We start from the raw sequence: 144,179 nt of genomic DNA on the forward strand, positions 1-144,179 counted from the left end.
CACAGCTAAATGTGAGTTACTGTGTTTACAAGCTGTTACAGGCATTTGGCTTTTCGAATGCCTCTAAACATCTGTCCTGAATGCATTTTTTTGCTTTCCAAAAAAATGCTTCTAAACTCAACTGCCTGGAAACGTGTACATGTACTGATAAGATAACAGAGGAGAGTTCAAAGGCAGCTGAAGAAAAAAACGCCCAACTGTTCCTAAACGTCCGTTTACCAGCAGCAGTGTACATGAGGCCTTAAAGGGGTTGTAAAGACAAAAATTGTTTTCCTCTTAAATTAAAGTCTGACAGTAGCTGATAAAGTAAAAAGTAATGTTTAACTAGTTTGATACCTGTTGAAATCGAGCTGTTTTATTCACCTCTGTCACTCCTGAATCATTATTCTCACTGACTTCCTGGTTTGCGGTGCGCATTCATTCTTGCTACATCACGGCCTAATGGGAACTACAGTTCCCATTAGGCTTAGCCTCCATGCCTGTGAGGGATAAGAGAGCATCTTCACGCAGGGCTGTAGTCATAGGGAGGGGGTGAGCACATTCTGCTTTCCACCATGCAAAACGTCTCACATGCTGGTGGAAAGCAAGAAGAGGAGTGACAGGAAATGGCATTTTCAAACCTGGATTACTGTATTTTGGAGGTCAAAAGGAAAAATTAGGCAAGTGATATTTAAATGCTCTAGCTTACAGCAATCAATTGATCTAATAAAAAACAAACCTTTAGTGTTCCTTTAAAGGTGAAAGGCACACTAAAAATCAATCTGGTCTTAATGTATAGGTATTGATAGATTACAGTATAACTGGAGCATGAATAAGCCAAGTCTCAGGAATCAGGATGAGAAACTTTGTGGATCTGCCATTTAAATACTTTCGTTACAGATGGGTTAAACATTAAACTGAATAATAACAGTTTTATTGCAAACAGTTAAAATATTTTTTATTACTGACAATTAATATGCATAGTTTGCGGTTTCGTTATCTTTTATTTGTACTGCCTTTGATCCGTTTAAATGTTGTAGGCCAGTGCAATAGTAAGGAGCAATCATGCAAATTCTGAGGCATTTACCAATTCATTGTAACTGGCATATGGATGCTACTATTTTTAAGAGGCTCATTTGTGAATTTTAGGAATATTAACCCTCCTATACAGAACCTACACACATCAATAGACCTAGACCTTAAGGATGGCCAATTGGCTGAAACACACAGGGCAGAGTCAGGACAATTGACGTCAGTTGAGGCCTACGCAGAGTTCTAGCTTGAGCAAAAGTGAATTATTTTTTATGTTTTATGTGAAATAAAGTCCTTGTTCACACGGTTGTACTCAAGCGTACGCCTGTGGGAGGGCTGGATGTGCCCGTGCGGGGATGCACAGGCAATCCCATTGATATCAATTGGAACACACACTTTATTGATCTGTATCACTTGGGAGTCTTCCTTTCTGCCCATGGGTGATGATGGCTGAATGCATATTGGAGATATGTTGTTCAGACTTCTTCCATGAGTTAGGGTCAAACGATCCAGTAAGCAGTTCTGTGATCCCTGGTGGTGGTGGAATCACAGATGTCCTTTGAATTTTTCATTCATCAAGGGTGGAATACACATTACATTGGCAAAGGAAATTTGTAATTTAATCCAAATAGTTTAGACTACAGATTTATGGTTCCATTTATGATTTTGGTACTCAATTTGTCATTAAAGCCTAGTACACACCGCTATATATATATATATATATATATATATATATATATATATATATATATATATATATATATATATATATATATATATATATATATATATATATATTTATTTATTTATTTATTTATTTATATATCTTTGGGTTCAACCCAACCGACTGAACGAAAAAAAAAATTGACAGCTCAGATTGGAGCCACTGTACTAACAATCCAATGTTAGAACACAATAGAACAAGCAGGGGAGATTGCTATACTGACAGGGGGCAGCCGCCCTGCCAAAACACTCCGACAAGCACTCTCAGCCATTGGCTCCCTGGTGTGGAGAAAGCCTCTTGAGGGGCGAGCAGGAGGGTCAGGACACTCTCTCTACTTTGCAGATAGAGAAAGGAGCTGTGTGTTAGTGGGCATCCTGACACTCCTGCTTGCCCCTTCCCCCCTCAAGAGGCATTCTCCACACCAGGGAGAAAGCCTTGCATTACTGTGTTTCGTTACAGACAGAAGAACAGGAAGTGAGGATTTCTCAGAAGAAATAAGGACATTTAAAAGCAAAATGGAAGGATGAGTTTAGTGAAGGAGGACTGCACTAAGGTAAAGGAAGCTATTTAGGGAAAAACTATTTTTCCTTTACAATCCCTTTAAGCTTGCTAAATTTCTGCCTTTCCTACGTATCCTATCTGTCGGTTCTCACGGAAACCAGACCACTCTCGGACCTTTCTGGTTGCGTGTCTGTTGCAGTGGAGAGAGGCAAAAAAACCTCAACCGGTTTTGCGGTAAGGACCGCTTCTTCAGGAGGATCTGTATAACACATAATACAATACAAATGAACTAGCAAAAACACAGAGAACATAATACAAATAAAGATATTAGCAAAACGAATAGTCAAAGTCAAGAAATTTCATGACTTTCTCATTCATTTTGCTAATATGCTGTATCTTTAACCGTTTGAGGTTGAGTTTTTTTTTTTTTGCCTCTCTCCACTGCAACACACGTGACCATGTTTTCCGTTATTAACAATGCTGTTTTCTATTGTGGGGTTTGGCTCAATTGTTTTTAATTTTGTATAGTTTTATATGCAATAAATATTTTATATTCATTTCTCGTTGAGTTATCAGTACCTTGAAAAGTCCAATCAACATCCCTCTCCTTGGTGACCATTTATGGGTTAGACGGCACTAGCAGCCATCACCCTATGCTCACCGGCTCAATAATCAATAGCGGATACCAAGGTTCACCGGACTAGACAACTTTTCTTTCTCATCTCTTCTTCTCTGTGGGTTTTATCTGACCCTACCATGCGCCTCTGACCCAGGTCGCCAACAAGGAATCAACGCAGGGAACTGCGGAGGATTCTCCCTATCCACACACAGTCCAATCCATGAAGGGGGACACAAACACACTACCCAACCAGAAAGGTCAGAGAGTGGTCTGGTTTCCTTGAGAACCGACAGATAGGATACATAGGAAAGGCAGAAATTTAGCAAGCTTAAAGGGGTTGTAAAGGAAAAATAGTTTTTCCCTAAAAAGTTTCCTTTACCTTAGTGCCGTCCTCCTTCACTTACCTCATCCTTCCATTTTGCTTTTAAATATCCTATTAAAATTGTCCCCAGATGTCCGGTTTCATCTTTTAAAAAAACCTTTGATGACTGTGCTCTGGCCGTGGCCATTTTGCTTGTGGGCATGTGAAGCTCACAAGCATTTAGTTCCGGGATACTGTGCCCCGTTCTCGCCCATGCGCCGTATCGGCTCTGTAAAGTATACAGGTTGCCATAACAACGAGTGTCGGAAGTGCCTGCCCCATTGTTATGGCAACCTAGCCCTCGGCGCTGCCCACTGACTCCTGGGAAATCATGACACACATCTCCCAGGAGCAGTAGCAAGCGGAGGCGCCGAGGGAAGCGACGAAAGGAGCCTTGGCGATGCAGGAGGAAGATTTTGAAGGACCGCATAGCAACAGCCATTTAACCACTAGAGCACCGGGCCATCGTCAAATGACGGCTCCATGGTGACTCTGAAAATTCAACAGGACGTCAATTGACGTCCTGTATACTTGCGGCCACTGGGGGGCGCGCGAGCGCGCCGGCGCGTCCCCGAGATGCCGATGCGCGTGCCTGGCGGTCGCGATGTCCGCCAGGCACTCGGAATCGGCGGCTACAGGGACAAGACGTGGAGCTCTGTGTGTAAACACAGAGCTCCACGTCCTGTCAGGGGAGAGAGGAGACCGATCTGTGTCCCTTGTACATAGGGACACAGCATCGGTCACCTCCCCCAGTCACCCCCCTTCCCCCACAGTTAGAACACAATTTAGGTATACATATTAACCCCTCCCTCACCCCCTAGTGTTAACCCCTTGAATGCCAGTCACATTTATACAGTAATTAGTGCATATTTATCGCATTAATCGCTGTATAAATGTGAATGGAGCCAAAAACGTGTCAAAAGTGTCCGATGTGTTCGCCGCAATGTCACGGTGACAGTAAAAAAATCGCAAATCGCCGCCAATACTAGTAAAAAAATTAATAAAATAAAAATGCCATTAATCTATCAGCTATTTTGTAAACGCTATAACTTTTGCGCAAACCAATCAATATATGATCATTGCGATTTTTTTTACCAAAAATATGTAGAAGAATACATATCGGCCTAAACTGAGGAAAAAAAACGTTTTAAAAAAAAAAAAAAAATTGTGATATTTATTAAATAAAAAAGTTTTTTTTTTTTAAATTGTCACTCTTCTTTTGTTTATAGCGCAAAAAATAAAAACCGCAGAGGTGATCAAATACCACCAAAAGAAAGCTCTATTTGTGGGAACAAAATGATAAAAAAATTGTTTGGGTACAGTGTAGCACGACCGCGCAATTGTCATTCAAAGTGCGACAGTGCTGAAAGCTGAAAATGGGCTTGGGCAGGAAGGGGCGTAAGTGCCCGGTATGGAAGTGGTTAAAGGCAAGTAAAAAAAAAAAAAATCTCCAAATGTTTTTTTTTAGTATTTATTTCATGCAAATCAATTACATTTTTGTTTTTGGGGCTGAACTTCACTTTAAATCACTATTTGGTCCTTTTTTTGGCAACTTGACATTAGGTTGCACATCTTGGATTATAACAAAGTAAAAGGCTTGAGCCCATTATGCATCATTAATTCAAATAACCTTAAAATTACAAAAACCACATTACCAAACATCTTCGTTAAAAAAATCAGAACAAGAACTACATAAAAAATGTTTATTTTTATTATTGTTTCGGTGTTGAGGCAACAGTTTTATGGACAAGCAGAGCAACAATACACAGTAGCTGCACACCAGAGTTTCAAAAATAGATCACCACTTTTGTCACCATAACAGCGGATACAGAAATGTTCTGTAACAGGAAAAAAAATGAGCAGTATGTACTGTCTTATGTGGTTCTACAGCACACACACACATATAAACTCTCCATTAGAACCTGTCCTCAGTCTGGGTACTTGAGGATATGACTGTTGCCTCTGGAATGTTGGTCACAACATCTGATGCATAGGAGCTATTTACCAGCAAGCAGTCACTGACTAAAGCTTTGAAAGGACTTGTTATAGTTAAAAGACACTTTTTTTTTTTTTTTTGAAGAATGAGAATGTGGCAAACCACAAAAGCATATAACAGAAATATATAATTTTTTCTTATAGAATCTCCAATTACAGTAGTCCTAGCTATCCCTGTGCTGGTCCTTGCTCTGTGCTCATTTGTAAGTGACAGTCCATTGTTTGACACAGGCATCATGGGATACGGTGACCAACGTATTCTCATCCAACCAGGACAGTCCAGTCACATGATGTAGCCGATGGGTATCTAAATGAACAATAAAGGCTTATAGTTATCTTAAAGGCAAGAAACAAAATGTATATATATATATATATATATATATATACACATACATACATACATACATACATACATACATACATACATACATACATACATACATACATACATACATACATACATATACATATACATATATATATATATATATATATATATATATATATATATATATATACACACACACACACACGTGTTTTTTAATCATGTGTATTGTGATGAGTAGATGTCATCTAACGCCGTAGATTGAAAAAAAAAAAAAGTGTTTTTTCTTCAAGTTAAAGGAGTTGTAAGGCTTTGTAATTTTTTTTTTTTTAAATAACAAAACATATCAGACTTACCCTCCACTGTGCAACTCGTTTTGCACAGAGTGGCCCCAAACCTCATCTGGGGTCCCCTGGCGGCTCCTCCTTGCATCAGATAACCCCCTAGGAGAAGCGCTCTACCAGGGGAATGTTACCTTGCAGGCACACTCCCGAGTCCAGCATTCGGCGTCCATAGACATGAATGTCAGACTCGAGGCTGCCCCCTGGCGCCCGCATCAATGGATTTGATTGACAGCAGCAGGAGCCAATGGCTGCACTGCTATCAAATCAAGAGTCAGGATCCCGTGGAAAGGGGGACAGGTGCTAGCAAGCATCCCATACTATCTTAAAACAAAACCCTCCAGCAGTGTGCCGTCACCCATGTCCGGGGTTTCCATCTTCACCTGATCGATCTTATGGGTTTCTGGTAATTTCAATGGTCGAGCCGTGATATGGGAGCCTTGATTGCAGCATGTCACTGGCTGCTATGAATGGGAATATCTCCTAAACGATGCACACTTAATCCTACATCCTTTATTATAAGCTTGCCTGTAGGTACTAGTGATTTAGCGGTGTTTACCAACACTGTAATTATTTCATAGCTGCATTCTTTTATGCCTTTATATCTGCCTGAGGTTCCGCTTTAAGGCTTTAAACCAGAGCAAGTATGCATACAGTATATGGCCTTCTGACAGTTTTACAGATTTTCTGATATGGATATTTAGTGACAAGTACTTAAAAACGAGAGAATCAGCTTTACAGCCAGGCAAATAGCATTTAGAAGAAAAGGTCACCAATAGCAGTCACTTGGGCGTTCTCTTGTTTTTGCATAAAAGAAGAATTTCAGGTATGGATATTTTATATACAATTCCTCAGGTCCAGCTTAGACCAATGTAACTATGCATACACCTCACCTGCTTCAGGTGAAACTCAAAACATTAGAATATCATGCAAAAGTTCATTTATTTCACTAATGCAACTTAAAAGGTGAAATATATGAGATAGTTCAAGCCATGATTTGTCATAATTGTGATGATTATGGATTACAGCTCATGAAAACCCCAAATCCACAATCTCAGAAAATTTGAATATTGTGAAAAGGTGCAATATTCTAGGCTCAAAGTGTCCCACTCTAATCAGCTAATTAAGCTATAATACCAGCAAAGGGTTCCTGAGCCTTTAAAAAGTCTCTCTGTCTGGTTCAGTAGGAATCACAATCATGGGAAAGACTGCTGACCTGACAGTTGTGCAGAAAACCATCATTGACACCCTCCATAAGGAGGAACAGCCTCAAAAATGTAATTGCAAAAGAAGTTGGATGTTCCCAAAGTGCTGTATCAAAGCACATTAATAGAAAGTTATGTGGAAGGGAAAAGCGTGGAAGAAAAAAGGTGCACAAGCAGCAGGGATGACCGCAGCCTGGGGACAACTGTCAAGAAAAGGCCATTCAAAAGTCTTGGGGAGTTTCACAAGGAGTGGACTGAGGCTGGAGTCAGTGCATCAAGAGCACCACACACAGACAGATCCTGGACATGGGCTTCAAATGTCGTATTCCTTTTGTCAAGCCTCCTGAACAACAAACAACGTCAGAAGCGTCTTACCTGGGCTAAAGAAAAGCAGATCTGGTCTGTTGCTCAGTGGTCCAAAGTCCTCTTTTCTGATAAGTGCAAATTTTACATCTCATTTGGAAACCAAGGCCCCAGAGTATGGAGGAAGAATGGAGAGGCACACACTGCCAGATGCTTGAAGTCGTGTGAAGTTTCCACAGTCTGTGTTGATTTGGGGAGCCATGTCATCTGCTGGTGTTGGTCCACTGTGCTTCATTAAGTCCGGGGTCACCGCAGCCGTCTACCAGGAGATTTTGGAGCACTTCATGTTTCCTTCCACAGACGAGCTCTATGGGGATGCTGACTTCATTTTCCAGCAGGACTTGGCACCTGCCCACACTGCCAAAATCACCAAAACCTGGTTCAGTGATCGTGGGATTACTGTGCTTGATTGGCCAGCAAACTTACCTGACCTGAACCCCATAGAGAATCTATGGGGCATTGCCAAGAGAAAGATGAGAGACATGAGACTGAACAATGCAGAAGAGCTGAAGGCCGCTATTGAAGCATCCTGGTCTTCCATAACACCTCAGCAGTGCCACAGGCTGATCGCTTCCATGCCACGCCGCATTGAGACAGTAATTGCTGCAAAAGGGGCCCAAACCAAGTACTGAGTACATATGCATGCTTCTACTTTTCAGAGGTCCAATATTGTTCTATGTACAATCCTTGTTTTATTGATTGCATGTAATATTCTAATTTTCTGAGATTGTGGATTTGGGGTTTTCATGAGCTGTAAGCCATAATCATCACAATTATGACAAATCACGGCTTGAACTACATGCTTTGCATGTAATGAGTTAACTTTTGCACGATATTCAAATTTTGAGTTTCACCTGTATATTCTCCATAATCCAAATATCACTGGAGTAGACATTGCTACTCCACTGATCTCCATTGGCCTTCAGATCCCTTGCCAAGCGGCTTCCCTGCTGCATACGGAGCACGGTCACCATCTGAATGAATGTAAAGCTTTCTCTGATTGGATGAGGTGGAGAAGCAGGGAGATAATGCAACAAACTGACATAACAAATGACATTCAGTGAACTTTTTGCACAGACGATTTCTCGGCACAGCGCCATTACATTTATGAAGATCATAGAGAAACGACACGTACCTGGCATCTTAATACGTTTATCTGGATCACTCAAGGTCCAAACAAAAACCATCATATCCATTCCTCCGGAGGCAAAATGTTCGTTGTCTGGCGACCAAGCAACACACACAACTTTGGCATGGTGTCCATAGAACTTGTCTTTCTCCTGTTAATAAAGACATAACAGTTTGTAGGCTACATGTTTTTCTAGGGTACATGCCAGTGCTTGCACAATAAGATGACATAAGATAACATTTAGATGCATTTCTAGCCAAACCTAGGGAGGGGTCAGGTTTTCATTGCCGTTAGTGGCCCTCACTCGAAAGATTCACACTCTGCTTGTTCTGGTAACCATTGAAGGAGAAGAAAGAATCCAACATTTACAGTTGTGACCCCAACAGGAAGAGGGGGGGACATTTTTCAATCAGAAACCTGTTCCAGTCACAGCTATCTAAAGGGACGATTTCTGCTTATTTCCTGTTGTGTCTGAACAGGAAGGGAAAGAAAATCTCTCCAATAAGACAGCAAAAAATTACAAGACATTAAAAGAATGACGACTCTATACAAGTCTAAAAGGTCTCAATAGGGTTCATTTACTAAAACTAGAGCGTGCAAAATCTGGTGCAGCCATGCATAGAAACCAATCGGCTCCTAACTTCAGCTTGTTCAATTACGCCGACAGAAAAACCTGGAAACGGATCGGTTCCTATGCAGATCTGCCCCAGATTTTGCACTCTCCAGTTTTAGTAAATCAGCCCCAATGTGTCGGGACAGCCAACAGAGGATTTGAGGATGAAGATGATGCTCATTTTCTAAAATTAGGTATGTAGTTGGGATGGGGAATTTGTAGGGTAGTTTAGGTTAACCGCTTCAGCCCCAGAAAATTTGACCCCCTTCCTGACCATAGCACTTTTTACAATTTGGCACTGCGTCGCGTTAACTGACAATTGCGCGGTCATGCGACGCTGTACCCAAACAAAATTTGCCTTTTTTTCCCACAAATAGAGCTTTCTTTTGGTGCTATTTGATCACCTCTGCGGTTTTAATTTTTTTGTGCTATAAAACAAAAGAAGAGCAACAATTTAGAAAAAAAAAAAAAAAAAACACAACACAATATCTTTTACTTTTTGCTATAATAAATATCCAAATGTATTTTTCTTTAGTTTAGGCGGATATGCATTCTACATATTTTTGTTAAAAAAAGAAAAGAAAGCCATAAGCGTATATTGATTGGTTTGCGTAAAATAACAGCATCTACAAAATAAGGGACAGAATTGTGGCATTTTTTACTAGTAATGGCGGCGATCTGCGATTTTTAATCGGGACTGCGACATTATGGCGGACACATCGGACACTTTTGACACATTTTTGGGACCATTGACAACTTTACAGCGATCAGTGCTATAAAAATGCACCGATTACTGTAAAAATTTCACTGGCAGGGAAGGGGTTAACACTAAGGGGGCGATCAAGGGGTTGTGTTCCCTATAAGTGTTCTAACTGAAGGGGGGGTGGGACTAAGAAAAATAACAGATCACTGTTCATACTTAGTATGAACACACAATCCGTAATTTCTCTGTCACGGGCGATCGCGTCGGCTCCGGGGGCGAGCAGCCCTGTGGCCCTAGTGGTAAAGCGACATAACGTAGTTTCGCCCAGCCGAGCCATGTTGCCGCATTAAACTGTGGCGGCTGGTCGGCAAGTGGTTAAGACAAAGGGCAGCAGAGTGGTGTAGTGGGCCGCACTCTCTCGCCTAGCAGTAAAAAGGGCCGCTGGTTCGAATCCCTACCACGACACTACCTGCCTGGAGTTTGCATGTTCTCCCTGTGCCTGCGTGGGTTTCCTCCGGGTACTCCGGTTTCCTCCCACACTCCAAAGACACGCTGGTAGGTTAATTGGCTTCTGCCTAAATTGTCCCTAGTATATAAATGTGCGTTAGGGACCTTAGATTGTAAGCTCCTTGAGGGTAGGGACTGATGTGAATGTACATTGTATATGTAAAGCGCTGCGTAAATTGACGGCGCTATATAAAGTACCTAAATAATAATAATAATAAAAATAATAAATAGGAAGGGTACTTTGGCCCAGATTCACAAAGGAGATACGACGGAGTATCTCAGATACTCCGTTGTATCTCTCAGAGTATCTATGCGACCGATTCATAGAATCAGTTACGCATAGATATCCCGACAGGTGTAATTAGAAATCCCAACAGGTGTAATTGTTTTACACTGTCGGATCTTAGGATGCAGTACCGCGGCCGTCGCTGGGGGGGGAGTTTGCGTCGTAACCCAGCGTCGGGTATGCAAATTAGGAGTTACGCCGATCCACAACGGTTTTTCGCGTTCGCTACGTCGCCGCTAGTCTAGTTTCCCGTCGCAAAGTTAGTAGTCGTTTTGGGTGCCCTAACTTTAGTCAGCAAACGTATTGCTGTCTAAAGTATGGCCATCATTCCCGCGTCGAAATTTAAAATTTCACGTCGTTTGCGTAACACGTCCGGGAATACGGAAGTACGCTACGTGCGTCGCCGTTCAAAAAAATGACGTCACTTCGCACAAAGCACTGCGGGAGTTACGAAACGGAGCATGCGCAGTAGGTCCGGCGCGGGAGCGCGCCTAATTTAAATGTTACCCGCCCATTCGATTTGGACCGCCTTGCGCCGAACGTATTTACGATACACCGCCGCAAGTTTCCAGGTAAGTGCTTTGTGGATCGTGCACTAAAACTGAAAACTTGCGCTGGTGTAACGTAAACGGCTTACGTTACACCGGCGCTATTGTACCTGAATCTGGCCCTTTGTTTTTAATAAAAAATAAATAAAGACAGACAGTCTACAACCCCTGTGAGTGATTTTAAACAATGAATGCATGTTAGTGCATAGTGATTTTAGGTTTCTCAGAGTAACTGGCCACCTAATACATTCATGCTCTAGTAACCAGGCCGTGTTATCAGAAAATGTGCTAAAAGGATTAAATGAGGTGGATGATTTGTTGCTACTGTTTAAACTACTTAGTAGGGGATTAAAATCACGTAATACAAATCTGCAGGTTGTGTAGACTAAAAGGACAGTTTAACGATAAAAAGGAGCAGAAAACATAAGCTAGCCAAAGATACGAGATGGTGGATAGGAAAAGCAATAACAGACCTTTTTATAAACTTGTACAATTATTTAACAGAGCATGCACGTTTAACCAAAACACACAAATAATAAGTTATTGGCACCAAGGCCAAGACCTCAACATGCAAGGGCTAATCTCTATCATCAATACTTTGTAGCTGATCTGCCCATTTGTCCCAGAGATGGGAACCACTTTGACCAGGCCATTAACCTGGTTAATACACGTGCAAGGCTCAGCCCACTAGAGCAGTCAGTCCAGGGGGCTCCAGGATATACTGTTAAATAATTATTGGTTCTTACATTTTTCTAATTTCACATGGCCGTTCAGTTCAAATTCACCTGTCAGTTTTTCAAAAAATCCCCACGTAAGTTTATGGGTAGGTGAAAAAAAATGCACCTAAATGTGGCAGATCTGGGGTAGCTTGACGTAAATGAACACTTCAGCCCCAGAAGAATTAGCTGCTTGCTGACCAGAGCATTTTTTGCGATTCAGGACTGTGTCGCTTTAATGGTCATGCGACGTTGTACCCAAACAAAATTAATATATATATATATATAATTTTTTTATTATTTGCTATAATATATATCCCCAAAAAAATAAATAAAGAATCTTCATCAGTTTAGGCCAATAGATATTCTTCTACATTTTTTTTTTACCAAAAAATATCGCAATAAGCGCAATAAGACCTGCAGTGGTTATGGTACTGCGGCCTTCTTTCTATCCCTCAATCGCTGAGCTTAAGTGATTATCGCTACCATGGGTGGTAGAGGGATAGTGGAGATGAATGCAGTTTCCAGGATGATTCTTCCCAATGGTTAGAATATTCCCCCAAACATAAGCCAAGACTTCATGAAGGGTGTACCAGGCATAGATTGGTTTGCACGAAAGTCTACAGATTATGGGATAGAGTTATGGCATTTTTATTTTTTTTACTAGGTATGGCGGACACTTGACACATTTTTGGGACCATTGACATTTATACAGCGATCAGTGCTATAAATATGCACCGATTACTGTGCAAATGTCACTGGTAGGGAAGGAGTTAACAATAGCGGGTGATCAAGAGGTTAAATGCGTGTTCCCGGGATGTGTTCTAACTGTATGTGGATAGGACTGACTGGGAGAGGAGACATATCGTTGTTCCTACTTAGTAGGATCAATCAATATGTCTCCTCTCCCCTGACAGAACAGGGATTTGTGTGTTTTTACACTTACACACACACGCGCACGCTCTCTCTCTTTCTCTCGTGCAGCGTGGCCATTGTACCGCAGTAAAAGTACATGAGCCTGTCGGGAACCGGTTAAAGTAGTAGTAAAGTCATGGAATGTAAAATCTGCTGTCAGGCAGCGTTTTATAACAGAAGAGACCTTAGTGGCCTCTACTGTCATAAATGTCCCCCCTGCCTATCAGCTTAAAATGTGACCTGAGCCTCACATTCACAGCTCAGATAACATTTAAGGCCAGCACTGTGTGCCACAGTGATGTCACCACAGCCCGGCCATTCCAGCGGCAGAAGATACAAAACCTGTAAGGAACACCGGGCAAAGATGGAAGTGCTGGGGGAGCATGGGTGTGCCAGGTGTGCCCAGGCACACCCTAATCACCCTGTGCAGCATAGATTCTCCCTACTGCCCTAGCTCTTTCCTCTACCCCCTGCAATGCTGCCAGCTTCCCTTCTCTCCCGCTGGCTGTTGTTGCAGGGATGTTGAGGATGAATGGGGGAAGGGGCCAGTAAATATGTTATTTATTGGCCCCTTCCCTTGCTGAATGAAGATAGTGAGCAATCCGTAGGTAGTGTTTGAGCTTTGGGGTGCACATCCTAATGCAATAGGCTGCGCACACCTATGTGGGGGAGCCATGACAACGCTGAACTGAAGGGCTACATTTGCAGGCAAGTCTGTCATAATGTCCTAGTATGAAGTGAATACTAGGACATTATGACTTAAACCTGCAGGGGGACCAAAATATTTATAAGACATAACCATTACTGCTTTAACCACTTGCCGACCTCCTCATGTAAATATACGTCAGCAGAATGGCACGGACAGGCACATGCACGTACCTATACGTCCTCTGATTGACGCGGGTGGGGGGTCCGATCGGGACCCTCCCCGTTACATGGGGCGGTCGGCAAGCCTCGGGGAGCGATCCAGGACAACGGCGCGGCTATTCGTTTCTAGCCGCTCCGTCGCGATCGCTCCCCGGAGCTGAAGAACGGGGAGAGCCGTGTGTAAACATGGATTCCCCGTGCTTCACTATGGCAGCGTATCGATCGAGTGATCCCTTATATAAGGGAGACTCGATCGATGACATCAGACCTACAGCCACACCCCCCTACAGTTGTAAACACACACACACACACTGAACCCTAAATGTTACAGCGCCCCCTGTGTTTAACTCCCAAACTGCAACAGTCATTTTCACAATAAAGAATGCAATTTAAATGCATTTTTTGCTGTGAAAATGACAATTGTCCCAAAAATGTGTCAAAATTGTCCGAAGTGTCCGCCATAATGTCGCAGTCACGAAAAAAATCACTGATCGCCGCCATTAGTAGTAAAAAAAATAAAATAAATAAAAATGCAATAAAACTATCCCCTATTTTGTAAACGCTATAAATTTTGCGCAAACCAACCGATAAACGATTATTGCGATTTTTTTTACCAAAAATAGGTAGAAGAATACGTATCGGCCTAAACTGAGGAAAAATTTTTTTTTATATATGTTTTTGGGGGATATTTATTATAGCAAAAAGTAAAAAATATTGAATTTTTTCAAAATTGTCGCTCTATTTTTATTTACAGCACAAAAAATAAAAACCGCAGAGGTGATCAAATACCACCAAAGGAAAGCTCTATTTGTGGGGAAAAAAGGACGCCAATTTTGTTTGGGAGCCACGTCGCACGACCACGCAATTGTCTGTTAAAGCGACGCAGTCCCGAACTGTAAAAACCCCTTGGGTCTTTAAGCAGCATATTGGTCCGGGGCTTAAGTGGTTAAGATCCAGGTTTAAAAAAATGGTCATGGGTTGTTACGAAATTGAAATCCGTACCATTAGTCACCAATTCAGCAGGGGAACTGTAACAAAAATGACCCATGTGAAGGAGGCCTTAGGCTACATACTACACCAATAAATCATTCTCTATATACCTCTGTACAACAGCTTAAAAAGTAAAGGCAGTATAACCCCAATCTTCAGTATTCACTTACTGCATATCCATCAGCAACACTGAAAACTGTGACCACGCGGTTGGCATCGGTAGCGGCAAGGAAGGCACCATCATTAGAATAGGCAAGACTGGTTACTGCAGCCTTGATTGGCAGAGACTTTCCCTCGTCCTTCAGAGTGTTTCCTTGAATGGTATACATGTGGATGTTGCCATCCTATAAAAGAGAAAGAAAGATACGGACATCAAAGGTCAGGACAGAATTACTTTTTAAGCGCAGGTCTAAAGCTGCTCTTGGCACCAGAAACCTCCAACTCAAGACTCTTACCACTAGTATAGTAGTAACTGTATAAACTGTACAAAACCTGTAAGTTGGTTGCAGTCATATAACAATACCTATATTTATATACAGCCAAGTGTTTGCCAGCTGATAAACTCGAGTGATCTTTCCATCTATGATCCCAGTTAATGAAGCATGCCCAAAAATGTAAGACAATAAGTATGACCACAATATTTGCAGCTGCCACAAACGTACAAAGATCAGGAGCAAGCTGCTGTGAGTTATAGTAATGTAGCAATGACAGCATCTTGAAGCATAATACAGATAGAATTACAGTTGTGTTTACTTCTATATATTACTTAAAGACAGAATATGATGTTACAATGCCATCTAGTGGTCAAATCATTATTTTAAACCAGGGGTCTCCAAACTGCGGCCTTTGCTAGCCTTTATCCGGCCCTTGGGGCTTTTTTCCTCCCACTAATATGAGGCACTATTCTTCCCACTGACTCCAACAAGGGGGCACTTTTTCTTCCACTGATACCAATGATGAGATACAATTACTCCTACTAATAGGGGCATTACTTCTTATCCTACTGATCGCAAACTAGGAGGACATATTTATTCTTACCAATGCTGGGCCTGGGGCTTTTTCTGCCCCCGCTGGCCACAATCCGGCCCTCCTAAAAGCTGAAGAACAATAAACTGGCCTTTTGTTTGAAAAGTTTGGAGACCCCTGTTTTAAACAATGGTGATTTTTTTTTCTTTAAAACAATTAACATGTTAAACTCATCTTCTCTGTGTAATTGTTTTGCACAGAGCAGGCCTGATCCTCCTCTTCTGGGATTACCTGCCAGCACTGATCCTCCCCCTGACGAGTGCCCCCATAGCAAATGGCTGGCAGTGATGGCGAACCTTGGCACCCCAGATGTTTTGGAACTACATTTCCCATGATTCTCATGCACTCTGCAGTGTAATTGAGCATCATGGGAAATGTGGTTCCAAAACATCTGGGGTGCCAAGGTTCACCATCACTGCTATAGGGGCACTCGTGCATGCTCGCTCCCGAGCCCCGCTCTGTGTCCAGAAGGCATGCAGGTGGTTTTTCACCTTAAAGCAGAGAATGACATTAAGGTAATTGTTGGACAGATTTTTGAATCAGACAACCCTCCAGTAGGATGGGCCAATGCTTTAAAGTTATACAAATTGCCTGAAACTCCAGGATGCCATTCAGGAGAAAAGACCCTGATGAAGTTAAAGTTCCCTACAATGGACAAGGTTTCCAGGATGCCTTTCCCAGCCCAAACAGCTGGCATCAGTCATTAAGGATTCCACAAAAGATGGCAAGGAAGATTTTCCCAGAGCTGTATTCCTGAGCCACTGGGCCAGGGACTGTCCGGTCCTTGGTGATGAGTGAGTTTGTCTGTTCAAGTCTTGGATCTACTTGTCTCGCGACAACAGTATGTAGTGTTGCAACAGCCTGGAGTGAAAATGTGGAAATAGGACTGCCATAAAAAATGCTACTATCACATTCACTACTATACAGCTCCTGAACTGGAGATTCTGAATCAGAGACTGGAGTGTCAGAGGTTTCTCCTGTGGAAGGAACACTCTGGCATGAGCTGTGTCCAGTTCTACACCCAGATACTCCAAATGATGGGTTGGTCAGTTCCAGTGTCCTGCCGATAAAGGTACCCCCGATGTACAATGCCCGCCCTGTACTGCGCAGGCGCAGTGCTTGTGCAGTACGGAGTAGAACAGAGCTGCCAAAAATGAACAGCTGTGAATCGGCTGTAGACGGCTCCTGCGCAATGAGCACGACATTGTGCCGCACGCTCCCGATGCTCGTGCAACTCTGCAAGGGGCGGATGTATTACTATTATATTGTGTAAGGGGTGGATGGCATCTCTGTTCATCAATTTAAAATACGGCTTATTCTGTACCCAGCCACCCCTTACACGCTTCTCAATAAATACATCCGCCTCATTGTGTTACTTAGTTAAATAGGTCCTGCAAACCCGCCCATCAACATCGCAAATCCCGCCCTTCAGTTGTTTAAACACGCCCAGCAAAGACCTGTAGTTTATTGATAAAACCACCCCCAACTTATCAGCTCTGCCCATCAATTTAAAATTCAGCATCTTCTGTAGCCATCCGCCCCTTACACGATTAAACAATAAAACACCTACCCCTTGCAGAGTTGCACAAGTATCGGGACCGTGTGGCACAATGTCATCCTCGTTGCGCAGGCCCCCGTGTACAGCCGATTCACAGCTGTTCATCTACAGCGATTTTCGGTGGCTCCCTTGTACTCCGTACAGCGCAAGCACTGCGCCTGCACAGTACAGGGCGGGCATTATCTGCCGGGAGGACCTTTCTGAGCAGAACACTGGAACGGATTTCTGAAGGTTCAAGAATCGCCTGAATCGTTCTAACATCTAGACCAGGGATATGCAATTAGCGGACCTCCAGATGTTGCAAAACTACAATTCCCATCATGCCTCTACCTTTGGGTGCAATGCTTGTGGCTGTCAGAGTCTTGCTATGCCTCATGGGACTTGAAGTTCTGCAACAGCTGGAGGTCCGCTAATTGCATATCCCTGATCTAGACGATCAATTTCAGGTAATTCAACATGGTTCACACAGACTGTCCCAAGAGATCATCTAAGTATCCAACAATGGCGATGCCACTAGAACGCAGAACTGCTGGATAAGAGGCTGAATGGTTGGGGCAAGAAATTGTACTGCAGGGGCCCCACAGCAAAGTGCATAAATCTCTGATGCACCGAAAAGATAGGGACATGCAAGTCAGCACTTTTGATGTCCACAGAAGCCAGTCTGCCTGGTGAAGGAGGGCAATGGCAGATTCCTTGAGGAAGCTTTGGACTTGAATGAAGACAAATAGCTCTTTGAAAAACAGAATAAGGAAAATTCCCCCTTTAGGCTCGGAAACTGGAGTAAGGCCCTAGGAACTATTCTCTTGAAGGCCATATTGATCAAATGATTTTACACAAGGGGTTCTGCAATCCTGCACTTTAGCCAGCATGCCCTACGCATATGAGACACATGCAAGAAACAAGATAGAAGGCTTCTAGCAAATGGTCACAACTAAAACTTAATGACCGGCTTTTGGAAGAAGACTCTTGATGCTCCTGTGATGTGGAATCCTCGATATAAAAAGATAGCACGGCAGTCAGTCCGTTGGTGAGCTTTTGCCCGAATTTAGTACCCTCCATAGTATGCCCCAGCATTGCCACCCTCATGGGTTACAACAGTGTTCCCCAACCCCCGGGCCACGGACCGGTACCGGTCCGTGGATCAAACGGTACCGGGCCGCCCGAGGAACTTTAAATAATTTCACTGTGGGGCCTCCCGCTTCCTGATTGGCCGAAAGGCAAACCCCACGCCATTGGCCGAGGAGGAGGCGCTGCGGGAGGACTGAGGACTCCAGGTCGGAGACGCGGGGACTGAAGAGAAGTTGCCGTGAGGTAAGTGCACAGAGGAAGTGGGTGACAGTGGTGGGTGAAGGGAATGCTACGGAGTCTGTGTGTCAGGGCAGATAGGAAAAGATCCAGCCAACAGCTGAAGAAGTGGGATGCAGCCATTTTGTGGGGGAGTGTGTGGGGCACAAGTGAAGTGGGAGTCCACAAAGTGTAATGCCCACATGAAGTAAGGAGTTACTTTAATGGTAAAGGTGGCTCTAGAGTCCACGCTGGCATCTCTGTATTGAAAGGGGGAACGCTGGCATCTCTGTATTGAAAGGGGGAACGCTGGCATCTCTGTATTGAAAGGAGGAACGCTGGCATCTCTGTATTGAAAGGAGGAACGCTGGCATCTCTGTATTGAAAGGAGGAACGCTGGCATCTCTGTATTGAAAGGAGGAACGCTGGCATCTCTGTATTGAAAGGAGGAACGCTGGCATCTCTGTATTGAAAGGAGGAACGCTGGCATCTCTGTATTGAAAGGAGGAACGCTGGCATCTCTGTATTGAAAGGAGGAACGCTGGCATCTCTGTATTGAAAGGGGAATCCTGGCATCTCTGTATTAAATCAAAACAAGCGGGCCACGGAAAAATTATCAAACGTTTACCAGTCCGCGGCGATAAAAAGGTTGGGGAGCACTGGGTTACAAGACCACAGCTGCAAAGCCACCTGGATAGAGTTGTGCAGCTTTCATAGATATCTGTGAGAATATGCAATCTGCATTTCATTTTATTTCACTTTAATAGCAACCATTAAGGCCCAACTCCTGTGTAAACATCTTTATGTTAGTGTTGGTAAGGCTTACAACCTTTGATTTGTATTGTCATTCCAACCAGGGAGATATCAATTTACTTCCCACCCTGTGACCACAAAAGGACACAGTAAATGAGGAGGAGATCTCCACAGCAGGGACGCAAACCGCAATAAAAACCTGATAGAAGGGTCTCGCCCTTCCTTCCTGCCTACTTGTAGTAAATGTTTTAATACTGTGACAGTTGAAGTGTTAATGATCACTTCCTGTCTTGGACTGGACGGAGGTTCCAGAGCATGTACAGCAGTGAATGCCAGCTGGTATAAATTCAGTTCATATAGAAGGTTAGAGCGTTCAACCCTCATTTACTCCGACGCCATCTGTACACAAGCTCAGTAATTTGTATGACATTTAATGGTAAAGCACAGCATGAGTGAATATATGGGGGAGTATTAAACACAGACCAGTTATGCCTCAAAACAACATTTAACTTACCAGTCCACCAACAACTACTGTTCCAGAGCCTTTGTGGACAGCGACCGACTCCGGCTCGTAATCCAGAGAGTCAATAACAAAAACTTTCTTCTTGTCTTTCAGGAGGACAATCTGCGAAGGGAACGGGAAAGCAGATGTCAAAGTAGAATTCAACTCCTTGATAAACCACTCTGAGTGGTATGGTTAAGGCTGGCCATTTGCAGACATGAAGGGCTGTGTGACAGTTCTGCTTGGCTGCAAGAGGCCTTCTTCGCAATAGGATTTGACCATCCACAACGATACCCAAATCTAAGAGATATGGATACTCGGTGCAAATGCCAAGCAACGTATTTATAAGAATGGCATACAGTACTGTGCAAATGTTTAGGGCAGGTTGGAAGAAATTTTGTAAAAAAAGAATGCTTAAAAAAAAAAAAAAAAAAAAAAAAAAAAACACAAAAAAAATAAAAAATAAAAATAAATAAATAAATAAATATATATATACATACACACACATTATATATATATATATATATATATATATATATATATATATATATATATATATATATATATATACACACACACATATATACATATACACACACCTCTGGGCAAAATGAAAATCTTTTTTTTTTTCTAAGCAAAAAAAATTGAGATCATGATTCTCTCAAGATTGTTGCAGTGTAAAATGTTTCACATTATTTTTTTTAATTCAGTAAAATCATTTCACAAAAAATTGCATTTGAAAGACCGCTGCGCAAATACAGTGCGACATAAAATATTGCAACAACCACCATTTTATTCACTAGGGTCTCTACTAAAAATGTTATATATACATACACACAAATTTATATATATATATATATATATATATATAATGTTTGGGGGTAATTTTCGAGCAAAAAAAAGATGATTTTAACAAAACGTCAGAAAAAGGTTTAGCGATTTAGTGGTTAAACTTTCCTAATTTACATACAGAAGTCTATTCCTTTGATGTAAAACACAAATTGTTACAATGTTTAGACTTAACATTCCACTGATAAAGAATGTTGTAAAACTTGGCAGACTGCCCTGATTTTTGACTGCTGAGAGCAGAGATAATTCTCATACAAAAAGATCGGGAAACACTTTGTCAAGATCGCAACAGGGAAAAAATTGCGAAAACGATTGACGAGTAATCGTGCAGCTCTAATACATACATATACAAACAAACACAATTGTGTTCAAAAGTTTCCTTACCCTGGCCGAAATTGTGAAATGTTGGCATTTATATTAAAAATAAGACTGATCATGCCAAACAAGTCTTATTTAAGGCTAGTGATCACATGGAGCCATGTATTGCCTTTTTAATGATTAACAGAAATCACCTAAATGGCCCCGATAAAAAGTTTACATACCCTGGAATGTTTGGCCTTGGTACAGACACAGAAGGTTGCACACAGGTTAAAAATAATTAAAAAGGTAAAATTTCTCACATTTTTGGATTTTTAAATCACAATTAGTGTCTGTGTATAGTCAATGAGTTTGTTAGTTGGATGCACTAAGCAGGCTAGACACTGAGCCAGCAGGAGGTAGAAAAGAACAGTCAAAAGACCAGCGTAACAAGGCAATGAAACTTTACAAAGATGGAAAAGGATAAAAAGATACCCAAAGCCTTGAATATGCCCGTCGGTACTGTTTAAAGCGGATCTCCCACGCAAAAACGATTTTTTTTAAGGGCTATTTAAATGGTTAATGGCACCGATTTTCTAAACTCACGTTTTTGGTGTCCCACGGCCGCTGCGCTGTCATTCTTTGTGCAATATATACTTATATTGTGCGTTCTGTTCCGTTGCCATTTTAACTGTGGGCATAAGCCCACAAGCAGGCACTACCCTTGTTCCGGTGGCCGCTCGATCTCGCGCATGTGCACTAGCAAAGGCGGAGTAGCGGCTTGAGCGTCTGTGTTGCCATGACAACGGCAATCGTAGGAATTAAAAGTTACCGCCCCGTTGTGACACAGCCTCCTCAAACACAGCCTGACAACACTAGACCGGAACGCCCGCCCTTCCTTTGTTTATGTCGCGCGTCACTTCCTGTTAGAGAAGTAGCGCGATATTTGAGAAAACAGCTCTAAACAGGAAGACAGGGAGCTAGGAGAGAAGGTCCCATAGCACACTGTGGGGGAAGAGGAAGTGACCTCATGCCCGCAGAAAACCTGCATTAGTGCTGACCGGAAGCATCTGGACAGTAAAGGTACTGTACACTTCTGAAATATATAAACAACCATTTTAATCATTTTTTATATCGGCTGTACTATTAATGTAATCTCAAAATTAGGGTGGAGCTCCGCTTTAATTACTTATTAAGAAGTGGAAAATTTGGGGCTCCTTTGATACCAAGCCAAGGTCAAGTAAACCAAGAAAGATTGCAGCCACAACTGGCAGAAGAATTGCTCAGGATACGTAGATCTCCAGCAGATCTTCCAGTGTATCCCGTTTGCCCATACACCCTATACGGGGGAAGTAGATCCAATCTGATAAGCTGCCAGACCTTGCAGTTTTTCCATGCACAGAGTGCTGTCAATCGGTGATGTGTTTTTTTTTTTTTTTTAATTGTCATATTTAGGGGGAGAAAGAAGAACCCTGCTAACTGTCACAGCAGGGATCGGAGGCTGGTCCGTCCGTAACATGTTACACCCTGGATATGGAAAAGTGAGTATTTACAGGTATAGCTGGGTATAAGATCTGTACTATAGCACTAGGGTTCATTTAGAAAATGTAATAATTCATGCAGTCATACTACTCAGTACAGTCCTAGCATTCACCATAACAGATGTGTGATTTGGCAGAATATTTTAAGCCATAAGATTGTTATTTTCAGAGCGATCGTCATGGCTAAAAATGATAAACTTGGCAGGTTGTGCATGTCGTCTAGTATTGTGTGCCCTAGTAAGACCACTCTCCTCATTCCGTGCCATGGAAGCACACATAACCCACCACTATGTACCTGGTTACTGTTGACTAATGCGACATATCCATTAGATCCTACAGCAATGCTCTTTGGCTGCACATCCAACTTCATGGCATCCTGAGCACTGAAAAGAAAGAAAGAAAAAAGTTACACCACCAGGTATAAAAATTATTACCGTATTTATTGGCGTATACCACGCACTTTCCCCTTAAAATAAGGGGAAAATCGTGGGTGCGTGATATATGCCGATACCCGCTTCCCGCGCTCAGTTTGAATGCCTGCACCAACATATACCGAGTGCAGTACACTTGGCTACATTCGGCCAGGCTCTGCTTCGCTCATGCTCACGCATAAACATGACAGAGCGTGAGCACGAGCGAAGCCGAGCCTGGCCGAATGTAGCCAAGTGTACTGCACTCGGTATATGTCGGTGCAGGCATTCAAACTGAGCACGGGAAGCGGCGATTCGATGGGGAGACAGCGCGGGAGAAGCCGGGAGGACACCACTGAAGGCGCAGACGGACGCCGGACCCGACGATGCACGCCGCGCAAGACACCAAAACTGTAAGTACTAAAAAATTTATTTTTTACAGGAATTGCGAGTCCAAATTAGGGGTGCGCGCTATACCCCGATAAATACGGTATATAAAAGATTTATAGTAACTGGAGTAAAAAATTTTTTTAAAACTATAGAACACAATCAGATTTTATTTTTTACTCAACAAAACAAAGGTGAAACCTGGTTATTTGCTACAAAAAAAAACTCCACTTTAATTTTTCCACGTTTTTCAGGTTATTCCTTTTCTGAATGAAAAGAACACTATCAATATATAATGTTATGCCGTGTACACACGATCGGAATTTCCGATAAAAAAAGTCAGATAGAAATTTCGATTGTGTGTGGGTCCCATCGACTTTTTTGCCGTTGGTGTTTAGAAATAGAACCGGTTATATTTTTTTCTGATGGAAAAAAAAAACGATAGGAAATTCCTATCGTCTGTGTGCAACTTAGACGGAGAAAAAACCCACGCATGCTCAGAATCAAGTCGACGCATTCTCTGAAGCATTGAAATTCGTTTTTCTCGGCTCGTCGTAGTGTTTTTCGTCACCGTGTTTTGGACAGTCGGAATTTAGTCTGACGGCTTCATCGGAATTCCGATGAAAAATTCCATCGGAAATTCCGATCATGTGATGCCCAACCATGGTGACTTTGCAGAGCCCACAGAGAAAGTGACCATATGCCGGCTCATTCATTAAATTAAAAGTAAAAACCAAAGACAAAAGATTTTTGGGTAATACGATTTCGCTCTCTGAAAATGTATTCTTAACCACTTCCATACCAGGCACTTACGCCTCTTCCTGCCCAAGCCAATTTTCAGCTTTCTGCGCTGTTGCTGTTTAAATGACAATGGCGCAGTCATGCTACACTGTATACAAACAGAATTTTTATGATTTTGTTCCCACAAATAGAGCTTTCTTTTGGTGGTATTTGATCGCCTCTGGGGTTTTTATTTTTTGCTATACAAATAAAAAAAAAAAAAGATTTAAAAAAATGTTTTTCGGTTATAATTCTTTTTAAATAAGTATGTTTTCTCCTTCACTGATGGGCACTGATAAGGTGGCACTGACGGGCACTGATGAGGCGGCGCCAATGAGGTGGCACTGACAGCCACTGATATGTGGCATTGATGGGCACTGGTAGGCGGCACTGATATGCAGCACTGATGGGTATTGATATGGGGCACTGTTGGGCACTCATGGGTGGCACTAATTGGCACTGATAGGCGACACTGATGGGCACTGAAAGGCCACAATGGTGGGTACTTATGGGTGGCATTGATGGGCGGCACTGCTGGGCACTAATGGGCATCGATACATGGCACTGATATTCATTACTGATGGGTATCCCTGGTGGCATTGGCAGGAATTTTTTTAATGGGCACCGATTGGCATTCCCTGGTGGTCTAGGGGGCATACCTGGTGGTCCAGTGTGGATGCCCATCCCTGGTGGTCCTGTGCAGTGATCCGAGGGGGGGGCTGCGCTGATAAACTATCAGCGCAAACCCCCCATCAGGAGAGCAGCCGATCGGCTCTCCTTTACTCGCAGTGAGGAAAAGCCGATCTGCGGCTTTTCCTGTTTACATTGTGATCAGCCGTGATTTGACATTGCTGATCACGTGGTAAAGAGCCTCCGCCGGAGGCTCTTTACCGAGATCAGTGTAGTGGTGTGTCAGACTGACACACCGCATCACCGATCGCCGCGATGCCTGCCCCCTTGGGCGCGCGGCGGCTATTATCCTGCAGGACGTCAATAGACGACCAGTCAGGATAATGAAACCACTTCCCGGATGTCAATTCCCTATTGACCGGGCAGGAAGTGGTTAAATAAGTTTACCTTTACAAAACAAAATTAGTAGTTACACTGATAGGAAGTATGAATGAGCTACCACAGTGCTCAACAGTGTTGTGGTATTTGAGAACTACAAGCCAAGAGCAGCATAGGATGTCAGACTTTGTAGTTTTCTTATTCACAGAGCCTGTGATTGTTGCAGATTGTGACAGCCAACAGGAAAAGGGGGGATATCGATCACCTGCTAGCTGTCAGAACATCTGTGACATGGTTACTTGTTACACCCTGAATATGGGTGTAACATGTAACAGGTTACAAAAAGTGAGCTTATCCTTTAAAGCAGGACATAGAAAGTTGCTTGAGTCTCCCATCAACACTGTGTTGATAGGGGAATCCCTCCTGCCTTGCCATTATGTTCTGCCAGCAAGGAGCCTTTTCTGCTGGCAGAACACAATGATTAGTGTTTTGCCGGTTTATAGCCAGCAGCACCATTTGTTCAGGAAAAACCCGACAGGCTGGTTGTACACAACTCAGTCAACTTGAATTGACTTGTGTACAACCAAGGTGCCCATATATCAAAATTTGTGTGGTACCTGCAGAACCAGCCAAATTACGATCCACGTAGGGTCACCTTAAATTGTGGTGCGACAAGTCACTGCCTGTTTCTCATTACTAAACAATGGTGGTCATACGCAGTCCGTCCTTGGCTGAATTCAAGCATAGATTGAGAGGTCTAATGAAAGATCAGGCGATATAAATCATAACAAGAGGATATAATGAGTGATTTTGACAAACACTCATTGTACTTAGAGATTTCTTTTTTTTAAAGTGGAGGTTCACCTGGAAATGAACATTTTTAACATTAGATTGAGGCTCATTTTGTCAAGGGGAATCGGGTAGTATTTTTAAAATCGAAGCAGTACTTACCGTTTTAGAGATACATCTTCGCTGCCGCTTCCAGGGTATGGGCTGCGGGACTGGGCGTTCCTATTTGATTGACAGTCTTCCGACGGGCTTCCGACGGTTGCATCTATCGCGTCACGATTTTCCGAAAGTAGCCGAACGTCGGTGCGCAGGCGCCGTATAGAGCCGCGCCGACGTTTGGCTTCTTTCGGCTACTCGTGACGCGATGGATGCGACCGTCGGAAGACTGTCAATCAAATAGGAATGCCCAGTCCCGAAGACCATACCCGGAAGCGGCGGAGAAGATCTCTCGCTAAAATGGTAAGTACGGCTTCGATTTTAAAAATACGACCCGATTCCCCTTGACAAAATGAGCATCAATCTAATGTTAAAATTTTTTTTAGGGTGAACTCCCGCTTTAAGCTCACACCTGTGTGCCAAAACCTGCACAGGTCTCTTAAAAACAGCATCACTTACACGGAGCAGGTAGAAACAAACAGCCTCCATCCAGTAAGACTCACTGACAAACAGTACAGACAGCATCACATCATAATCAAGCAACGGAATCAGCAATGCTCACCTGTAGGCCTTGTTGAGGATATCCGTATAACGCACAGTGTCATCCATGCTGCAAGTAACAAGCTGGTTGGAGGAGTTAATGGCCATGCTGGACACTTGGTTTGTGTGGCCCTTTCCAGAGAAGGTGTCATTCTCACCTGACGCAGCATCAAAGTAATGTGCACACGATGATTAAGGAAAGCAAATCAATTTTTTATTTTATTTTTTCAACCGATATGTATCATTCACACCTAGTTCCACTATATATTCAATCTTCATGGATAGGCAATTAAAAAAAGCAGCTCTTAGAATTTGCTTATAGCTTTCCCACCTCAGAATGTGACGCTGCACCAGTTCTCTGAAGTTTCATGCACCAGATTTTAAAGGGGTTGTAAACACTTATTTATTTATTATAAAAAACATGTCATTCTTCCTTCCACTGGGCAGTTAGTTTTGCCAGTGGCCCCGATCATCTGGGGTCCCCCAATGGCACTTGCGGCGCCTCCATCTGTAAACCCACTAGGAGAAGGGGGTTACCTTGTAGGCGCACTCCCGTGTCCAGCATTTGCATCCATAGACATAAAATACTGGACTTGGCAGCGCCCCGTCATTGGATTTGATTGACAGCAGCAGGAGCACTGCTGTCAATCTATCCAATCACAAGAGCCCAGAACCCCAGGCAGAGGTTGAGCGCATCTCTGCGTGGGAACGAATGGGCTCAGGTGAGTAAGACGGGGCGGGGGGGGGGGGGGGGGGGGCTGCCCAGTGCCAGAACTTTTTTCACCTTAAAAGGAGTTGTAAAGGAAAAAAAGCTATTTCACCTTAATGCATGCGGACTACACACAATGCGAGCTCTCTCGCATGACCGTGTGTAGTTCGTGCGGGTAGGACCAGAGACAGCCGCCGAGGGACCCCAGAAGACACGGATCGGGGCCACTCTGTGCAAAACGAACTGCACAGTGGAAGTATAACATGTTTGTTATTTTAAACAAAAAACATTTTTTCCTTTAGTGACCCTTTAACCACTTGCTTACTGGGCACATATACCCCCCTCCTGCCCAGGTGAAATTTCAGCTTGCGGCACTGCGTAGTTTTAACAATTGCGCGGTCGTGCGACATGGCTCCCAAACAAAATTGACGTCTTTTTTTCCCCACAAATAGAGCTTTCTTTTGGTGGTATTTGATCACCTGTGCGTTTTTAATTTTTTGCGCTATAAACGAAAAAGAGCGACAATTTTAAAAAAAAATACAAATATTTTTTTACTTGTTGCTATAATAAATATCCCAATTAAAAAAAAAAAAAAAAAAAAAAAAAAAAATTTTTCTCAGTTTAGGCCGATACGTATTCTTCTACATATTTTTGGTAAAAAAAAAAAAAAAAAAAAAAAAAAAAAAAAATCGCAATAAGCGACTGGTTTGCGCAAAAGTTATAGCGCCTACAAAATAGGGGACAGAATTTTTTTTTATTTTTTTTACTAGAAATGGCGGTGATCTGCGATTTTTATTGGGACTGCGACGTTATGGCGGACACATCGGACACTTTTGACACATTTTGGGACCATTCACATTTATACAGCGATCAGTGCTATCAGTGCTATAAATATGCACTAATTACAGTATAAATGTGACTGGCAGGGAAGGGGTTAACACTAGGGGGTGAGGAAGGGGTTAAATGTATTCCCTGCATTGCGTTATAACTGTGTGTGGAGGGGGGGTGACCGATCTGTGTCTCTATGTACAAGGGACACAGATCGGTCTCCTCTCCAGAGACAGGAGTCTGTGAGAGCCGGCAATGAGAGATGATCTCATATGTTTACATATGAGATCATCTCTCATTGGCCGCACAGATCGCATCGCAAACGGCCACTCTGATTGGCCGTTCGCGGCGATCTGTAATTGGCTGTGTCCAAGGGACACGGCCAACACAGAGTTTCCCCGCTGCGTGCTCTGGAGCGCGTGCGGAGAACGCCCAAAGGGGCGGACGTCTATTGACGTCCTGTTGGATTTTGGGATCCACGCTGTAGCCGTCATTTGACTATAGCGCGGGTCCCAGGAGGTTAATAAATGAAAAAACACAGTTGTAAGCAGTTAGGCCTCTTTATTTTCCCTGCAAGGCAAAGTCATAATGGGCTAGTATGCATCGCATACTAGCCCATTATGTGAAACTTACCTTAAAGGGGTTGTAAACCCTCAAGGTTTTTCACCTCAATGCATTCTATGCCAACAGTTCCAGACCTAAAAACAAACTTTAACCATAACAGAGTCTGGAACGCGCCATAAGCAGACTTCAATGACTGAAGGCCTTTTCTGGCCTATCTTCATACATGAAGACCAGCAGAGTTCAGACATACACACACACACACACACAGACACACACAGACACACACAGACACACACAGACACACACAGACATACACAGACATACACAGACATACACACATACATATTCTAAAAACCAGGCTGAGGAAGACTGCATTGGGAAGCTGCAATCAAAGACACAAAGCTCTAGCAGCAATATGGAGAAGCGTCTTCACTGAAGGTTAAAAAATTTTTTTTACATGAATGTCTTTGAAAAATTATAAGACCTGTTTACCCAAATGGATGCACAAGGTGTGCAATGTCAAGCTTAACACCACAAAAGTATACAAAAGACACAAAAAAGGATATTAATATGCCCATCGTGGCTGCCAGTATAAATTGTCGATCGACCATCAAGATTGTGGACAGTCATGCACTGGATAGACTTGTTGTGTCCCTGCAGAATATAAACAAAATCTAATAGCAATACACCCAATTATTTTACACCAACTAGATATAGCTATTTTTTTTAACAGATTTTGGTCTTTTGAGCACAAACAAGCTAAGAGCACACTGCATTTCTGGCAGATCAATGGGTTCTGTTCTGTATATAAAGCATTTTAAAAAGGGGTTAAAGTGGATGTAAACCCTCCATACACCCAGTGAAGTGAGCAGCCTCAGATGATACACAGGGGTGAACTAAATCTCCCTACATAAGTTTTACATGTTTATCTGATGTCTTCACATTTATATACTATTTAGAAAGTTCAGATCGTGTTAGGAGATTGTCTCTTCCTGTTTAACAGAGTGTGTCATGTCTGGGCATACAGCCAAGATATCTAAAATTGCTGATTGGAGGAAAGGCGCGCACACACACACACACACACACACACACACACACACACACACACACACACACACACACACACACACCCCTCCTCTCATCATGGGCTGAGACTGAGGTGTTTTGTAATAGGGCCAGCTCCCTGCTAATCTATTTTAGCAATCTCCCCTGACAGAAATGTCAGGCTGCTTTTATCTGATGTGGCCAGAATTTGTCAGGTGTAATCAGGATAAGAACAGAGGAATGGTTCAGGAGAGGGCTAAGGGACTTCGCTCTTTGAAAAGAGATACTGCAGATATATGTGCCCAGCTCAATTTCATGAATTGGGTTTACAGCCACTTTACAGACACATTGGAAGTGCATAGATAAATGCATATTGTAGAGTTGTACAGTTTATGGTTTGCCGATACACTTTTGGGAGAGGTTAGAAAAATTGGGTTTATTTCAGAATGAGTACCGTATATACTCGAGTATAAGCCGAGTATTTCAGCCCTTTTTTTAGAGCTGAAAATACCCCCCTCAACTTATACTCAAGTGTACCTGAAGGGCTGCGGGCGTCCATTGTTTAAAAGTCGTGACATCCCTTCCGTGATAGGAGTTTCCCAGCAGACACTGTGTTCAGTGTTCCGCCTATCACAGACGTTCTCTTTGCCGAGGATGAAAAGACGTCCGTGATTGGCGGAACACTGAACACAGTGTCTGCTGGGAAACCGAGTGCGAGGATGAGAAGACGTCCATGATAGGCTGCTGGGAAACGCCCATCACGGAATGGGACCAGAAGGAGACCGCGACTTTTAAATAATAAATGGAAGCCCGCAGCCTGTAAAAAATGTCAGGTACACTGACTCGGGCACAGGGAAGCTGCAGTGGGCACAGGGAGGCTGCAGTGGGCATTGTTGACCCTCTTTTTCGCTTACAGTAGCTGCTGCATTCTCACTAGGGGTGTAACGGATCGTCACCGATCCGTGATCCGAACGGGCCACCCCGTTCGGATCGGCACACCACACGATCCGCGGATCGCTCCGGAGCCTCGGCCGTAGGAAAGTCCCCAGCTTCGGCCTAGCTCCGGAGCTGGCGGCCATCTTGCTCCAGCCCAGTGGAGAGCGTGTGCTTGCCAGTGACCCTTCACAGCATGGGACTGAATTCCCCTGGCTGCTCCGACAGAAGCGATGGATGTCACCGACTCACCCGTGATTACACAGTAATCTGTAAGTGTCTGGAAGGGGGAACGGCCAGCCTCTGCTCTGCAGATAAGATAATGTTAGGTGAGGGATCGGGAACAAGTGCACTGTATAGAGAGGTGAGAAACTAAGCCAGCAGTGTGTGTTCAGCTTGTTACTTCCTCTCACTCACTTTCTCCTCTCCCTAACCTGCCTGCTTGGAATGCCATGCTGGAACAATCACACCGGGCTGTGAGGGGATCATGAGAGTCCTTAGGAGGGGTGGAGAGGGCTTAACCTGTCAGTGTGTGCTTGTACATCGCTACTGTCTGTGTGTGTGCTACACTGAGACACTTCCCCCACTGTATACACAGCATGTCACAGTACACCGTTCCTTTGCTTCACACACTGTGTATGGCATTGTCCAGGTCCCTGTTTAACCACTTCAGCCTCTGAAGATTTACCCCCCCCCCCCTTCCTGACCAGAGCATTTTTTTGCGATACGGTACTGTGTCGCTCATATATTTAGGCCAATATGTACTCTGATAAATGTTTTTTGGTAAAAAAACAAATAGTTTTTTTTGTGAATAGCTGCGTTTAATGGCACCTTACATGCTTGCTAATGTGACAGAACTTCTCTGATATTAATATTTAACTTAATGTGAAAATCGGAGGTGTTCTGTCACATTAGCACGCATGTAAGGTTTGCTGCAGATTTTAAAATGTAACATGTAAACAGTCCGTCAGATTTACATATTCTGTATTTAAGCTCCGTTTTGTGTTGAAAATAACTGAATCTAAAACTCTGTTGGGTGTAACAAGTTTAGTATTTTTTTTTGCTGATCCGAAAAATGATCCGATCCGTGACTCCTGATCCGAGGATCGATCCGATCCGTGAGTTTTCTGATCCGTTACACCCCTAATTCTCACCCTAGGCTTATATTCAAGCTTATATTCAAGTCAATACGTTTTCCCAGGTTTTTTGTGGTAAAATTAGGTACCTCGGCTTATACTCGAGTATATACAGTATTTGTGCCTCCCGCACACACAAGTGCATGAGGCCATGCATGGTATATTCTGGGCTTATTTCAGTGCCTGGGACACAATACCATATAGGCGAACAATACATTTCCAAGGCGCTGATTTTCAATGCTTATGTTAGGAGTTTCAAAAACTAAAGTGTTTTACACATTTGCTGACCAGTCTAAATGCACCAAAGATAGAAAATAAAACTAGGTATGCATGCAAAAGCATGTTCTAATAAAAAATTAACATAAAAAAAAAAGCTTTTCGTAGTAGCGTACCTTGACAACACGTAAAGGTTTGCTTGGATTATTTTTGTCCAGATAATTGATATAGCCAGACAAAGAAACACTCAGCAAGTAATCCCTCTGCCACAAGCATCCCAGCTGCTGATCCAGCGTATCTGTGCCGAGACTGAATGTGGTGACTGCTGAGTTAGCCGCAACATCCCAGATTTTTGCCGTTTTGTCCCCAGACGCAGACAGGAGTTGAGTGCTGTCAGCATTCCAGCTAATCTGTGGTAGAGGGGAGAAAACAGAATTGTTACAGCTTGCTGTACATCCAGACAAATTTAATTAAATGACTGTAAATGCGTATCTAAACACTAAAATGTAATATATAGAAACTCAAAAGTCCTTATTTGTGATGGCTGCATTCGTTTTCTTAATTCAGGATGTTTTCCCTTTACTTTCACATGAAATTTTGCAAGCAAAACCCTTCCTGTCCCCTTCATACCTACAACACTTTATTCCTCTCTGTATCTACTGGGGCAGACACATTCGTTATGTAGACTTAAAACATGGCTGCCTTTGTTCCGTCTCCATTACAAAGTAAACTGATGGGACTAAAAATGTACACTAACATCTCTGGCTAAATTATGAGCTATTTTCTGTACTGAAAAATAGTGTTGCACCAATACTAAGCATTTGCGCGAGTATCGGTACTTGTGCAAATGCTCCGATACCAGAAGTGATGTCAGCGTGGGCAGATCTTCGCTGTAGCTGCTCACCCCTCTCCCTTCTATTGCACAAATCAGCTTAGCTACCTAAACTGGGGTTTATCCCGGCCAACTACCAATATTAGCCCTAGCTACCTAGCCCTGGTCCATTGTCCCGGGATGTCTGTGTCCCGGCAGGCTGTGTCCCGATTTTTAGTAATGTGTTTCCCCATGTTGACCCGACACAGGATCAGATCTGATCTGTGACCAGACAGCTGGCGGGTCTGTAGACAGGCTCCAATCCCTGTAAGGAGCCTCCAATAAACCACACCTTGCTCCCACCCCCTTCCCAGCTTTGTAGTTTCTCTTTTTTTTTTTTTATGTATTGTATGCCGCTGGGCGGTCCGACGGTCCGGGCAACTGGGCGGTCTGACTACAGAAAGAAGATCTCTTAACTGTAAGTTCCAAAGTAATTGTAGGCAGTAGAAGCGGCGACACTTCACATCCACAATTACCTGGATGGTGGAAAAACATGGTGTTGGGGGTACAGTGGTGACAAAGATTTGTTAGGGGTACAGTGGTATGCAAGAAGAGTATTGATAGCAGTGGTAGAAAGGGGAAGTGCAGTGGTGGCAGGGGACACATGGGTGGCATAAGAGTGCAGGTGCGGGAGGGGGTACAGTGTGCAGAGGTGTTTGTGGGAACGAACGTTGCTGGTTGTAATGTGTTGTTGGGTTCTCAGTCTCCTGCTTCCCTCTGTCAACTGTCACCTCTGCCCCCATGTCTTTCCAGCTTCCACCTCCCCCATCAGTCTCCATCCCTCCCAACATCGTCCTCAACTCCTAAAGCCTCCAATTTTTATCCACTGCTGCAAATGAATAACTGGCTGACCATACATTCCTTTATGTTCACAGCCAAAAAATAGCCCATTCCTCATGCCCTATCGTCTACCACCCCAAAGGTCCCATCCAGCCATCTCCCAATGACCCCTCCCTCAGCGATCACAGCCTTTTCCATCCTAACCAACCAAGCCCTCCCACCCCACAACCCCTATCCCAAACTACCCTGGCCTAACCCCCTACCCAACCTTTCAAACCACCCCTCTACCTAGCTATGACTAAGCACTGAAGCTACAGTGCGAAACGTTAGCTTTTGTTCCAATTTTTTTGCTGTGGCATGTTTATTTTGTGATCGATTTAAATTAAAAGAACATTTTTGGAGTGCGGCTGTCCAAGTTTCCTTCGTATTTGTGCACCCCTCTACCTACTCTTCATAGGCAATACGAATCTGTAATTGATATAGGCGAGTACTTCATATAAAAATAAAAGCATCGGTCATCCCTATTGAAAAACAATGCAGGTGCCTCATCTAAAGACCGGTAAGCTGCAAGATAACTTTTTGCTCTAGATATACATTACAGGTGTCATCACACTGCTCCATTGGTAAAAAAAATGCAGTAAAAAACGCATACGCATTTTTCATGCACTTCCGGTGCGTTCTCTGGGTGCCCGATTCCCAGCAGGCTCCAGTCACTCACAAAACGATTCCAAAAACACACTGCTGTGCCTTTTTGACTGGTTTTCCCATTCATTTCAATGGGGAGCTGCGTGATTTGTGCAATTTCCAAAAGCGCACCAAAGATGCAGCATGCAGGATTTTTTTTTTAAAAACTGAAGACACAGTATTACTTCTCTTAAAAGTAGGGTTGTCCCGATACCACTTTTTTAGGACCGAGTACAAGTACCGATACTTTTTTCATGTACTCGCCGATACAGATATTTTTTTTTAAATGTGTCCATGTGTCCCCAAATGCAGCCATATGTCCCCAAAGAGAAAGCCACGCCCTCCCCCACCCGCCCCCCTGCCACCGTCTAGTTGATCAGCGCGGGGAACATAACAGCTTTCATTTGAATAGCTGTGTATTCCCTGCCGCGCGTCACCATATATAGCCACTCCCCCTTGTCCAGGCACTTTGATAGACAGATCACCCGTCCAATCACACACACCGATAGGTGTGTCTGATATTCACTTTCTTTGAAGCATCGGTCACACAAAAAAAAAAAAAAAAAACGTACAGATATTACTTCAAGGGGTTGTACCGGGGTGATGCAAGTTGAAATTGTGTGGCTATTATGTTTCCAGACCCCCCCCCCCCCCCGATGCCCAGACACAAATGCCTCTAAACCTGGATACAGATGGGTCTTAAACCAGCTAAAAGCGGTCAGTTCAGCAGGAATCGGCTGACTTTGGGTTCATCTGTACAGCTGCATGTTCTACAGAAGCTTTTCCTCGAGCGGTCATGCTGGAAAACCAGCATCTGGCCAGTGTGTTCCGATAGGGGGCAGTCTCCTTTGCCAGAGCACAATAGCTCAGTGGTTAAGATCACCAGTACTAACATCACATGTCTTAGTACAGCTATATATATATAAAAAAATATTTCAGCCTGCTTGACGCTCAATGCACACAGCATATATGTAATAAAAACATATGCCTTGCAGTGCACTAATCTAGGGAGGGCAGCTTTGTAGGGACAACACTACAGAACGTCACCTCTTCCCCATATCAATTAGCATGGTTTCCAGCGATCTGTTATCAGTCATCAGAGGCAGAGAACACAAGTAGTGATCATCTAAATAGATTTCTGGTAGGATCAAATTTATTTTTTGCACTTACCAAAGAACTCTAAAGTGGGGCACACACTACAAATTGGGCGAACGATCGTCCGATTTTCCACGTTGTTTCACTGCAAATCCAAACCGATGAACAAAATTTTTTTGTTTACGATTATGCGCAGTCTTTTTCCCCCCGATTATTCTTCTACAAAAATGGTACACATTAAACGAAAAGCGGTCCGTTCCCGTACGATAAACATTTTGGAGTTTGCCCCTTTGGAATTTTTGTACAAAAAGTTGAAAGTTTTGTCGAAAAGTTGTGTACACACTATATGAAAATTCTTTTCACGAAAAAGGTTTGCCCGATCTTATAGTGTGCACGAGTCTTAAACACTTTCAATGGTAACAGACAAAAGGGAGCAACTATTATGGTTAGGATTTACATTAAAGTAGAACTAGACAAAACTTTTGTTTTACCATTTTGAATAGAGAAAGGGATGGTTATAACCCCCGTCGGGTATTATCCCCCCGCCCCCCCAAACATCATCTGTGTCCTATTAAGGAGATTTACCTTCACTTCCTGTCCTATAGACAAACAGGAAGTGAGGAAATCCTTGCAAATTAGGGGAATTCTTTGGGGACCCCCAGGTCACTAGAACTAGTCTCCCCCATTGTAAGTTGTTCACTCTATTACTTTTCCCAAAATGTGGGATCCTTTTACTTTCAATGGTAATAGTAAACCGGACTAAGAGGGTGAATCTCCTTAACAGGGACAAAAACAGCAATAAAAACTGACAGGTTTTCTAATCTCTCTTCACTGTCCAAAAAAAAAATAAGTTTTGCCTTTAGTTATACCGTATATACTCGAGTATAAGCCAAGTTTTTCAGAACTTTTTTTTTAGTGCTGAAAATACCCCCCTCGGCTTATACTCGAGTCAATGTACCTGCATTCTTGACAGGCGTCCATTTTTTTTAAAAAAATTGCGGCTTCCTCCTGGTGTTCCGTTATAGCAGGGATATGCAATTAGCGGACCTCCAGCTGTTGCAAAACTACAAGTTCCATCATGCCTCTGCCTCTGGGTGTCATGCTTGTGGCTGTCAGTCTTGCTATGCCTCATGGGACTTGTAGTTCTGCAACAGCTGGAGGTCCGCTAATTGCATATCCCTGCGTTATAGGCATTTGACACTGTTCCGCCTATCACGGAGGTCCTTTCATCCTCAGACAGTTTCCCAGCAGACACTGTGTTCAGTGTTCCGCCAATCACGGACGTCCTCTTGTCCGAGGATGAAAGAACGTCCGTGATTGGCGGAACACTTAACACAGTGTCTGCTGGGAAACGGAATCCGAGGATGAGAGAACGTCGGTGATAGGCGGAACACAGTGTCAAATGCCTATCGAGGAACGGAAAGCCAGGAAGAAGCCGCGACTTTTTAAAAAAATGGACGCCTGTCAAGAATTCAGGTACTCGGGCACAGTGAGACTGCAATGGGCACAGTGAGGTATGGCACAGTGAGACTGCAATGGGCACAGTGAGGTATGGCACAGTGATACTGCAATGGGCACAGTGAGACTGCAATGGGCACAGTGAGGTATCGCACAGTGAGACTGCAATGGGCACAGTGAGGTATGGCACAGTGAGACTGCAATGGGCACAGTGAGGTATGGCACAGTGAGACTGCAATGGGCACAGTGAGGTATGGCACAGTGAGACTGCAATGGGCACAGTGAGGTATGGCACAGTGAGACTGCACTGGGCACAGTGAGGTTGCAATGGGCACAGTGAGGTTGCAATGGGCACAGTGAGGTTGCAATGGGCACAGTGAGGTTGCAATGGGCACAGTGAGGTTGCAATGGGCACAGTGAGGTTGCAATGGGCACAGTGAGGTGTTCAAATGGGTATTGTTGACCCTCTTTTCCGCTTACAGTAGCTGCTGCATTCTCACCCTCGGCTTATACTCGAATCAATAAGTTTTCCCATTTTTTTGTGGTAAAATTAGGTCCTCGGATTATACTCGAGTCGGCTTATACTCGAGTATATACAATACTTTAAGAGTTTAAAAAACGCAAGCTTCAGGGCTGTCTTGGCTCCAACTACGCTCCACTAAATGACAAACAAACGTTTGGTTAGTATTTGCATACTTTATGTAAACCCCCATATAACCATGGCTGCTTTTTGCATACAAGGTTCCTTCCTGCTGCCTGTTTAGCAACCCATACGGGTACTCTTTACTTTTCCAATTAGGCTGCCCATACATTACCTTACTGTGGGATGTACAATATCTGCATGATCTCTCATATTTTGCTTAATGGTAATAGAAATTTTACTGGTGTACAGTCATGTAACAAAAGAGAAAACAAACTTAAAGCGAAGTTCCAACTGTTAATTAAAAAAAAAAAAAAAAAATATGTTTGATGAATATTGTTAGTTTCAAAACTTCTATTTATAGCACTCACCTTTCTGGAATGTATCGCCGCTCGATTGCCCATTTCATAGAGGAAGATATCTTCTATTCCTCTTTCCTAGCAATTTCCATATTGCTTGTGGGCATGTGAAGCCCACAAGCACCATCTTCGGGGATCAAGTACAGCTGAGCGACCAGCATGCACCGCCTCTTCTCGTGCATGCACAGTATGTACGCTCGCAGCGCCGTACACTTCTGACATTGCCGTAGTCAATGGGCAGTGCCGAGGGCTTTGTTGCCATCACAACGGGGCGGGCACTTCCGACGACGCTGCCCATTGTGATGGCAAGAAAGCCCTTGGCACTGCCCATTGACTTCTGGGAAATGATGGCACACATCTCCCAGGAGCACTAGCGAGCACGCGCGCCGAGGGAAATGACGTCAGGTGCCAGGGAGAGGAAGAGGCAGATTACAAGGCACCCCTTACTAACAGCCAGGAAAGAGTGAATATATATATATATATATATATATATATATTGTTGCTTAGGTTTATTGCTGCTGAATACTGCAGTGTCAATTTCACGGGTGGAACTCCACTTTAAGAAACAGCCTTCAAGGAAAAAAAAGTAGTATTATGTATAAAAGAAAATTAGCACTTACAGCATACACGCCTCCATCATGAGCTTTTTCTGCTCCAAGCTGGCCGACTTTCTCTCCAGTTTTACCATCATATAAATAGATCTGTGAAGAAATGTAATCATTATTAATGGTTGAGCATTCAGCTAAGGATATGACACATTCTCTCTTGTTAAAGCAGAAGTAAACCCAAAAGTAAACACTATATTGCAATTTGCCAAGTCTTGGCTGCAATGGCTGTAGAAGTTTCCCTTTTTAGGCTTTTTCTTTTTCATCTGGTGTTCCTGCCAGTAAGTGTTTTTTTTTCCAAAAGAACAAGCTCTGGTCTCATCCGCAATGGAGATCGTTCAACACTGACAGGAGTGTCTACAATGATCAGCTTTTATACATTTATATGTATAAAAGCCTATGCAAAGCCTATGCAAAGCCTTTATCCCAAAGGAAAACAAACTGTTGTAACCGATTATAAAGTGTTGGCTGTAAATTAGCTTCAAATTGTTAGTGTATTTAAATCTGCTAGCACTTCTAAAACTATCCTCCCCCCAGACTGACAATGCTGCTGTCCAAATCTGCCCCCTGTTCTCCTTCATCCAGAGTGGGGATTGTATAACACAGGAGGTATGTTACAGGCCAAATCACCAGGTGAAAACAGTGGGGAAAAGTTTAAAAAAGAAAAAATACAGCCACTACGTCTAATGATTGGCAAGCTGCAACATAATACATTTTTGGTTTTGCATTTAATACCGCTTTAAGTTGTCCACAAACATCACGACCAGAATGTATTATATGATTGGGCGAACTTGTCTTTTGACCCCATTTCCTCTTCTTTTACATTTCCTATATATATATTATGCTGACTGAAGAGAGAGTGTGTGTGTGCACGCGTGTGTTGAGTTATTCACTTTACGGTCAACACTGAGGACAAGGGGGCACTTTTAGGTCTGGAGGAAAAAAATTATTTCATCTCCAAATACGGAAAGGTTTCTTCACAGTAAGAGCTGTGAAAATGTGGAACAGACTCCCTCCAGAGGTGGTTCTGGCCAGCTCAGTAGATTGCTTTAAGAAAGGCCTGGATACTTTCCTAAATGTACATAATATAACCGAGTACTGACATTTATAGGTAAAGTTGATCTGGGGAATAGCCAATTGCCTCTCGGGGGATCAGGAAGGAATTTTTTCCCCTGCTGTAGCAAATTGGATCATGCTCTGATGGGGTTTTTCACCTTCCTCTGGATCAACCGTGGGTATATGGGAATTGAATATTTTTTTTATTTATTAAGGGAGGGAGAGGGAGAGAGATCAGAGTTTGAACAGTTTTAACATGCCTTGGGACCACATTACAGCAAATCAGGTTTGGTGGTTGGCCGACAGGCGCAGAGTACTGCATCCTATGGGGGAAAAAGGATCACATTATCCCCGATACCCACAAGTACTGAAAATTTAAGGGACCCCAACAGATGAGGGGGAATAGGGAAGGCAATTATGTAAATCAAAGGGGACAGTATATCCAAATAATCTGTCACTTTGCCCCAAACGGTACTGGTGCATCAAAACATGGGTTAACTGAACCGGAATAAGATGGTAATGGGTGTGACTAAATTTAAAGGCGTTTTCAGGTCATTAGCAAAAAAAATAAAACATTTTCCCAAAACTAGGGTTGTCCCGATACCGATACCAGTATCGGGACCGATACCGAGTATTTGCGGGAGTACTTGTACTTCCGCAAATGCCCCCGATGCCTCATCCGATACTCACCCACCCCGCCGCAACGAATGCCGTCGCATACCGCAACAACGCCGCATGGCTAAACAGCGTGCGGGGAATATTACAGCTTTCATTTGAATAGCTGTAGTGTTTCCCGCCGCGTATAGACACTCCCCCTAGCTCGGGATTGGACGGATCTGTCCAATCCCGAGCAAGGGGGAGTGTCTATACGCGGCGCAGCGGGGAACACTACAGCTATTGAAATGAAAGCTGTGATGTTCCCCGCACGCTGATTAACCATGCGGCGGCATCTAGGTATGGGGGGACATGGCTGGATATAGGGGGGACATGGCTCCATTTGTGGGGGGGACATGGCTCCATTTGTGGGGGGGGACATGGCTCCATTTGTGGGGGGGGGACATGGCTCCATTTGTGGGGGGGGGGGCATGGCTCCATTTGTGGGGGGGGGCATGGCTCCATTTGTGGGGGGGGGCATGGCTCCATTTGTGGGGGGGGGGCATGGCTCCATTTGTGGGGGGGGACATGGCTCCATTTGTGGGGGGGGGCATGGCTCCATTTGTGGGGGGGGACATGGCTGCATTTGTGGGGGGGGACATGGCTGCATTTGTGGGGGGGGACATGGCTGCATTTGGGGACACATTTAAAAAAAAAGTATCGGTATTGGCGAGTACTTGAAAAAAAGTATCGGTATTTGTACTCGGTCCTAAAAAAGTGGTATCGGGACAACCCTACCCAAAACACATCAAAAGTAGATCTTCTATAAGCAGCCCAATAAAAAAAGTAAAGTCTATACTATGATTATTCCTGGTAACGGAGTATGCATAGTGGGCACTGTGCTCTTGCTCAACAGCAGCCCTTGCCAACATTTGGTTACTAGAGTAAAACTACCAGATTTATATTTAGTGGTAAAGCTTAAAAGAATATGTAAACTCAACATTTCATATTCCTAATATGTGCCTGCTGTACCATGTACTTGTATGATAAAGTATCTATATTCTCTTTGTATTGCTTCCTTTGCGTGAAACCCCTGGTGTTCCTGCCAGTCCTGTTTTTCTATTAAAAACTGACCGCACAAAGTAGAATACATTGTGGTCAGTTCTCATAGCATATTATTATGTTAAACTTAGCTTAAAATGAAGCCCCCCCAAGGAGAGAGGTCAGAGCTGGAGGACATTTCTATCTTCATCCAACTTGCTTCTGGGTTCAGAGCCCCGATGACATCACCCCCGTGCATGCGTGTGGGAGCCGCCGGTCATGGCCCAGGGCTCGGTAAGGAACAGTCTTGGTGGCTGTGCTTTCAGAGTGCATGTGCCGGTGATGTCTCTGGCTGCATGTATAGTAAGTATCTCCTAAATAGTGCACGTTTAGGAGAGAATTATACTACCTATAAGTAAACCTTATTATAGGCTTCCCGATAGGGAAGTCAATGATGGAAAAAGTCAATGATGGAACCAGTGGCGGTGCGTCCCTAAAGGGCACACGGGCGCCGTCCCCTCTCTGTCACCTCGCCTGAATTACAGCAGCGTTTTTTTTTTTCCGAAGCACCTGATTAGAGCCGTAGGCGTCCACAATAGTGAACATCGGGCGCCATGCTGTGCGTTTGCTGTTCACTCAGCGTTGTGTTTGGAAAGCGAATAAATCGCTTTCCTAACACTGACCCGCTTCTCAGCCAATCAGGTGCTCAGGTCTGTTACCTCTCACCTGATTGGCTGAAACAACAGGCGCTGTGATTAGACGCCTGATAGAGAGGACGGGAGAAGACATTGAGAAGCGTGGACGTGGAGGACGCCACCGTTACCTGCTGCGAGACAGGCAAGTCCCGGGTGGGGCACAGTGGCTGCATTTGATGTTTTTTTTTTTCAGTTTGTTTGTGCCCCCCCAAAAATTTTGAGCCCCAGCCACCACTGGATGGAAGTTAACTTCAACTTTAAAAGGTGGATTGTAAACTATCACAATTTGTTTTGACAATAAAAGATTTTTTTATATATTTTAACTGGTTATTGGTGTACACACTGGCACTGATCAATTGGTTGCTCTCTATAAAATATGAAAGCAGTGGTCACATATTAGTAGTAGCACTGTGTCCAGTTTGGGAATGAAGATTTAATGAAAAGCAGCTTTTGGTGTCCAACATACCTGACCATCGGCACCTGCAGTTGCAAATCTATTTCCATCGGGCGAAAATCGGACACAATTTACAAAGCGGCTATGGTTCTGAAAAGAAAGAGAAATGAAAAAAAATATTATAACATTTGAAATCAAAGTGTTCAATTTAAGACACACATTTCTAGCTAGTAATTTAAAAACTAAAATGTAGGTTCCAAAATGTATGGAAAAAAAAAACACAATCATCACATCCCAAATTTAATGTTGCACAATTTTTCTGCATGGTCGTCCTGGCCATTTTATGTAGCTCTATGAATGTATAGAGTACATTTACCATGCTGTACCATTTACTACTATGGAAGATGAACTTCCTGGAAATTGCACAAGAATATGCATTGAATAAAGCCGACAGAAGAAAACCATGACACTGAAATGAATGCTACAGAGCACTCCACAGGCTTTGAAACAGAATGGACTCTTGTACATTTTCAGCTTCACTGGACTTTTAACATTTGAACTAGAGGTGGAAATTTGGTACTGAAAACTCGGGATGCACTTGGCCGAAACCGAAAAGAACAGTTTACATTATATTTGTGTAGCGTTACCCCCGCATGAGCCGCTGATTTGTTTTGGGATCGGCGTATTAAAGGGGTTTTCCACCTTTTTTTTAAGTTTATTAAAAGTCAGCAGCTACAAAAAGTGTAGCTGCTGGCTTTTAATAAACTGACACCTGCTCCACGGCTCCAGCTCCTCGCCGGCCGGGGCTCCGCTCCTCGCCCCCCCTCGCCGGCCGGCGTCTTCATCCTTAGTGTGGGCACCTGGCAGTGACAGCTTTCGGCTTCACGGCCGGGCACCCACTGCGCATGTGCGAGCGGCGCCGTCCGATTGGACAGGCGCTCGCCTACAGGGAGGGGCTGTGAAAAGGCGATTAAGCTAATCGCCTTTCCAGCCCCTCGGCGGAAGGAGGAAGTGGGACAGAAAGTCCCCTTCTCCTGAAGCCCCCACTCCCCCCCCCAAAAAAAATGACATGCCAAATGTGGCATGTAAGGGGGCGAGGAGTGGGTTAAGAGGAAGTTCCATTTTTAGGTGGAACTCCTCTTAAGTTACCTTGGTGTTATCTAGGGGTGCAGTTGGAGAACAGAGTATTGAGCGAATGTCCAGACAGTGAATGGAGATTTTCCAATGCTTTATTTCCAGGCCAACATCAACATCAAATGGGAAAGAAAGGTTGATGAAGCAAGAGAGAAAAAACTTTGCAGCATCAGGCCTGGATATGAACCGAGCAATCCTGCTCTCAGTAGTATCAATTACAATTCGTCGCCACTCTAGCCAGAGTGGGTGAAGTGCCCCCGGACAGACTCCTGCCACAAGCCTGGCAGCCGAAGTGTCACTTTAGATTTCTGGGAGGAACAGATCTCTCTCACAGACTTGGCTCTGGGGCCTCTGCCACAGGCCTAGTACTTTGAATGAGCTAAATGGATGAATAGAGCGAATCCTCCCAGTAGGTTTTAGCAGAGGTCACCGCATGACAGCAAAGCGTACCTGTCAGCATTCCGGTCACCAGATCCCCGATTGGTTCGTTCAGGCCCTGTCAGACAACCTGCCTCCGGGTTCTCCTCAAGCCGACCCCCCAATCGAACGGCACCCAGCCTGGGATCCTTTCAATAAAACTGGGGACCCAGTAAGTCACTGGGGCCCATCTCAGGAACATGGAACTCCGCGTAGAATGTGCCCCTGGCCTGGTAGGCCATCGCCGGGGTCCGATGGATGCGCACACCATGAAGGTGGGTGACGCACCTGGAACCTGCGAAGGACGTGAAAAAATGGCATCTGCCACAGATATACCGCGGGGGAAAACTCCTCCAATTGGCTGCTGGGGCAAAGTGGCTCTGCCAGAACCCCTCCAGTGCCACCTGTCGCCCAGGGGTGAGAACAGCACCCCTGGAGCGCAGACTGACCTACAGGACAGTTCAGGAATGACAGCAGCCCAAATTTAGAAAATTGTGAATTGGAGCAAAAATAACTCTCCCATTCCCCACTAACTTTAGCGTAGTGCCCATACTGAAAGTAAGGGGGCGCTACATTTATATTATATAAAATTGTTTTTAATATTTGTAGTATAGTGGACTTTTTTATTAATATCATGAATTTAAATGATTATGATGTTTAGAAGCAGTTGGGCATTTTTTTCAGCTGCCCCTGTTCTCTTATCAGTACATGTACACAGGGGGGCATTTACAGTTGTTTCTAGGCAGTGGAGTTTAGAGGCTTTTTTTGGAACTCAAAACAATTTGTTCAGAAGCTGAGTTTAGAGGCATTTCAAGCGCCAAACACGGCTAAACGCGGTAACGCACGTTTAGCAGCATATCGTGTACAGACGTTTTTAATTTGAACCCAAAAAATCAAAAACGCGGCGTGTAAACATGGCTAGATGGCTGGTTTTAGATGCTGGTTTCTAGCCATCAAGTAAAACCACTCAGGAGAGGTTGAACAACGTCCCGTGTACATGAAGCCTAAAAGGCCCATACACACAATCGGATTTTGACAACAAATGTCCAACGGATGTGTTTTAATCGGACAATCCGATCGTGTGTATGCTCCATCGGACAATTGTTGTTGCTTTTTCAAACGGACAAATGTTCGCTGTGGATGCTCTCAAACTTTAACAAATGTCGGATAATCCGATCACGTGTACACAAGTTCATCAGACTAAAGTCTAAAGTACAAACACGCATGCTCAGAACCAATGCTAAAGATCAGGCAATAGCAGAAGTTGCCCAAAGGGTGGCGATAAAGAGCTGAAAAACCATGTAATTTGGCTGAAAATGTTCTGCCGTGTGTATGCAGAACAAGTTCACGGCCAACGCCCTTCAGACAGAAATCCACAGAAAAGTCAGATGGAAGTCCGATCTTGTGTATGAGGCTTAAGGCTCCATGCACACTGCAGCTCATAAACGGCCATTTTTGGGCATTTTTTTTTTTTTTTTTTTTAAAGCCCCAAAATTCCCCTCTAGGTTATCCTAGGTGTCCATGCACACATGGACGTTTACCAGCAGTGGAGTTTATGGGCGGTTTTCTGAACACCCTAAAATCGTGTTCAGGAGTAATTTTCTGATCACAAAAAACAACAAATGCTCAAAAAAGCGGCTCACCAGCTTTTAACCTTTTTTGATCCATTGGGGCAAAAAACGTTAAACTTTGACTCACTGCAAAAGCTACTGGCATTTTTAAAACATTATTTTAGTGTCCAGTGTGCATGGAGCCTTAAACAAACCATGTTTCCTTCTAGCATAATGTCTTCTACTACCCATCTTTCTAGGCGACTATCACACAGTGCCTGGCGTGTATTCAGTGGGAGAGAGAGTTGCGTCTTTCAGCGGAAAAACTAATGAATAATTGATACAGGATACCCAACTCTACTTTTACTGCAAGGATTAGTGGCATCACTTGTCTCACTTAGGTCAGCTTACAAAAGAAAGCGAATTAAGCAGACACTGTATACCCATATCTTAGTCAGATACTACACACACACACACACACACACAAACAAAACCACTTATGATCACTTCACCAATTTAAAAAGTTGTACTTACCCAAAATCAGATTTTTCTTCTTTGTGTAAAGTAAGGCAGATCCAAGGTTAGCCATACACACATAGAATTCTAACATACCTTCACCCATACAAAACAGCATGGATGGAGGAATCTCTGCTGCCAGCTTCCGTATTCAAGCAGCGACGACACCTGTGTCTGCTTGAATACCCCTAAAGTGACTGCATCCGATGGGATGCGGTTAATGTTGGGAAAACCATTTTCCATCCCGCTTCTTCGCTTTTTTTCAGTCCAAGTTTGTTGAGCAGGGTGATGGCCAATAGGAACTAGGGGTGCAACGGATCAAAAAACTCACGGTTCGGATCGTTCCTCGGATCAGGAGTCACGGATCGGATCATTTTTCGGATCAGCAAAAAAAAAAAATTGCAGCCTCACTGTGCCCCAAATTGCCGCCTCACTGTGCCCCAAATTGCCGCCTCACTGTGCCCCAAATTTGCCGCCTCACTGTGCCCCAAATTGCCGCCTCGCCAGGGTGGAAGAAGTGAGAGGGCAGCCAGCAGGGCTGGATTTCCTTTCCCTGCCACCCCAAGGCCAGGTTTTGCAATGCACCCCCTCCCCACCAACCGAACCCCCCCCGGAGAATAGCAGTTGGATGGCAGGGGCGGCACGGTTAGTTCAAATATTATTATTTTTTTTTTTATTACATTATCACTTTTTTTTTGTAGCTTGTTGTTTTTACTTTTTGTATCATTTTCTTATTTTTAATATTTTCTTCTTTACTTTTTAATTACTTATTTTTTTATTGATTGAATTATTATTTCTTATTTTTTTTACATTTAACTGTATTGCTATCACAAAGGAGAAAACAATTCCCTGTGTCATAGCAATTGAAAGTGACAGGTTCTCTTTGTTAACCCTGTCAGCTCCAAAAACAGTCCTCACAGTTGAGATGGGAAGAGCATAGCTTACCCATCTCACTGTGTGCTATTTGCAGCAAGGACCGGAGACTCGTCAGCTGGGGGAGGAGGGGGGGACAGAACCAGCCGGGAGAGGTGTGGGGGGGAACGGACGGACAGCAGCTGGGGGGAGGAGGGGGGGGGGGGAACGGACGGACGGCAGCTGGGGGGAGGGGGGGTTTATCAGAGCCAGCAGGGAGAGGTGTGGGGGGAACGGACGGACGGCAGCTGGGGGGAGGGGGGGGTTTATCAGAGCCAGCAGGGAGAGGTGTGGGGGGAACGGACGGGCGGCAGCAGCAGATTCTCTGCTAGAAACCAACTGAACTCACCGCCCGTATGTTTAAACGTCTCCACTCCTGCTCGTACACAGCCCCAACTCCTCCTAAGCCCACGCTGTAATAGACAAAACACATCAGCGCATTGGACACGCATTCTGTCTATCACAGCGTGGTTAGGAGCAGGCGGGGCTGTGTGCAAACAGCGGGGACAATTTCAATGTGTTTTTTTACCACTTTGTTCTGCAGTCCCACGGCACGCCACGGATCACGTGTGTGCCGATCCGAAGTCATTGATCCGTGCGGATCACGGATCAATGACGATCCGTTGCACCCCTAATAGGAACACATCTGAAACTGAAGCCTGAGTGAGTGAAAAACTTGTATAGCGCAACAAATGCTAACTGAATCGCCTCAAGGCACTTGGTATCCATTTCCTTCTAATTGGCCTTCAGAATAGGTGGGTCTTGAGTTTTTTTTCTGAAGGCCTGGTGATTCACTTCCGTTCGGATATTAGTTGGTAATGCTTTCCACAGCCGGGGTCCTTGGACTGCAAATCTTCGTTCTCCTTTGGTCTTGTAGTGGGCCTTGGGGATTTGTAGTAGATTTTGGTTGGTTGATCGGAGCACACGATTGGGGCTGTGGTATTTTATTTTCTCACATAAATATTGGGGAGCGATTCCTTGTACACATTTGTGTGTCAGGCAGAGGGCCTTAAATGTGATCCGGTCATTTACGGGCAGCCAGTGGAGGGACCTGAGGGAGTGATTGATTCCCAGGATTTTTTTCCTGTTTCCTGTTACAAGTCATGCCGCCGTATTCTGGACGACTTGTAGACGAGCAACCAAGTATTTTGGGAGTCTGAGTTAAAGCGCGTTTGCATAGTCGAGCCTGGAGTTGATTATTGTTCCCACCACTACTGCTGTGTCTTCTTTTGGGATGAAGAGAACCAGTCTACATAGCAGGCGCAGCAGATGGTGAGAACCGCTGACTACTGAACCTATTTGTGTCAAAAGTGACTCCGAGGCTTTTGACTTTGGTGCTAGGGGTGATGGTGTGTCCAAAAATGGGCGGGGGCGTCCATGTCGTCGTAGCAAGTCTCTTTCGATTTGCGTGGAACAGAAGAAGTTCTGTCTTTGATCCATTGAGTTTAAGGTAACTCTCCGTCATCCAGTTCTCTATTAAAGTGAGGCATTTTTCTAGCCGGAGGTAATGATCCTTCTTGCTGCTGATACGAAGGTAAAGTTGGGTGTCGTCGGCGTAGGAATGGTAGAGTAAATCCTGGTTACTGATAATTTTGAGGAGAGGGCAGAGATAAATATTGAATAGTACGGGCGACAGGGGTGACCTTTGAGGGACTCCGCATGACACCGTACGTTGTTCTGAAGTGAAAGGACCTAGTTTCACTATCTGGGATCGATTTTCCAGGAAGGAGAACCAGGGTAGATCCGAGTCTGCAACTCTAGCTACTTCTGCTAGGCGAGTCAGCAACGTTTTGTGGTCTACTGTATCAAAAGCAGCACTCAGGTCCAGCAGCATCAGAAGACATGATTCTCCATCTTCTGCGTCGAGAGCGTCATCCCATATTTTGAGAAGTGCCGTTTCCGTCCCGTGACCTCGACGGAAACCCGATTTTAGTGGGTCCAGTAGTTTGTGGGTGTCTAAATGGTGTTGTAGCTGTTGCACTACTGCTTTCTCCATTACCTTGGAGAATACATTTAGGCCTGTTATGGCAAGCCTTAATATAGACTTATGTTGATATTGTTAAAGTGGGTAATATTTATTTTTGAAACTTAATTCTGCATAAAACATTTAACAGTGTAATTTCATGAGATAATTTACAAGGGTGTGTTTAGGGGCAGACTTTGGGTCGGGGCATGACAGGGGTTGGGTGGGGCAACTGGTGGCAAGTAACTTAGGCCCCTTTCACACTGGGGTGGGAGATGCGGTGCGGTATAGAGCCACTATTTTTAGCGGCGCTATACCATCGGAATTGCGGCGGTATTCGGCCGCTAGCAATGCGATTTTAACCCCCGCTAGTGGCCGAAAAGGGTCAATACGGCCCGCAATGCAGAGGCGCATTACTGCAGGGTCCCATTGTTTTCAATGGGAAGGAGCGGTAAACACACTGCTCCAAAGACGCTGCTGGCAGGACTTTTGGCGCGGTCACACTAGCAGATCGCCTTAGTGTAAAAGCCCTCGGGCTTTCACATTGAGACTGCAGGGCAGGTGTTTTTCAGGCGGTATTTATGTGCCATTTTTAGCGATAAAACACTCCTCAGTGTGAAAGGGGTCTTAAGGATTGGCAAGTGGGATCAGGACTTGAAAATTTTAAGGGGGGTGTGTGTGTGTGTATATAAGCACTGAGTAAATTTATAGTCTTAGAGATACACCCGGCCCTCTAAGGGCAACCATAATACTGATGCAGCTCGCAATGAGAGTTTGACACCCCTGTACTAACCAATCATATGGCATGTCAATATTGGGATTAATTAATTCACAACATTCTAGTTTTATAGTGAATAGGAGTAGATGAGCAAAGTTTGGTCTCAAACTACTCAAAAATCGATAATAGACCGCACCAGCTATTATCACAGGGTTGTATATATTCCTATTAAAAAAAGAAACCATTAGTGGTCAGACAAAGGAACTGAGCTATTCACTATTCTGAAAACAGGAATTTATAAAGTGTTTAGTTCTGAATGTGCATTTATTTTGTGCAGGTTGTAGCTTTTTTTTTTTTTTTTTTTATGTATTGTGTCACATTACTAAATTACTATTGTGTTATGCAATTTTCTTTATAGAAATAGTGCTCCGCAAAGATAACTTTAGCTCTTAGGAAAACTTTACTGAATTATTAATACGCATTCATGTATACTGAAACCAGACTCTTCCTGAAAATCCCTCCAAATGTCAGCAGTCTCCTATAAGATTCTGCACAGAACAGAGCAGACGGCTCTCCCTGTAACATGCATTCGGCAGTCAGACGGAATCAGGCAGCAAGAGAATCAATTATTAAGAGGGCCAGCCAGGACTGAATTGCTTGGGACACAAACAGAACACAGCAAGGATAAAACAAAAAAGACCTCCGTGTTGTATGTGTGCCCAGAGCTTGCCAGCTGGGAATAGTAACGCATAATAATAATTAACAATGAAGGAGCGGCACAAACTGTCTAATGAGGCCTGGCCCTGTCACTGCGATGTGTACACCGCTAAGTGACACACTGTGGCTTGTTATAGCAAACACTATATTAGAGACTAGGAGAGGAGGCCTTCCAAACTTTACAAAGTTGGAGACATCAATGGACCCCCCGCAGCTGTGCAGCTGGCAGCGATAATCAAAGGGCCAGACTATCCGGAATTTTAGGGAGAATAGGAGAGTTCGAGATATTGGTATTCTACAAACTAAAGTAAAATATCTGGCTTACATTCAGCAACCCCGAGTTCTCATAGACGACTGTCACCATGTAAAGCCAACTATGCATTTGTATTCAAATTCTCCTAGCTGTCAACAAGACATGACCGAAAAAGTGTCTTGTTGAGCAATAGAGCCGGGATGAAGAAAAAATAAAATATTGAATATACCGGTATATATATATATATATATATATATATATATATATATATATATATATATATATATATATATATATATATATATATATATATATATATATATATATATATATATATATTGTAAGCTCTAACGAGCCGGGCCCTCTGATCCCTCCTGTATTGAACTGTACTGTCTTCCCTGATGTAAAGCGCTGCGCAAACTGTTGGCGCTATATAAATCCTGTATAATAATATATATATATATAAATAAAATAAAATAAATAAATAAATAAAAGGGAGGAAAAGTCAACTTCAGCACAAATCACTCTTATGGCGCGTACACACGATCGGAAATTTCCGACAAAACTGGATTTTTTTTTTCGACGGAATGTTGTCTCAAACTTGTGTTGCATACACACGGCCACACAACCGCTGTCTGAGATTCCGAACGTCAAGAACGCGGTGACGTACAACACTACGACAAGCCGAGAAAAGTTCAATGATTCCGAGGCATGCGTAGGATTTTTGTGCATCGGAATTGCATACAGACGATCGTTGACGGAAAAATTGAGAACCAGCTCTTAAACATTTATTGTCAGAAATTCCGATCATGTGTACGCGGCATTATGGGAGCCTGAGATTGCACCCTTGATCTGCTGATAGTTGGTGCAATGCTCTACAGGCTCCTTAGAAAGAAAAAATAATTAAATATCCCTTTTTCCCCCCCACCTACAAAAAAAAAAAAAATGTGCATTTATTAAATTTTTTTAAAAAGTTAAACCCAGATTTTAAAAGTAGAATAGGTAAGAAAATAAAAATCAATATGTATAGCTGCATTAAAATTTCTGTTCTTGCATTTTTAAATATCCTTCCCAACAAAGCCTACAAAATAACAGGTGATTCTGTCAGAAAAGTTGGCCACATGCCATTTCCGTGTAGTCAGGTGAAAACCATCATGGCCTTCGGCAATTATGTCTGCATTGTCCTCATCAGGTATGCGGTGTCTGCCTGGACTACAGGGCAATGTGTGAAATGTATTATACACGCAGGTCCTTAGTCCATATAGACAAAGTTCCAATACTCAAAGCAGCGCTCCAAATGAAGTATAACCAGCATTCTTGGCCGTTTCAAGATGCACAATAAGGAGGCACTTGAAGAATTATAAATCTTGGTCGAGTCGCAAAATGACTCGACCAAGGGCTGCATGGTCGAGTCGCCAGAAGAAAGACATTACTATGCAAATGCCACAAAGTTTTCCGCTTACAATACGCCACACAGCACAGAGACAAGCCTCAAACCTTCTGGCACAAAGTCATTTGGAGAGATGTGACCAACATTTTGCTTTTTGGCCACAACCATAAACGCTACATTTGGAGAGGAGTCAGCAAGGCCTATGATGAAAAGTACACCATTCCTACTGTGAAACACGGAGGTGGATCGCTGATGTTTTGGGGATGTGTGAGCTACAAAGGCACAGGAAATTTGGTCAAAATTTATGGCAAGATGAATGTAGTATTTTATCAAAAACTACTGGAGGAACATTTGCAGTCATCAGCCAGGAAGCTGCGCATGGGATGGACTTGGACATTCCAACATGACAATGATCCAAAACACAAGTCCAAGTTGACCTGTCATTGGCTACAGCAGAATAAAGTGAAGGGTCTGGAGTGGCCATCTCAGTCTCCTGATCTCAATATCATTGAGCCACTCTGGGGAGATCTCAAACGTGCAGTTCAGGCAAGACAGCCCAAAAATGTATAGGAACTGGGAGGCTTTTTGCCAAGAGGAATGGGCAGCTTTACCATCTGAGAAGATAAAGAGCCTCATCCACAAATACCACAAAAGACTTCAAGCTGTCATTGACGTTAAAGGGGGCAATACACAGTATTAAGAACTGGGGTATGTAAACTTTTGATCAGGGTCATTTTGGTAGTTTCTGTTGTGATTATGATTTAAAAAGAGCAAACACAGTTGATTGATCATAAATGCCTTCAGCCAAATACTAACCATGAGTGATAGAAACGTTTTTGTGTCATTCATATTCTCTGAAAAATGGCCAAGAAATCAAATTCTGCCAGGGTATGTAAACTTATGAGCACAATTGTATATCCTAAACCAGCACCTGATAAGTCATTACACATTTGAAAGTCATGCAAAAAAAAACACACACAACTACTATAAAACAGAGGTCTAAAAAGCAATCTAGAGTCAGATGAAGGAGGACATTCCAGCAGATAATCTATGAGCACGGAACAAGCCTCGCAGCCACTTCCTGTCATTTGCTTATCCCTCGCCTTTCACATCCAATGCTGAGTAAATATGGAAATCAAGTCATAACCTTTTTAGCATCGTGTGGGTTATTTAAGTAAGCAAAACTGGAGGAATACCAGAGATAACAAAGTGAAAATGTGACTAGGAGGTGCTTACAAATGTCCAGTAGTGACAAATCCTAGAATTGAGGAGAGCTGAAAATCAGGCTTGGAAAATATAAAAAGAGCGACAATTCTGCGAATTCTCACTGCCAAAGATCAATGTGCAAAAAATGGGTAACATAATGATGCTTGCATTGTTTGGATAACCATAGAACAATTTGATCCCCAGCGCATTCCTGGGCACAGAAGCGTTTTTGGAATACACTAAATTGGATGGACTTATAAGAGGGAGAAAAAAACCTGACGACATTATTCCCCCCCGGGTGTACAGAATTCTAGATCAACCTTTTGCCAACAAGGGTGCGTGACACCCTGAGGTGCCTTCTGGAATCTTTAGGGCGTCTTATCCCAAATTGCATACAATTCAGCAGGTGCATCAAGCCTGCCTTTTTGTTACACAAAGCTACGGGTTTCCACTGTGTAGCATTACAAACTTGGGCACTGTAAGGCCCCTTTCACACCTGCGGACCGTTCATATCCGCCCATCAGTTTTTTCAGGTGGATCTGAACGGGCGTTTTCATCCGATGCCCCATAGAGGAGAGCGGAGATCTGACTGGTACGTCTCTGCACAGTGTGCAGAGACAGACCTGTCATCTGCCGGCTCAGTGGGGATCAACGGAACGATCCCCGCTAAACAAACAGAGGTTTAAAAAAGGATCCTCACGGGATCCGCAGGTGTGAAAGGGGCCTAAAGGCACAGCGACTGATCACTTTAATAGCGAGAAGCTATCAAAGCGATCAGGTGACTGGAAACCGGGAGTCTGGGGTGCTGATGGTTGATGAGAGCTCAATCTCAAAGACAGGTACACAGATAATATCTGTATACTGTCGGCAGGGAAGGGGTTAAAGACATGGTAACCACAAATTGGATTTAGACCCTTTGTGGTTATTGGGGAATCTATTTAAATGAAGAAAACTTGTGTGTCTGGAGTTTAGCTTTAAAGTGGATGGAAACCCACTTTTTTTATTGATGTCACAATGTAGAGTATAAGATTTCCGATCATCTGTGCCCAGTCTTGCCACACAGATATAATCCAGGTCTGGGCAATCCTCTTTTATTGTTCAGTGAAATAAAACAGACTTACAGAGAAAACCTTGGTCCGTTCCGCCCCCTTGCTGTGAGTGACAGGTTATTTACATATCTCATGCACTAGCTTCAGAAAGGCATTTTTTAATTCCCACCCCTTTTCTGAAGTCATGTGGTTACTTTTCTGGATTTTGACTGGATGTTAGTGATCATAGCAGAATTCAGTGTAAGAAATACACAGGAAAATATGCATGTTGACAAGGGGAGTGTGTAGAGTCTACTGACATCACAAGTCCACCCACCGAGCTCAAGACAGCAGACCCACCCACAGAATCTGCAGTTTTGTAGGTCCCATAACAGACAGAGGGGAGACATTTGACAGGTAAGGATACATGCAGGAGGCATCTATATCCTTATAGATCAGCACTATGGCAGCAGTTTAGAAAGGATGAGAGGTTTACATCCACTTTAAAGCAGAACTCTAGTCAAAATGAACAAGATACAAGTGAAAAGCCTGTCAAAAGAAAAAACAACTTTTGTGGAAAGAGTCACCTTCAACGCAGGGACTCCCCCACAGCTTTTTCTTGCCACTAGATGTCGGTCTGATGGCTGGAATCATCTAACCCACTTTCTCCGAGTCCAGGCTGTCCTGGACCAACAACAACCAGTGACTGGACAGAGAAAGAAGAAGCAGCAAAATGATGAGCTCATCTCTTCGATTTCACTTCCTATCAGCATCCTTTCTCAGCATAGGAACCGATTGTTCTTACTGCTTCCTCCTCACATTCCAGCCCAACTGTACAGGTACTGCAAAAAACGCAGGTCAAATGAAGATTCTGAAAAAGCATTTAGTTCACACCAGACGCAGTTCCGTGCGCTTTTTTTTCTGCACTAAAAATGCATGCACAGTATTTTCCATGTATTCCAATGGCTCTAGTTTACACCAGTCAGTTTCTGCACTGGAAACTGACTGCATGGTGTGAACTAGAGCCATTGGAATACATGGAAAATACTGTGCATGCATTTTTAGTGCAGAAAAAAAGCGCACGGAACTGAACAGAACTGCATCTGGTGTGAACTGGCCCTTAAAGTTGCATTAACTAGTTACCGACCGCCCACCGCCGTTATACGTCATCACTTTAAAGATGAATATCTCGGTAACGGCAGCAGCTGCCGCCACAATCAAGATATTCATCTCTTCAGTGGGCGTCCGGTACACGATAACGGCGGTCTCCGCCGCAAGATCGCCGTTATCGGTGGTGGGAGAGGGCCCCCCCGCCGCTCTCCCGCGCCCTCCACCGCTTACCGGAGCCGTCCGTGGCGGCGGAGGCGATCGGGACCATTCGGCTGGTGACTGGGGACGAGACTGAAGGAAAAATATCCTTCGCCTGTCCCCATAGCTCTGCTGGGCAGAAGTGACGTCAAAACGTCAGTCCCGCCCAGCGTCTTAAAGCAACATTTTTTTTTTTTGTCATTTGAAAAAATGACATTTCCAAATTTTTTATTTTTTTTTGCATTTAAGCCTAAATATGAGATCTGAGGTCTTTTTGACCCCAGATCTCATATTTAAGAGGACCTGACATGCTTTTTTCTATTACAAGGTATGTTTTTTTTTATTTCAGTGTTAAAAATTGTAAAATAAATAAACATAAATGCGAAAACCCCCAAAAAAATGTTTTAAAGCGCCCCGTCCCGACGAGCTCGCACGTAGAAGCGAACGTATACGCGAGTAGCGCCCGCATATGAAACCGGTGTTCAAACCACACAAGTGAGGTATCGCCGCGATCGTTAGAGCGAGAGCAATAATTTTAGCCTTAGGCCTACTCTAACTCAAAAAATGTAACCTGTAGAATTTTTTAAACGTCGCCTATCGAGATTTTTATGGGTAAAAGTTTGACGCCATGCCACGAGCGGGCGCAATTTTTAAGCTTGACATGTTGGGTATCATTTTACTCGGCGTAACATTATCTTTCACAATATATAAAAAAATTGGGCCAAATTTATTGTTGTCTTGTTTAATTTAAAAAAGTGATTTTTTTCCCAAAAAAAAGTGCGCTTGTAAGACCGCTGCGCAAATACGGTGTGACAAAAAGTATTGCAATGACTGCCATTTTATTCTCTAGGGTGTTAGAAAAAAAATATATAATGTTTGGGGGTTTTAAGTAATTTTCTAGCAAAAAAAAAAATGTTTTAGTCTCGTAAACACCGAATCTGAAAAACAGGCCCGGAGCTAAAGTGGTTAATGGTTACAGAGCTGCAGTAATTTGTGTCTTCTCTCTGCCCAGGGTCGAGGTTAGAAAAAAAAAAAACCCACACAACGGAATATAGGCTTTAAAAGCAGCCATGTGCTGTTGGAATGAATAAAGCATACAAGTGATCTGTCACACATGAATCCTGGTCTCTCTGTCTGCTGCAAGGCCTCATTCTGGGCTGCTCTCCCCCATCCCATGCTGACAGCACATCCAAGATGGCAGCAGCAGTGTCCATAGCAGTGGCAATATGGTAAATGCATACACAACTGGAAGCTTTTTGTTGAAATTGTCCAGTGACAGGTAAAAAAAAAAAATAATCTTACTGAATGTGTAAACTTGAACTTGAACGGTGGTCCCTCAAAGAAAGCAGAGCAGTTGTCATCACTGCCAGTCACAAGCCGATAGGGTCGGGTCTGTTTGATGTCCACAGAGTTGATCACTTTGCCGTGCCCTGTAATGTCACCGACAGATGAGCCGGAATCCCAAAGAAACACGGCACCAAACCTAAAATGGAAGAGCAATGAGAAGATTAGTTCTGTAGTTTTACATGTGACAATATGAAAATTGTAGATTCACACTGAAGGCATTAAAACTATGAATTAACACATGTGGAATTATACATAACAAAAAAGTGTGAAACAACTGAAAATATATTTCACATTCTAGGTTCTTCAAAGTAGCCACCTTTTGCAGCAGACACATCTCTAGAACTGTTAAGAGGAGACTGTGTGAATCAGGCCATCATGGTAAAATATCTGCTAGGAAACCACTGCTAAAGAAAGGCAACAAGCAGAAGAGACTTGTTTGGGCTAAAGAACACAAGGGATGGACATTAGACCAGTGGAAATCTGTGCTTTGGTCTGATGAGTCCAAACTTGAGATCTTTGGTTCCAACCCCTGTGTCTTTGTGCGACGCAGAAAAGGTGAACGGATGGACTCTACATGCCTGGTTCCCACCGTGAAGTATGGAGGAGGAGGTGTGATGGTGTGGGGGTGCTTTGCTGGTGACACTGTTGGGGATTTAATCAAAATTGAAGGCATACTGAACCAGCATGGCTACCACAGCATCTTGCAGCGGCATGCTATTCTATCTGGTAATTGTGATGAGCTTACAGCTCATGAAACCCCCAAATCCACAATCTCAGAAAATTTGAATATTACATGCAATCAATAAAACAAGGATTGTACATAGAACAATATCGGACCTCTGAAAAGTAGAAGAATGCATACGTACTCAGTACTTGGTTTGGGCCCCTTTTAAAGCAATTACTGCCTCAATGCGGCGTGGCATGGAAGCTATCAGCCTGTGGCACTGCTGAGGTGTTATGGAAGACCAGGATGCTTCTGCATTGAACTAAATGAACTTTTAGACGATATTCAAATTTTTCGAGTTTCATCTGTATTTGTACAGGGGGGCAAAATGATATCTCTCTCTGGAGTCCATATCTCTCCTAATACAAGAAAGGACCTTTCTCTCTTTGAAAATCACAGATTGCCATTGCATGCCATTAAAGGAGTTCTCTGACCTAAAACTTTTAACCGCCGCTGTGCCCGGGCTGTAAAAAAATAGAAAATAAACTTTCACTTACCTGCCTACGATCCCCCGTTGTTCCGATATCGCCGTCCCGTTCTCCGGTCCCGGTCTCTTCCGCTTCCTGTGTGTCGGTGACTCATAGTGCGCTCAGCCTATCAGTGGCCGCGACGGGACATTGCTGCGGCCGCTGATAGGCTGAGCGCACTGAGTCACCGACACACAGGAAGCGGAAGGGGCCCGGGACCGGAGAACGGGACGGCGATATCGGAACAACGGGGGATCGTAGGCAGGTAAGTGACAGTTTATTTTCTATTTTTTTACAGCCGGGCACAGCGGGGGTTAAAAGTTTTAGGTCAGAGAACTCCTTTAAGCGTATGATCTACCAAAAACCCCCAGAGATATCTCTCTATATATTTTTTTTTTCAGCCAAGCAGTTTGCCCACACTTTGAAAATATGCAAGACCCAATTATAAATATATTACATAACAAATAGGAGCTTTTTAGTTTCCTGGCAACAATGAAGCAAACATCCTTTTCACAGGGAAAGCCGAGAGGACAAGATGGAGGATGGGACTAGATAGAGAAACACATTCTATGTGCCAAGAGCTCCTCACACAGTTATCACATCTAAGCTTCACCAACTCACACCCGGTCATCTAAGAAGTTTATTTTAGGTATATAGTGGCGGCACTTCATATCGTATCACTTTACATACTCTGCACTCATATCAGTCCTTGGCCTCCAGGATCTTACAAATCCAAGGTCTTTATCTTATGAAGTGCCCCATAGAGCTATTGTGCTTAACATTTACTTTTTGGCCTATTTAGCGTATAGCCTGTACGCCGTGTACCTATGTAACCAATAAAGTACTTTTTTTCAAGAGCATCAGAGTTGCCAGCCCTTTTTGATTATTTGATTAAAGTATCATATTTGTGGGACCGGAACGTCCTGGCTAGAGCATATATAATTCAGACATAGTTATGTCTGCTCTGTAGGTTTGGGCTCATTTGCTTCCCTGTCTCCCAGGGGATCCTGGGACATTGTAGGTGGGAGAATATGACCCCTGCCTGCATATCAATACCTCTATGGCCAATCCCTGGTCACTCAAACAGGTAACCAACAGGGGGCTGTGGGATGTATAAATGGGCTAGGGCCATGAGCAGACACCATTTTCTGCATTCAGGACTGCGTCTCTGTTGGCATTACGTCAAAGTGGGTGTCTTCAACCTCAAGTTATGATTAGATTTGAGTCCCCATTGCCAAGTTACAGATCTATGTTGGAGTAGATCTAGGCTCACCCCTACCGAGAGTGGCGCAGCTGGCCCTTTTCCCTCAGAGCCCACAGCCCTTTCCCCATTTATTCTGGGGCTCATTACTCCCACAGTGGGCACCCTTCTGGCCGCCTTGGGTAGGGTTGCCACCTTATCTTCAAGTCAAACACAAACACACACACTTTAGCCGTGCACAGCAACTTTTTTGTAGTATACACTATACATACATTTTGTAAGCCGAGTTTTTCAGCGCATTTTTTTCTGCTGAAAATGCCCCCCTCGGCTTATACGCGAGTCGCCTTTTTGCACGCGATTTCCCGAACTTTGGGGACCCGGTACCGGCCGTAGGTCCCCTGGACCCCAATCTTGGCACACATGTAGCCCCACTCTTCCTCTACAAGTGTGCAAAGTTTGTTGTCTGGGGGACCACCGATTTTCCAAAGCCGGGTAATTTCTCTTGTGACTTTGGGGACCCGGTACCGGCCAGTCGTAGGTCCCTTGGACCAGGAACTTGGCACACATGTAGCCCCATTTCTCCTCTACAAAGTGTGCAAAGCTTGTTGTCTGGGGGACTTTTGGCTGGGAAGCACCGATATTTCAAAGTAGGGCACCCCTTCCATAGACTCCCATGTTAAACGTCAGTCTAGGCATGGGCACAGTGAGGCATGCAGATGGACACCCTAGGCTTATACTTGAGTCAATAAATGTTCCCATTTTTTTTGTGGTAAAATTAGGTGCCTCGGCTTATATGCGAGGATATACGGTACATAACATTTCTAATCATATGAATTTAAATCACAAATCACAAGACTTTCCTTACACTGTAAAGGGGGGACACACTGCAGACTGATTTAGGGGAGAACTTCGGGCACTCCGATTTAAGAGGGGGGGGGGGACGACACTGAAAACTAATGTAAAAAGGAATGCTACAGACTGGGGCAAAGGGGAATTGAGGAATTGTGATGTAAGGTGGTCTCTGGTAACAGAGACCCATTGACTTTAAAGACTGCAGAATTTTTGCTTACAGCCAGCAACACAGCTGGGGAGCGGCCAGAGTCTGAGCTTTTGGGGCTCCCCAACAACGCTGGAACTCCAGGGCCTGGTCACAAAAAAAAAGGGGGGGGGAAGGAGAAGGGGAGATGCACAGCATGTTGTCACCTTCAACCTTGGTAGCGAGTGAGGGGGGGCATATGGATGCAGTGGGATACAGGCATCAAGCACAGGGTATCGGAAAGGGGGGGGGCATAATGCCAAGAGCAAGAGGGAGGTGTGAAAGGGGAATCTGTCAAAAGGCTCAGCCATCACAGGCAGCTTCTGCATACTAATGCCTCTTGTACAATGTGTGAAGCCAAATAACTGACAAGCAGCAGCTTCAAACCACAGATTCTCTCCCACTGTATCTCAGATATAAGCAGAACAAGCTGAAATATGTACTTTTTTTGCTTACAAATTCCTCCTAAAAATAGCAGTGCACTTTCTGGAGAAATTCCCAGTGAAATCGGAGCCAAGCTGACCCGTACACTGACCCAAGTGCCGCTGGATCAACAGGGCCTGACTGTAGTGTGATCAGTGTGTGGCCGTCCTGCTTGACAGGCAACCCCCTCAACACAAGTTGATGGTTTGATCAACTTCTGTCCATGTGACATGTAAGGGAAAAAAAAAAAAAAAAAAGAAGGATCAGCAGCTGCAGAAAAACGCCCCAATGGAAGGGATTCCTCCATCCACCATCTATAGCCAGCCTCTAAGCATTTTCAATACAGGAAGGGAGCCTTGTACAACAAGCATGAATGACTGAAGGCGAGGCTGGAGTTCAGCTTAAGACCCCTTTCACACTGAAGCGTTTTTACAGCGTTTTAGCGTTAAAAATAGTGCTCTTAAAAACACTCATAAAAACGCTCTCCATGCATCTCAATGGATCCTGCAAGCAGCATCTTTGGAGAAGCTTTTGAGCGCTGAGAAAAACGCCCCTCTCCATTGAAATGAATTTAAAGCGCTGTAAAGATGCCTTACCCTTTCACACTGAGGCGTTGAACTGGCGGGGCGTTGAGAAAAGTCCTGCAAGCAGCATCCTTGGAGCAGCTTTTGGGCGCTGAAAAAAACCGCTCCAAAAACGCCCCTCTCCATTGAAATGCGCTGTAAAAAACGCCTTACCCTTTCACACCAAGGCACTGCAAAAACACCCTAAAACGTTAGGGTCTTAGTGGTGCTTTAGGGTCCTTTCACACGGAGCGGACCGTTTGTGTCCGCTCCGTGTGTCCGCCAAAGCTCAGCGGGGATCATCCGTCATCCCCGCTGAGCTGTCGGCGGATAGGGCGGTCCCCGCACACAGTGCAGAGACCGCCCTGTCTCTGCTCCGCTCTCCCCTATGGGGAATCGGATGCAGACGGACCGTCTGTCCGTCTGCATCCGATCCGTTCCGCCGGACAGAAGAAAAATAGATTTTCTTCCGTTCTCAAAAGCAGATCCTGACGGACGCGGATGGTCGCGGACGTTAGCGGATGCTCCATCCGCTAACGGACGCGATCCGTTAGGGATGTATTACAAGTCCGTAAACGGACTTGTAATGAACGGACGAGCGGAGCGGACGTCTGAAAGGGGCCTAACCAGCACATTGGGATTGCAGATGAGGCTTCGCTCGAATAACGCTCGAAAAACGTCCCAGTGTGAAAGGGGCCTTAATAATCAGAAAGCACTTTCGAGCAATATTGTTATACAGCCATTCTCCGTCATGTAGGCTGCTAGTTGTATGAAAAAAAAAAGAAGAATCTGTATACGTAGTCTAACAAGAATTCCCACCTACATTAGTAGGAGTGAGCCGAGTTATATTCCATTACTGTCAAGTAAATTCCTGACATCTTCATGGAAACCAAACTCTTGACAGTCATTACATCTGTCAGAGATAAACGTAGCTCGTCAGATCTCTGTATTCCTGCATTGTATAAGGAGATGGTGAATAAAGAGTTCTACATCGTGTTTACAGGTTAATAAATACAAATCACGAACGTAAGCATGCGAATTATGAACACAAAGCCTCTGGATAGAGCTGTAAACACAGATGGAACTCTGACAAATGAAGGAAAAAGGCCTTATATAAAATGTGTCCCAATAATAAAATGATTCATAGGATAGGAAAAATAAAAATAAATGCCGACCTTCTGCTCTCACAGCAGTTGAGTTTTGCACATTTTTAGAAGCATTATCCTATATATAAATAGTTTGTTGCTGATATATTGCAGCATTAGGCACACAAGCACAGGGATATGGGGGTTCAGCTCAGAAGTGGTGAGCGTTTTTAAAGCGAGTCCACGCCAGTATTCAACCGCTTCAAGTCCCGAACCTTTTTGGTGGTCAAAGACCATGCCACTTTTTGCGATTCGGCACTGCGTTGCTTTAACTGACAATTGCGTGGCCGTGCGACGTGGCTCCCAAACAAAATTTACATCCTTTTTTCCCCCCACAAATAGAGCTTTCTTTTGGTGGCTCTATAAAACAAAAAGACAATTTTGAAAAAAATAAATAAAAAAAAAGCAATATTTTTTGCTATAATAATATATATATTATTAGTTATTAGTTATGGCAGCGATCTTTATCGTGACTGCGACATTATGGCGGACACATCGGACACTTGACACCATTTTGGGACCATTGGCATTTTTACAACGATCCGTGCTATAAAAATGCACCGATTACTGTAAAAATTACACTGGCAGTGAAGGGGTTAAGCGTTCCCTAGGAAGTGATTTTTACTGTTAGGGGGCGTGGCTACACGTGACACGTCACTGAGGACCGTTCCCGATCACGGGGAACGGTCATCAGTGACAGTGTCACTAGGCACAATAGTGGAATGCCTTGTTTATAAAAAGGCATTACCCTGTTCTGCCCTTGCCGATCGCAATCGCGGGACTCCCGGGAACATTGAGTTCCCGCGGCCGCACTCGCAAGATGCACGCTGGGCAGCAGATTTAAAGGGACGTACCTGTACGCCAATCTGCCTGCCCGTGCTAGGACGTGATCCAACACTTCCGGGTTAGGGTGTGTGTGCCACCGGCGACCTGCCTTGCTGTGATTAAAACAGCAGATGTTGATCACTGGGTGCAGCCCAATTAAACCCGGCAATCATCCTGAATTTACACAGCACAGATCTCTGCCTATGTAAACAAGGCAGAGCCCTGTTAGTGGTAGTCCCCGCACATTAACCAATAAAATCTATTACTTCCCCTAGCAAAAGCACCACACAAACACTGACTAGGTACAAATGTAACCCTTTTAATGCCCTAGATGTGGAAGAAGTGATACAATAAAAAAAGGTGAACGGCTCTTCAGAGAGCGAAGGCAAGGCAAACAAGTCTATATACAGTAAAACCTTGGTTTGAGAACGTTTTGCAAGACAAGTAAAATTTAATAAAAAAAAAAAAAAAAAAAGTGACTGGATATACAGGCGATGTCTTGATATAGAAGTAGCGTCATGTCACAACGGAGTATAAAAGAGAAGAGGAGCACCTCTAAGTGTAGGAATATGGTTACATGGCTAATGATTAAAACAGGGATATCCAAGTATGCAGGCATCCAGGGTAAAGCGGTCTACATAGAACATCCTCCGCACCGCCATCAACGTCGTCCCTTCCATGCTGCGCTCCTTGACCGTTTCAAGCCTCGCTTTCAAATCGCTCTACTGCAGGGTAGTCTTCTCGGTCACAATTGCAGACTAACAGCAGTGAGAGCCGGCGGTGCGGGGGATGGGCTATGAGGACAGCTCGACTCCGGATGTCTGCATACTTAGATGTGCCTCTATCAATCGTGAGCTTCTAAATGTGGTACCTTCATTAAATGTAACCATATTACTACACTTAGCGGCGCCTCTCTTCTCTTTTAGACTCTGGAGCTCCTGCTGGATTTTGCTTCCAATCCCCTTGTGGAGGCTTCCATTTGTAGATGGACATTTTCTATCACATTGCTATGATCTTTTTATATGGACTATAAATTGAAAGACCTATGAATAAATGGTAGTGGAACGAATCATCTGAGTTTCCATTATTTCTTATGGGGAAATTTGCTTTGATATACAAAAAAATAGCAGTGGGTTACAGCGCTCAGGATGTCTGTGCAATTATAGGGCAAAAGTATAAAAATAAATAAAAAGAACCACAGCGGCAGCGTATATGGCCTAAAGGTTCATGAGTCCATTTAGGGATCAGTCCCAGCAAAGTGCCAATAGGCTATTGTTGGTGGCTGTAAACAGCTTTGATATACAAGTACTTTGGACCACAAGCATGTTTCTGGAATGAATTATGTTCGCAATCCAAAATTTTACTGTATAATAAAAAAAAGTACAGCCTTTTTTAAACAATTGCTGTATATGGTGGTATATTGTGAATTTATTCATGTCCACTTTAACAACAGATCTAATACCATGTCCTCCTTGATCCATCTCCTTAGAAGACATCATATCCTAGCTACTCTTCATTCTCAATGTTCCCCGATGTGGTCATGGTAACAAGGAAAATGGGAGTTGGAGACCAATACACACCGAGCTCTAATTTGCACTTTAAAATGTACGATATCCTTCACAACTTCCAAATCAGTCACAGGTCTCACATCCTCTCTTCCAAGTCATAAATATAGTGGTATAAGGTCTTCAAAGAAATAATTCACTAAGGGAGGCCTGGTTATTAAAAAGAAATGGCTCAAACGATAGAAGTTACATTAGCATTTGCGCGTTTTCCTTCCACCACATCGGACCAGCCTGAGATTACACTTCAATTATAAATGAGCTCTTAGCATACATTAGTGGGCTTTCTGCCATCACACCAGGAACATACAGTTGCAAGAAAAAGTATGTGAACCCTTTTTGGAATGATATGGATTTCTGCACAAATCGGTCATAAAATGTGATCTGATCTTCATCTAAGTCACAACAATAGACAATCACACTCTGCTTAAACTAATAACACACAAAGAATTAAATGTTACCATGTTTTTTGTTTTTTTTAACACACCATGTAAACATTCACAGTGCAGGTGGGAAAGGTATGTGAACCCCTAGACTAATGACATCTGCAAGAGCCAATTGGAGTGAGGTGTCAGCCAACTGGAGTCCAATCAATGAGATGAGATTGGAGGTGTTGGTTACACATGTGTATGATGATACACATGTCCTGGGACCCTGCACCGGAGCTGGGTCCCAGGACATGTGTATCATCATACACAACCCAAAGGAGATTGGTAACTCATTCACATTTCCTTCCTTTCACAAACTTGGACACTTGTGTTACTCAGGTTCAATTATTGTGGAACCTGAGCAAAAAACTCCCCGTTTTACTGGGACCTCTGTGTCCTGGGACCCCCACCTCCTTCATCTGTATATATCTGTTGAAGCACTTGGGTTGCCCCAAGAAACTTTCTTGGCTTTCTGGGAGCATATTACCCACTGTCTGTCTCGGATCTTGTAGGGACCATAGGACGATGTGCCGCTAGACTGTCTCCTGACGAAGCAACAAATTGAGGTGGCGAAACTAGTAGAGACCACGAGACTGTTCTCTCATGACCCCAACTTTTTCACCGTGACCCCCTCTTGTTTTTTCATAAGGGATTGCACAACCGGTGACCAGATTGTGGTCAAACATGTTTGTATTGTTGTTTTAATGTTATGTTTTTTTATTCTGTCTGATGTATTTATGTGAATAAAAATGTTCTTACAATTGAACTAATGTGACGTATCCTGGTTGTTTCACAACCAAATCTTTACCGTACCGGTATAGTCCTCCCTGCCCATCTCTCTCTGTAGGAGCCTCGGGGACTGGGGAATCCTTGGGACCCCTTATTCTTTATTTGAATATTTAGGACGATGGTACATCCTTTATCTAATTATATTTTTGTAATGATAAAAGGTTAAATTATACTTATTGTTTACTGTAAAAGCAGAGGCAGTAATGGAAAGTGCGCTATGTGTTTTTACACTGTTCATTGTGCTACAAGTTCTATATTCTGCAAACCCCCCCCCCCCCCCCCCCCCCCATTTTTAATCTGCAGCCCAATGGCCACATTCCCCCTTTTGGTCTGGTTTACACCGATGCGACAATCGCTCAGACTTTGGAGCACTTGTCGCATGAAAACTGCACCCTCCTCCCTTACGCATGCTGCAGAATGGTGCCTACCGCTCATTCTCTGTCCCCTTGCAGTCTATGGCTGGCATGGAGGGTGCACTGCACATGTGTGGCCAATTGCCTTTCACACTGGGGCAGTGTGGGCGATGGCGCTGCTAGCGGGGCGCTTTTAATCCCCCAGAATGGGTTAAAACCACCCGCTTAGCACTGCCTTCAAAATCGCTTTTACGGAGCTTTGAAAGCAGCGCCCATTCATTTCAATAGGCTGGGGTGGTGGAGGAGTGGTGTATACACCGCTTCACCACCGCCCCAAAGATGCTGCTTACAGGACTTTTTTCCCCCCTGTCCTGCAAGCGCACCGCCCCTTGTGAAAGCACTCAGGCTTTGACACTGGGGTGGCTTGAGAGGCCCTTTTTTCAGCGCAGAAATGCCTGAAAAGCACCCCCAGTGTGAAAGGGGTCAAAGATAAAAGGATTATACTCCAGGAACTGTGTGTCAAGGATGGAACCGGACCGAGTAAGGTAGCTTAACATAAGAGATATGAAAATAAGGATGTCAACTACAACCAGGAGAGTCTGAACACTACATTTGAGAAGAAAAATTGGAGGGAGGGAGAGAAGAGAAGGAAAGGGAAAAAAGGAAAAAAAATAAAAAAAAGAGAGAAGAAGGTGGGGGGGGGGGGGTGCAAGGGGAGAGGGTATTCAACACCCAGGGAGTCGCAGGGGCGATTGCAAGTCGTTGAGCTCAGTATGAAATGTGGTGTAGTCTCATTCATGTATACTGGAGGTATTTATCAGTGAAACAAAAAAGGTCCCAATTGAACCACCTGGTTTTAGGATCCACAAAGAATTAGCAACTAGAAATGCTTGATGTTTTTTTGTGTCAGTTCTGTACAAACAGGGTGGAGAGTGGGCATGTTGGAGTACAGACAGGATAGATGTAGCTGTGATCTGATTATTTAAATTGTTATTACATTTTTACAGATACAAAAAAAAAAAAAAAAAAAAAAAAAAAAAGTCTTACATACTTTGCAAAACAATTTGCAAATCATTCATAAAAAATACACAACATTCTCAAACAATACATACGAAATACATATAGGTACATAAATGGATCCATCCTCTAACATGCATTTAAAAATGAATCTATCTATCTATCTATCCATCTATCCCGCAGCATATACTCCCAATTCTCCTGGGCCATCTAGATACCGAACCCAGGAAAAAAAAAAAAAAAAAAAAAGAGAAAAAAAACAGAGAACCATGCAAGCAGGACCAATAAAAAAAAAAAAAAAATCTATTCTTGTTGAATAGATCATATGCATACATACATACCCGTACACCCATATACATACTCATTCTTATGTGAATACGTTTTCCCCATATCTATAAACCCTATTACACTAGCCACTGATCTGGAGCTTGTGTAGTGAGAAGGTTTGCCCCAACTACTTCATCCTGGTAAGCTTCTCTTCCTGCCCACCCCTTGTTCCCGGCCCTGCCTATAGCATTTGACCATTTCTTTGGTAAAAAATACTGCAACACTAAATATTTTAGGTGGTCCTTAAATGCTTTCCAGGGCTACAGCTGGGGCACCTCTATACTTCATAAGTTGAAAATCACTGTTTACCATGTGCTCTCTCTAAACCAGTGGTTCTCAACCTGGGGGTCGGGACCCCCTCAAGGTTTGAATGACCATTTGCCAAGGGTCCCCAAATCCTCGGCTGATCCCAGCCTCTTCGCGGCCGCCCAGCAAGGCTGTCCCTGGAGCCTGTGGCCGCCCAGCTGGGCTGTTCCTGGAGCCTGCAGCTGCCCACTCAGCCTCTTTGCAGTCGCCCATTCAGTTTCTCGGCATGGCTGGGGGGCAGAGACTAGAGGTCAGCTGACTGATGAGGAATGTGAAGTGTAAGGGGCTGGAGGAGACCCTATCTCCTGATTTTGGCATAGGTGTCGCTGCTGCGGGACACTATAAAGTTGGTGACACAGCGAGTGACACTACCTGTGATTATAGTTGCCATTAAAAGCCCCCGCTAGAGTTCTCAGATCAGCAGATGACCTTGATCAAGGGCACCAAAGTTGGCTGATCAGAACCCCCGCTGCACTGCCACTGATCCCACCCCCCAGCACTACCACTCATCCCATTCCCCCACCAAGGAATAAGAGAAGGAATGAAAAATACATGAAAAGAGGGGGAGGAACAAAGAAAAGGGTAGAGAAAGAACAAGGAAGAAGACTATAGAGCGAGGGATGGGGAAAAAAAACAAGAAATTAGGATAGAGAGAGATAAAAGGGAAAGAAAGGAGAACAAAGAGAACGAGTGGTACATCCTAAAATGTACCATAAGGTGTTTAGTATTGTACGAGTGGAAGGGACTCAGGGAGCGCTAAATGTCCGTGGCTTAGGGGCGCAAATTATTGGTATTGCCTTGGGTGCTGACAACTCAGGCTACAAAAATAATTTACTCTTAGGGGTCCCCACAACTTGGGAAAATGTATCAAGGGGTCACGGCATTAGGAAGGTTGAGAACCACTGCTCTAAACACTCACACATCTGAGTGGCAGACACCTGCATGCATACAAGCATAGGAAGCCATAATGTAGACCCAACGCAAGGTCTCACCCTAGTACTCTTATTTATATACCCAACAGTGAGCTTTGTACAATGCCGAGAAAAACAATATTATCATGTTGCAGGAATTGAGAGAAATGCAAAAAAAAAAAAAAAAGTACAGCTGCTGCCATCTGCTATACATTTCTATAAATAAATGCTTTGTTTTCTCTCTGAAGATTGGAATACCCAAGTGTTTTACTCCAAGGAAACAAAATGCTGTAATTTAAAATAAAGAACACTGATTGTAAGCCTGCTAAGAAATAAATAAAAAATGACTGTTAGAGCTGCATTTGCACTTTTGAAAAACGTTCACATTATTATGCTGCATTGCGACAGTTTGTGCATTTTTGGATGCATCTCAACATATAAAGCACAACATGAAAACATAAAAACAAATAGGATGTTACACAACCTAATCAATGATTTTCAGAACTTTAACAAATAAACCAAAAATTGACCACGGTTGATCACTGAAGCCGCTTCAGACCCCCACATGTGTAGTACTATGGCTGTCAAGTGAAATTGTGTACCACACACGGGCCTGCAAAGCCTTACTGAACTGATTGACACCCAACAGAACATTTCTGTACTTTGCTATAAAGAACGGTGACATCAACTTACGAGTCTCTTCCTTCACCGACCACTGCCAGTCTCTTGCTGTCTTCCGTCCAGGCCATGTCTTTAACAACCCCAGCGAAGGGCTGGTATTCATATTTCAGCAGGTGTTCCTTCTGCGTGGTGTCCCAAATTCTTATTTTACCGGTAACGTCTAGCAAACAAGCAAAAAAGAAACGTCAGTTTATCCCCAAACACATTCAATATTTCTTTCATCAAGCTCATAATTCTAGCTCATTTCAGTTTTTCAGAGTGCAAATTTAAGAATATGACCCAACAAAGGATGTCGTCTTCCATCCAAGTCTTCTCATCAATGTAGATTACTTGGGTGGCTCCTGCAGGGCTACGCATGGTTGGCTACTTTTAGGCAGCAGGACGGAATGGGCTCTTTCACACAAGTTCAGATTAGCAGGGGACCTATGAGCCGATCCCCTGCTGATCGGAGCAGAGAAGGGCAGATAACAGGCCCGAGTCACCTCAGTTTATGCAGACAACGACAGACGCTGCTCTTTGGCGGGCAGTAAACAGATTCCACTGTCGTTTACAACCAGCAGCCTCCGATCTGGTTAACCCAAAATGGAAAGGGGACACAGTGCTACATTTTTTTTTTTTAATGGGCCTGATTGTACCGGGAGGTAGGCAGGTGTAAAGAGACAGAAAGAATGCATGGACATTCCAATCAGGTCCACCTGAAAAACCGACTAGAGGAGCTGGGTGGATCACCCATGTAAAAGGGCACAAAAGTTGTTTGTCATCTGCATTGATCATCTAATTTGCTGCAGATGTGGGCCCCTAGTTTTTCAGATTACCGTCATAAGAGGGCTCAAATAAAAAAAAAAAAAAAAAAAACACACACGAAAACGGTACATTGATGGATAAAAACAGGGTTTTATGAATAGATTTTCATAAAAATATATAGCGTATATACTCAAGTATAAGCCGAGGCACCTAATTTTACCACAAAAAAATGGGAAAACGTATTGACTCGAGTATAAGTCTAGGGTGAGACTGCAGCAGCTACTGCAAGTGGAAAAAGAGGGTCAACAATGCCCATCTGCCGCCTCACTGTGCCCATGTACCTTATCTCAGCATTGATGAGGAGGGAAGGAAACCCATATCATGCAGTACATTGTCCCCTCTGATTCACAGCAGTGTTGTGTGTGTATAGGAAGTCCACGCCGTCCACTGTAACAAAGCTCCACCTCCTCATTGTCACGGCCGGACAAGGAGGAGGCGGGACGGCGCGGACTTCCTATACACACACACACACGCCGCTGTGAATCAGAGGGGACAATGTACTGCATGGTATGGGTTTCCTTCCCTCATCAATACTGACAGGAAAACTGACTCGAGTACAAGGCCCCGTACACACGTCCGAGGAACTCGATGGGCAAAACACATTGTTTTGCTCGTCTAGTTCCTTGTGAAGCCGCCGAGGATCTCGGCGAGCCAAGTTTCCCCATTGACTAACGAGGAAATAGAGAACATGTTCTCTATTTGGCTCGACGAGTTCCTCGTCGGCTTCCTCGGCCAAAAGTGTACAAACGACCGGGTTTCTCGGCAGAATACGGCTCCGATCGAGTTTCTGGCTGAATTCTGCTGAGAAACTCGGTCGTGTGTACGGGGCCTGAGACAAGGGGGGCTTTTTCAGCAAAAAAAAAAAAAAAGTGCTGAAAAACTCGGTTTATATGCGAGTATATACGGTAGTTAGGGAAAAAAAAAAAAAAAACACGTCCATCCATTTCCTCAACCAATATAAAAAAAAAAAAGTTTCTACTGTAGCTTAATGCAATGACAACAGGGTAGCGCACCACGCACCTGCAGCATCCGATTCCAAGAGAGATGTTGCTTTGGCACTCCAGCCGCTGATGCCCACCATGAACTCTGGGAATAAAAGGCTGCACAAGAGTTGTGCACCATTTACACCATTGCCATGATGCTGAGCTCATCACGGAAAAAACATGGAAGAAATTGCATGAGCGGTGTTTAAATCCGAGGGAGAAGACATTGTGTAATGGCGGAGGAAAGAAACAATGGCTAGTGCTGCATAGCAATGTCCTAGCAACAGGGCAGGCCGGGGAACTCTGCTATAGAAGTTTTTTTGGCAGGCTTCTGGAGGGGTACATAATTCATTATCTATTTATTCAACGTGTAGCTTTAGCTATAGAGACAGATTTTGGTAACGTGGAATGACCCTTTTAGTAAAGAGCAGACCACGCCCCCACCAGTCCTAGAGTCAGCAGGGTGGGGTGAGGAGATCTGGACTGACAGAACACCCACAGCCACTGTACCATGTATACACATAAGAAATACAAATCACATGTGTATTTACTCTCTGCCTGGAGTAAATCCACTTCCTTTCCCTCCCCTGATCCATCCTGCTCCTTGGCCGACGGTGCAGCGCTTGCCTCCACATTCCAGGGGCCAGTAAAAGTCCATCCGTGACATCACCTCACCATGCAGTGCAGCGCCTCTGAAGAAGGAGTATCCTGAGTAGGTGGTCGTGTCCCCAGTGTGAGCAGCCAGCGTAGGCGAGATGGACATGTTAGAGCGTGATGCAGCGTGCTGTAGTGCCTGCGCACTTGAATACCTGTGGTATCCAGATTTGTTCTGCGCTCGGCACCCTCCATCGGCTGTGCCTCTTCTAATGCCCTGCTGGCCGTTACGCCTTTTGGCACAGGCTCAACGGGCAGCTGATTAGGTGACCACAACAATGACTGGGTCCGGGGCAGCTTCCCCTTTTGCGCCACATTAAAGACAGCCCCAACTGTGAAGAATTATTTCCGTTTGTGGAAGTTGAATCTCTTTTGCTCCAGACCTAAAGAGTGCCCCTTTAGCCTTACCTGAAAGTGAGTAACTACAGCAAGTTTGCTATATGGACCAGTTCCGTATTTATACATGGCGATCACATGCTCTGTTAATTACCTCTTTTCAAGAGAGAATAGTATTCAATTTATACCAATTACACAGAGAATGGTGTGATGATCAACTATGTACAACACACACAAGAGATACAACCTCATTAATCGCCTGCAGTACCACCTACTGCTGAATCAGACCACCGCTCATCCTTTCACATACAATGGAGCCCTACTTTACAAGTGGTAGGAAATGGACTTTTAGACAAAGGATCATGAGCAGAGTCTCAAGGTGATTGTTGTTTTTATAGGGAAAAAAAACAAAGACTTTACAAACATGTTGTTATACATACCTGCTCTGTTGCAGTGGATTTGCACAGAGCAGCCCAGATCCTACTCTTCTTGGGTCCCTCCCTCCTGTTCAGTGCCCCCCCACAGTAAGCAGCTTGCTATGGGGGCACTCAAGTCAAGTCACCGCTTCCTGTGTCCATTCAGACATGGAGCCCCGACATGGCCCCCTCTCCTGATTGGCTAGCTGATTTGACCGACAGCAGTGGCAGCCAATGGCGCTGCTGCTGTATTTCAGCCAATTAAAACCCCTTCAACCATCTTCTGCGATGACCTCCAGGAAGAAGTAGGTACCCACGCATGTTACTACACATTGGCCTCCCACTCTTCTTGAGCATTTCCAATTTTTAAATATTAAAGTGCAACACAAAACACTTAGGAACAAAAAAACACCCTATGCTCAGAGATGGATGTGGCATTCATTATTTCTATACAGCCACATTTCTTAGGACTGGTAAACAACAGTCACAGATAAAAGCTATTGAAAGATACAACCGTCTATAAAGTCAGCAATACATGGATCAAAATTCAGCCGGATCAGCAGAAAACCGGCCAATTTCAATCCATGTATGGGCAGGGAGGTTGTACAGAATGTGATCTACTACTGTACAACTGATCCATTGAATTTTCCCCACTTAATCTGTACTGAAGGCTAGAGCCAATCATTGCATTCTGACAGCAGGGAAGTATCCCCGCTGTCAGAATACAACAGCTTGGTGGGGGAGAATTTCTCCATCCACATCGTGTATGTGTGTGGATGGGGGAAAATCAAGTCCATTTTTTTTTTTCATTCAACCCACTGGTTGAAAAAAAAAAAAAAAAAAAAAAAAAAAAATATATGTGCTTAGACTAGACCAGTGGTTCTCAACCTGGGGGTCGGGACCCCCTCGGGGGTCAAATGATGATTTTCCAGGGGTCACCAAATCATGGGCTGTTCCAGAAGCCTGTACCGCTCTCCCAGCCTTTTTGTGGCCTCCCAGCAGGGCTGTTCCTGGAACCCGTGGCCGCCCACTCAGCCTCTTTGCAGCCGCCCATTCAGTTCACGGCAAGGCTTGGGGGCAGAGACTAGTCAGCTGACTAGTGAGGAATGTGAAGTGGGAGGGGCTGGAGGAGACCCTATCTCCTGATTTCGGCAAAGGTGTCACTGCTACGAGAAGGGGTTTCAAAATTGTACAAGTGGAAAGGAACCTTGGGAGCTCTAAATGTTCATGGGTTAGGGGCGCAAATTACCCATCTTGCCTTGGGTGCTGACAACCCACCCTATGAAAATAATTTTATTGTTAGGGGTCCCCACAACCTGGGAAATTTTATCAATGTTTTTTTTTTGGGTTGCCTTCTATACATTTATTTCTAGTATTAGCTTCAGACACTCAGACAGACCAATCAAAAGTGAAGACATTATCAGAATGCTTTTGGCATCTGCACCAGCTGATATATCCCCTAATAGAAACTGCTGCCTTGGGCAAACATTCTTGCTTAGGCCTGTGAGAACAAGGTTTTCTAACCTGACTAAAGACTTCTCTATCTAAAGAACTTCAGCCAATGGTGTCTGTGGCCATCCACAGACAGTTTATCTGGCTAGACAGTCGAATACCTATGGACACCTTTTTTTGCTGGCTCTCGCTGCCACATAAAACTAGGTATATCTGCCATTAAGCCAGTCACAATGCCTTTAATATCCTCCCTGGCTTCACAGTTTCAGCTTCTTGAAAAAAGTGTAGGCGCAGCTTTTGTGTTTCTTTTAAAGCTGGAGGCCGCAGCAGCCGATATTTCCCAGTTCTGTATTCTAAAATAAGATCTCACAATATCTAACTCACCATAATAAATGATGTATGATAGTTCTGTAAAAATAAGCTGCGCAATAAATTTATCCAATAAGCTCAGAGCTGTTGAAATCAATGGCATCCAAAATGACCCAAAAACTTAAATGAAGGGACAATGAAATAAATTAATCAAAATGCACCCCAAATGAAATAAAGTGACAATGAAATAAAAAAATCAAAAAATGCACCCCATATCAGTACTGCTGCAAATGAATAGTACAATGGGATAAAAAAAATCCCAATCAAATGTCAACAGGTTAGGTGCTTAAAAAGCAATGCTTCTTCCAATGCTGACCAATGTGTTGGTGTTCCAAAATTGGTGACATCAAAGACGTGAATTTATCTTTTATTGTAAGTGCATTTTCTATTGTTTTAAATAAATATTTTTAAGCTGGGTTATGCCATGTTGGCTTTCCTTTTCATTGGACCATGAGCATATCATAATTCCGTGAGAGTGATAGATGACAGACCCACTGAAGGAGCGGAGACATCTGACAGCGTCACATAGAGACCCTGGCTGGGGTATGGCCATCCGCAAATACTGATCTCATATTGGGATCTAAGGGCCAGATTTACAAAGGAGATACGACGGAGTATCTCAGATACTCCGTCGTATCTCTCAGAGTATCTATGCGACCGATTCATAGAACCAGTTACGCATAGATATCCCTAAGATCCGACAGGTGTAATTGTTTTACACTGTCGGATCTTAGGATGCAGTACCGCGGCCGCCGCTGGGGGGGGGGGGGGGGGGGGGGGGGGGGAGTTTGCGGCGTAAACCAGCGTCGGGTATGCAAATTAGGAGTTACGGCGATCCACAACGGATTTTCGCGTTCGCTACGTCGCCGCTAGTCTAGTTTCCGGTCGCAAAGTTAGTCGTCGTTTTTGGTGCCTTAACTTTACACAGCAATCGTATTGCTGTATAAAGTATGGCCGTCGTTCCCGCGTCGAAATTTAAAAATTAACGTCGTTTGCGTAAGTTGTCCGGGAATACGGAATTACGCTACGCGCGTCGCCGCTCGGAAAAAATGACGTCACTGCGCGCAAAGCACGGCGGGAATTCCGAAACGGAGCATGTGCAGTAGGTCCGGTGCGGGAGCGCGCCTAATTTAAATTACGCGGGCTTATGCCGGAGGCCGCCGGCGTAGTTTTCATCGCAAGTGCTTTGTGAATCAGGCACTTGCGATGAAAACTTGCGGCGGTGTAACGTATCTACGATACGTTACGCCGCCGCTAGTCTACGTGAATCTGGCCCTAAGTTTCTGGTAAGCGGCAGCTGTTTTGGAGGTGGAGGATCCCTTTTCTATCCGATATACAGCACTATTCTTGGGTGTATCCTGGCTTGATGCCACCAATTTGTGTATAGAAGACTTAAGAACACCAACACATTGGTCAGCATTGGAAGAAGCACTTTTTTTTTTTAAGCACCTAACCTGTTGACATTTGATTGGGATTTTTTATCCCATTGGACTATTCATTTGCATCAGTGCAGTGATTAATGCAGCAGTATTGATACGGGGTACATTTTGATCACCATTCAGATTGGTGCAGCATTATTGATAAGGGGTGCATTTTTGATTAATATTTATTTTATTCTCACTTCATTTTAATTTTTGGGTCATTTGGATGCCATTGGTTGATTTCAAACAGCTCTGAGCTAATTAGGACAATTTATTGTGCAGCTTATTTTTACAGGATTATTTTGTGTGCGTCTCACATTTATAGTTGCAGCATTTTTTAAATTTTAATTTCATTTCATCACAGTCAATTACACACCTTTTTCATGTACGATAGTTTCCTATATAAACAATTGTAACCTCTCAGAAAATAATTTGAAGATAACCTACCTCCAGATGCGATGTAGAATCCACTGGGAGCATATTTGGCAACAACCACCTGATGGGCATGTTCAGTGTAGACATCGGCAATGGCTGGGTTCTGTCAAGAAACCACAAAGGGAATATCTACAATGTAAATTTAGATATGTCACACTGCAGGGTGAGCAGCTGCATTAGAGAAAAAACAATTATAAATAAAAATACATTTTATAGCATTTAGTTAGTGCCGGTTCACACTACAGTGACTTGGAAATCGGACTTGTGTCGCCCCAAGGTTCCTGTGCTACTTCAAGGCGACTTCTAGGCAACTTGTACCCACTGATTTCAATAGAAGTTGCCTCCAAAGTCAAATCACTGTCTTAACTGAAGCAACTTTACAGGAAGAGAAAATAGTTTACCAAACCCCTCCCTCCCACAGAGCTCATTATTCTGTGATTGGCCACAGCCAAAGTCGCCTGCCCTGGAGACAACTTTAAGGGCTCTTTCACACGGAGCGGACCGTTTCCGGGTCCGCTCCGCGTGTCTCCGTCGGCTCAGCGGGGATCCCCGCTCAGCTGTCGGCGTATAGGGCGGTCCCCGCACACAGTGCAGGGACCGCCCTGTCTCTGCTTCGCTGTCCCCTATGGGGAACCTGATGCAGACGGACCGTCTGTCCGTCTGCATCAGTTCCGCTCCGCCGAACGGAAGAAAAATAGGGTTTCTTCCGTTCGGAAAAGCGGATCCCGACTGACGCGGACGCTAGCGGATGCTCCATCCGCTAATGGACGCGTTCCCATAGGGATTCATTACAAGTCTGTTAACGGACTTGTAATGAGCGGACGAATGATCCGCTAGTGTGAAAGGACCCCAAGTCGCGTTGTAAGTTGCTCCAAGTCACGCTGAAGTCGCCTTGCAAAGTCGCGCTGTAAGTCAGGTTGCCCCTGTGTGAACCGGCACCAACATAGGTTTTGTGAACAGCAATACATTGTCCCAAGCACGCCTCATATCGCAACGCACCATTTGAATGCGGCAAAGTCACTCATACCCAGATCCTGGAAACAAACTACCACACCGACCCCACATCTATGATCCACGGTTTGAAACCATATGGAACCCCTTACCAATTCTCTCAGAGACAAAGTAGAAGTGTCCAATAAAACCTGGGCCTGCTGGTTCACCTCTATGTTCTCTTCTGAGTATGCAGGGATTCCGTCCCAACCTACATAATCTCACGCACCATAATATATTTGTTGTGCTGGTATTTGTCTAGAGGCAGGATTGGTTACTCTCTTTTTCTAGGACATGTTCTACCTCATGGGTAAAGGCCCTCGGCCCAATTTGTTGTCATGCTAGTTGGCGTCTACTGTTTGGCACTAGGCATGCAGTGTACTGTACCTGATCCAACGTTGCACAATATCTGTATCCTCTAATTGGCCAGTGTACAAGGTTTAGCTCATCTGGTAGTTCATATTGCCTTTTTAATTGTGTAGCAAATCCCAGGCCTTTCCAGGCTTAAAGTGGTTGTAAACCCCTTACAACCACTTTAACCTACAGGTAAGCCTAGATTAAGGCTTACCTGTAGGTGCAACAAATATCTCACAAACCTAAAAGGTTTAGGAGATATTTGCAAAAAATTGCAGCACCGATGTGCGCCGTAGACATCGGACGCAGGCGCACTGCTACTAACGGCATCATGCCGTTAGTGGCGGCATGCGTGGGAGTGATGTCATCGCTGCTCCGGCCAGTCACATCGTCGGAGCAGCAATACCCGGAAGTCACTCAGTGTATCATGGCAGCATCATAGGAGGCGAACGATGGCCGTTGCGGGGGCTTCGATCTCAGGTAAGTAATGTCTTTATCTTCCAGGTGTTTTTTTCGTCAAGAGGGTTTACTTCCTCTATAATGGTGACCTCCAGAGTTAGGGATGGCCGACATCCTTCTGTGTACAGTAGGGACGCAAAAAAATCCCTGCCCATTGGCTGAGGCAGCCCATCTATTTCTAATCTGCCCTTGCAATGCCCTTATCTAATGCCACCAGATACCCAGCCATCTAGTGACAGAAGAGAGAAGTGCAGCAACTCCAGAATTGGGGTTAGGCAATCGGCCAAGGCAACTATCACTTGGTAGATAAATTTGCTATTCACCCAATATATCCATCATGAGCATGTCAAAGGATTCAGGGCTATACAAAAAAAAAAAAAAAGGGGGGTACGGGACTTCTAGATATGCCACTGTAGCCCAGAGGCTAGCTTAGGAATATTAGAGGTCGACCGATATGGGTTTTTCTCTGGCCGATGCGGACGATTCGAAAATCAGGACAGCAGATATATGAGGATGTCGATTGTTGCGGCCGATATGTTAGGACGATTTTGTATTTATTTTTGGGCAGATGGCACTGGCAGGTGGCACTGGTTGACTAAGCACTGACGCCAGTGCGAAACGTTGGCCATACTGATTTTTGTGGGCTTGCAGTGACTGTATGCACAGTTGAAAATAAAGACATCTCTTTTAAAGAAAATTTTGGAGTGCGGCTGTCCAGCTTTTGTTCTTTTGTTTTTTGCCATTACCGCATTGCCAGCACCCTGGTGGTTCAACAACCCCTGATCATCACGAGGCTCACCTGGAGCGGTGAGAATTCTGTCTGGTTGGCAACAGCAGTTGGCACTAGTAAGTGGCGCTAGCAGGTTTCACTTATCAGTTTCACACAGTTACACTATATTGGCTATGTAACTGAATGCAAAGAGAGACCAGCTGTTAAAATTCAGCAGTGATGTCAGGGTGGGCGAGGCCCAGCAGCTAAACAAACACTAGCTAAGGATTGGGCTGCTTAAAAAAGAAGGCGGGCCACATACACGTAGCGGCCACCTAGATTTCATCCCATTGGCTTGTGTTTGATAGCTGCTGGGTCCCTCCCACCAAACATCAACCTGAATTCTGACAGCTCCTCTCTCTTAGCATGTCAGTTTCGCACACACTCGGCGGCTCGGGCAAGCGCCGCTCTGCCAATGGCATGAGGGAAATAACACTTGTGGGTCGACGGGCATGGCGCAATTGAATCGGCCGAATGTGAATAATAATCAGCCAATGCAGATTTCTTAAAAAAGGCCAAATATCGGCCGATATATATCAGTCGACCTCTAAATAATATAGAATTGGATAGGGGAATATCTGTTTTGACGAGTAGGTTAGCTTTACTGTGGCACGCGAGTTGGGAGTGGCTTCTTCCATTAAAGCCTAAAGCAAACACACACACACAGTGCTTTGTGAGCAATTCCTTTTAAAGATGAATTCTGGGTATGAATACTTTTTACAAAGTTATATTGGACCAAGGTAACAATGTACTGGAAGCTGTAAATCACTGAAGCAGGCACCACTACTCCAGTGATCTCCAATTGCTTCCAAGTCTTGCACCGAGCGAATCCCCTACCACATTATCAACACAGGTGGTCGGTCGCTTGGCATGGGCATCATTTAGAGAATGCTTTGCATTTCCAGAAATAATGCAGTGTTCTCCGATTGGATGAGGTGGACAGCGTGACATCAATCCACCTCATCCAAGCAGAGAACACTTTGCAATCATTAAAAAAATTAAAAGCATTCTCTAAAAATGTTGCCTGTGCGGAGCAGCCACCTTCCTGGTGTTTAGAATGCAACATGGCAGCCACTGGGCGTGGGACCCAGAAACAATTTGAGATCACTGGTGTAGCGGTGTCTACTGCAGTGATTTCCAGCATCCAGGGATATCGGCCAGGTATGATACAGTATATTCACATACATGGGTACATTGGTCCAAGCAGGACCAATGCAACCCATGTATAAAGCATCTATACCTGGAATTCATGCCAAGGTCAACCAGTGCTCAGGGCAAAGATGCCAAACTGCGCCCCCCCCATTGCCTCAGGGTGCCCCGATCCCTGCAATAAACTGTTGTGCCCTGGGCATGCGCCCCTCATGCCTACCTCTTGTGCTGGCCCTGCCTGAAATCCTTCCTTAAAAATATGGGGGGGGGGGGGGAGGCTGGAAGTCTGGCTTGTGTCCTCTTGAAACTGCGACCAGTAAAATAAAACCTCTGATCTCGAGGATAGTTCTAGGTCAGTAGCTCAAAAAGCCACTTAAAAATGCAGAACATAGAAGGGACTTTCCCGCTACTTGCCCGATGTGTAATCGTGATCCGGGTACCTTCTTTCATTTAATATGGCAATGCACTAAGATCCAGACCTTCTGGGAGCAGGTGGTGAAGTTCCTCCATGACAAGATGGGGTCCCCCATTACCCTACAGCCAAAGCCATGCTTGCTGGGTGTCTTCCCAGATGCAGAAATGAATACATTTCTTAAAATATTCTTGCACGAGACACTCTTTAGAGCTCGCAAGGTTATAGCGTGGGTGTGGATGCGACCGGGCCCTCCAGAGCTGTCCCAATGGCTGACAGAAGTCAACAATGTTCGACCGTATAAGAAACTGGTTTATTCGCATAGGGGCTGTTCGGCCAAATATGAAAAGATTTGGGAAAAGTGGCTGAACTCTCCTACAACCTGTTCCTAGGGGTGGCCGATGTGTTCGGGGGGTCTCCTTGCCCGCGGGAGGGACTGGGAGATTGGGAGGGCTGCGGGTGGATTGACAACTGACCCTGCTGTAATGTGTTAACATCCTGGGATATTTAGGTGTAAGCATTGTTATGCTCTATGTCCCCTATCATTGTCATGCTCATATCTGCATTTTATTTGTGCTCACTTGATGTTTATTGTAACTGCACGCCGCTTGTATACCCTGTGCATTGTTGTCTTGCTCAATAAAAGCTTTTTGATTGGAAAAAAAAAAAATGCAGAACATATGCATGACCGCAAGGCAGCCAATGTTTCAAGAGATCATGACCGCTCTCAAATTCTTTAACGACACATTTTCTTTAATGTTCTCAGAAAATTCTGTAGACGGATTGGTGATCACATACATCCACACCCATGCATACTTTCATTGTGCTGATCTATAATGATATACATCCCTCCCGCATGTATCCTTACCTGTCAAATATCCCCCCTTTAGCCGTTTGGAGCCCCACAATACTCCGGATTCTGTGGGCAGGTCTGTTGTCCAAGGCTCGGTGGGTGGAGTCGTGATGTCAGACTCCCCGCCCACCTCTACACTCCCATTGGCCCCCCCCCCGTCCCTCTAACGTCTTTGCTTCCGCTGTGTGATGAGACACCCAGCCAACAGGTGGGAAGCCTCACTTTCTTCATTCACTGCCTGGGCTGCTAGTAATACAGAGTCATGTCAGAGCTTTCCGAGTTTCAAAGAGGGCACATTTTTGGTGCCTCTGACTGAAGTCGATATTTAATTTGCGGTGTCGCAAGGTGCAGCAGCAAAGGTTATGACAGGATATACAGTTTCTGGGAAAATGTCGTCCGATAACGCATAAACGCGGTCGATGTGGTAAACTAACCGAAATGGACAAAGGGCATTGCGCAGGATGGTGACCCAGATATTTGCATGAAGAGTGCCATCAGATTCCATTATCCACCATCCAAGACTTATCCACTCAACGCCCGCCGCACGACTATTTACGTCCGCAAAATGGCACGGACAGGCAGATGGGCGTATATATACACGTCCCTGCCTTCTAGCGGGTGGGGGGTCCGATCGGGGAGCGATCCGGGATGACGGCGCGGCTATTCGTTTATAGCCGCCCCATCGCGATCGCTCCCCGGAGCTGAAGAACGGGGAGAGCCGTATGTAAACACGGCTTCCCCGTGCTTCACTGTGGCGGCGCATCGATAGTGTGATCCCTTTTATAGGGAGACTCGATCGATGATGTCAGTCCTACAGCCACACCCCCCTACAGTTGTAAACACACACTAGGTGCACCCTAACTCCTACAGCGCCCCCTGTGGTTAACTCCCAAACTGCAACTGTCATTTTCACAATAAACAATGCAATTTAAATGCATTTTTTGCTGTGAAAATGACAATGGTCCCAAAAGTGTGTCAAAATTGTCCGAAGTGTCCACCATAATGTCACAGTCACGAGAAAAAAAAAAAAAAAAAAAAAAAAAAAAAAAAAAAATCGCTGATCGCCGCCAATAGTAGTAAAAAAAAAAAAAAATTTATAAAAATGCAATACAACTATCCCCTATTTTGTAAACGCTATAAATTTTGCGCAAACCAATCGATAAACGCTTACTGCGATTTTTTTTACCAACAATAGGTAGAAGAATACGTATCGGCCTAAACTGAGGGAAAAAAAAATGATCAAATACCACCAATAGAAAGCTCTATTTGTGGGGAAAAAAGGACGCCAATTTTGTTTGGGAGCCACGTCGCACGACCGCGCAATTGTCTGTTAAAGCGACGCAGTGCCGAATCGCAAAACCTGGCCTGGGCATTTAGCTGCCTAAAGGTCCGGGGGTTAAGTGGTTATAGTTGTCAATTCCCAAGAGAATGCAGGCCGTCTTGGATACCAAAGGGTGATCCAACACCATATTAACGATTTAGTTTATTTACCTGGTGTTTCCATTATATTTTTGTCCAACCCCTGTACATTTATTATAAGAGCAAGAAAGAGGTTGCCATTGCTGGCTTCTTCCTGAAAGTATTTGGACTGCCTAGAATATTAACCCTCTGCCTTCAAATACTTTGGGTGATTGACAGAGAAAAATTATATTATTCTCCCATGAGTATAACTAAAAAAAAAAAGAGGCATCTGAAAATCTATATATGAATTTGAACAACCTCTGAACACTGCAAGCAAAGTCTATTTCTGAATCACCAGTTACAAAAGAATCTCTGTACTGAACTGGAAAATTCAAATAACGCAGGAAAGTCGGGAGTGGTCGTGACTCAGCAAACTCGCATACATCCTACAGGCACCTGAACCACACAATCAATGTGCTGTAAAGTCATTGAGGTAATGCCCTGCTTCATGGAGTACTTGGTTCTATAAAGTAGACAAGTTCATGCATGTCCCCATTCCATCCTTCCATAGATACAGTCATCTCAGGCAACTGCTGCTCTCCAGGGTATATCCATACAGAGGTACAGAATCCAAGACTGGGGCAGACTGGTCTGTTTAGAGGGTTTTTTTTCCTACTTGGAATCTGTCCTCTGACTTGAGTTGAGTCCCATGCTAAAGGTAAAGAAATTGATCTTCAATGCAGCAAATTTTGCAAGAAGGTTTTTAAAAATAAATGATCTACATGGTCATCGGAAGGCACCTTTATAAAAAACGGTAAACAGTCATATGTGCTACAGAAGACAACAGGATTTTCAACACAGCAATATGTATGTATGTATAAAAAAAAATATATATAAATATATATATATATATATATATATATATATATATATATATATATATATATATATATATATATACACATACATACACATACATACATACATACATACATACATTACACACATATATACATACACATTTCAGTTCTAAGTGGTCATCCAATCATCAAAGGCCATAAATGAGAGATAAGGTGCTACAACCGAATGATATGCCAGACTTGTCCGGAGTGGACAGGTGCGCGATACACGCGATAAGCAGTCTCACAGCTGCAGGCACAATCCTAAAGGAAGTAAATCCGCTACTCCGTACATGCCCTTTAAAAATCTTTAAAATTTCGATACAGCAGTTAACACTTTAACCTTGTCTGCCTTATTATATGAATAAGGCAAAGAAGGCTGAAACATGTTAACTTCTGTATCAATATTGTGCCTTTTGTGTAGAAACAATAAATTTAGAGATTTTTTTTAACCACCTCCATTCCAGGCCTATTCTGGCACTTCTCTCCTACATGTACAAATCATCATTTTTTTGCTAGAAAATTACGCAGAACCCCCAAACATTATATATGTTTTTTTAGCAGACACCCTAGGTAATAAAATGCAGGTCATTGCAACTTTTTATCTTGCACGGTATTTGCACAATAATTTTTCAAACGCCTTTTTTTTTGTAAAAAAAATGGTTTCATGAATTAAACAACCAAACAGTAAAGTTAGCTTAATTTTTTTGTAACATATGAAAGATGATGTTACGCCGAGTAAAGAGATACCCAACATGTCATGCTTTAAAATTGCGCACACTCATGGAATGGCGCCAAACTTCGTTACTTAAAAATCTCCATAGGCGACGCTTTAAAAATGTTACCAGTTTAGAGTTACAGAGGAGGTCTAGTGCTAGAATTGTTGCGCACGCTCAAAAGCACGCGGCAACACCTCACATGTGTGGTCGGAACGACGTATACATTCGTGGGCGGGACTTTCGCGTGCGTTCGCTTCTGAGCGCGAGCTACCGGGGACAGGGGCATTTTAATTTTTAAGATCATCTCTCCGGGCCCCCAATGGCAACGGGAGAGCCTGGAGAAGCACCAGATGGCGGCGGGAGGGGGGGGGGGGATGTCCCCTCCCGCCGCCTACAAGAACAATCAAGCAGCGGAACCGGCGCTATGATCGTTATGGTGCGCAGGATCGCTGCCGGAACAAAATGATATCTGAATGATGCCACTCGGTGCAGGCATCATTCAGATATCACCGCACAAATTACAGGACGTCATATGACGTCCACCCGGGATAAGAGATCCCCTTTTTGGACGTCATATGAGGGCGTGCGGTTTTGAAGTGGTTAAAGCGCAAAAGTGCCTCTAAACTCAACTCCCCACAAACGACTGTAAATGACCCTGTGTGTATGTACCGATAAGATAACAGAGGAGAGTTCAGGAGCAGTTGAAAAAAAAAATGCCCAACTGCTCCTAAACGTTGGTTTACCAGCAAGCAGTGTACATGGAGGCCTAAGAGTCACAGTGATTGGGAAACCCAAGAAACGCTGCAGTGCGAGAGGATTTGTCAACCAGTACAGTGGTATTCACGCATCACTTTCCTTTCACTGTTCTGGTGGTCCTGCTAACAGTGCAGTGCATTATTACTTCTGTGGTCAATATTACTCCCCTTCTGGTCCAGATGTTAGAGTGGTTGTATAGTCCATTTTGTAACTTTTACCTACAGGTAAGCCTATAATAAGACGCTGGACCTTTCCGGAAAGAAGTCTCCTGTGCGCATGCCCGGGAGTGACGATGTCGCGGCTCCAGCCACTCACAGCGCTGGAGCCGCAGTACCCGGAAGACACGCCGAGGCAACATGTCAGCTACCCCGGCGTGGACCAGACGAGTTACCAACGCCTCATTATGCCTTAAAAGGGGACATATATATATATATATATATAGAAATTTTGGGACTATACAACCGCTTTAAAGTAGAACTATAGGCAGGCAATCTCCCCCCTCTCCCATGTTTGGGGGTTTTATGTAATTTTCAAGCAAAAAAAATGTTTTTAACCTGTAAACAACAAATCTCAGAAAGAGGCTCAGTCTGTACCATCCAGCATACTAGCGTCAGCTATAGTATGTTTTTTTTCGCTGTAGTTACCGTTAAATCGTTCAGTTTCGTTTCAGACTCCCGCGGGGAGTAGGCGTTCCTATGATGAGGGGAACATGATTGACGTCCGGCTATGGCGCGTCACACGTTCCGAAAATAGCCGGAGTAGGACTCGGCTCTTCACGGCGCCTGCGCACAGACTAGGAGCTGACTGCGCAGGCGCCGTATATATCCGAGTCCTATTTCGGCTATTTTCGGAACGCGTGACGCGCCATAGCCGGACGTCAATCATGTTCCCCTCTTCATAGGAAAGCCTATTTCCCCACCGGAGTCTGAAACGAAACTGAGCGATTAAACGGTAAATACAGCGGCGAAAAAAACCAAACATACTATAGCTGACGCAAGTATGCTGGATGGGATGGTACATAAAAAAAAAAAAAAAAGTTTTAGGGTGAACCTCCGCTCTAAGTGGGTAAACTTTCAATGATAATGGTAAACAGGACAAATCGAGGGGGTGAATCTTCCTAAACATGGTCACGGACTGCAATTCAATTCCCTCTCAAAAAAAGTTTTGCCTTTAGGTATACTTTAAAGGTTTATTTTACCTGTTGCATGGTTATATATATATATATAAAAAAAAAAAAAAAAACCCACACAGACCATTTTCGGAAGACAGTCTCATTGGTATTTATACAGAGAAATTTGGATTATGTTAAAGGCCAGCATGCACTGTATGGATCAGAGATGGCCGAGTGACCCAGGTCTATGTTTAGAGGATGATGCCGCGTGAAATACACATCCAGTGACTCCTTACCTCAATATTCCGGATGATAACACATTTCCCATTTGTGTACAGAAAGTTCTTGCCCTTCGGGTCTCCTCCAAGAATTTTGGCCACTCCTCTTTCCATCTGAGGAAGGCTGGCATACACACTTTCTGCAAAGAAGGGAAAAAAAACAAGAGCGACCCATTAAAATATGAATTATTCATGAATTCATCACTAAATAACCGATACATGTGTGGGGAAAAAAACTACCCAGAATGCAGGAGTTTAAGTTGCACACATTTTAAGACCCAAATATTTATTTTCATATTTTTTTGGGCTCTGGTGCCTCATTAGGGATATTATCCTTCACTTCTGAGGGGGGACTCGGCTGGGAATGCCTGGTGTAGGGGGGGGGGGGGGGGGGGGGGGGGGGGGGGACTCAGGGCTTCCACTGATTCTGCATTATGACGAGTTGACTAATTTAATTCTATATTTCAAAGTAATAATAGAAATAATGCACTACAATCATCCTGACACCATAACAACCAGAGGCCGGGATGATATGATTGAAGCGCTAACATCAGGTGTTGGGGGTATCTTTATCAGCTGATTGTTAAGCTTTTTGGAATACAAATATTTCTATTGTGGTGTAGGATCTGGGCCTGCTGTTCCTCCATCCCTCTCCTTCCCTCTTTTTCCCTCCATCATCTCAGACTCTAACCACACCCCTCCGAGCCACGTAAACCACTTCCATTTTTTGCCGCCGTAGAGGGCCCTCCTATCAGAATTTTGCTTAGGGCCCCAGGGAGGTCAGGATCGGCACTGCGCCATGCTCGGTGAGGGAATCCTTGCGGCTTCACTGACCTGTTCCATACTGCGCATGCGCGAGTAGCGCAGCGCACAGTCACTGGTCCCCGCTCTCTTCTGGGAACAGGGTGTTTCCCAAGAGACAGCGGGGGGGGGGGGGGGATTAATGGTGTAGACTCTTACAGGAGTCTATGCCTGGAAGTGGGTGCAAATACCTTTCTTGGACAGGTATCTGCATCCCCCTTCCCCCTGAAAGGTGGCAAATGGGTCACCGGAGGGGGGGGGGGGTGTTCCGAAAAGCGGAAGGTCTATTTTTGGGTGGAACTCCGCTTTAATTCCCTCTGGAGTATCCTCCTGGGAGGATATGGTGGATGCTGCCCATCCTATAACAATCGGGAAGTTTAATAAAGTTTGGTCCCCCTGGACTTTGAGTTAACTGGCTCCCTACCCTGCGCAGATATTAGGCAAGTGTTCTGGGTGTGGAGTCTGGGTTATCTGTTTAGTACACTCATATTTGATATTAGGGATGTCCCGATACTAGTATCGGTACCGATACCGAGCATTTCCCCAAGTACTTGTACTCGGGGGAAATGCTCCGATGCTTCACCCGATACTTGGGCAGTCAGGGGTGATCGGTGCGGCAGGGGAGTTACAAGCACTGATCTGCCCCCTTTTCAGATGTTTTAGTGAAAGTAATACAGCGGTGATCGGTGCTTGTAACTTCCCCCAAAGCCGCACGGATCACCGCTGACTGTCCCCGTTCTGTCCCGCTCCGTGCAGCTCTCCCCCACCTCAATTTGTCAGGATGGAGAGCGGAGGTAGGAGCCGCTAAACCCGGCTCCTACCTTTTCAGAAAAAACAGAGTCAGTGATCACCGAATCTGTTCATCCACATAACTGAGCATTGTAACCTGTGTTTACAATGCTTCAGCTAATGAATGAAGAGAAGCTTCTCTCCATTCATTTTAGCTGAGGCTGCAGAGAAAGGGACTGGGGAATCTGTGTCCTTAGTCCCTTTCTCAAGGGGGAGATGTCAGGGGTCTGTTAAGACCCCTGATATCTCACCAAAGCTCCCCCAACAGGCCTCATAAAAAAGATAAAAAAAATTGCAATAAATATTGTTTAAAAAATAAAATACAAATGTAAAAAAAAAAAAAAAAGTGACAATCCACCCCCCCAAAAAAGAAGAAAGCACTGTTAAAAAAAATAAAAAAAAAATAAAAATAAAAAACTGCCACATGACATTAAAAAAAAAGTAGCGGTATTCCGTATCAGCGAGTACTTGAAAAAAAAGTATCGGTACTTGTACTCTGTCTCAAAAAAGTGGTATCGGGACAACCCTATTTGATATGATGCATTTGTTCTTGTACACGGCTTCTAGCAAATTTCTTATCTTGCGATAATCTCTTAGTTCTTGTGACTTCAATTGGCAAGAGAAGTGCCCACCATTTGCCTTAGACCTCTTTCACATTGAGGCGTGGAGCTGCGGTGACGGTATAGCCGCGCTATTTGTAGCGCCGCTATACCGTCGTATTTACCGCGATATTCGGGCGCTAGCGGTGAGGTTTTAACCCCCGCTAGCGGCCGAAAAAGGGTAAATACCGCGGTTTCCCATTGATTTCAATGGGAAGGTGTGGTGAACACACTGCTTCTATAACGCAGTAAAGATGCGGCTAGCAGGACTTTTGGAGCGCTCCTGCTAGTGCACCGCTTCAGTGTGAAAGCCTTCGGGGTTACACATTGAACACTACAGGACATGATTTTTCATGCGGTATAGCAGCGCTATTTTTAGCGCTGTACCGCATGAAAAACGCCTCAATGTGAAAGGGGCCTAAGGCTGGGTTCACACTATACCACGCGACAGTAGTACGACAATCCCAGAGTGAGATAAATTCCTTTTACTGCTGCTGTAATCACATGTTGGATGTCAAAAGTCGGATGGTAAGGACAAGGATCCTACTTTGATCCGACTTCATTGATATTCAATGGGCTGAAGTAGGATCAAAGTCGGACCAAAGTAGTGCAGGGAACATTTTCAAAGTCGGACCGACTTGTGTCGGACCAGTTGAGACGGTTCTCATAGGGAAACATTGATTTTCACACATCATGCGACAAGATTTTCACACGTCATGTGACACGAGCTCCCAATGTCGGAACGTTTGTCGTACCAGTGTGAACCCAGCCTCATTGGCAATCTGAGATTTTCAGCGTATCAAGGTGCTCTAAAAATAATCGTGTGTCTGCAGGAAGACACTCATACCGCCTAATAAAGCCGTCATTTACCTGAATAAATCGTGAGACCCACGATTTGTACTTTCTATAGGCTCAAGTTATACAAAACCAGTCACAAAAAAAAGAAACGTAAAGCTCAAACCTATTATGCCACAATGACAACAGTTGCATCACATTACTAAGGCTGGGTTCACACTACGATTTTCCCGTCCGTCAGCCGCATACGATTTCAGTATTGAAAACGTACGGGCCCGGACGGGAAAACGTATAGATAGACAATGCATTGCAAATCGTATGCACTCAGATGCATCCGGGTGCGTACGATTTGCTGGCAAAACGTTTTTTAAACGTACGCAAAACCGTGTTCAACCACGGTTTTGCGGCCGTTTTTGAAACAGTATGGCAAACGCATACGTTTTTTTTTAACATTAATGTCAATGGAAAACGCATATGTGCGGTTCCATACGTTCACGTCCGTTTCAGCCGCATACGTTTTTTCATATAAATCGTATGCGGCTGACGGACGGGAAAATCGTAGTGTGAACCCAGCCTAACTGAGTCAGCTCTATTTTTCCTTTCTTGTATAGAGATTCCTTATCATGGTGACCGGTCTGGGTTCCTTACTTGTACACACATGCCCAACATCTTACAAATGCCACATCATAGGATTCCCAATGTCGGAAGCATAGGAATGCCTGAACAGACTTCCTTTGCTCTGTAAGCACATTCACAGGATGACAGTATGTGTGTTATCACTATAGAGGTCAGAGAAGAGGAAGCCAAGATGGTGCCGGATTTAAAGATCATGTGAGGGAATGATGAAAGGAGTCTGTGGGAAGACATGGTAGCAGCAGAATACTATAATCATCAATGTATCTTAAAGGGGTTGTAAAGGTAAAAACATATTTTTCCCCTAACTAGCTTCCTTTACCTTAGTGCAGTCCTCCTTCCCTTACCCTTCCATTTTGCTTTTAAATGTCCTTATTTCTTCTGAGAAATCCTCACTTCCTGTTCTTCTGTCTGTAACTCCACACAGTTATGGGAAGCTTTCTCCCTGGTGTGGAGTGTCGTGCTCGCCCTTCCCTTGGACAAAAGGAGGAGAGTCAGGACGCTCTCTACGTTGCAGATAGAGCAAGGAGCTGTGTGTTAGTGGGCGTCCTGACTCTCCTGTAGTCCAAGGGAGGGGGCAAGCACGACACTTCACACCAGGGAGAAAGCCTCCCATTACTATGTAGAGTTACAGACAGAAGAACAGGAAGTGATGATTTCTCAGAAGAAATAAGGACATTTAAAAGCAAAATCAAAGGATGAGGTAAGGGAAGGAGGACTGCACTAAGGTAAAGGAAACCATTTAGGGGGGGAGGGGGGATTTACCTTTACAACCCCTTTAAGCATGGCTCATTTTTAGCTAGGTGACTTGCGTCATGATCTGCTACAGTCCAGCTCTGAAGTGGTTCTAACCTCAGACATGAACTATGAACAAAGCATATCCCTCTATAGCAGGGATATGCAATTAGCAGACCTCCAACTACAAGTCCCATCATGCCTCTGGGTGTCATGCTTGTGGCTGTCAAAGTCTTGCTATGCCTAATAGGACTTGTAGTTCTGCAACAGCTGGAGGTCCGCTAATTGCACATCCCTGCTCTATAGGGTCTCAATAAAGAGCACTAAGTGTAATTTCTGTCCGCTGCTTTGTTCCTCCGCTATCAGCATGAATCACTTCTCACAAGTTTTCCTGATACCAAGAGAAAAATGGTGACATCCAGCTGATTGAAAGCCTCAGCTCTGTTCCGGTGTGTGGTTTGAAGAGAGGTATGTCTCTTCCCTCCAATCAGCTCTCAGCCCCCTTTTTCTGCACTAAGGGCTCTTTCACACGTCCGTTCCGTTCGTCCGTTTTTTGGACGTCCGTTAATGGACCGCAATGCTTCCCTATGGGTTAACGTCCGTTAGCGGATGAGCATCCGCTAACGTCCGTTAGCATCCGTCTGCGTTAAGTTCCGTTTTTTTGGACGGAAGAAAACCCAATTTTTCTTCCGTCAAAAAAACGGAACGGACGTTAGCGGATGATCCGTTTACCATCCGATCCGCTAACATCCGTTTTTCATCAAAATATGTAAAAAGCCAAAAAAAAAAAAAAACGGATGAAAAAAACTGACGGAAAAACTGACGGAAAAACGGATCAACTGATGAAAAAAAAAAAACTGATCTAAAAAAACTGAGCTGACGTGTGAAAGAGCCCTTAATGTACAAGAGAAAAGACAGCAGATAGGTTGCATCTGTCTATGTAGGAGGATTTGATTCATCTCCATCACCAAGGATAGCCCCTTCATTGGGTATATGTGAAAGTGTACAGCCACTTTAAAGTACTCTTCTGTCTTATGCCCCGCACACACAACCGGTTTTCCCTTTATAAAAAAAAAAAAAAAAAAAAAAAAAAAAAAAAAAACCTTTTCCCCACGGAATTTCTCTCAAGCCTGCCTTGCATACACACGGTCACACAAAAGTCCGGTGAACTTTTTTGACTGCCAAGAACGCAGTGACGTAAAAGACTACGACAAGCCGACAAAATGAAGTTCTGTGCTTCCAAGCATGCATAGAATTGTTTACAAGCATGCACGTTTTTTTACCCCGTTAGAAAAGCATACAGACGAGCGGTTTTCCCGCTAGGATTCTTCAGTCCATGAATAGATAAAAGCCTCTGTCTCCTGTCCATTCATTTTCAGTGCAGCTGAGAAAGGGACTAAGGACACAGATTCCCCAGTCCCTTTCTCTGTCTCAAAGGGGAGATGTCAGAGGTCTGTTAAGACCTGTGATCTCACCAAAGCTCCCCAACAGGGCTAAGAAAAATATTGCAATAAAAAAAAAAAAAAAATTGTAAAAAAAAACAGACAGATTTTTTTTAAATCGGTATTGGTGAGTACTTGAAAAAAAGTATCAGTTAGGCTGCATTCACACCTGAGCGTAGGGCGTTCGGTCGTTTTTTCAGGCGTTTTTTTTCGCGCGTATTCATGCTTATTTGCGCGTTTGCATACAGCGTCGTGCGACGTTTTTGTACTTCGGCGTTTCTTATTTTAGCCAATAGGAAAAATTATCATCTTTTCATCACTTGTTGCTATGTTGGTAGATTTTTTTTAATCTTCTGCATGGGCGACAAGTTCTATTGATTAAAGCGACAAAACGCCCATAGCAAACGCCCGTTGTCGCGCGATACGCTCAATACGCGCGTTTCCCATTACTTTCTATGGGAAAAAAAAAACCCTTAAACGCCGCTGTCGCGCGATTCGCGCGACAAAAAAAGGTCCGGGACTTGTTTGAGCTTCGTGCGACAGGCGTTTGGGCGTTCAGGTGTGAACAGTCACCATAGGGAATAATGTTAATTCTCCCCTCTGGCGTTTGTGAGCAGTGCGCTTCAGGCGTAAAAACGCCTAGGTGTGAATGGGGCCTTACTTTCAGTGTCCCACAGTAAAAAATTAACCCCTTACAGTAGCGTTTTTTTTTTTTTTTTTAACCCCATTATGCCTCTGTGCTTTTTGCAGAAACACACAACGTTCATTTACATGGTTTCAAATCCATGATTTTTTCATCTGCTGTGTATTTGGAAAGGGCAAGGACTTTTTTTTCCTTTTTTAAACGCAAAACGGTGCCATTTCGGTTTTTTGGTTCAATATAAGAAGCCGCAGAAAAACATTTTTGTGGCAATTTATGTTTTCTAATCTGCCCAACAACAAATTGGCCATAAATGTTTTTTCTTTTAAGGTTATTAACCGATTAATCGAAACAATAATCTTATGAAAATAATTGTTAGTTGCAGCCCTAGTCTAAAGCCTGGCAATTCCTTGTGGTCATCAGAACTAGTATTCCCAATGGAAGAAGATTTCCCCTTTATTCCTGTTCTGGTAAGTGACCAAATGTTTTGATTTTTTATTCACTTCAGTGCATATTTTGTGACACCACTGTGAAACATGGTGGCGCCAGCATCAGGGGATGCATTTCTTTAGCAGGGACAGGGAAGCTGGTCAAAGCTGATCAGAAGATGGATGAGCCAAATACAAGGCAATCTTAAAAGGGGTTGTAAAGACAAAAATATTTTCCTCTTAAATTAAAGTCTTAAATTAAAGTAAAAAGTAATGTTTTGCATTATAACTAGTTTGATACCTCTTGAAATCGAGATGTTTTATTCACCTCCGTCACTCCTGAATCATTATTCTCACTGACTTCCTGGTTTGCGGTGCACATTCATTCTTGCTACATCACGGCCTAATGGGAACTACAGTTCCCATTAGGCTTAGCCTCCATGCCTGTGAGGGATAGGAGAGCATCTTCACGCAGGGCTGTAGTCATAGGGAGGGGGTGAGCACATTCTGCTTTCCACCATGCAAAACAGCTCAGATGCTGGTGGAAAGCAAGAAGAGGAGTGACAGGAAATGGCATTTTCAAACCCGGATTACTGTATTTTGGAGGTCAAAAGGAAAAACGAGGTAAGTGATATTTAAATGCTCTAGCTTACAGCAATCAATTGATCTAATAAAAAACAAACCTTTAGTGTTCCTTTAAGCCTCGTACACACAGTACGATTGTTGGCCAACCGAGCGTCTGATTTTTGTCAAAAGGACGTGTGCCAGGATCTTGTTTTGCATACCATTACACAATTGCCCTGCCACAAACATGAACGTAGTGATGTACTACGAGGAATTTCAGCTCTTTAGCGCCACATTTTGTGCCCCTTCTGCCAATTTCATGTTTGGTGAGCATTGATCCCAAGCATGCACATTTGTACTTACCGTACAAATAAATAAAAAAAAAAAAAAAAAAAACAGGCGTGGAGCCGTTTTCCGCCAAAAACTTACTAGCCTGCCAGCCAACATTCGTTGGCCGAAAATTGGACAACAATTGTCAAAGGGAGCGTACTAATGGTACAAATTTAGGACAACAGTCTGTCAACAGAAAATCCCCTTCCAACTATCGTACCGTGTGTACAAGGCTTTAGAAGAAAACCTGTTAAGTCTGCAAAAGACTTGAGACTGGGGTGGAGGTTCACCTTCCAGCAGAACAAGGACCCTAAACATACAGCCAGAGCTACAATGGAACGTTTTAGATCAAAGCATATACGCGTTAGAATGGCCCAGTCAAAGTCCAGACCTAAATCCAATTGAGAATTTGTGGCAAGACTTGAAAATTGCTGTTCACAGACGCTCTGCATCCAATCTGATAGAGCTTGCATTGAGGAATGGGTAAAAATATCCCTCTAGATGTGCAAAGCTGGTAGAGACATCCCCAAAAATACTTGCAGCTGTAATTGCAGCGAAAGGAGGTTCTACAAAGTATTGACTCAGGGGGGTGCTATACAAATGCACGCCACACTTTTCACATATTTATTTGCAAAAAAAAAAAAATTTAGGGTTGTCCCGATACCACTTTCTTTTTAGGACCGAGTACAAGTACCGATACTTTTTATCAAGTACTCTCCAATACCATTTACTGATACTTTATTTAAATCTCATGCGACAGTGGCACATGTGTCTGTAGTTTTTTACGCCGTCGTATCTCTGATTGCGCTTGGTCGTATCTATGCGCCTGATTCAGAGAATCAGTTACGCATAGATATCCCTAAGATCCGCCAGGTGTAAGTGTCTTACACCGTCGGATCTTAGGCTGCAACTTCAGGCTGGCCGCTAGGTAGCGCTTTCGTATGTTTTACGCGAGGAATATGCAAATTAGGATTTACGCCGATTCAAAAACGAACGACCGCCCGGCGCTTTTTTTTACGTTGTTTGCGTTCGTTTTTTTCCGGCGTATAGTTACCCCTGCTATATGAGGCGTAGCTAATGTTAAGTATGGCCGTCGTTCCCGCGCCAAGTTTTGAATTTTTACGTCGTTTGCGTAAAGTCTTTCACGAATACGGCTGGACATAATTTACGTTCACGTCGAAACCAATGACGTCCTTGCGACATCATTTGGAGCAATGCACACTGGGATTTTACGGACGGCGCATGCGCCGTTCAAATAAAACGTAAACAACATGGGGTCAGGACAAATTTAAATAATACACGCCCCCAACATCCCCCTTACGCCGCAACACATACGTTACGTAGCTGTAACTAAGGGCGCAAGTTCTTTCTGAATAAAGAACTCGCGCCCATAGTTAGAGCGGCGTAACGTATCGGAGATGCGTTACGCCGGCCGGACAGATACGCTCAGGTATCTGAATCCAGCCCTGTGTGTTTTTTATTAATTTTTTTTACCTCTGACATCTCCTCTTTGAGACAGGGAAAGGGACTAGGGACACAGATTATCCAGTCCCTTTCTCAGCAGCCTCAGCTGCACTGAAAATGAACGGAGAGAAGACAGCGGCTTCTCTTCATTCATAAACACATTGTAAACACAGGTTATGATGTTTCAGTTATATGAATGAACAGTCAGTGATGACTGACTCTGTACATTCGGAAAAGGTAGGAGCTGGACTTACCGGCTCCTCCCTCCGCTCTCCATCCTGACAGATCGAGTGGGGGGAAGAGGAGAACGGAGGGGGGACACGGCAGCAGAATGGAGGGGGGACACGGCAGCAGAATGGAGGGGGGGACACCGAGGCACACGGCAGCAGAATGGAGGGGGGGACACCGAGGCACACGGCAGCAGAATGGAGGGGGGGGACACCGAGGCACACGGCAGCAGAATGGAGGGGGGGGACACCGAGGCACACGGCAGCAGAATGGAGGGGGGGACACGGCAGCAGAATGGAGGGGGGCTGGAGGAGGATACGAGGACAGTCAGTGGTGATCAGTGCTAGTAACTCCCCCACCTCACTGATCACCCCGACTGTCCAGGTATCGGGTGAAGCATCGGAGCATTTGCCCGAGTAGAAGTACTCGGGCAAATGCTCGGTATCGGTACAACCCTAATAAGTAACAGAAAACCATTTATCAATTTCCTTCCACTTCACAATTATGTGCCACTTTGTGTTGGTCTATCACATAAAACACATTTATGTTTTTTGGTTGAAACATGACAAAATGTGGAAAATTCCAAGGGGGTGTGAATACTTTTTCAAAGCACTGTATGTTGATGTGATTTGGATACGACATTACAGGACTATTACCCAGGCATTCCCTGAAAGTCACATTAAATACTCAAGTCGCACAGTAGGTCACGGCACCGCAAACTGATCCAGAACCATCTCCGTCTGGGTGAAATGTTACAATTTATCTTCATTCCTGTGCTGAGAGGAAAACATTTCCACTCTGATACATTGTATGCTACTTACTGTCCAGTGCAGAGTTCCCCTCATTGCTAAAATACCTACTATCTACACCAGTGATGTGACCCTTGGCACCCCACATGTTTTGGAACTACATTTCCTATGATGCTCCAATACTCTGCAGTGTAGGTGAGCATCATAGGAAATGTAGTTCCAAAACATCTGGAGTGCCAAGGTTCACATCACTGGTCTACACCAAGTGACCAATTACAAATGCGCATTTTCTTTAATGAATTTCTATTTTTTTAGCTGCTTTTACTTCACATTCTATATTTTACTTTAAGGAATTGACTCTTATCTCATACAAGATTTAAAAAAAAACACTCACGTGACCGTCATATCGAATGCGGAATCCTTTAGTTAATTTACCCCGTAGTTTCAAAAAAATATGATGTTCAGAAACTCAGATTCTTGCCACGTTTAACCACTTTCAGCCCGATCATGTAATATGACGTCTTTTAGGCTGCATTCACACCTGAGCGTAGGTCGTTCGGTCGTTTTTTCGCGCGTATTCATGCTTATTTGCGCGTTTGCATACAGCGTCGTCCGACGTTTTTGTACTTCAACGTTTTTTATTTTAGCCAATAGGAAAAATGATCATCTTTACATCACTTATTGCTATGTTGGTAGATTTTTTTTATCTTCTGCCTGGGTGAAATGTTCTATTGATTAAAGCGACGAAACGCCCGTAGCAAACGCTCGTTGTCACGCTAGTCGCTTGAATCGAGCGTTTCCATTACTTTCTATGGGAAATGGAAACGCTCAAAAACGCCCAAACCGCCCGATAAAAAAGGGTCCGGAACTTGTTTGAGCTTCAGGCGTTCAGTGTCGGGCGTTTTGGAGTGAAGATGTGAACCATTACCATAGGGAATAATGTATTTTTTTCCCCCTCTAGCGTTTTTGAGCGTCGCGGTTCAGGCGACAAAACGCTCAGGTGTGAATGCAGCCTAACTTTCAGTGGGAATATCTGAATGGTGCCTGCAGCTACAGGCGTCATTCAGTTATCCTCGTTTTTTCAGCCAGCGATTCCCTACCTACACCATGAGAACGATCATAGCGGGAGTTACACTGCTTGATCGTTCTTACAAGTAATGGGAGGAGGCATAGTCGTCGCCCCCCCCCCCCCCCCCCCTCCCATCACCATCCGGTGCTTCTCTGGGCTCTCCCGTGCCATCGGGGACCCGGAGACAGAATCGGCCGCCACCAGGTGACGACCATAGAGATTTCAGGTGATGGTCACCAGCCATCTTTATGACCATTGGAGGACCCGGGCGCGGTGTTACAATGTCACGTCCGGGCCACGGTTGTAAAAAAATCCGCGATTGCGGCTGGTAAGCATGAGATAGTGATTTTTTGGTTTTTGATCTCATGCTTTCCAGCTTGGAGGAGAGATGCGAGGTCTTATTGACCCCGCATCTCTCCATAAAGAGGACCTGTCATGCACCATTCCTATTACAAGGGATGTTTACATTCCTTGTAACAGGAATAAAAGTGATAAAAAAAATTGGGCTAACTTTACTGTTATTTTTTAATTAATGAAACTGTTGCTGCGCAAATACCTTAAGAGATAAAAAGTTGCAACAACCGCCATTTTATTCCCTAGGGCAGTGATGGCGAACATTGGCACCCCAGATGTTTTGGAACTACATTTCCCATGATGCTCACCTATTAGGGGTGTTGAATTTAATCGTTGCATCTATGCATCGAGATTAGATGGGCCACGATGCTGCATCGATGCTGTCACTTTAAGTAATCGATTATGGAGGATGACGTCATCCTCGCGCCGTGCAGCCGCACCATGCCCTGCGGAGCCGAAGGTTATATGCCGTTTTTTCCCGCCTCCCGTTGACGTTATCCCCCTGTGCTGCGAGGAGAGGAGGCCTTATATCAATCCCCTTCCCTCTCCTCTCATCAGCCAATAGCAAGTGATTCCAGGCAGCGTAATGCGGAAGTGAGGAGCCCACGCGGTGTGCAGGTTGGCTGGAACATGGAGTGCTGTGGCTGGAGCTGTCCCTGCTGCTGACAAGAGTGCCGGCGGCCAGCTTATGGAGCACGGAGCTCCGAGGAGGAGAGTGGAGCCGAGCCATCAGTGCTTTTGGTCCCGGTCGCGGCGTATCCAGCCGGAGGTGTGATGGAGGAGAATGAAGCGGAGCTGCAGGAGAGCCAGAACAGTGGTAGAGCCAGAACAGCAGTAGAGCCAGGTGAGGGGGCCGTGGGGAGGACACTGAAAGGACTGACATGGTAAGAGGGGAGGCAGACTGCATCCATATTGTAGATAGGGCAATACAAACAAAAAGTGAGCAGTGCTTTGCAGTGATAAATGTACAAAAGAGTCTTATTAAGTAGTGAACAAATATAGTCCTGAAATATATTTATATATAAATCTGATCTGATTGAAAGAAATCTTCTGTGTATTCAAAGTAATTCCAGTGCTGAGTGTGCTCTGCTGTGTTTAAATCATTCACCAGAAATCAGGAATGATTTAAACACAGCAGAGCACACTCAGCACTGGATTTACTTTGAATACACAGAAGATTTCTTTCAATCAGATCAGATTTATATATAAATATATTTCAGGACTATATTTGTTCACTACTTAATAAGACTCTTTTGTACATTTATCACCGCAAAGCACTGCACACTTTTTTTGTTTTATGGTCTATTTAAAGTTGTATATTCACTACCTTGTGCTAGCTGCCAACTAATCATACAGCGGCAACTTTATTTTGTCTTTAATGCAGATATGACAGCATGTTCCCCAGCTGGCTGCCAAACTGCCTTATGTCCTTCACAGCCCCTTCATCCCCCCGCAGGTCCCACTATCTTTCACCCAACTTCCCCCCCCCCACCTTTTATATATGTCACAAACTACTCCTGATCACTCAAACTACACATCAGACGGATATGGCTCCCAGCCCATTCCTCTTCCACCTCCCTATTCAAACCAATGGCCACCGCATAGCCCTCACCCAACTCGCCTCCATTCACAGGCTCCAACCCCCACCCTAAACCCTAAACAATAATTCTATAAATAACAAAATGATCTCTGGACCTACCCCTCCATCCTTCAGTTCCTATCACCCCCCCCCCCCCCAGACTCTTTCATCTAATAATATTCTTGGACTCTTCCAGCCTTCCATTCCTATCCTCTGATTCTTCCATCCTTTTTTCCTTATTCATGGATTCCTATTTCCCTATCACCAGATTCTTCCATTCTCTCTCCATGGATTTCACCATCTTTCAGTTCTTATCCCTTGACCCCTCAATCCTTCAGTTCTATCCCTGGACTCTTCCATCCTTTAGTTCCCAACTCCGGACTACTCCATCCTTCTTTTCCTATTCTTGAATTCATTCTTCCCTATCTCCAGACTCCTCCATCTTTCTAATCGTGATGCATCGCGGAATCGAATCGCTGACATGATAATCGAATCGTGAGGCCACTGAAGATGCGCACCCCTATCACCTATACTGCAGAATGCATGAGCATCATGGGAAATGTAAATCCAAAACATTTGGGGTGCCAAGGTTCGCCATCCCTGGTCTAGGGTGTCTGCTAAAAAACAAACATACTGTATTTATTGGAGTATAACACTTATTTACCCTGAAAATAGAGGGAAAACTGTGCCTGCGTGTTATATACGCAGGGGGCTGTGGAAAGATTTTTTCCTGAAACTTCCCTCTTAATGTTAGGGCGTGTTTTTTACGCCGATTAATATGGTATATAATGTTTGTGGGTTTTCAGTAATTTTCTAGCAAAAAAAAAAAAAAAAGGGGGAAGATGATTTTTACATGTAGGAGAGAAATGTCAGAATCGGCCCCGGTATGGAAGCGGTTAAACATTTCAGAATGAATGAAGACACTTCCTCATTACAGCTCAGAATAGAGATCACGTGTCATTGGGAATGTTGTTTCTATCAATAATAAAGATCAGAAAACCATAAACACCAATCACAGGGCCCGATAATAAGAGTGTGAGGTCAATAGGAGCTGCAGGGTGTGTGGTGGAGTCAGGAAGCACCTTGGGCGCTGTAAGGTGTGTACAGGGGGGGGGGGGGGGACACGGGCTGAGGAAGGGGGGGGGGGGGGACACGGGCTGAGGAAGGGGGGGGGGGGGGGAAGTACATGAGAAGTGAGCGGCTACACCAGGGAGAGAGCAGCACTGCAGTGTATGGGGTGTGGAGGAGGAGCAGGGCGAGGTTACCGGGTGTCCACACAGAGCATGAAATACTTCTACATACAAAGCACATACATTGCCAAGGAGTGCAGACTGACCACAGCCCCTCACTGCATGAGAGGACATGCTGGCAACTTGTACTGAGAAATCCATCCAATATTACATTACACATCTCCACCAATCAGGATCCACACATGAGAAGGGCCTGAGCACACATTTACCTCATATATATATATATATACACACCTCTGAAGATTTCTAGCAAAGACTCTGTCATGTCCAGACCCTTGTGCTTCATACTGATTTATCTGTCATCCCACCATCACCCAACACTGCCGACCGACAGCTCCGGCCTACAATGAATGAGCCTCCGAAATGTACACAACACACCCCATCCCAACACACCGGAGGGGGGCTGTACAGACACAGAGGACTGGGGGGGGGGGGGAACCCTCAGGATGTGGATCTTCTACCAGCGATTCCCCCCCCCCCTAGAATGCAGATCTTCTAAAAATGACCCCCCCCCCAGGATGTGTCCCCCACCCTAACATTGGTCCTTTTGATAGTGTGTGCCCCCCCCCCCCCCCCCCAGTATGTGGTCTCCCTGGCAGTGATCTTCCAGGCAGCAGCCCTCATGGCAGTGATCCCCCCTGAAAGTGGATTCTCTGGCAGCGCCCCCTCTACAATTGGTCATTCTGGTAGTGTTCTCCCAGGATATGATCCCATTCCAGCAGTGGATCTTCTAGCAGTGATCTCCCCCCCCAGGATGTGGATCTTCTACCAGTGATCCCCCCCCCCCAGGATGTGGATCTTCTACCAGTGATCCCCCCCCCAGGATGTGGATCTTCTACCAGTGATCCCCCCCCCAGGATGTGGATCTTCTACCAGTGATCCCCCCCCCCAGGATGTGGATCTTCTACCAGTGATCCCCCCCCCAGGATGTGGATCTTCTACCAGTGATCCCCCCCCCAGGATGTGGATCTTCTACCAGTGACCCCCCCCCCAGGATGTGGATCTTCTACCAGTGACCCCCCCCCCCCCCAGGATGTGGATCTTCTACCAGTGATCCCCCCCCCAGGATGTGGATCTTCTACCAGTGATCCCCCCTAGGATGTGGATCTTCTACCAGTGATCTCCCCCTAGGATGTGGATCTTCTACCAGTGATCTCCCCCCCCTGATGTGGATCTTCTACCAGTGATCAACCCCCCCCTAGGATGTGGATCTTCTACCAGTGATCCCCTCCCCCTAGAATGTGGATCTTCTCCCAGTGATCCCCTCCCCCTAGGATGTGGATCTTCTCCCAGTGATCCCCTCCCCCTAGGATGTGGATCTTCTCCCAGTGATCCCCTCCCCCTAGGATGTGGATCTTCTCCCAGTGATCCCCTCCCCCTAGGATGTGGATCTTCTACCAGTGATCCCCCCCCGGATGTGGATCTTCTACCAGTGATCCCCCCCCCTAGGATGTGGATCTTCTACCAGTGACCCCCCCCAGATGTGGATCTTCTACCAGTGACCCCCCCCAGATGTGGATCTTCTACCAGTGACCCCCCCCCAGATGTGGATCTTCTACCAGTGACCCCCCCCCAGATGTGGATCTTCTACCAGTGACCCCCCCCCCCGATGTGGATCTTCTACCAGTGACCCCCCCCCCCCCCGATGTGGATCTTCTACTAGTGACCCCGCCCCTAGGATGTGGATCTTCTACTAGTGATCCCCCCCGGATGTGGATCTTCTACCAGTGATCCCCCCCGGATGTGGATCTTCTACCAGTGATCCCCCCCTAGGATGTGGATCTTCTACTAGTGATCCCCCCCGGATGTGGATCTTCTACCAGTGATCCCCCCCTAGGATGTGGATCTTCTACCAGTGATCCCCCCGGATGTGGATCTTCTACCAGTGATCCCCCCCTAGGATGTGGATCTTCTACCAGTGATCCCCCCCTAGGATGTGGATCTTCTACCAGTGATCCCCCCCTAGGATGTGGATCTTCTACCAGTGATCCGCCCCCCTAGGATGTGGATCTTCTACTAGTGACCCCCCCCCCCCCAGGATGTGGATCTTCTACTAGTGATCCCCCCCAGGATGTGGATCTTCTACCAGTGATCCCCCCCCAGGATGTGGATCTTCTACTAGTGATCCCCCCCCAGGATGTGGATCTTCTACTAGTGATCCCCCCCCAGGATGTGGATCTTCTACTAGTGATCCCCCCCCAGGATGTGGATCTTCTACCAGTGATCCCCCCCCCCCTAGAATGCAGATCTTCTAAAAATGATGTGTCCCCCACCCTAACATTGGTCCTCTTGATAGTGTGTCACCCCCCCCCCCCCCAGTATGTGGTCTCCCTGGCAGTGATCTTCCAGGCAGCAGCCCTCATGGCAGTGATCCCCCCTGAAAGTGGATCCTCTGGCAGCCCCCTCTACAATTGGTCATTCTGGTAGTGTTCTCCCAGGATATGATCCTCCTCCAGCAGTGGATCTTCTACCAGTGATCCCCCCCCCCCCTAACATTGGTCCTCTTGATAGTGTGTGCCCCCCCAGTATGTGGTCCCCCTGGCTGTGATCTTCCAGACAGCAGTCCTCATGGCAGTGTTCCCCCCAGGATGTGCCCCCCCCCCCGGCAGTGTAGAGGTTCTCAGACATGTCCCCCCCATGCAATGTATGAGGTGTGCCGGGCACTGTGGCGGTGTAATGAATGGTAGGCTCGCTCGGTGTATGGATGGAGCGCACACTCGGGCAATGAATGGGATCAGACAACCTGTGGCTCCCCGGGCCGCACTCTGGGTGTCCTGGGACTCGTAGTCCCCCCTCCCCGCCGTGACAGGTGGGCTGACCCATGTGCAGGGTGTGGAGGTCCGATCCTCAGCTCAGTGACAGCACCCCCCTCCCCCGGTCAGTCAGTGGTATGACCCGGGTGACTTACTGCTCTCGTACGGCATGTCTCCGGTGCAGTGGGCCGCTCCGCTCTGTCAGTCCTGCCGGTTCTCTCTCTCCGCCGCCCCGCAATACAAACCCGGAAGCTGAAGCCGCTTACAGCAGCGATGTCTCCCTGTGGCTTTGACTATATATGGTCAACAATGAGCTCCTCCGCTGGAGCTCCAGCCCGCTCCCTCCCGGCCGCCTCCGGCAGCAACAAGCCAGCTCTGTCTGTCAGAGCGCCGGGGGGCGGGGACTCGGCTCAGGGCGGGGACTCGGCCTGCGCCATCTTTACTAAGGGCAAGCCTGGATTTTTTTCACGTTTTACAGCGAGAGCTGTGTACGAATCTGGAGGGTAGAAGGAGACTGTCTGTCCCTGGAAACTGCTGATTGTTTGTTTTTAGCACAAGCTCAACAGAAGAAAGTGAAATATGTATAAAAAAACAATCAATAAAACAAAAATGTAATATATTGCAGATCACCAGTCCTAAGATCTGAGGACCGTGTCCGTTTTGCTTTTTGTAGACTTTTTACCTTTATTTTTGAACCAATGTTTCTTATGTGCAGTACAGAGACTTGTATACATAAATACATGAGGATTGTTATATATCTCATTATAGTCTTAATTTCTTCATCATTTCTTCTATTCAGTTAAAGTAGAACTATAGGAAACCTTTTTTCTAAAGAGGGTTATATCCCCTATCAGGTTTTTTTTTTTTTTTTTGGGCCGTCTGTGTCCCATTGGGGAGATTTCCCTTCGCTTCCTGCCCCATAGCCAAACAGGAAGTGAGAGGAAATCCAGTACTGGTGTCCCCATTAGAAGATTTCCCCTCTATTCCTGTTCTGGTGACAATCCAACATTTGGGATTTGCTTTCACTTTCACATAGCTCCCAACTGTCCCTGATTTCGAGGGACTGTCCCTGATTTGCAACAAAGTCCCTCATTCCTCCTTATTTGTCCCTGATTTTGGTCTGATCTATATAGTTGTATATAAAATGCACTTTTTATCTATCAAAAAATGTTCCCCAGAGCTAAACCTTTCATCTGATTTCTAAATTGCTGCATTTGTAAATTCCAAAAGCCAATATAATGGAATAGTAGTGGAAAAAAAGCACTTGTGGGTTTAATTAATCTTGTTTTTTTGTACAATTCTCCTTTAAGGGGGCGTGGCAAGGGGTGTGTCTTATGCCTGCATACTTTTGCTGATAGGTGTCCCTCATTCCCATCTCAAAAAGTTGGGAGGCATGGTCTTAATTTCTTCATATTTCTTCTATTCAGTTAAAGTAGAACTATAGGCAAAACTTTTTTTAGAGAGGGTTCTATCCCCTAGGTTTTTTTTTTTGGCCATCTATGTCCCATTGAGGAGATTTACCTTCACTTCCTGCCCCATAGCCAAACAGGAAGTGAGAGGAAATCCAGAACTAGTGTCCCCATTGGAAGATTTCCCCTCTATTCCTGTTCTGGTGACAATCCAACATTTGGGATTTGCTTTCACTTTCACATAGCTCCGGACTGTCCCTGATTTGCAACAAAGTCCCTCATTCCTCCTCTTTTGTCCCTCATTTTGGTCTGATCTATATAGTTGTATATAAAATGCACTCTTTATCTTTCAACAAGTGTTTCCCAGTGCTAAACCTTTCATCTGATTTCTAAATTGCTGCATTTACCGTATTTATCGGCGTATACCGCGCACTATTTTGCCCTGAAAATCAGGGCAAAATCGTGGGTGCGCGATATACGCCGATACCCGCTTTCCCGCGCCAAGTTTGAATACTGCGCTGACATATACCGAGCGCAGTACACTCATGTATAGTCGGGCAGTCTCGGCTACACTCGCGCTCACGTCCTGTACGTCCAGGACGTCAGCGCGAGCATTGCCGACTATACGCGAGTGTACTGCGCTCGGTATATGCCGGCGCAGTATTCAAACTCGGCGCGGGAAACGAGCGAGGAGGACGCCGCCGCAGAAGGACGCCGGACCCGACGAAGAGGACACCCGAAGCCGCAGACGGACTCCGGACCCGACGAGGCCGCCGATGGACGCCGTGCAAGACACCAAACTGTAAGTACAAAAATCTTTTTTTCACATGAATTTCTGGGCAACTTTAGGGGTGCGCGCTATACGCGGGAGCGCGCTATACCCTAATAAATATGGTATACATTTCAAAAGCCAGTATAAAGGAATAGTAGTGGTAAAAAAAAAAGCACTAATCATTTTTTTTGTATAATTCTCCATTAAGGGGGCGTGGTAAGGGGTGTGTCCTATACCTACATACTTTTGCTAATAGGTGTCCCTCGTTCCCATCTCAAAAAGTTGGGAGGTATGCTTTCACCAATAAGAGCCGGTTCACACAGGGGCAGCACGACTTGCAGCGCGACTCTGCAAGGCGATCTGCACATGACTTCAGAGGCGGCTTGCAAAATGACTTCTGTATTGAAGTCAATGCAAGTCGCCCTGAAGTCGCCCCAAAGTAGTACAGGAACCTTTTTCTAAGTTGGAGCGACTTGAGTCGCTCCTATTAGAACGGTTCCATAGTACAGAACGAAGTGCGACTTGTCAGGCGGCTAAGTCGCCTGACAAGTCGCCCCTGTGTAAACCGGCACTAAGGGTAACGCTAAGTTCACACCTATACATGTGGCTGCGGGTATGGGAATAAAATATGTTCCTGCAACCAAATCACACTGCTCTTGATTCTGATTGGCACCCCCGTGAATCTCAGCCCGCAGCACGTTTGCAGAAAAACTCATTTGAATAAGCTGCCGTGCCTGCGCAAACGCTGTCCGCAAAAATGGTAATGCCGTGAACGTAGCGTAAACAGGACAAATAGAGAGGGTGAATTTAGCACAGACAGCAATAAAAACTGACATGAGTTCTAATCCATCTCCACTCTATCCAAAACTAAAAAAAAAAAAAAGTTTTTCCTTTAGTGACACTTTAAAGTGACACGAAAGGTTCAGTTTTAAAAAAAAACGTTTTTTTAAATAACAAACATGTCATACTTACCTTCACTGTGCAGTTCGTTTTGCACAGAGTGGCCCCGATCCTCCTGTTCTGGGGTCCCTCCTGTTCAGAGCGGCCCTCGCGGCTCCTCCCCACAATAGATAACCCCCTCTGGGAAGCTCTCTCCCGAGGGGGTTACCTCGCTTTGTGCGCTCCCGTGTCATACACTCAGCGTTCAAAGCCGCCGAGTGTATGAGTCGGCCCCGCCCCCCGGCACCCGCGTCATTAGATTTGATTGACAACAGTAGGAGCCAATGGCTGCGTTGCTATCAATCTATACAATAAATCACAGCCCGAAATCTCAAAAAGTAGTACAGAAACTACTTTTTGAAATCGGTGCGGTGCCACAGATGCAAAAAAAAAAGCAACTGCCGGCAAATGCTGCCAATTTGACATGCGATTCTTCCTGTCAAATTGCATGTCAAATCGTACCAATCTCTTTCTAGTACAATGTTACAATTTATTTACATTCATTCCACATTGGATACTTTTAACTTACTGGCAGCATTTAATTGTAAATTCTTGAAAGTTGGCTGCCTGTACCATAAAAAATAAATACAAAAATTACAAACTTGAATTTGTATTTTAATTTTTTTAGTGAATTGGAATTTCTCTTAATTTTTCCTGTATTTGTCTCACATGTTTATTTAATTAGTGGTATCTACCTCACATACAATATTTGATCAAATTTGAAGCATTTACTTCACATATTTACCAAGTTTATTGGGTTTAATTATGTATTTTTTTTGCAGTATTTATCTCAATTATACGGCTACTTTCACATTGGGGCCACGCTAGCGATAAAGCGCGACTTGTTTGTAGCGGCGCTTTAGCACTGTTTAAGCTGTGCTTTTCAGTCGTTAGTGTGACACTTTTAATCCCCCCACTAGCGTCCGAAAATGGGTTAAAAGCACCCGTTTTTTCCTGTCCCGCAAGTGTACCGCCCCAGTGTGAAAGCACTCACACTCGGGAGGCAGTTTTCAGGTGTTTTACAGACGCTATTTCTAGCGCTAAAATGCCTGAAAACTACTTTCTGTGTGAAAGGGGTCTTAGTGATATTTACCTCACATATTCACTGAATTTGAAGAATTTACCTCACATATTCACTGAATTTTAAGAATTTACCTCACATATTTGCTGAATTTGAAGAATTTACCTCACATATTTACTGAATTTGAAGAATTTACCTCACATATTTACTGAATTTTAAATATTTACCTCACATATTTACTGAATTTTAAATATTTACCTCACATATTTACTGAATTTGAAGTACTTACCTCACATATTCACTGGATTTGCAGTATTTACTTCTAATTTGATCCTTTTTTTTTTTTTGATGAATGACTCTTTATTTATCTTTTTTATTGCATGCAATATGTCCAAGAAAAACATAAATATGGCTTGAAATAACTGTTAATGAATTTGTATCAAAATCACTAACATTGCACTGGGGGTTATTTACAAAAGGCAAAATCACATTGCACTACAAGTGCAAACTACAAGTGCACTTGAAATTGCACTGAAAGTGCACATGGAAGTGCAGTCGCTGTAAATCTGTGATGGATCTGAAATTAGGGGAAGCTCTGCTGATTTTATCATCCAATCATGTGCAAGCTAAAATGCTGTTTTTTATTTTATTTGCATGTACCCCGTCGGATCTACAGCGACTGCATTTCCAAGTGCACTTTCAGTGCAATTTCAAGTGCACTTTGCACTTGTAGTTTGCACTTGTAGTGCAATGTGGATTTGCCTTTCGTAAATAACCCCCATTGTCCGATTATACCAATGTAAATGATACGTTCACGTTTGGAACATGTAACATGTTTCAGCTCCTGCCCCCTCTTCACCTGATCCGTGTGACAGAGGGTGGGTTTTCTTCTCCCCGCACCCACTGTCACTTTTATAAAATTGCGTGGCTGAATGGGGCTCCTGCTCACACAGCCTTGGCATTCATTCACAGGAACCTATGAATTAAAAAAAAAAAAAACATGTCCCGTTCTTCACCGTGGCAGACAGAAACATAGTTTGAATGAACTGCGGGCACGCTGATCAGCACGCCTGTAGTCCAATCACACTGCAGGGGTCAAGTCCTGGGGAAAAAAGTGTGGGAACTCCCACCCAAGATCCACTCCCCCACCAAAAAAAATAAATAAATCATACGCTCATATGCATAATTACTAAACTGCATGTTTTTTTCGATCCACTGTACCTTAGTAATCCTTTATGTTACTGGCGGCTTCCTGTATATGAATTCATCGGGTAGTGTATTTGGGTATATTCCGTCACTTCCTCGATGCCACAATGTCTCCTGGGAGCTTTTGTCATTGTTCCCAGGAGACATTGCGAAGGTCTGCCGCGAGTTATCGCGGGATTTAGAAAGACGCAATATCTCCTGGGAACAATGACAAAAGCTCCCAGGAGACTTTGCGGCATCGAGGAAGTGATGGAATACCCGCACACACCCTCATGAATCCATATACAGGAAGCGGCCAGTAACATAAAGGATTACTAAGGTTCGCCTGCCCCTGACAGTGACTCGAGCTGGGCATCGCCGCTTAGTGAAGGATTGGCTCGGACGCCTCGGCTGCTCTAGTCCTGCCAAGGGAACTGAGTTCCTGCTGTGAAAAAAGTGCAGGAACTCCGTTCCCACGCGTTCCCGCAGGACTTGAGCCCTGCACTGCCTAGAGCTCTGAAAATGACAGCCTGTACAGAGGTACGAGCCACGGAGCTGCAATGCAGCGTGCTGCGATAAAATGTAAGCGTGCTGCTCTTTATCACAGCGCACTGTACAGAATCACATGGCACTGTACAGCAGAATGGCGCATTACACTGCTTGACAGCGCATTAATGAAGTGTACTTTTTGTACACTTAAAATAAAGTTTGTCCAAAAAAAAAAAAAGGCAGCTTTGTAATGTGCTGCATTGAGCACCACACTGCCAGCTAGTGCAGTTGCTATCAGACAGGTAAAGCACGCTGCCAGCTGTCCGCTCTAGTGTGAACCCAGGCTAAAAAAGAAAATTAATGCAGCCATCACATCTAATAATTGGTAAGCTGCAATATAATCCATGTTTGGTTTTAATAGCACTTTAAATTCTGCAAGACCAAGAACTAATAGAATTGTGTTATTATGCAGACAGTTTTAATTTTGTATACATTGATAAATAGGGCCCGATGTGCGCCATCTAATGTTTTCAAGATACAGCTGTAATTATTCTAAGCTGTTTTTCATTTTTTTGGAAGCTGTTCATAGAAATCTAAATGTGATTTAGCTGTCACATAGAGCTCATGGGACCATCCCCTGACCAATAAAGCTAAGTAAATTATTCTGCTGATGTTTACTCATGCGTTGGAGAGCAAAGGTAGGCTTACTCAGCCAGAAAAGACATCTTGGTGTTCTTTATCCAGAGAGAGCCATTCCTGGAAGAATGAAGGATATCTCGTTCTGGACTCTCTTATAAGGCTTGTGTCAGGGCTGGTTCACGCCACAAAAACGCACCCCAGATCAGTTCTGGATGCGTTTCTGCTAGGGTTGTCCCGATACCACTTTTTTAAGACCGAGTACAAGTACCGATACTTTTTTTCAAGTACTCGCCGATACCGAATACCAATACTTTTTTTTAATCTCATGTGACAGCAGCACATGTGTCAGTATTTTTTTTTTTTTATCTTTAACAATTTGTTTTTAATTTTTTACAATTTTTTTTTTACAATTTTTTATTTATTTATAATGCTTTCTTTTTTTTAAGGGGGGGGGGTGGACTGTGTCAGTGTGTTTTTTCTTTTATTTTTTTTTTTTATTTTCTACAATAATTTTTTTATTCTTTTATTTTTTTTTTATTATTATTATTATTATTTTTTTTTCAGCCCTGTTGGGGGGCTTTGGTGAGATATCAGGGGTCTTAACAGACCTCTGACATCTCCCCTTTGAGACAGAGAAAGGGACACATGTTCCCCAGTCCCTTTCTCAGCAGCATCAGCTGCGCTGAAAATGAATGGAGTGAAGACAGCCGCTTCTCTTCATTCATAAACTGAAACATTGTAATCACAGTTTACGATGTTTCAGTTACGTGAATGGACCGAGTCAGTGATCACTGACTCTGTCCATTCGGAGCAGTAAGAAGCCGGATTTACCGACTCCTACCCCGCTCTCCATCCTGACAGTTCCAGGGGGTGGAGGATGAGCACGGAAGGGGAGAGAAACACAGAGGAATACACGGCGGGAATACACGGCAATACACGGAGGAATACATGGCGGGAATACACGGCAATACATGGCGGGAATACACGCCAATACACGGCCGGAACACACGGCGAGAATACACTATATAGCGGTGATTGGTGCCTGTAACTTCCCCATGCACTGATGCACTGATCACCCCTGACAATACAAGTATCGGGTGAAGCATCGGGAGCATTTGCCCGAGTACAAGTACTCGGGCAAATGCTTGGTATCGGTCCCAATACCGATACTAGTATCGGTATCGGGACAACCCTAGTTTCTGCGTAAACATTTGTTATGCGTTTTGACACATTCTGGTGCGTTTTTATGTGTTTCCGAATGCATAACAGATGCATTGTTTCTTCTTTTTTCCTTTTTTTTTTCACGGTACGGGGGTCCAGTGCATTTTTGATGAGTTAAGCCTCGTACACACGATCGGATTATCCGACAGGAATTGTGTGATGGCAGGCTGTTGTCGGAAAATCCGACCATTTGTATGCTCCATCGGACAATTGTTGTCAGATTTTTCGCTGACAAATGTGGCATAGCATGCTTTAAAATTATCCGCCAACAAATGTGTGTTGTAGGATTTTCAGACTTTCCAAAGTACAAACACGCATGCTCGGAAGCAATGCTCACCATAACACAATATTAGCAGAAGTTGCCCAAAGGGTGGCGCTAAAGCGCTGAAAAAACACGTAGTTTCATGTTTGTTGGCCGACAATTCTTTGCCGTTTGTATGCAAGACAAGTTCATGGCCAACGCCCTTCGGACAAAAGTCCTACGCTTTGTCCGATGAAAATCCGATCGTGTGTACGAGTGCATTCTAGTGCATTTTTATGCATTCTACCACATTCCAGTACAGTCCAGTGCTGGAAAAATGCAGCATTTTCTACTTTTTTTTCTGGAACTGGAGAGCCTTGGAACTGACAGCACTGGTGTGAACTATGCCATTAGAAATCATATAACCTACTTTCCATGTATTGTTGATGCAGAAAAAAAACACACTGGACTGCATGTGGTGTCAGCTGGCCCTCAGAAATGTCATCCTGGTAATTCTTTGCCCTTCTATAATCATTCAGGTGATCCCAGCCTTGTTTGAAAAGATCCCAAAAAAACAGGGATTTTCATTAGCTTGGATAGGCCCACATATTTCTCCATCTTATGATATCCCAAGTAAGGCTGACCATACATTATACAATTTTCTGGTACAATTTTCCTTTAGATTTACCAAAATCATATACCTGTACCGTATAACACGCACTTTGTCGCCCTGGAAATAGAGGGCAAGTCATGGGTGCGTGTTATACGCCGATATTTACCTGTCTGCCTCGGGGGGGGGGGGGGGGGGTGTGGAGTGGCGAGCGCCGCTGGATTACACATGGCCGGGATCTCCTGTTTACTCGGTGCTCAGTCACACACACAGTCCCGCCTCCTGGACGGCTTATAGGATAGACATCTCATGTCCCAGCATTGGACAGTCCAGCAATGGCGAGGCTGCAGATGGGCACTGTTGAGACTGCAGATGTGCACTAATCAGGCTGCATTGATGGGTAATTGTGAGGCTGCAGATGGGCGCTGATCAGGCTGCATTGATGAGCAATAGAGAGGCTGCAGATGCGCACTAATCAGGCTGCATTGATGGGCACTGATCAGGCTGCATTGATGGGCAATTGAGAGGTTGCAGATGGGCACTGATCAGGCTGCATTGATGGGCAATGGAGAGGCTGCAGATGGGCACTGATCAGGCTGCATTAATGGGCAATTGAGAGGCTGCAGATGGGCACTGATCAGGCTGCATTGATGGGCAATTGAGAGGCTGCAGATGTGCACTGATCAGGCTGCATTGATGGGCAATTGAGAGGCTGCAGATGTGCACTGATCAGGCTGCATTGATGGGCAATGTTAAGATTGCAGATAGGCACTAATCAGGCTGCATTAATGGACAATGGAGAGGCTACAGATGAGCACTGATCAAGCTGCATTGATGGGCAATGGAGAGGCTGCAGATGGGCACTGATCAGGCCGCATTGATGGGCAATGGTGAGGCTGCAGATGGGCACTAATAATGCTGAATTAATGGGCACTTACCCTTATTTTGCTAAAAAGTTATTTATTTAAAATGCAAGTTTCAATTTTTTTCCTGAAACTTCCCTCTTAAAATGAATGTGTGTGTTATAAACCGATAAATATGGTAACATGAGGTAAAACCTAAACACTTGCAATTTGTATGCAGTCAGGCAGGTTCTTGCACTACATAGCTGAAGGTAAATCTAAAGGAAATTGAATAAAAAAATGGTATAATGTACGGCCAGCTTTACTCTCTTGCTGCTGTGTAACTAGCAGCCTCAGTGTACCCCACCAGCACAAGTCAAGCAAGGCATTTCAATCAGCAATTCCACTTCTACAGTCACAAGTTATTTACATAGGTTGTGACCACTTCAAAGATGGCTGCTGTGTGTCCTCGACATCCTGTAAAAGGATGTGATAGGCTCTTGGCGTAGGACTGGGCGGTGTGAATGGCCAGCAGACGCCACGGTGACTGCTCACATTACACTTCGTATGTCACTGTCTGACTGGCTGTGAGAACAGAATGAGCTCATAGATATATGTGGCAGTTCCTCGCACTCAGAGCTGACTTACATTATATTGAGGTGTTGTCACTCATGACATTTGATAACCAATCGTATTCTTCACCACACTTGGTAATCCTGAGGAAAAAAAGACGGATCTAGGCGTCACCTCACACATCCATGTTTGGAAAGATCTGCAGAGCCAATAAAAAAAAAGCAAGGCTACATTTTTCCTTCTCCTTTTCTGGAGAATTATAAAACACGTTCTATACATGTACTACGAAGATCCCCATACTGAGAGATGTGAGGGGTATAATCACACGGATCACATTCTCAATGTTGAGACAGCATTAACCCCTTAAAGTGGGAGTTCACCCATAAGAAAACATTTTCAAAAAATCCCCTTAGATTCCTGCTCGTTTTGTCTAGGGGAATCGGCTAGTTGTGTTAAAATATGCGCTGTACTTACCCGTTTTCGAGATGCATCTTCTCCGTCGCTTCCGGGATATGGGTCTTCGGGAGCGGGCGTTCCTTCTTGATTGACAGTCTTCCGAGAAGCTTCCGACGGTCGCATCCATCGCGTCACTCGTAGCCGAAAGAAGCCGAACATCGGTGCGGCTCTATACTGCGCACCGACGTTCGGCTTCTTTCGGAAAATCGTGACGCGTTGGATGCGACCGTCGGAAGCCTCTCGGAAGACTGTCAATCAAGAAGGAACGCCCATTCCCGCAGCCCATACCCGGAAGTGGCGGAGAAGATGCATCGCGTAAACGGTAAGTACGGCTCATATTTTAACACAACTAGCCGATTCCCCTAGACAAAACGAGCATCCATCTAAGGGGATAAAGTGTAATTTAGGGGTGAACCTCCGCTTTAAGGACCGGAAGATTTTAACCACTTAAGACCCGGACCATTGTGCAGGTAAAGGACCTGGCCAGTTTTTGCGATTCGGCACTGCGTCGCTTTAACTGACAATTGCGCGGTCGTGCGACGTGGCTCTCAAACAAAATTGGCGTCCTTTTTTTCCCACAAATATTTTTTGGTGGTATTTGATCACCTCTGCGGTTTTTATTTTTGCGCTATAAATAGAGCGACAATTTTGAAAAAAAATTCAATATTTTTTACTTTTTTCTATAATAAATATCCCCAAAAAATATCTAAAAAAAAATTTTTTTTCCTCAGTTTAGGCCGATACGTATTCTTCTACTTATTTTTGGTAAAAAAAATCGCAATAAGCATTTATTGATTGGTTTGCGCAAAAGTTATAGCGTTTACAAAATAGGGGGTAGTTTATGGCATTTTTATTAATATATTTTTTTTTACTAGTAATGGCGGCGACCATCAGCGATTTTTTTCATGACTGCGACATTATGGTGGACACATCGGACACTTTTGACACATTTTTGTGACCATTGTAATTTTCACAGCTATAAAAATGCACTGATACTGTGAAAATGACAATGGCAGTGAAGGGGTTAACCACTTGGGGGCGCTAAGGGGTTAAGTGTGCCCTAAGGGAGTGATTCTTACTGTAGGGGGGGGCGTGGCTGGACGTGTGACATCACTGATCGTCGTTCCCTATAACAGGAAGAACAGAAGAACGGGGAAAGCTTTGTTTACACACAGCTCTCCCCGTTTTTAAGCTCCTGTGACCGATCACAGGAAGCTGGCGGCGATCGGGTCCGCGGGTCCTGCGGGCATGGTCACGGAGCTTCGGACCGGGTCGCGAGTGCGCTGCCGGCGGCACGCGCGCCAGCCACGGCTGGACACTTAAAAGGCAACGTTCCTGTACGTGCCTGTGTCCAGCCGTGCAATTCTGCCAACGTATATCGGCGTTAGGCGGTCCTTAAGTGGTTAATGACCAGGCCATTTTTTTGTGATACAGCACTGCGTCACTTTAACTGACAATTGTGCGGTTGTGCGACGCTGTACCCAAACAAAATGTATGTCTTTTTCCCCCCACAAATAGAGCTCTCTTATGGTGGTATTCGATCACCTCTGCGGTTTTTAGTTTTTGCGCTGTAAACAAAAAAAGAGCGACAATTTTGAAAAAAATAAAAATAAATTCTTCTACATATTTTTGGTAAAAAAAAAATCGCAATAGGCGTATATTGATTGATTTGCGCAAAAGTTATTGCATCTACAAATATTACTAGTAATAGCGGTGATCATTGATTTATAGCGGGACTTTGCGGTGGACAAATCGGACACCTAACTGTCATTTTTGCCACTTTTTTGGGAATCGGTGACGTTATTACAGTGATCAGTCTAAAAATAAAGTCTAAAAATATGCACTGTTATTGTACTGACACTGGCAGGGAAGGGGTTAACATCAGGGGCGATCAAGGGCAGGGCCGATCCTAGGGTCACAGGCGCCTGGGTGCAGAAATATTTCTGGCGCCCCCACATGGGCGTGGTCATTTTACTAACTCCTCCCCTTTACAAATGTTTCTATGGCAATGACTCAACCACAGAGATGCTCCCCCACAGAGTCTTCATTACCCTGGGATCCTTGCATTATCTCTTAACAATAAACAAAATACAGGAAGATAAGCAGAGCACTTTATTGGGACCTGGAGGGGGGCCTCTGTGATGGACACAGAGAGGGCTTCTGTCTGTTAGAAAGAGCCCCCAGACATACTACAGACATGATACAGGAGATGGTCAGAGACTGCAGACATAGTACAGGAGAAGGTCAGAGACAGCAGACCTAGTACAGGAGATGGTCAGAGACAGCAGACATAGTACAGGAGATGGTCAGAGACTGCAGACATAGTACAGGAGATGGTCAGAGACTGCAGACATAGTACAGGAGATGGTCAAAGACTGCAGACATAGTACAGGAGATGGTCAGAGACTGCAGACATAGTACAGGAGATGGTCAGAGACTGCAGACATAGTACAGGAGATGGTCAGAGACTGCAGACATGGTACAGGAGATGGTCAGAGACTGCAGACATTAGGGGTGTAACGGATCAAAAAACTCACGGATCGGATCGATCCTCGGATCAGGAGTCACGGATCGGATCATTTTCGGATCAGCGCAAAAAAAAAAAAATGTGTGTGTGTGTAATATATATATATATATATATATATATATATATATATATATATATATATACACACACACACATACATTTCACGGGTGGATTAAAGAGGAAGCAGGTGAGGCTGTTTGGGACTTGTTAAAAGTACAATCTTGATGTTTTTACAGCTATATATATATATATATATATATATATATATATATATATATATATATATATATATATATATATATATATATATAATTATATATAGCTGTAAAAACATCAAGATTGTACTTTTAACAAGTCCCAAACAGCCTCACCTGCTTCCTCTTTAATCCACCCGTGAAATGTGCTCTCCCCCCCCCCTCCTCCTCTCACACTAGTGCTTCTCTGCTACTATTCCCTCTCCATGTCGGCTTGCCAGAGCCCAGTGCACAGCGTGACACGCCTCCCCGGGGAGGCGGGGAGGCGTGTCACGCTGGGCTCTGGCAAGCAGACTGGGTGGAGCAAGATCGCTCCGGAGCTAGGCCGAAGCCGGGGACTTGCCTAGGCTCCGGAGCGCTCCGCGGATCGCGGGGTGTGCCGATCCGAACGGGGTGGCCCGTTCGGATCACGGATCGGTGACGATCCGTTACACCCCTAGCAGACATAGTACAGGAGATGGTCAGAGACTGCAGACATCGTACAGGAGATGGTCAGAGACTGCAGACATAGTACAGGAGATGGTCAGAGACTGCAGACATAGTACGGGAGATGGTCAGAGACTGCAGACATAGTACAGGAGATGGTCAGACACATCAGTTCTGGACGGACACACACCTATGCTCAGAACACTAGTTCTGGACGGACACAAACAAAGAGAGAAGGAGGGAGGGGAGAACTCTGCCACTTCGGCGCCCCCACCTCTGCAGGTGCCTGGGTGCAAAGCACCCTGTGCACCCTGCATAGGATCGGCCCTGATCAAGGGATTAAATGTGTTCCCTGTTTGTGTTTTCAAACTATATGAAGGGGAAACACACAGATCCTTCTTCCAGCATAGCAGAATGTTCTCCCCTGTCAGTGTTCTCTCCTGTCAGAACGGAGATCTGCCTTGTTTACAAGTTATCCAGTTATCAATTAAGATAACGTTCCGACTTGGAGGCAACTTCCATTGAAATCTATGGGTACAGGTAGGGTTGCCACCTTTTCTTCAAGTCAAACCCGAACACTTGAACACTTTACCAACGCATGGTAATTTTTGTTTTGTATAAACTGTACATATATTTTGATATTAAATAACATTTCTAATCATATGAAGTTAATAACAAGAGTCCCCTCTGCAGAGTTCCTGTTTTACATATGAATCCCTTTCACTGTTAGGCCCCTTTCACACTGCAGAGGCGCATTGCCGTCGGTATAGTCACGGTTTCCCATTGCTTTCAATGGGAAGGAGCGGTGGAGGAGCGGTAAACACACCGCTCCTCTCACCACTCCAAAGATGTGGCTAGCAGGACTTTTGAAGCGGTCCTGCTAGCGCACCGCTCCAGTGTGAAAGCCCCCGAGCTTTCACACTGCAAAAACAGCAGCCGCTGTTTAGGGTCGGTTTGCAGGCGCTATTTTTAACGCAATAGCGCCTTCAAACCGCCTCAGTCTACAGAACGTGTTCCATAAGAAACCATGTTAAATGGACTGTGGAAAAAAGAAATGTTCCTGGACTGCCGCACTCTAAAAGGTGATTTATTGAAACAAAATAAACAAAGGATAAAATCCAAAGCTGTATAACATCCAAAAATTCATGCAACACTGCAATCAATGGTAGAAAGTGGACATAGGGGACAAAAAAGCTAACATGTTTCACATCATGGATAGATGCTTAGTCATAGCTGGCCAGCTATGTTGCATGATTTTTTGGATGTTATACAGCTTTGGATTTTATCCTTTATTTTGTTTCAATAAATCGCCCTATCAGAGTGCGGCAGTCCAGGAACATTTCTTTTTTCAACGGATCAGCGCAGAGTCTGCACCTGTCAGTACTACAGGGCGGGAGCACAGCATAGGTCGCAGGGCTTGGAGCGGTACTCTTTTCCATGTTAAATGGACTGTAGTGAAAATCTGCAAAAGGCACTAAAAATGCATAGGTGTGAATCCAGCCTAAGGGAGAACTCTGGGGCCACTAACATAAGGGATGCTCTGGAAACCCTGATTTAAGAGGGAACACTGAGAACTCTGATGTACGGAGAGGGCTCTGATGTAAGGAGGAACACTGTGGCCTCTGATGTAAAGGGGAACTCTGATGTAAGGGGGAACACTGTAGCCTCTGGTGTAAAGGGGAACTCTGATGTAAGGGGTGCTCTGAGAACCCTGATTTGCCTTAGTGTACTCACTCAGAGGCAGGAGATCGGGGGGAGACTTCAGTCACAGAAAGGGATGGATGGTGAGCTTACTCACCCCTTGGCAGTCAGCACCTCTCATCCAGATGTATCTGAGGCTGCTGGTATTCAAATTTCCAGCCCAGCTTTCCTTTTCTGAGACACATACACAAAGGATGTCGGTACTTGTAGTTCATTCATTCAAAAAACTCTGTGAATGAATCACGTGGTTGTATGCATTAAGAGAAAAAAGCCCCCCTCAGCCCCCCTAATACTTACCTGAACCAATCTCTATCCAGCGATGTTGCAGAAGTGTCTCAGCTCCCTGGGACTCTTCCCACTCATTGGCTGAGATGGCAGCGTGGCTCCCCCTGCTGTCAATCAAAGTCAGTGAGCCAATGAGGAGAGAGAGGGGGCAGGGCCAAACCGTGGCTCTGTGTCTGAATGGACCCACGGAGCTGTGGCTCGGCTAGGGTGCCCCCATAGCAAGCTGCGGACAGGAGCTGAAGAACGGGGAGAGGTGAGTGTAAACAAACCTTCCCCATTCTTCTCTGTGGCTTATCACTGATCGTCTGTTCCCTGTCATAGGGAGTGACGATCAGTGACATCACACGTCCAGCCACGCCCCCCTACAGTAAGAAACACACAATAGGACACACTTAACCCCTTTAGCGCCCCCTAGTGGTTAACCCCCTCACTACCATTGGCATTTTCACAGTAATCAGTGCATTTTTTTAGCACTTTTCGCTGTGAAAATGACAATGGTCCCAAAAATGTGTCCGCCATAATGTTGCAGTCATGAAAAAAAATTGCTAATCGCCGCCATTACTAGTAATAAAACATTATTAATAAAAATGCCATAAAACTATCCCCTATTTTGTAAACACTATAACTTGTGCGCAAACCAATCAATAAACGCTTATTGCGATTTTTTTTACCAAAAATAGGTAGAAGAATACGTATCGGCCTAAACTGAGGAAAAAAAAAATTTATATATATTTTTGGGGGATATTTATTATAGCAAAAAGTAAAAAATATTTTTTTTCAAAATTGTCGCTCTATTTTTGTTTATAGCGCAAAAACTAATAACCGCAGAGGTGATCAAATACCACCAAAATAAAGCTCTATTTGTGGGAAAAAAAAGGACGCCAATTTGTTTGGGAGCCACGTCGCACGACCGCGCAATTGTCAGTTAAAGCGACGCAGTGCCGAATCACAAAAAGGGGCAAGGTCCTTTACCTGCATAATGGTCCGGGGCTTAAGTGGTTAATAACAGAACATTGGAGTCTACTTTAAAGCAAAGTGCTTGTGTCAGTGTAGCTGAGCTAATATAAGGCACCGTAATATAAGGCACAGTAATATAAGGCACCATGCTGTGAGCAGTAATAAAGCTGGGGAGAGAAAGTTAGCACAAGATGCAAGGTTACCTGCAGTTATACCAACTTATCACTGCAGACTACTAATTAAAAGTATAGAGAGAGACAAAGGACAATAACATTTGCAAAGGGAAGCATCCCTTTAGTGATAAAGCCGCTCACTAGAAATGGGTGAAGCAATTGACGTGAACCAAGATTTAATCAGAGATTTTGCTGATTGGCTTGGCACGTACATAAAATGTTCTAATCTGGTTTAAAACTTTTGACGGGCTCATGCATTCAGCCTTGCATATCCTTTTATTCTGTTTGCTCTTTTGTAACTTTATTAGCCTACTAGCAGGGCCGGCCCTATGATGGGACCGGGTGGTACCATGGGTACCAGGCAGCACTTTTAGGGGGGCAGCATACTGATGCCCGCCAGACCGTTCCGCCAGCTCCGCTACCCAAATAAAATTGATGTCCTTTTTTTCCCACAAATAGAGCTTTCTTTTGGTGATATTTGATCACCTCTGCGGTTTTTATTTTTTGTGCTATAAATATATATATTTTTTAACTTTTTGCTATAATAAATATCCCCAAAATTTGGAAAAATAAACAATTTTCTTCAGTTTAGGCCAATATGTATTCTTCTACATATTTGTGGTACCAAAAAAAAAAAACACAATTAGCGTACATTGATTAGTTTGCGCAAAAGACATTGTGGCCGCCGGCAATTCACAGGTCCCTTTATACTCCTGGATACATGTATAGAGCCCATGGCAGGTCCTTTTATACGCCTATATGCATGTATAGAGCCATGACAGGCCCTCTTTATACATCTATAGAGCCATGACAGGTCCTCTTTATACTCCTATATACATTTATAGAGCCATGGCAGGTCCTCTTTATATTCCTTTACATGTAAAGAGTCTCGACAGGTCCTCTATATACATGAATAGAGCCATGACAGGTCCTCTTTATACTCCTATACATGTATAGAGCCATGACAGGTCCTCTTTATACTCCTATACATGTATAGAGCCATGACAGGCCCTCGTTATACTCCTTTATACATGTAAAGAGCCATGTCAAGTACTCTTTATAGTCCTATATACATTTATAGAGCCATGACAGGTCCTCTTGATATTCCTTTACATGTAAAGAGTAATGACAGGTCCTCTATATACATGTATAGAGCCATGACAGGTCCTCTTTATACATGTATAGAGAAATGACAGGTCCTCTTTATACTCCTTTATACATGTATAGAGCCATGACGGGTCCCCTTTAGTTATCATGATATAAAATAATGAATGTGGGGGCCTTTTGGTTGGCGTGATTTTTTTTCTGGGGGGGGGGCAGCATTTCATTCATGGTCCCAGGCAGCACAATGTCTTGGGCTGGCACTGCCTACTAGAATGAGTAAACAAAACTCCTAAGCAAACATTTAAAGCGGAGTTCCACCCAAAAGTGGAACTTCCGCTTAATCCACTCCTCGCCCCCTTACATGCCACATTTGGCATGTAATTTTTTTTGGGGGGGAGTGGGGGCTTCAGGAGGAGTGAGACTTCCTGTGACTCCTTCCGCCGAGGGGCTGCTAAGGCGATACGTCATATCGCCTTTTGGCAGCCCCTCCCTGTAGGCGATCGCCTGGGACCTGTGACAGGTCCCAAGCGATCACCTGTCCAATGGGATGGCGCAGCGCCGCTCTCGCATGCGCAGTGGGTGCCCGGCCGTGAAGCCGAAAGCTGTCACGGCCGGGTGCCCACACTTAGAATGAAGATGCCGGCCGGAGAGGGGGGGAGAGGAGCATACAAACGATCGGATTATCCGACAACAGCCTGCCATCGCACAGTTCCCGTCGGAAAATCCGATCATGTGTACGAGGCTTAAGCCTAACATCCATGTACCCAATCTCCATATGTGACCTGCACACTCTCAAGCCGCGTACACACGTTCATTTTTCGGCATGAAAAAAAATGACGTTTTTCCAACTTCATCATTAAAACGACGTTGCCCACACACCATTGTTTTTAGAAACTACTCTAGCAAAGCGCGGTGATGTACAGAGGAAGATTGGAGGCAGGGGGAGATTGGAGGCAGGGGGAGATTGGAGGCAGGGGGAGATTGGTGGCAGGGGGAGATTGGAGGCAGGGGGAGATTGGTGGCAGGGGGAGATTGGAGGCAGGGGGAGATTGGAGGTAGGGGGAGATTGGAGGGAGATTGGAGGCAGAGGGAGATTGGAGGCAGGGGGAGATTGGAGGGAGATTGGAGGCAGGGGGAGATTGGAGGTAGGGGGAGATTGGAGGCAGGGGGAGATTGGAGGCAGGGGGAGATTGGAGGGAGATTGGAGGCAGAGGGAGATTGGAGGCAGGGGGAGATTGGAGGTAGGGGGAGATTGGAGGCAGGGGGAGATTGGAGGCAGGGGGAGATTGGAGGCAGGGGGAGATTGGAGGGAGATTGGAGGCAGGGGGAGATTGGAGGTAGGGGGAGATTGGAGGCAGGGGGAGATTGGAGGCAGGGGGAGATTGGAGGGAGATTGGAGGCAGGGGGAGATTGTGGCACCGCAGAGGGGGATGGAGGCAGGGGGAGATTGGAGGCTGGGGGAGATTGGAGGCAGAGGGAGATTGGAGGCAGGGGGAGATTGGAGGCAGGGGGAGATTGGAGGCAGAGGGAGATTGGAGGCAGGGGGAGATTGTGGCACCGCAGAGGGGGATGGAGGCGGGGAGGTGATGTGACTAAATAATTTGCTCTTATTATATCGAAAATAACAAAAATATGGTTTTTTTTTTACCTTAAATCACATTGCTATTTGCCTAGTGTACTTGTTTGTAGCCTAAATACTGAAATGTGCACCTAAAAATGTAATTTAGTAACTTTTGTGAAATGCCAGTAAAAACGTGGCTGTGCCAGTAAATTTCGGGTGTCGTGCCAGTAAATTTCAATCTGATAGGTTGGCAACCCTGCTGCTGAACTTTTTTTTTTACTACTAGCTCATTATGAAATACTTACCTTAGAACGAGGCGTCGGTAACTCACCTGGTCCACGCCGAGGTAGCTGACATGTTGCCTTGACGTGTCTTCCTGGTATCGCGGCTCCATCGATGTGAGTGGCTGGAGCCACGATGTCATCACTCCCGGCATTGCTCACGGGAGACTTCTTTCCGGCAAGGTCCGGCGTCTGCCGGGCCTTCAGCCAGAGAATCCCCTTTGCGCAAGCGCCTCTGCAATCAGCGGCTCATTGCAAGGGGAATATCTCCTAAACCGTAAAGATTTAGGAGATAATTTTTTTACCTTTAGGTAAGCCTTATTATAGGCTTACCTGTAGGTAAAATTGGAAAAAATTACTATACAACCACTTTAACACAACACCTGTTGATGTGCAACATAACATGCAGCGTGAACGGGGGTTAAATGAGAAGGTGGAACTGGAATTCATACTTCTTACAAAATCATTTAGGTGGAATAGCAAAGAAAAAGATATGCAGTTACTGTATATGTTTACTGCATACTGACCTCTGCTGGTAAAATATTGTATTTCAGCAAAAAAAAAAAAAAAAAAAAATCCTGTTTACTGCCAGTACTGTGATGTTACAGAGCAAACAAATCCATGATTTAAGCGGGGGTTCACCCTAAAATTATTTTTTTGCCTAACCTATCTCTAGCCTTAATAAAGGCTTGTAGCGTTGTAATTTTTTATTTTTTTTTGTGTACACTTACCTGTCTTCAGCCGCACTTCCGGGTCTTCTTCCTTGCGGGGAGTGGGCGTGTAGCTCCTTTTCCCCGACGGGGAGCTCTGCATAGATGATTGACGTGCGCGGGGTCTCGGCTCTTTACGGCGCTATACGGCGCCTGCGCCTGCGGTGTAGAGCTGACTGCGCAGGCGCGGTAAAGTGCAGAGTCCCACTCGGATATTTTCGGAAGGCGATGACGCGCACGCCACTTATCTATGCAGAGCTTAGGAACGCCTACTCCCCGGGGGAGCGAGAACCCGGAAGCTGGGTGAAAGCGACGGAAAAAGGTAAGTACAGACCGAAAAAATAATAATCCAGCATACTGTTGATGTCAGCAGTATGCTGGATAGAACAGTTTTTTTTTTTTTTTAGGGTGAACCCTCGCTTTAATATAAAGACCAGTGCTTGGAAATGGATTGAAAGATAACAAAAGTTAAAAATGTACACAGAGAAATGTGTATATTTGGCTCATGCAGGAAATCAGCATGTGTAGAAAAAAACCTTCATTATTTATTTTCCACTAAAACAAAAAAAAAAAGTATTTTTTGCGTGGAAAGAGTTTTTTTTCTACATTTTTCTGCAGTAACAATGGTTTGCAGACCTCCTTACTTAAAGGGGTTGTAAAGGTAAATGTTTTTTCACCTTAATGCATCCTATGCATTAAGGTGAAAAAAACATCCGACGGTACCGCCCCTCCCCCCGAACCCCCGTTTTACTTACCTGACCCCTTGAAAGTCCCGCGCGCGTCCACCTGATCCTCTTCGGTTCCCAGCCTGGCCGTTGATTGGCTAGGCTGGACGGATTACTAGCAGCGCAGCCATTGGCTGGCGCTGCTGTCAATCTCAGCGAATGACGCGGCGTGCTGGGGGCGGGGCCGAGTGATACAGTCGGCAGCTATGCCTGCCGCTGTATCACGGGAGCGCCCTCGCAAAAGCTTTCCACCATGCGAGCTCGCTCGCATGAAGGTGGAAAGCTTTTGCGAGGAGGAGCCGAGACAGCCGCCGAGGTTAGGGGACACTTGGGGGCTAAGAATATGCATGCATCATACATACTAGGGGGAGTACAACTGGGGGGATCTGTAGTGGAGAAGGATCTGGGGGTTTTAGTTGATCATAAGCTCAATAATGGCATGCAATGCCAAGCTGCGGTTTCCAAAGCGAGCAAAGTTCTTTCTTGTATTAAGAGAGGTATGGACTCCAGAGACAGAGATATAATTTTGCCCCTGTACAAATCATTAGTAAGACCTCATCTGGAATATGCAGTTCAGTTTTGGGCACCAGTTCTCAAAAAGGACATCGGAGAACTGGAGAAAGTGCAGAGAAGGGCAACCAAACTGATAAGAGGCATTGAGGAGCTCAGCTATGAGGAAAGATTAGAGGAACTGAATTTATTCACTCTTGAGAAGAGGAGAATAAGGGGGGGATATGATCAACATGTACAAATATATAAGAGGTCCATACAGTGAACTTGGTGTTGAGTTATTCACTTTACGGTCAACACTGAGGACAAGGGGGCACCCTTTACGTCTAGAGGAAAAGAGATTTCACCTCCAAATACGGAAAGGTTTTTTCACAGTAAGAGCTGTGAAAATGTGGAACAGACTCCCTCCAGAGGTGGTTCTGGCCAGCTCAGTAGATTGCTTTAAGAAAGGCCTGGATTCTTTCCTAAATGTACAGAATATAACTGAGTAAGTTTTGTAGGTAAAGTTGATCCAGGGTAAATCCAATTGCCTCTCGGGGGATCAGGAGGGAATTTTTTCCCCTGCTGTAGCAAATTGGATCATGCTCTGCTGGGGTTTTTTGCCTTCCTCTGGATCAACTGTGGGTATGGAGTTGGGTGTATAGGATTTTACTGTGTTTTTTATTTTGTTTTTTTTTATTTTTTGTGGTTGAACTGGATGGACTTGTGTCTTTTTTCAACCTGACTAACTATGTAACTATGTAACTCTGTGCAAAATGAGCTGCACAGTGGAGGTAAGTATAACATGTTTGTTATTTAAAAAGAAAAAAAGTTTGCCTTTAGTGTTGCTTTAAGCTGAACAAAAAGACTATTATTTAGGCATATTTCTCAATTGTAATTTAGCACTACCCCCGGAGGAGCTGCTGGTTGTTTTGGGTGGCACATTTACCTCATGACTCCCCCGAATTCCTAGGGGTGGATGATGCGTATTGCAGTTGGTAGAAGTAAAGGAATGTCCGCAACAGGTGCTCTTTGCTGTGCTCTTTATTACCCAGCCGGGTAAAAACAATAAAACTTGTGGTGAGGAAAGTAAAGTTGAAGAAGAAAGGAGAATGGCAAATTCAGGCGTGATGATAGGGAAGCAGTCCTGCTCCCAAGCATAACACTTATCTGCGCCACTCCTACCTGAGTGGAGTTAGCGTACCCGGACAGGCCTCTCTCACTGACCTGTCAGCCGGAGTATCACTCGGACAATTGTAGGATAAAGTCCCTGCCACAGACCCTCCTTAGTGAACTTGAACTTGAGGAAAAGTCTCTGCCACAGACTCTCCTTGGTGAACGTCAGGGAGACACCTCTGCCACAGGCCCCTCTCTGATTTGTAGTTATGGAGATGATCCTCCTTAGGTGAATTATGCCTTGATCTCCTTCAACTTGTCACCCAGGTACTGACTGACAGGTGATCAATCCTTCAGTGTCCGGCTACCTTGACCCCCGGTGGTTTGTCCAGGCCATTTTGGACCGCCAGCCTCTCAATGGCGCTCCTCAGACGGACTCCCCACCGAACAGCAATACAGCTTGGGATCCTCAAAGGTGGGAACCCAGTCGCTCACTGGGTCCCCGTCACTGTTTGGATGCTCCGGACCATTGTGGTCCCGGAACCAGGAACACCGCATGGCATGCATGCCCCGGCCAGGTAGGCTATAATGCCGGGTGCCGTGATGTGGTCACCCTTTAGGTGCCACACTCAAAGAAGAAGACCCTGAACCAATGGTGTCTGCCCCATAAATACCCCTCCCCAGCATGCACAGCAAGTTCAAACCCTCCTGATTGGCTGCTGGGAAAGAGCATCCAAACCTTGACTCCACTGCTGCCACCTGCAGCACCGGGGTTGGAAGAACACCCCAGCACAGCAGAATAAGCCCACAGCACAGCCAAGCTGAGACAGAGACCCCGTTTAACACATAACAATTTGGATCAGAGTTTAACTACACTCTGATCTCCCTCTAAATTTAACTAGCACCGGTACTATAAAGTAACCAGGCGCTACATGTAAAATATATAAATCCCCTTTGTGTGCACCTAAACCCTTTACAAACCAAGGTATTGCCTGGGTAAAAGTAGTAATGACATTATTACTGTGCTGTATATAGCCTGTGCAGAGAGCAGAGCTATGGGAGGGGCCCAGGAAGCTTCACCCACTTCAGGTTGCCTGGAGAAAACTACAGGAGGGGCGGAGACAAGACCAGTCACTCTAAACAAGGAGAGAGAACAGCAGTGACTGGTCTGTATTATCGAAAGCTCCTGTACAGAGTTTCGAACTGGATTACTGTACGGATCTGGAAGATACTGTATACACAAAGCAAACCAAAATTTAAGGAAGAATACACATGACTCTTATATTTATACAATATTTGTATATCCCAGAGTTCAGCTTTAAAGATGACTGCACTATTACAATCTTTTCAATAAGCAGCTCAGGCTTTAAAAGTCCCCTCTGGGTGTGTCCCCACAGACTAATGCCTCCTTTATTCTACACTGGTCTTCCTCCCAGTTGCTTCCAACCTCTTCCTGTGAGCTCAGACCAACACAGACACACCACCCGGAGATGTGTCATCACACTGGCCTGGGCTCACAGTATTCGTGGATCAAGCAGTGCTCACTTGTCATTACATGCCCCTCTGTCCAACAGTATGGACCCCTCACCATTGCAGAAAGAGAATAAAGTATGTACAGTAGGTCATCTTGGAGTTTATCCATATGAAGCTAACCAGTCTGATCCATATGATCCACTAGAAAACCCCAAAACATTGGAGAAAATATAAATGTCTGGAGTCTGAGTTACTGGATGCTCTGATAGATGATGTGGAGGAGGAGGCTAAAAGCCAAGGTTTATCCTTTATTTAGGCTAGGTTCAATTCTAGCCATTTGGTGAGTGCAATGTTCGCACACCATTCATTTGAATGGGCTGCTGTAACTGCTGAAAATGCAGGAACCTTAAACCTTTTTAAAATTGCAGCCACACTACTACTACTACTTGGTACTTTTGCCCCATACATTTTCACACACCTGAAAATGTGCTGCCTTTTCAGATGCATGGAGGTGCCATTATGAATGATTTCCCCCTCCCGCACGAGTTTAGCCTGCCGGAATGCATGAAGTTAACATACATTCTCACACCTGCATAAATGTGGACTTAGCCTTATGACTGATGCTTGGCTCAACAACCAGAATCAGAACAGAAGAATACCACTTCAGACCATAGAAGCATGGAGAAGGAGGACATGGAAGCACACAGTGGTATGGCAATTATTCTTCATTTTGTTATGACAGATGCCTGGATTAGGCTTGCCATACAATTCGTTTGTGCGAGGGCCTGCCTGATTGCATACAAATTGAATGTGTTGTTTAGGTTTGTATAATTCTCTACCTAGGTAGGTGCTATAGGTGACATTTTTGTGAGAGCAGGTCAATTTAGACAGGCCTAGCCAGAGGCTGGGAGTGGCTCAGGGTAGGTTGGTGACTCACAGATAGCATCATCTTTTGGTTACCTCCCCCTGGCTTCTAGATAATTGTAGAAGAGAGGAGGGGAGGAGAGGTGGAGCTGTCTGAGGGGTCTTAGGGAGCCCTGACCAATCCCCAACTAGGATTGGCAGGGGGCAGGCCTCCTTCATATACCCAGAGTGAGCCCAGCTAGGGAGGAGTTGTCGGGTGTACAGGAGAGAGAGAGACCGTCTACAGATAGGCGTTGTGCTGGAGGAGGCTGGAGATCTAGAAGTGTAAATAGAGGTTTCAACTGATCATCCAATTGATTCTATTATTGATTCTGGGCATCCCGTAATTCCCCTTACCCTATGCAAGTTCAAAATCCCACAATAAAATAATACGTACTGTTTATTGTCTCTAAGGTGAATAGGAAGTGAATGCCAGACTGGGCAGAGGTGACAGGTGGGATCACAATATCTATCAGCCCCTACAGGGGGTACCGCTACATTTGGGGGCTTTTCCGGGATCACTTGTTCACGTGACCTGCCAGCCATTGCCCCTAGAACCTGTGGAAGTGAACTGGGGAACTTCTTTGTTCCATCAGAATTAAGGAAATTGAACCCGGAGAAAAGACTTGTGTGCTTTGCCTGCTATACAGTCCTATAATCATAAATTCCGTTGCCCATAGCAACCCACGGGAGCCATCACTAAATACTGCTGCCTGCTTACCCAGTTTGCCCAAGCGGTTCTGGGATGGACATTTATACCTAATCCTGCAATTTAGTGACTTTCTATCATTTGCTGTCACCCGTGGCAACCATGGCGGGCGATCGTGCCCATGGATTACAAATATGCCCAGCGCTCTGCTAAGGCTGGATTTCTTTCACTGGATTCAAAATATGCCCAGTGCTCTGCTAATGCTTGGCATCTTAAATTTTTGCTCCAAATTCCTACATTATTTAGTAAAGTTTGCCTGGAAGTGTCTACTGTTACCCGGGGTGATCAGGGTCAAGCTGCAGGCGGGACTGTGCTGAGATAGTACCCTTCAATGAGACATTGGTTACAAACTTTATTGCTACCGGCAACCACCGGAATAGTCAGCGGTCATCAATTCCCATTTGTCCAGGCACAGTCAGTGCCAAGTGACATGCCTGGACTAGCATCCACATGCTTGCAAACTTCAGTTCATCTAACAAGGGGTTACAGCAGCATGCTGAGCGAGCAGTCTGCCCATCAGTTCAACAGGCACCAGCCCATCTGAAAGCGAGGGGGGGCGTTACCACTCCCTTGAGGAGACTAAAGTTTTTCTACTAGCAGCAGACACCACGAAGCAGAGGAAGATGTCAGAAGGTAGCTGACTGCTACCCACTTTAGCCTGGTTACCTGATATGCAGGAACGGACACTGGTGGACACTGCTGTCTGACTGGAGCCTCACAGGGGATTCGCCCTAGGGGTCATCGATGGAGCGGAGCGAATGTGCTTGCTCTGTCCAGGATACTGGGTTCTGACCACGGTGGTCACTGCCTGGGCCCGGGTGGCCATTGGGGGGAGTCACTTACCCAACTGGGGCCCATCCAGCAGGAGCCAATGTACTACACTGTAGACCTGCTTTCAGGACTTTGTAGTCTGCAACCGCAGAAGAACCGGAAGGCTGGAGAAATCGAGTGAAGTTGCGGCCTGGTGACTCTTACGTTAAAGAGGACATCAGTGGAAAAGAGAATACTGTGACCTGTGGCCTGGTCAGGGACCTGGTGACTATAAGGAGCCATGCAGGATCCAGATGCAACCCCTGAAAAGCCAACTAATTCCACACAGAGTTACTCAGTCTCCAGAGAGGAAGAAGGAGGGGGCCAGAAGAGGCTGCCCGGTCCTCACTTCTATGTTCAAAAGGACTGTGATTAGCCACAGTGTGCATGAAGTGAACCATATGGACTGTTGGAGAGTTGCAGCGTGTGTTCCTTTCTCCATGACTTTGCAGGAATAGACCAGCCTGCCACCCTGTGCCCGATGGAAGAGACTTTCCTGTCGTAAGGACATTTGGGTGAGGATTGTTCACATAATAACTCTTTAAGGAGACTGCTTGTTTGGGGAGGGGCCCCTACTATCAGGAATTCCAAAAGAGGACCATTTCCATTGTATAGTTGTGTAGGTAGGTGCTAGAGGTGTAGTGTTTGTAGGTTCTGTCAGTGCAGGTAAATTTGAGCAGGCCTATCCTGCAAGTTAGGCCCGTTTGTTTTTGGGGGCAAGGAGTGGTTAGTGTAGCAGTGGGTGTGACTTCAGCATTTGGGTACCTCCCCTGCTTTCAGTGAGAATGTTCTAGAAGAGGGACAGGGCTGAGAGTTGTTGGAGTGGCATGGAGTACATGTGAGGAGCCCTGACCTATCCCCAACTGGGATTGGCAGGGGGCAGGCCTCCTACATATACTCATGGTCAGCCTGCTGGGAGGGAGTTGTAAGCTGCGTAATCTGAAGGATGGAGTGCTAGACTGCATGCTGGAGGAACACCCCCATCTGGGGGGGTGCGACTCAGGTGGCGGAGCTCGGGAACTGGGAGGAAGCCTCTCCTTACATGGTCGTGGAGAGGTGTACTGAGAAAAAAAGAGATGGAGAAGCAGTTTGGTCAGCACGGTCTAGGTAAATCCTTCAGGAAGGACTCAGGGCAGGAGTCGGTGAGTGAAGCACAGTGGAGATCTGGAATTGGTATGCCAGGGGAGCTGGGTGCAGAGCCAGAGGAGAGACTGTGGGGTTTTGTGCCAAATCGTTGCAGCTTGAGGGGGCAGGATTTGTAAGTCGGGCTTACTGGGATCAGTAGTCCATCATCAAATATTCTAACTAAATGTTCAGGGCCATCAAGAAGGGGTACTGTAGGCCCCTGGCCTATTAAGAATCATCAAGTGAAACTTCTTCTAGGACTTATTCAGAGTGAGGCCTAGTCAGCTCAAGATGGTGGGATAGAATGTTTAATTCTGTGACAGGAAAGTGATGCGCAGGAGGAGAAGTGTCCTGGAGGTAGAAGTCTGCAGGGAGAGTGCAGAGGAGAAGAGTGGTCTGAAGTAACGCTGTCAAGATTAGAGTCCACCATTTTGTTTGTTTTATGCAAGGCAATGTAAAGCATAACTGCTATAACATTTGCAAAAGTAATGAGTAAACCTCAATGACATTTTCAATGTAAAGCATAGCTGCTATAACATTGCAAATACCAAATTATTCCATGGGCATCCCATATCCCTTCCCCCAACCAAGTTCAATCCCCCAAATAAAACAACAAAACAAAGCAAAAGACTTTTCTTTGTCTACAAGTGTGACGTATGGATGTCTGCCAACAGGGTGAATATGTGTGGATGTTAGTAACTAGTAGCAACCAACTGCTACATTTGTTTCTTCCCTATTGTTCTATTAGCAGTTTAGAACCCCCTTCTGACAGAACAGTGCTTTTGTTTTATTTATTTTTTGTTTCATAAAGTTTTATTAGGTGAATATGAAATCAAACATAGCATCGTATAGATACATCATATAACTGCATGTGTTAACAATAGTGATAAATATTCGAAAGCATGATGTCACAGATTACAATCTTATGCCAAAATATAATCATTAATCGGAAAAAATAATTGAAGAGAGAGAGTCATAAATGAGAGCACATTAAATAGCATAAAAGAAGAAAAATTCACCAAAGAGAGTTTTTTTTGTTGTACCCATCTCGACCAGTAAACAGGTTATTCAGTTGTATATTTCTTTCGTGGTCAAGATGAGTGGAGAAGGGGTTGGGGAAAGGGGGGAAGGGAAGGAGAGAGAAAAAAAATGGAGAGGGGGAGCTTATTGAGAGTTGTCTGACTTAGGGTAAGTACCAGTATATTCCATCCACTTTATCAAGATGTTTAATAGCCTTGCAGAGGGTGCTATTCAATTTTACTGAATGATTGTTTTATATGTCTGTGATTCTTTGAAAACCATCCAATTATACCATGTTGTCGAGAAATTCGTTATTCTCTCCTGAGAAATACTTATGAGTTCTTCTATTTTTTCTATGTTGTTTATTCTTCTGAACCATTCTATTTTGGAAGGAGTAATATTTGTGCGCCAATGAGCGGGGATACATTGTCGTGCAGCATTGATCATAAACATTGGGAGCGATTTCAGATAGCGTTTTCTTGGGAGGGAGTTGAAGTGTAAGGCCGGGTACTCACGAGCAAACATGTACGGTGAAACCGGTCCGTCGGACCGTTTTCACCGTACATGCCTGCCAGAGGGCTTCTGTACGATGGTTGTACTAACCATCGTACAGAAGTCCGCGCGTAAACACTACGCGGGGCGTGTCCACATCGTCGCCGCGACGATGACGCGGCAATGACGCGGCGACGTGGGCGGGCCTGCCATTTAAAGGCTTCCACGCATGCGTCAAAGTCATTCGACGCATGCGAGGGACGGCGGGCGCTCGGACATGTACGGTAGGTCTGTACTGACGACCGTACATGTCCGAGCGGGCAGGATTCCAGCAGGCGGTTTTAAAACACGTCCAGGAATATTTGCCCGCTGGGAAAAGGCCCGGCGGGCAAATGTTTGCTGGAATTCGGCCCTCTCGCGCCTACACACGACCGAACATGTATGCTGAAACTGGCCCGCGGACCAGTTTCAGCATACATGTTTGGTCGTGTGTATGGGGCCTAAGAGATATTGTGCTGGTGTAAAGTCAAAGTTTTCCGATGTGATCAAGGAAATGGTCTCGTGGACTGATTTCCAAAAGTTTTGTATCAATGAGCAGGTCCACCATATGTGGAGCTTCGAGCCTTCTTCTTGTTTACACCTCCAACATCTGTCAGAAAGTATTGGCGAGAATTTGTGAAGAATAGAGGGTGTTCTGTACCATCTGGTGATGATTTTAAAACTGCATTCTTGTGTGGCTACGTTTAGTGGCCCCTTATGAGCATACGTGAAGATTTTTCCCCAGTTCTCATCAGTCAGAGAGGTACTTATATATTTTTCCCAGTTCTGACATGAGGAGCTGGAGAAGTCTGTATTATCGTCGAACAGTAAGTTGTACAAAGATGATATGATATGTCAGTGTGGGGTTTTTTTTGTGCAAAGGTCTTCCAATTTCGTGAGTAGTCTTGTCCAGCAGTGTGCTGTGTCGGTCTTGGTCAAGTAATGTCTAATTTGGATATAATTCCAAAATGGAATTAAGAAGGGCTTAATGTCCTTGTTCAGGTCCTCTCTAGATAATATCTTCTTGTTTTTAAAGAAGTGCCTGGATAGGATTCCTTTGTGAGGCCAGTGATGTTTTAAAAAGTTATTCTCAAGTCCTGGGGGAAAATCTGGATTGTTTCTCAAAGTTGTTAAAGGGCTAAGCCAGGGGGTAGTATTTGAGGGTTTAAATGTGCTGTGAAAGATTTTTAGAGTAGGTCCAACGAGGGGGTGTCTCTTAATAATCTTCAAGTGGTGTTTAGGGTGGATCCATGATAGGGTGCTGAGATCTTGGGTGAACTGCATATGTTCCAATGATACCCAGTCCTTGACGGATTTATGTATATTCCAATCTACAATACGTGTTAGAAGAGTCGCCTGGTGATATTTTTTAAGATCAGGTAATGCTTTTCCACCCCTGTTTTTGGGTAAGTGTAATCTGGTAAGTTTAATACTAGGGGATTTGCCTCTCCAGACAAATTTAGAGCAGGCCTTGCGAAAAGATGAGAAGAAGGACAGAGGTAAGAAGATGGGTATTGTCTGCATAATGTAAAGGAAACGAGGCAGTATTGTCATTTTGATTAGGGAGGCTCTACCAAACCAAGAAATGTTCAGAGAGTTCCATCTTTTTAGGTCTTCATGTGTTTCTTTTTGTACAGGTAAGAAATTAAGTTTAAAGAGGTCTTCTAGATTTGAAGGGATTTCTATTCCTAGGTAGGTTATACTATGCTTGGCCCATGTGAACGGGAAGTTTGTTTTACACTGATCAACTATCCTTGAGGGTAACGTGATGTTTAGGGCGTTAGACTTTGAATGATTAATTTTTAAGTTGGATAATAAATTAAAATGATCCAAGTCTTGTAAGAGGTTTGGTATGGAGATGTGAGGTTCAGAGAGGAACAGGAGCATGTCGTCGACGAATGCCGCAATTTTATAGGTATTTTTCTGAATCTCAATTCCTTTTATGTTCTGGTTGGCTCTAATTTAATTTAAGAGTGGCTCAAAGGTCAGAACAAAGAGTAGAGGGGATAGGGGGCATCCCTGTCTCGTTCCATTACATAGATTGAAGGCGTTCGATAGGTGGCCATTAACTAGTACTCTAGCTGTTGGATTAGTGTAGAGTGCAGTGATATAGGCCTTCATTTGGGGTAAAATGCCTATGTGATCCAGTACTGCGTCGATAAAGTCCCAGGCCACTCTATCGAACGCCTTTTCAGCATCCAGGGATAGGAAGAAGCCTTGTTTCTTGTTAGAGGTTAACCAGTGACTAATGTTAAGGGCTTTAATTGTATTGTCATGCCCCTCTCTACCTGGGATGAATCCCACCTGATCTAAAGTTATAAAGGAATTAAGTAGTGGCACCAATCTGTTGGCTAAGATTTTGGCGTAAATCTTGACATCCACGTTAATTAAGGATATAGGCCTATAGTTTGTGACTTGTGATGTATCCTTACCCTCTTTAGGAATTACTGTAATGTGTGCCTCTAGTAGTTGTTTGGGAGGTTGGCATTCAGACTTAAGCGATTGGAAGGTTTTCAAGAACCTTGGTTTTAAAATTTCATTGAACATCTTGTAATACTGTAGGGGTAAACCATCAGGTCCAGGTGCTTTACCAATTTTCATCTCTTTGATGGCTTTGTCATATTCTGGACCTGATATAGGGGCTTCAAGTTCCCGTGCTTTGTCTCCAGCTAGCTTATGTGGGCTATATTTTCCTAGGAAATCCTGGATCATTTTTGCTCTTTTCTCTGAATTCTGGGGGCAATTTGGGTTTGACGGAAGGTCATAGAGGGATTGATAGTATGTTTCAAACTGCTTGGCGATCTCCTCGTTTGTGGAATGTGATTTCCCTTGATTGTCTCTAATTTGGTGTATAGTTGAAGATATTTTTTTACTTTGAACTGCTTTGGCTAGTAACTTCCCACTCTTATTACCCTGCTCATAGTATATCTTGTGTCTCAGTACGTAGTGTCTTTTTATTTTCAAGTTTAATTCCTCTGTTAAAAGTGCCCTTGTCTTGGTTAGCTCTTCGAGTGATGAAACAGCTATGTTTCTTTTGTGTGACATTTCCAGTTTGTGGATCTGATCTATGAGAAGTTTAATTCTCGATTGGCGCTCCTTTTTTAGCCTTACTAGTTTTTTAATGAATTCACCCCTGATGACACATTTGTGCGCTTCCCATTGGATTAGAGAAGAGGTTTCGTCATTTTCGTTCCTTACGAAATAGTCCTATAGTTTGTCTTGTATCTCGATTACATCTGCGGGGTCTTTTAGTATTGCAAAATTGAGTCTCCACATTTTTGTCACTGTTTTTTTTCAGGGAAAGTCAGTGTAATGGTTATAGGATGGTGGTCAGAAAGTGTCATGGGCTCAATTGTTAAGTTTTTTAAAAAGGTTAGGTCAGATTGTGATATAAAGAAGTAATCGATTCTAGAATATTTTTGATGGATGGTGGAAAAGTAAGTGAAGCCTTTGGTTTGAGGATACAAAGTTCTCCAGGTGTCATGTAGTGTCAAATCTTTCAATTGTAGCTTGATTTGTCTTAATGCTCTGTAAGGAAGGCACGATGCTCCATTCGATGTGTCTATGAGGGGATTCAAGGGAATGTTGAAGTCCCCCCCAGAATTAAAATGCCTGCGGCAAAGGTTGTCAGCAAATCCTTAATCTTGCGTAAAAAAGTAACTTGTCCCGAGTTTGGTGCGTAGACATTAGCAATTGTCATTGGATGGTTTTCAAATTTTCCCTTAATAAATATATATCTACCACTGGGGTCTAGCAGGGTGTCCTGCACTTGGAAAGGAGTCTGATTAGAAATTAGTATGGAGACCCCTTTCGTTTTCCCTTCTGAGTTTGAGGCATGAAAAGCTATAGGGTATCTCCTATCTTGAAATTTCGGGATTCTATCAGTTTTGAAGTGAGTCTCGTGTACGCAAATGATGTTAGCTTTTTGTTTGTGATACTCATTAAGGAATTTGGTCCATTTTTCAGGTATGTTGAGGCCTTTAGTCATTGTTGCAGATCGTGTGTGGATCATTTTTTGTGTCTGTCTTTAAAGCGTCAGAAAAAATGCCACGAGGACTAAAGCGAGTGTTACCCTAAAGTCTCGTCAATGAACAGTGTTATGAGAGTTGTGAAAAAAAAAAAAGGGGGGGGGAAGGAACAAGTTGGAAGGATATTACTTCGGGGGTAGGCTTAGACCAGCTGGTCTACCCTAGTGTGTAATATACTGGATGGGTCAAAGGACGGATAAATAATCTGCCCCTTGTGTGGGTTCGTGGCTATAGTCGGTCTCGAAATGGATTTTTAGTTTTTGAATGTGAGCAATAGTATACAGTCAGAGTAGGCACTCTTATCAAATGTAGAGTCTTGTACTTAGTCGTATTCTATTTAACCTACACTCTTTCTATCTCTCTACTCTGTTCTATAAACCAGTTAAAGTAGCACTCTGGAACAGCAAAAATGCTAAGAAAAACCTAATGGCACGGGGATAGTTGTGGAAAGTTGAGGGAAAAAAAATAAACAAAATGACGATGTTGAGTCTCATGTGTTAAATTGTTGGTTGACTGGATTAAACATATAAATACAACCGCAAAGAGGGCTTATGGCCAGGGGGAGACATCCAATGGTTTAGCATTTGGAGGGTATCTAAAATATCAGGCTTAAAATACCATTAATGATCATATTACTTTGGACCACTAGGTGGAAGTGTTGTTTTAGTATTATATAGATTACTTGTCTAACATTAAGAGTTTGAGCAGTTTCCTTGTGTAAGTTTATATCAGCATAATACCCCAAGGGGTGAATAATAAAAAAAAACAGAAGAGAACCAAATAACTTATTTAACTATTGTAACTGGACAAAAATAAGAAAACATTTTAGCACCTGTTTAAGGCATCGCAGTGATCAAGCGTATGTAGTGGGGTCGATTCAGGAACAATTTCCGCCGGTGTAGACTGAGATGCGCGGCGTAAATGCCAATTTGCGCCGGCGTATCTCCGCGCCGTATTCAGCAAACAATATTACGCCGTAACGTAGATTTTTTTTTTTCGTTTGGACCTTTCCACGCCGGTGCGGCGTGGGCGCCCATTTACGCTGGTCTGAACTAGCGCGGCCCTGGTTTTTCTATTTTAAATATGCAAATGAGGGAGTTGGTCCGATTCAGCAAATTACGAATTGCCGGCGCAGGCTACTCCCGGTGCGTGTAACTCTGGTTTGCAGCGGAAAGTTACCCTTTATAAAGCAGGGGTAACTTTACACAAAACTTGCAGAGGTCAGCTGGAGAGCAGCTAAAGCAGCAGCGTTACAAACGACCTGAGCAACAACACTTGCTGGACAACACATACAGGCGGTCCCCATGTTGGGAGAGGCCCTCAATAATTACAGCCCTCTCCTCTGGGCTGAAATTGGTCATCCGCCCACCTGAGGATTCCTCATCAGCCATAACTGCCCCACCACAATGCAAACCACCTAGCTTGGAAAAAAAAAAGCTTCAGTACATTTGCACCTGCAGGGCGGAAGTCTGGGCTGATTCATGGACTGGGCTTTGGTAGTGGGTCGGCGGAGCTCAGGGATCACGCCGGGGCGCAGTTCTGAGCATGTGCAGATTGGGGCATTTACCCCTGGATGTCACTGAGCATGTGCGGTCTAAGATGCGCCCCGGCGTGACCCCTGCGCCACGCTCCACGCTTCATTAGCATAGGGAGCCACCCATTTTATTCTACCCCGCCTTACGCCGCCTTACGCCGTGTAAAATCCGCCACGCCGGGGCAAGAGACAGGAAAAAAGTTTCCTGAATCACTAGCATGCCTCTCTGCGCTGCTCCGGCGCAGTGTAAAAAAGATGCACTGCGCCGGACCAAAGATCCGCTGATGTTCCTGAATCTGGCCCACTGTGTATTTGGTTTATATTCCATGTACTGCATCGCCTGTAAAGCCGTTTGTCCATTAGAATGGTAGCATTGTCATCAAGAATACTGAGGTGAGCAGATTAATCGCGCACTAGCAACTTAAGGCGCTGGTGTATGGACTAAATAGGTATTGATCACTGCTATGTCTCATTAAATCTTGTGATGCGAGCATGGGTACACAAACCGATAAGAAAACATAAGAAAAAGACAAAGGTGTAACATATGAATTTAACACCTATGCAGACCATCTAAGTTCTAATATACCTTCTATGTATGACTGGAAGTCGTCTGAACATTTTCAAGCCCTTCTAACTGAAAAAGCGGAAATAACTTTGGGCTGAGATAGTTATAAATCAATCCACCCCTTATAGGTACCAGAAGTCCACTATTATCTCCCAAAAGTGTCTCGGTATATCCCTGAAGGATGTCTGCATATCAAACAGTCATAATATGGTAAAGTGATACTAAGAGATAGGCTATCTGACATAAAGTATATGAACGACAGTAAAAGCGAATGGACTGTATAGCATAAGGAGTAAACGGTTGTCTCTTGCTTTTTGAACTGTGTGAAAAAGGGAGCCGTACTTACAAGCGTCTAGTTCGTGACGATCTAAGATGTCAAACCTTTTTGTAGAAAGTCTGACCCATTCTTTGTTGGCCGGTTGGATCTCCTTGGAGGGATGTAGCTCTGTTCTCTATGTTGAGGGTGAAAATTGTTGCTGCAGGAGATAAAGGAAGAAAGACACAGGGGAAAAAGGGGTAAAAAATAAAAATAAGTCTGTTAGGTTAGGCTAGGGCCTGCGTAGATGAGAGTCCAGTCTCTAATACAATTTAAAGAGAGATGAGCAGAGAAACTGTAAACCTGCGGCGGCTGGATTTAAATGTTCGGAGCTTTGAATGGGCTGATCTTCGGCTTTCATTCTTCCAGAATTTGGAACCGGATTTATGTGTCCATGTGGTCCTGGTGATCCATTTGGTCTCTACGTCTGGGTGGAGAGATTCCTGGGTCTCCTTGGGCTTCTACTCTTCTGTTGCAGAGAGGAGACGGCGATCTACGGCGTCGATCTCTCTGTCTCTGTGCTCTAGGGGTGAGATTGTTGGAAACTGCAACCCAAGGCTCGTTCATCTTAAACGAGTTGTACCATTCTGGGACCTCTGTTCTAGGTATGTTCATGGCTTTACAAAAAGATCGGAGGTCATCGGGTGTTCTAAGCAGCGCTGTGTGTCCCCTTGAGGTAGCCGAAAGGCAGAAGGGGAACTTCCACCTGTATGGTATCCCTCTCGATCGCAGTTGCTCTGTGATCGGGCGCAAAGCCCTGCGTTGCTGCAAAGTTATGTTTGAGAGGTCTTGATAGAGTTTTATTTCTGTGCCATTAAAGATGACCCTGTTTTTCTCCCTGGCTTTTCTCAGGATCGCTTCCTTAAGAGGGAAGTTTACCAGGCAGCAAATTATGTCTCTGGGGGGGTCATTTTCTCTCCCTCTGGGTCTTAGGGCTCTGTGAACTCTCTCAAACTCGATCGGGGAGTCAGGAGGTCTTTCTAGAATGTCATTAAATATAGTTTCTGCAGGACGTTCTACAGGTATTTGGTCCGGCATTTCTGGGACCCCCCGTATCCTGATATTATGGCGCCTCCCCCTATTCTCGAGGTCCTCTAAGTGGCGGTACATTTCGATGATATGGGAAAGGTGCATGTCAGCGTTCTTTTGTACTTGCTTGATGGCCTCTGAGTGACGTGCTGTGGCCTGTTCAATGACTCCAGTCCTTGCTGCTATGCCCTGGATGTCAGCTCTGATGTCTGTTATGGCTGCAGTAAAGGACGCTTTAATGTCCATGGCGACTGCCTGCAGGTTAGCCTGTAGGTCTTCCAGGCTCAGGGACTGCGCCTGCTGTAGTGGGGGTGTCAGCGCTATCTGGGCACTGATCGCGCCGTCCGCGAGGGCGCTGGAGCCGCCGAGCGGCGCAGGAGGCTTACTCGAGGCCGCGGCTTTGGGACCTACAGCCTGCGCCGTCCGGAACATCTCTGGGATAACAATAGGGGCTTGCTGACCTGACTCCATCTGATCCTTGGGTGTTGAGGAGCGATGATCACCTTCCCCCAGGCTCATTAAAGTTGCTATTACCCCCGTAGGTGATGTTTGCTGTTCTCAGGCGCAGGAGAAGAGGGATCAGGCGTCCATCTCGTTCCGACGCTAGGCCACACCCCGCTTTTGTTTTATATTTCCGTTGGCAGGATGCTAATCCACTCCCAACAGAAATAATGTACAGTAGTTAGGTGTAAGTGTAAGATGTGTTATCTTTTGTCTTCTTTTAGGATCTGCTCGGATGGGGCGGCTGTCTTTCCCCTCCGGCTGGAGTTAAGAATTTAATTGCGAACAGAGGCCCGGATTCACAAAGACTTACGCCGACGTATCTAATGATACGCTGCGTAAGTCCACGGATGTGCCGTCGTATCTATGCGCTTAATTCTGCAAAGGAGATACGCCTGAATTTCGGCTCCATCCGACCGACGTAAGTCTCCTACACCGTCGTATCTTGGGCACATATTTACACTGGCCGCTAGGGGCGCTTCCATTGATTTACGCTTCGAATATGTAAATGACCTAGATACGCCGATTCACGAACGTACTTGCGCCCGTCGCAGTAAGCTACGCCATTTACGTAAGGCGTACGTCCGGCGTAAAGATAAACCACCAAATAGCAGGTGTAAGTCATGTTAGGGTATGGACGTCGGAACAGCCGTCGGATTTTACGTCATTTGCGTAAGTCGTACGTGAATGGGGCTGGGCGTAGGTTACGTTCACGTCGAAGAAATTGAGCCGTCGTATCTTAGGGCGTATATGCGACGTGATTCTGAGCATGCGCGTGCATGCGTCGTTCGTTCGGCCCCTTCATTTACATGGGGTCACGCTTCATTGTAATACATCACGCCCACTACCTGCCTACTTTGAATTAGGCGGGCTTACGCCGGCCCATTTACGCTACGCCGCCGTAACTTAGGGAGCAAGTGCTTTGTGAATACTGTTCTTGCCTCTCTATGTTACGTCGGCGTAGCGCATATGAGATGCGCTACGCCCGCTCAAAGATACGCCGCTCTACGTGAATGCGGCTAAGAGTGTCTTTTTTGAGGGAGAGATGCTTTGGTCCAGATTGGGACCTGTAGTTAGTAGTGCTTTTTCCATTCTGTACAGATGTAAATACTCGTCAGAAATGTATACATATATTTTTGCACGTAATATATTTGTACAGTTCCCCATTCAAAGTTATTTCCCTTTCCCCCTTCCAACTTAACTTATGGGATGCCCTTTGTTGTAATATGCCCAAAACATGCTCGGCCACTTCAGTATACAAAATAGCTTAGATGTGCAACTATCAAACGATGTTTTGAAAGATACTGGCATAAGCACTGTACTATATAACAGTATATATCTTTGTATATATAATCTTATGATTCATAATCAGATGGCCTATTGACTTCTGTTAACTCATGATGACGTATCTTAGAGGGTCACTAAATTGTATAAACCATATATTGCTGACTTGTTTAATTATAGTCATAATATTATTGATATTACTGTATCCCTTTACTAACCACTGTCATGGTCTTACCTCTCTCCTGTCTCCTGTGTTTGACATGTGCTGGCGGCCATCTTGGTTTCTGGGTCTCTTGTAGCCTCCCACCCTGCGGCTCCTCCTTCCCACTGGGAGGAGCTGGATGCCTGGCTCATATATATAGGAGGTCTGTGGCTTCAGTTCCTTGCTTGGTCCTCCTGTGTTCACATGCTTCTAAGACTGCTGCTGCTCCTGGTTCCGATCCTGGCTTCGTCTGACTTCCCTGCTGGTTCCTGATCCTGGCTTCGTCTGACTTCCCTGCTGGTTCCTGATCCTGGCTTCGTCCGACTACCCTTCTGGTTCCTGACCTCTGGCTTCGCAAGACTCACCATCCGTTTGGACTTTTGCTTTACAGCTTGATTTCAATAAAGCCTTCTTATTTTCACTTATCTCTTGTTGTACGTCTGGTTCATGGTTCCGTAACATTAGGACCAAGCCATGAATTTTGACGGTACAGGGCCATCCTCGCTACCCACGCTGGTTGCCAGACTTGATCAGCAGGATTACCTGTTTGGTCAGTTCGCCGTGGCGTTGCAAACCCTGCTTGAACGCACGGCTCATTTCGCTCCCGTTGCCGATGGGTCGGTTGTCGCTCCTGGGCCCGCTCCTACTGCCGCTCCGGTTGTTGCGCCAGAGTCTACCCCGACACCTGTTGTTGCGCCTGCGGTGTTTCGGGGTATGACCGGTTCTGCCCCCCTTCCACAGCGATTTGGGGGAGAGCCAACTCAGTGCCGAGGTTTCCTTAACCAAGTGGGCATTTATTTCGAGTTGCTGCCACATGCCTTTCTCACTGAGAGATCAAAGGTGGGCTTCTTGATCTCGCTGCTCTCGGACAAGGCCTTGGCCTGGGCCAGCCCTTTATGGGAGAACAACAATCCGGTGGTTGCCGAGTTTTCCGGTTTTGTTGCTTCTCTTCGGAAGGTATTCGATGTGCCTGCTCGCGCCGCCTCTGCTGCGAAGCTCCTTATGTCCGTCAGACAGGGTTCACGATCCGTAGCCGAATACGCCATTGAGTTTCGTACCCTGGCAGCAGAGGTGGGCTGGAATAATGAGGCTCTGGTCGCTGCTTTCTCTCATGGTCTCTCGGATGCCTTGAAGGATGAGGTTGCAGCTAAGGACCTACCAGTGGAGCTCGAGGCTCTTATTTCTTTCCTGATTTTGATTGACACCAGACTCAGGGAGAGACCTTTCTTTAAGGAGAGCCTGCGGAGGCCTCCTAACAGTTTGGCGCCTACGTTTGCTGTCCCACCCGTGCCTCCCTCTCCTCCCACGCCTCCTGGGGTTGACTTGTCTGGGGGTGAACCCATGCAGCTGGGGTTTGATCGCCTGTCCGAGGGGGAGAGGGTACTCCGGAGACGCGAGGGCCGATGCATGTACTGTGGTCTCGGTGGGCATTTTCGGTTGGCATGTCCGAACCGTCCGGGAAACGCTCGCACCTGAGATCCTGTCGGGGGCAAATCTTGGGTGGAGTCTCCTCGTCCCCGGTTTCCCGTGTTGATAAACCACTGATCACTGTTGTCCTCTCCTGGGTCGGGGGCTCGGTGACGACCCAGGCGTTGGTGGACTCTGGTGCTGGTGTTTTTTTCATTGATAGTGAGTTCGCTGCCGCCAATTCCATTCCTCTGCAGGCTCGAGGTTCCCCGCTGGCTCTAGAGGCGATAGACGGC

At 44.8% G+C, this 144,179-nt stretch overlaps 1 protein-coding gene across 1 annotated transcript; it reads right to left on the reverse strand.

The window, feature by feature from the left end:
* Nucleotides 1-4,905: 4,905 nt before the first annotated feature.
* Nucleotides 4,906-104,102, reverse strand: WDR1 (WD repeat domain 1). Its single transcript, XM_040335427.1, has 15 exons — nucleotides 103,896-104,102; nucleotides 86,557-86,678; nucleotides 76,401-76,491; nucleotides 69,531-69,678; nucleotides 56,716-56,896; nucleotides 42,374-42,451; nucleotides 38,537-38,617; nucleotides 32,206-32,439; nucleotides 29,267-29,354; nucleotides 26,622-26,778; nucleotides 22,825-22,912; nucleotides 19,855-19,965; nucleotides 14,890-15,063; nucleotides 8,581-8,725; nucleotides 4,906-5,518 (listed from the first exon to the last, which is right to left on the reverse strand). Exons 1-15 carry the CDS (start codon nucleotides 103,909-103,911, stop codon nucleotides 5,409-5,411), a joined length of 1,824 nt encoding a protein of 607 aa, XP_040191361.1. The 5' UTR covers nucleotides 103,912-104,102; the 3' UTR covers nucleotides 4,906-5,408.
* Between the last annotated feature and the right edge of the window lie 40,077 nt (nucleotides 104,103-144,179).

Source organism: Rana temporaria, chromosome 1 (genome assembly GCF_905171775.1).
Source record: "Rana temporaria chromosome 1, aRanTem1.1, whole genome shotgun sequence".
Taxonomy (NCBI): Eukaryota; Metazoa; Chordata; class Amphibia; order Anura; family Ranidae; genus Rana; species Rana temporaria.

Bases quoted from the DNA above. Each gene is read 5' to 3' on its own strand.
- WDR1 (XM_040335427.1), bottom strand. The intron at 22,913-26,621 runs GTGAGCATTGCT...CTTTCTTTTCAG, and splicing joins ATCCTCAACAAGGCCTACAG to TGCTCAGGATGCCATGAAGT. The intron at 5,519-8,580 runs GTACGTGTCGTT...TTGTTCATTTAG, and splicing joins TAAACGTATTAAGATGCCAG to ATACCCATCGGCTACATCAT.